At 41.7% G+C, this 115,277-nt stretch overlaps 1 protein-coding gene and 1 non-coding gene across 4 annotated transcripts; one reads left to right on the top strand and one right to left on the bottom strand.

Annotated features, from left to right (window-relative positions):
• The first annotated feature begins 11,713 nt into the window (after window positions 1–11,713).
• MAPRE2 (microtubule associated protein RP/EB family member 2) lies at window positions 11,714–113,352 on the top strand. Of its 3 annotated transcripts, XM_074898997.1 has the most exons (8): window positions 11,714–11,735; window positions 37,838–37,899; window positions 75,207–75,334; window positions 87,294–87,439; window positions 89,392–89,605; window positions 100,630–100,769; window positions 105,715–105,873; window positions 111,206–113,352. In XM_074898997.1, exons 3-8 carry the CDS (start codon window positions 75,214–75,216, stop codon window positions 111,275–111,277), a joined length of 852 nt encoding a protein of 283 aa, XP_074755098.1. In that variant the 5' UTR covers window positions 11,714–11,735; window positions 37,838–37,899; window positions 75,207–75,213; the 3' UTR covers window positions 111,278–113,352. The 3 variants fall into 3 exon arrangements, with proteins under 3 accessions (XP_074755098.1, XP_074755096.1, XP_074755097.1); XM_074898995.1 differs by lacking the exons at window positions 11,714–11,735; window positions 37,838–37,899 and adding an exon at window positions 53,672–53,892; XM_074898996.1 differs by lacking the exons at window positions 11,714–11,735; window positions 37,838–37,899; window positions 75,207–75,334 and adding an exon at window positions 53,687–53,892.
• TRNAN-GUU (transfer RNA asparagine (anticodon GUU)) lies at window positions 18,263–18,336 on the bottom strand. Its single transcript has one exon. It is a non-coding gene; the product is annotated as a tRNA-Asn (tRNA).
• Window positions 113,353–115,277: the final 1,925 nt, after the last annotated feature.

Below are 115,277 nucleotides of genomic sequence, written 5' to 3'. Positions count from 1 at the left end.
CACTCAAAAATCATTATACTGAGTTGATATCCATAAGGTTTAGGTTATTTTTGCTCAAGTCTGGAACCTGGAGATAGAGGCTTTAAAGATTAAAAGCTGTGAGTACTAAAATTTCCCCCCCTTTTTTTCTCTTACTGAAAGTTAATATAAGATCACAAGAACACATACATTGGATCAGATTCAAGGTCCAGCTAGCCCAGGATCCTGTCTCTGGCAGTAATAAATATTGCTTTCTTTGGGAAGAATATAAAAATAGACAGAAATGTAGTGACATTCTCTTAATATAGTTATCAGCCTTCTGTGACTGCAGCTCAGGGAGTGCCTGCACCAGAGATGACATCTTGGTGTTCAACAGCCCCTGAAAATTTTTCTTCTATTAACGTATTGAATTTTAACCCTTTTAGGCCTTTTAGATCCATAACATCCTGTGGCAAAGAGATCCACCACTTAGATATCTGTCACGCAAAAAACGCATTTGTTCTTGCATCTCTTCTCAATTCGCCACCCAGAACCTGTATGTCTTACCCCCAAATCCTTTGTTCTGGGAAAGAGCAAATGATTAATCCCAAATGAGTTTCTCAGGTTCACTGAGGACTTTATAGAGGTCTCAGTCATATCCCCTCACTTGCCCTTTCTCCTGGCTGTAGAGCATCAATTTTTCACTCCTTGAACAGAAGTGGTGCTACATCTTTGGTGTGGCTGGTTGCCTTTCTGTGTAGCTCTTCCTCTGCTATTTTAGTCTTTTAGCAGTGAGAGGGGGAGAGAAACCAGATCCAGATGCATCATGGATTAATGTATATTATGGCATAATGATAAAGAGGATAATAATGCGAAACACAATAAAATAGCAAGAGTTAGCAACACTGATAGTGAAACCAGCACTGCTGGCCCATTCACAATAGAGGAGAACGCACGAAGTCTAGTTTGGACAGTGCTGTATGAGTGTTTTAATCACATTTGCAATTTCACTTCAAGGTCTTTTCCAACCTAGACGATTCTGTGATTTTGTGTGAATTAAAAAAAGATCCCCTTGCTTGTTCCTATTTTAGAAATTTCAATTCTTATGGAAATGATGAAAATATTATAAATTCCAGCCTGATGTGTCAATTTTAGGTCAACCTTTACTCGTCCAGCTAGGGATTCAAGCTCAGTTTTTGCTTTCAACTCCTCAAACTTCAGTAATAGTTTCAAGTTTCTAAATGAAATATTTCTGGTTCTACTTTGGCGTGGATCATTTCAATTCAAATGTAAGAACTAGAAAAAATGGAAAAACACAGATTCTTTTTTTTTGTTTGTTTTTAATAACTTTTCAGCATATCTGTACAGCTGAAGTTCTTCCATGCCAAAAGCTGAAATTTATCATGGAATAGCTCCAGTTACTGAAAAGGGGTTTGAGTATTTTGGTAGAACTGGTTGTGTGACTAAATCAGCCTAGAGACCTATCACTCTATAGGAGTGTTCATTCTGTACAGGTGGCAGGAAAAATCAGGGAGAGGAGTGCATTGAAACTACGCAGAAGAAAGTCACGCAGAAATTTTTGGGTGTCCACAGGTCAAATGCATGCAGGTATTATTCACAGCTGCTAGCTGCTTTGTAACTCATGGCTGGTGTGAACACACTGTCCATGAGTTATGCTTCACATATCCAGGAGTAGCGATCAGTCCTCAGGTCACTATACCAGAGGTGCTCCCCAAGGAAAACAAGCCACAAACCCCTGAAATTGCACACAATGTTTCCTTCTTCTTCCTTATCACCTCCTGTTGGAATAGGTGCCAACCTCCCTTCGCTTGGTTTCCACTTCTTCTGAGCATTTGTGGGATGGGTGGAGTACTGAAAGAGAGAGACCCAGAGCTCTGTGTTGCAGTGTGATGTCCCGCAAGCTCATGTTGCTCCCTTATGTCCCCCCTGGACCACAGAAGCAGCAAGGCAGGGTGCTGGCAGGGCTGGCAAGTGACTGTCCTGGGGACATGGGGCCATCTGAGTCGCAGCAGGGAGGACCCCAGCCCCACAAGGCAATCCCAGCCCACTTTTGCCTTCAGGGTCTTGCTGCTGTGTCAGCAACACTTCTTAATCACAAGGTGCATTGTGTAGCCTGATGATGACGGACATAAACGTGACCTGCACTTCTCTCTTGGGCTGTTGTCTGTTCAAAACACGTAGAGAGCTGGAGGGCAAAGGGAGAATGATTGCGTGTGTGCAAAGGACAGATAGCCTGCTCCAGCCCAAATGCAGCAACTCAGGCCAGGACAAATCTTATCTTCCTTACAGTATTTATTCTGCAAGCATGAAGCTGAAAGAAGGTTACTTTTGTGGACAGCTAAACTTTAAAACATAATAGTGTTGGATGGGGAGGAGTATTTGAGGAGGTTTTGTTGGTTTTTGGGGTTTTTTAAATATATTTACTTCCTCCAAAACACATGGAGCAGGAAAAAGCAAGAACTATCCTTACTGTGTATCTTTCCATGGATCCTCATTAGTATCAGCGCATCTTTGGTGCAAAGAATTGTTAGTACTATTTGTTTAACTAAATCTTTACAAGCAGTCACTTTCTATACAATTTGTAACAAAAATATCTGTGTAGTTCTCTTTTTCTTCTTCCTACCACTGCTAGTCCTGGCTTTGCTCCCAGACAACTCTCCTCTTCAGTGTAGAAAATGTCCTTTATTACAAGTCAAAAGCAACACATCCCAGTAATTAAAAAAATGTTTGCTACGGTAATTTTTTTTTTTTTTTGGTTCCTGCCTAGTTCGAGTCTACGATGTGTATTCCGTATCTACTACAGCAGTGCTCGCTTTCAAATTTCCAGCCAAACAAGCAGTACCATTAAAGAGTTATATTTATTTGCCTGCAAATAAATAATTAAAACCGGAATTATGGTTCTAAGGGACAAGATTAATCTGACGTTCCTTATTATCATCATCAGAAATTGGAGACTCTGAGACTACAGGCCAATATATTTATGTGTGCCAAATATTAACAAAATTCTGGAGTTATTTAGGTGTCTCCTTTGATGTCAGGATGCTAGACAACTAATTACTTTTAAAATAAGATTAAGCAGGACTTTGGGAATTAAGTTTTTAGTTCTGGGCATTTAGTTCTTGTTGAAACTGCAGATGTGGGACATGGTGATTGTCCTCAGCAAATTTGAAAAGCTCTGCTCGTCTTTTGTTGTCAACAGAAGTTGGGAACTCCAGCCTGTCAGTAAAAGATGTGCTGACATGAAGGTTTTAGTTCACATCAAAAGTGGTTTTTCACAGGGACTTACCTGATTGTCCCCACTGGGCTTTGTTTCACACTGTGCAGCAGGTGCAGAAGCCAGAAAATGGATTCATTTCAGAAGAAACCAAACCAGATGATGCAATGCATTTACAAATACGTATGTATTTAATGAACATCAGGTGCTAAAGCCCTTCAGTCCACAGGACCAGCCCCAAACTCATCCAGCGTAACCCCTCCCTTGCACACACGTAGTGTGGCCTCTGGTGCACCAGCACTTCCCTCTGCAAAGCTGTGTCTGCTGCTGTAAGCAGAGCCAAGCCCGTGCCAAGGGTAATGCCCTTTGCTAAACTGCTGCCAAAATATTCAGCTCATTGCAAAATACAGCTCATGACAATCAAACTATGCTGTTGCCGGAGTTACTGAAGTGCTGTGCTACCCACAGTGCTTGCTCATAGTGCAGTCCATACAGTGTGCAGAAGAGAAAGGAGGCAATGGGGCAGGGCAAGAATACAGGATTTATTTTCTTATCATGACTGATAGGGGAAGCTGCTCTTTCAGCATCAGTGGAGCACTGCAAGGCTAGAACCAATGGAATCTGCCCTTTGTAACTCACCAGACTTGTGCTTTTCTGCATTTGTGACAGCATTTCAGAAGAACTCCTTTAGACCCCATACGAACCGAACTGCATTTACCGTCACATGTTAATCCATCTTTCTTCAGAGATCTCTACTATGTGGTTAAAAACAATCACATCCTCACTGAAATCACTTTAACTGCACAGCTATGTGTGTTGTTGGTATTTCTACACAAGTTTCCATCCTATATTAACAGCATACCTGGGTTTTCAATCAAACTCTGAGGCTGTAACTCTGATCAGTAGTCATGATACAGACCTCTTTTTCACTTCTTTCTTGTGCTATTAGGATGGTATGAATGTTTATATTTTTCTGTAAATGACAACCAGAGAGCTTTTTAAGTTCAACAATGACTGTATTTGCTCAGGAGTCTGGTATTTCTTCCTTATTTTCTTTTATGAGTGTTCCTCACATATGACATTTAACTTAAAAATTTACTGTCTTTGTGGGAGAGAAAGTGGCTTGTGGAGGTAGGCATTGCTTATGCAAATTGCTCAGTCCTCTGGGAAAAGGTTTAGTCACTTGTCATTAGTTTCCTTATTACCCATTGTAATGCATGAACAGTTACTGGTTTGAATATACATTTTCAAAAGTAATATTTAATAAAAACTCACCTTTTACACAGCAAAATCGTTTCTGAGCCACCCATAGAAAATCTACAGCCTGACAGGAAAAATGTGTTAATTTTTGTTCTCTTACTGCTAGTCACTACTATGAGACAAAGCGTACACGGATAGTGCGCAGAATTAATTTCATCGAGAACAAAGAAACACATGGTGGCAGGGTGAACAATGTTAGGGGCTTTCAACGCTCTGCTGACTGGGATATTCAGTCCTCTGGCCTTTTCCACCACTGCTATTTTTTCTACAGATTCAGTAAGACCTGATCCAACACTGTACACACAGTTCATTTACTTCTTACATGGCTTGTTTCTATGGTAATACTGAAACAGGAGATTTCTGATTACTCATGCTTCCTTATTTAGAAAAAAAAACAATGTCAGATGCCATAAACTGAATCATTTTAACCCATGATACTATAGATAAGTGCATTACTTTGCATCTGGGTATGTCAATGTTATCTTGCTGCTATGATTACCCGAAGTGACCTCGGCTTTACCGAAGAAAAAATTTTTTTTTTTTTCAGATTAGATGATTCCTCACTTTACCCTTCATTTCATTGCTTCCATTCCTGACAGTCAAGGAAGAATGGCATGGCTCTCCCCAGCATCTGTTACAGCAAAATATGCACAATGTTTTCAGAGAAGGATTACCCTCCAAGTTGCAAAGGAAAACCACTGTAAAGGGAAAATGTCTTCAACACAAGTTTCAGATCAGCTTCCTAATTATTCCCTCAGGGAACAGAATTTCTTCCAGTCATAATCAGGATAAGTCTGGCCCTTCAAAGCAGATTTCCTGAATTTTACATGGTTTGGGGGCCACCTGTAGAGGGTGAAAGAGACCTTGGATAATGGCACATTGCCATTAGCAACCATTTTGTCAGACCTTTGCTGCTTTGCCTGAGGTTATTCAGGAACTACACTTTCCACGGTGCTGCAGGGGTACGGGGACAAGCTTCACACTCAGTTAGGCAATATCTGTCTCCTCTGCTAGGTGCCACAGATGGTGTCTGCTCAGCCATCTGGTTCTGTCCCACAGACTTCACTATGATCCCACCTCCAGGTAGGTGAAGTTTCCAAGGAAAGATCTTCAGCCTCACTGCTTTTCGCTTTGTCAGTGTATTTCCCCTGATTATCATCTGGCAGGTCCCAGCAGCTGGGGACTGTCCCCATCCACTGGAGCTATGGTCTCCTTTCACTAAAAAAGGAGAACTACCTCTTTTTTACACTATAACCACCTTCTAAACAACAGTATTTTGCCAGCAGATTTAGACCGCTGGTTAATATTGCTCTGCTTCTAATGACAAAGATTAAATTAATCTTGAGGGGTTAGCTTCCTTCCCAACTTGTGTAATGACAATCCAATCCAGAAATCCCCCTGGCATCAGGAAAGCAGCTACCAGCCTTGCAAGGAGCTTTCACACTGCACAGACCCTGAAAAATTTAACATCACAATTTCAGCAGAAAAGCAACTTAATTATTCAGGCTCTCACTGATTAAATCTTCTTCCATCTAATGAAAGAGAATACTCCCAAATTCTGAAACTTTAAGGTCAAAGGTCAATCAGAAGAGACTGCCCAAGATGGACTTGGGCATCACTTTGGAAATTAGGGATTTGGCATACATTCAAGAAAGCATCCTACTCAGAAAAGCATTTAGATGTGGGCTTGATACAAGATACTTAAGAGCTTTCCTGAAAAGGAACTTGGTTAATAGGTACCATTGAATAACCCATGGTAAAGAACTTGGGTGTAGCATCTGTTTTTTTCAAACATTGCCAGTTCGCTTTAAATGAATACATTTCTCACCACTAGCTGACTGTTTCAGAGTTTGAAAAACTCCCCCCCGGAGAGAATCGTTTTAAAAGGCCATACTTGGGTCTAACCTTATGATAGTGCCGCTTAAATTAAAGGCACTCTTAAAACTCATTCATTCATTCCAGTGATAGGGTATATCAGGGCCACAGAGAGGTTAGAGAAGAGGGATTGCTCTCCAGGGATGCTGGTAGAGTGGGCAAATATGTAGATACAGTTAAGAACCTAATTTTTAATGCTGGGACTGGGCTGAGGCAATTACCACTTAGCGCTGCCCTTCCCTGAGGCAAGCAAGTTTGGTAAAATGAGAGATGGGAGGACTGTGCCAAAAAGTCTTGACTTGGCCCTACTAGAAATAATGTATTAGGACAGCAACAGAAGCAAATGATCATATCCTGTATAAGCCAGGAATTGCTCTATTCAAGCCTGCCTTTGAGCAACAGAACGCAGAAGGTGATGCCCTTGAGTAAGACTTTTCAGACTTACCCCCTGATGATTTATATACTTCACTATAAAATATTAAGAATGACAACTGATATATCACTTCAGTTCCACATACACCATGTAAAACAGGCTGCATGTATCCAGCTGAACAATTTAATAGCCCACTAATGTATTTGGGGGTTGTTTTCTCAAGGATTCGGCAGGGAAAAGACCTTCTGTAAAAATATCATGCCATGTTTCTATCAGATTACTATGTCGACACAAGACAAAGTACAGCCTTCCCAGCCTCCTTCCCTCCTCTTGCTCTGCTCACCACGGCTATTGCAAGAGAGAGGTAGCAGAGGCACTGTGCACAAGTGAGACTCCATACCTCCAACATGCTGTCTCCTGTGGGACACAGTGGTGTGTAAGGCTGCACGCTCATAGTGTGGTAATGGACTATGTTAAGATGGAGTTGGTAATTTACCTTATTACTGGGTTTCAGAAAAACTTTTGTTTTCAGGCAACAACCTCCTGTTGACTGCGTAGTGCCTCCTGGGTAGGAAGGAGTCCGAGGCCAGAGCTCCAGACACACAGGGGGCACTTGAGTTAAAAGATTAAAATAAATAAACATACTGACAAAGCAAGTAGAGAAATGAATAATAGTAAGAGATGATTGTTTTCTGAGGATTTCCTCAGATGTTTCTGGATATCAAATTGTAAGGTTTGACCAAATGCAGTATTTTGTGGGAAACTTGTGGTAAGACAGTGGGTCAGGAAAAAAAAAAAAAAAAAAAAAAAAAGACTGAAAAGCTTTATTTCAACTAACATGGAAATTTTGAAACTTTTCATAAAGGAAAACCATTTTCTTCCAACAGGTTCTACAGAACAACAATTTAACCTGTCCAATTGTGACAGTTAGGAAGTGCTATTCCTTATTCTGAGACAAATTTGGTGTTTATACGTTCTGGAAATAAAGGTTGCTGCCATATATTGTAATAGGGTCAATTCATTTGAACTCTTCCCATTTGTTTTAATGGGCAATGTATCCCGCAACTCTGGCTACTGTAAAAGAACAAGTCACTATTGAGGAATCCCTTCCTGTAGTTAAAGAAGTAGTAAAGGAAGAAACAAAGAAGCACCTGCAAGTAGGAATGCTAAGTTTTATGTTCAGCTAGATGTATTTACACTGTCGCTTTAGTGTACATCTTTGCTAGAACTCAGCCACACACTTTGCTTTCCCTATGGGTTTGTGTAAGGGTTAAGATCCAAATGCTGACAGAAGAGCATCTAAATCACTTCTGCATTAGAGAGATTGATGTCCCTTTTGTTCCTCCTTTAACTGCACTCACTGATGAGGATGATGCAGATAATTAATTACAGCTATGAAGAATGAAAGCAAAAGGGCCATATTCCCTCCTCAGCCCTGACCCTGCACTGGATTAAGGAGGTTGCAGGTTCAAAGAAGTTCAGGAAAAAGCCTTTGGTAATAAATTATACTGAGATTATGTCCCGTAACCTAGCTGCAACTCCCTGACCAGGTCACAGCTGTATCTGTAGGTGCTTCTCTTACTGTGTTTGAAGGAAAGATAGGACCCAAGGGTGTTGCTTTGCCCTTTCCTTTGTCAACTTGGAGTCACCTTCTGGTTTTTCACTTGCTAAACAGGAATCCATATGTGAGCTGCAGCGCAAGTTTTGTTAAGAAATAACCAGCAAGCATCCAGTTTTAGAGATGAGACAAATGTTCATCTTTAAAACAGTTTCGGTAAGTAAAGCCAGTTTGCCAGCCCACCCCAACACTGCTACCTCGAGCACTATTGGTGGAACATGGCAAAGGAGTTACACAAAACCAAACTGGCCACAGACATACTGTTAGCCTGATCCAGGCACCCCGTGATGCTGGGGAACATGTGCCATCCCAGCTCCTCTCTGCCAGGGGAAACAAAATTACTGCAGAGTCACTGTAGCAAAAAGTGGCTCTTTCTGCAGCAATAGTCCCTGCACTGTGCTGGTATTGGCCTAGAATGGAAACATGGGAGGCGTCTGAGGGAAGGAAACACATGTCAGGATGTCTACAGAGAGGACGGCCTTCATATTACTGTAGATGACTGATAAAGCCCCAGCCCAGACCTTTCCTGGACCTCAGCATGAGTCTCTCTAGTTTTAAAAGTCCTTGTTTCTGGGCATTCAGTACCTGAAGGCTCTGGGAGATGATATCCATCAGATTGGGCTGTTTCAGTTTAGGAAATCACAGGTGTACAGGGTGAGCCACGCTGCCCACCATGACCAGTGGTGACAGATGTGGAAACACTGGCCATAGCTGAGACCAAATACACACCCCACCTATGATGCTGGGGGCCTCAAACAGGAGAGAGGGACCAGCCAGCACTGACCTGCAGCTAAATCTCCAGACCACACGTCTCCTGAGACAGGAGGTCTCCTTGCGGGCATTTAGACTGGACACGATCGAATATAAGGGAGTGGTTTTCAGCTTGGCTCTGTCTCTCTGCTCTGCAGCCTCCCTTCTGCACAGTGAAGATAGATAACAATTCCTGCACCACTCAGGCACATGCTGATGACAAAATAATCCACCAGGAGCTCAAGCACTGCTGTGCGGAGTTCCAGACCGTACAAAAATAGCATATCTTTTGATCTTAAAACTCAGTTAAATGCAGCCTGCAGATGCAGTAAAATCCTCTAACAGTTTTGTGACTACAAAAATAGGTTTCCTGTCACTACGACACAAAGCAACAAGATTAGGATGAAATTCAGGAGTTTTCAGACACTACAGAAAAAGCCAGAAAGTTCCTTTGGCTTTGAGTGGCAGGTTTTTGAGGGGCTGGCCACTCTGTGTTACCTGAGAATGCTTATATTTGGGATTTTTTTCCTCCTTAACAGGTGTCTGTGACCTGTGGAATGCAGCAGGACTCATGAGCATACCTGACCTGCAGGCCTAGTTCCACTGTTCCACAGTTTTAGCACCATCTCATCAGTGGTGCCAGCACTGTCATCACTCTTCTGCCACGAAACATCCGACTGCCATGAGCCCTACTCTGTACCCTTCAGAGCAGATGCCCCCAGCCCACTCGGTGGTGGTGAACCCCTCTGTGCCTCACCTCCAGCCCTACCCCGCTTCCAAGGCAGGGGGTGGTCTCTCTTCCTAGCAATGGGAAGGGTTGGAGACCCTGTGGGTACCCTCCATCGCCATATTCAGGCTGCCCTCTCCATCAGTTAACTGGGACAGCAGAGCTTCTGTACCGGGCCTGTATGGGGTCTGTGCATCCCTAGGGACATGAGATCCCAGGAGATCTGCAGCAGGAGAGGTCCCATAAACACTGGAGAAGAAGCTAGTCTTGGCCCTGCTCCTTCACACAGAGCTGCTCAGAAGGGAACAGCAGTATTTGCTCTAACATGCATGATGCTTTCCCATGTCTAAAATAACCACGACACAAGGTTACAGCAAATTCAAGTTACTTATTTCATAGCTTTGGGGCTTCCCCACCCCCACTATTTTTAACTCTGCCTTCATTTAAACATGCCCTACCATAACGCCCAGGGGGAAACATCAGGTTGTGTTAAAAGGGAGGGAAGGCTCTGCACCGTTTCTCTTTTTCCCCAAGCCCTAGTTGACAGTTACCATTACAAAAATAGGAAAAAAACATCCTACACAGAGATCACCTCCCTCCAGCATTTATGGCTACATGACACAGAGCTTAAAAACATAAACCACTAGGCTCCACGTGGGCAGGACTTGACTAACAGTCCATCTGCAGAGCAAAGAACTAAAGATAGGGCCCTGACAGCTTCCTTGGCTAGCTCAGTTTTCGAAAGCAGGTGGGATGATTTTGATGCAGGGCACAATTTCCGAGAGCCTGTGGAAATCAGCATCTCCTTCTGCAGAGCAGGCTCTAGTGCCGGGCTCCTCGAGCAGGTCCAACAGGGCTGCGAGCCGAGGCGTGGGGTTTCAGGGAGGAATCCGGCCAAGGGAGCGATGCTGCAGCTGCTTCCCAGCCCCAGCGCCATCCCACCCCGCGCCGGGGCTGCGCACTCGGCGGGGGCCTCGCCGCGACCGGGGTACCCAGCACCCCCTTAGGAGCTGCTGGTGCCTCGGGGGGGGGTTGGGGGAAGGTGGTCGTAGAGCTTAACTTTATGACAAAGATGAAGAGAGAAGAGGAAGAGGAGAAAAGCAAAGCAAAGAAAATATAAAAAAGAGAAAAGAAAATATAAAAAAGAGAAGAAAAGAAAATATAAAAAAGAGAAGAAAAGAAAATATAAAAAAGAGAAGAAAAGAAAATATAAAAAAGAGAAGAAAAGAAAATATAAAAAAGAGGAGAGGAAAGAAAAGAAAAAGAAAAAGAAAAAGAAAAGAAAAGAAAAGAAAAGAAAAGAAAAGAAAAGAAAAGAAAAGAAAAGAAAAGAAAAGAAAAGAAAAGAAAAGAAAAGAAAAGAAAAGAAAAGAAAAGAAAAGAAAAGAGGAGAAAAGAGGAGAAAAGAGGAGAAAAGAGGAGAAAAGAGGAGAAAAGAGGAGAAAAGAGGAGAAAAGAGGAGAAAAGAGGAGAAAAGAGGAGAAAAGAAAAGAAAAGAAAAGAAAAGAAAAGAAAAGAAAAGAAAAGAAAAGAAAAGAAAAGAAAAGAAAAGAAAAGAAAAGAAAAGAAAAGATTTTAAATTAAAAGGAAAACATAGACATCAAAACCAAATAAAAATAAAAATAACGTCACAATAAACGATAATGATGCAGCCGGGCGTGGGTTGGTGCACTCGCTGCTCTGTGCGTGGCAAGGCCGGCGGGCTCTTTGCTCTCACCGGGCAGGGAAGGACACTCTCGGGGCGCCGGTGCGGTGCGGTGCGGTGCGGTGCGGTGCGGTGCGGTGCGGTGCCGTGCCGTGCCGTGCCGTGCCGTGCCGTGCCCGGGGCGGTTCACGTGGCGCCTCCCGCGTGGGGCGGAGCGGGGCGGGCGGACAAAGCCGGGCTGTCAGCGGGGCGGGCGGGAGAAAGGAAAAGCGGCGGCAGCGGGGAGCGGAGCAGGTGAGGCGAGCAGCGGGGGTTGTGCCACGCTGGCACCGGGAGCGGCCGTGCCACGCGTGAGCGGCCTTGCGGGGCGGGGGGCGCCTTTGTGCGCCGCGGGGGCTGCGTCCGTCCCGTTCCCCCATGGGGCGATCCGTCCACTCGTGGGCAGCCCGGGGGTGTTGCAGCCAGCCGGGGACGGGCGGCTCCCTCATTGCCCCTGCCCGTGAGTCCGAAAGCCCTTCGGGAAGGGAGCGAAGCGGTTACCCCTCACTCTTCGTAAAAAAAGTGAAATTTTAGTGCTGTGACGGTGCTATGAAACGTCTTGACTCGAACCGAGCCCCTTATCCCCTGGCAATTAAACCAGGAGAAATCTCAGAGGTATTACGACGAGTGGCATCGCTAGAGAGTAATTAGTATTTAGGGGGCTCTGAGGGCTGAGAAGCATGTTTACGTGTTTGTTTTGTCGGCATGAAGAGTTGGGAAACCAGGAGAGTTGTTGTCTGGCTCTGCAGTGCGTTGTGTCAAAAGCCGGCAGGCGCTTACTACGGCATGAATTTTAAGTCCTTCGATATATAACCCGTTTGCACGTCGCCGCTGAGTTGCGAGCGTCCAAAACAGCTTCTGGTGACAGCTTTCCTTTTGGCGGGCTGCGTGGTGGGGAAGCTCCGTGATGAATAAATCCCCTTCCGGAGAATACACCTAAAAGCCTGATGATTCAGCATGCTGCGTTCACTGACCGAGCGTGGCAGCTCCTGCGAGGAAGGAAGCGCTACGGCCAGACACTAACGCTACGTGAAGCTCCAAGCTTCCTATGCAGTAGTGGCACCTGTGAGGTTGTGAGGAAAAAAAAAAAAACCCAAACCAAAAATCGTTACCACTAGTTTGTCATTTCAAACGGCTTCTGATAACGCAAACCTCTGTTGCTTTCTATGGTGAGTGAGTTATAGTCCTTTTTGTACTTTACTTGCTTCCCAAAGGGATATTTGCTTTTTATCTGTGGCTCCAAACTGTGTAGCAAATGAATTGAGGCTAATAATATAAGCTCGTAACTTAACATAGCAAGAAATCTAAAGCAGTAAAGGATGTGAAAACTTTTTACAAGAAATACTGTAGTAAATTTGCTGTTTTAAGAGAAGATAAACACTGAGACGGAGATGACATTTCAGAGGTGGACTAGCAGAACAGTATTTCAAACAAAGCATGGTACAGCTTAAAGGTTATTTTGTAAGATGCACTTGCTCTTTGAAAAGATGCTGTCTTTTGAAGTCAAATGAACTGTGTAAAAACTTCTACAGGAACACTGTCGTTGGTAAATCTTTTAGTCAAGCTCCAGTTGCTTCAATGAAGAGATAAGTATTTAGAAGTACCATCTCAAGGGCATGCTGAGATATTTATTATTCAACAGCTGTATGAGCAACTGTACACACACACTGTCACCTCAGGGTGCCCTGGTGACGTGCCAAATGCTCTCCAAATCCTTGGTGTACACATGCTCACTCCGTCTCTTTTCCCTGAGATACAGGTACCTCACCCCATAAGTCAGAAGATACAAAGAGCACACAATGCCTTTGTCTCACACGGGTTGTCTGCAACCACTGCTGAGATTCAATGGCTGCTTGTTAGTAAAGCCCATGCAGTGAAAATCATCCCCAGAGCAGAGAACAGGAGGGTTATGGCCCCTGAACTCACCTGCTGCTGTATCCTGTGGGCGCAGTGTTTGAGTTACGGGAGACTATCATCCTAAAAAACTCAGGATTTATGGTACTGCTGCTGCAGTAGTGAAGTTTCATACTGTCCCTAGCAGACAAAGCTGACTGAGATACTATATAATCTACTTAAATACAACCAAAGGCTTCAGAAATTAGTACCAGTCTACCAGTTGATAAATTTGACTTTTCCTAAGGGCAAGTGTGGTTTCCTCCAATCTTCCTCAAATTCAGCCTACAGAATTCATGAGCTATGTCAGCTTCATAAGGACAGAACGGTCACCTTAGTCAGAGAGGGAAGGAGTCAGGGACAGCAGCATACGGGGCGTTTAACATCGCGTGGGCTTAGTGTCTATGCGATACCTACGCCTTTTGGAGAAGTTTCAAAGACTGGAAAATATGCATATTTTTCTATGACCTCACTTTGTGAGGTGTGCCATGGCAGGTTGGTATAACTTGGCTGACTGCCCTATCAGACTGTATCAGAACACCTGGTGCGGAATATGGTTTGGTCATTTGGGGTGTCTTCTGCTTATTTAAAACTTCTGACAATTGTCCACTTAGCAGGTACCTGTTCTTTAAGGTTAAGTCTTCCTGTAGCAGGCCTCTTTCTCTGAGAGGCAACAGGGACTCTTGTGCCATCACTTTTGCTCCTCGGGCACCAGAAGCTTCCTTGTCCACAAGAGCAGCGAGGGACAGCTTGCTCAGGAGGACACAGAGTCTGTCTAAAGTGCGTTGAAAACAACCTAGGCATTGATGATGCAGGCTGCAGCTGGAATAGTTATTTCAGACCTATGATTTCGTTTGTAATGGCCTGATTTAGTTTTAGTCTGATATTCTAAATCAAAGGCCCCTCTCTGACAACAAACTCTCAAATCAGGTTTCTTTCAGCTTGTACAAGTTCAAGTGTTCTCAACTGTTTATCATTGTCTCTTCTGGCTAATTGGCATTTTTCTGAGTTATTTTTGATGGTTCCTCCAAATGTCAGTGAAATATTTTGAGGAGTTAAAAAACAAGTGACACACCCCCTCACTCACCCACCCCACACACACAGTCCCAAATGGATAATCACAAGAATTCATCCTCAGTTAATCTTTGAAAAAAAACGTGGGGGCCTTCAAAGTTACTAAAACTTTTGCTAAAACCTATCATTCAGATTTACCTTAGAACAGCTTTTACCCTGACCCTTCTTCTCTTAAGCCTTGCAACACAGAAACCTTAATACAGTCCAGTTTTTTAAAAATAGCTTAATTCCAGAAGAGGGAGAAACATTAAACTAACACAATTAGGTGAGTGGAATGCATTTTTCCCTCGGGCACCTCTGGAGAGTGATACTATATCATGTTAAAAACTGTAAGCTGTTGTCACAGAGGAGAGTTGGGCTGGGCGGGTGTTTGCATGAGACAGGGGAGGGAGAACTGCCGCTGGTGCAGAAAGTCCCTGTGGGGAGCGTGTCGGCAGCATTGCTCTGAGTCACTGGGGGCCCGAAGACCAACCGGTGCATGATGGCACACGTGTTGTTGTTGGGTGAGGCTTAAATGAGATCCCGAGACTTTCAGCACATTTATATATATATCATTTATTTATTTTAATGTGTGTATACGTATGTGTGTATCTATAAAAGTCAGTGTTTTTTGGCTTAGCTCCTTTGTGGATAGCTACAGCTGCCAATGTGAAATCCTTACAGCTTCAGTGGGGCTTGATGAAAAGGTGAGGTGATTTGGGGAAATCCACGTACGGCTCTTGCGTCCTTTTTGTGATGGGGTGGCTGTGGATCCTCCCTGTTGACAGTCTCCATGATGCCCGTCTCTAGGAGCAGTGAACTTAAACACTGTGACAGAGCGGTGGGTTCTCTGAGGGCAGCAAGAGGAACTATGGGGTAAACCCCCAGGAAACTGCAGGAAAGGTGGGTGGGAAAAGAAACTCAAGGTATATTTTTCAAGGGATTTGAAAAGCCACTTCATGGACTGTAAGGAAGAAGCAGTGACTCATCTGCATTCAGGAAAGTCAGGTGAGGGAAAAGGGTACTGGCAGCAGGACTCAAGTGAGGGGAGAGGAGAATGCAAAACCTGAACTGCAAGGAAAGGATCCCAAGAACAAGAATGCTCTAGGAAAGCTGTCAGGGCAAGCATTTATCATATTATCTAACTGGATTTCAGAATAGTTTCACATTGCATTTGTCCCCGATGAACTGAAGCGTAGCCCTGGCTGGCACACAGTCGCAGGACAGGCAGGATTAAGGCACCGGCCTGTTCTGGGAGCACTGCCCAGCGTCAGCAGCCAGCAGCAGGGCTGCCCTGCACTGTTTTCATTACAGCTGTGTCCAAAAGTGTTTTTAAAAGGCCGAAGGAAAGCAACTCTGTAACAGAGTCCTGGTAGGAAGAGCAGGGCTTCAGGAGGGGTAAGCATGCTCAAATCTGATCAGCAACTGCTGTCCTAAAGAGGGGACAATTCTCCACAGTGGCCTGGTAAAGATGCCTGATGGTGGCGAAGAAGAGGAGGAGGAGGGGGGGCAGAGAAGATGATGAAAACATGACAAATTTTGTGGGTAAAGCTTTGATAATCCTGGTTGGAGACCTCCTCAGTCCCAGAAACTTCTGCATTTTGTGCTGAAGAGTTTTGCATTCATCCAGCTTCGTTCCACTGAACCTTGAATGACCCCAGATTTCAAATTTCTCCTGTTTAAAGTTTAGGAATGGTTCTAATGCTTTACAGGAGCCTAATCTTTAACCTGGTATCTTCCGAGAATGGCTCACCATATTAATTCTCCACCTTCTAGAAAGAAGCCAGTAGTATTTCTTCAGCAAGGCAACTTCAGGTACAACGTTTACTCAAGTTTCCTCTTTTTTTCCTTAAGGGATAAAATTAGTAGGGTCCTAATACTGGATAATCTACCACAGACATAAATGACAGGCTTTCAGGTTGATCTAATTACCAATGCCAAACCACAAAAAAATAACAAGTTGCCAGAAAATACAAATCCTGCATAGATTTGACAGGTGAGAAGGGAAGAAGGATGTAACGTGCAGGTCTATCTGCTATAAGTTTCAGACACCTAAATTGTTTTAATCTAGTAAATCTGGATAGATTTGTTAAAGTTGGCAGGGAAGAATCTGTCTCTCATTTCACTGCATTGTTTGGTTGTGCAACGTCTAATGTGAAATGGCCAAATATCTTCTCAGGCTACTCCTTCCAGAGAAATTTTATTAAAATAGGCTTTGATCTGGTAACCATTTTATGTTTCAATTAATACTGGGTTGAATATGTAGTCGTAACAATCTCTTCAGACAGTTTGAATCACACTGCAAGTAAAGCATGTCAGGTTTTATCAAAGGAAAACAGTATGTTTTGTTTGGCTTTACAATATTCAGACTAAGTAGAAACGCTGTGAGTAAACTCATTCTTGAAGCTTCATTGCAATATGGCACTTGAAACTAACCTTGCATCTCGTGACTCATCTCTGCGGGGAATGCGGCATCCCTCGACGAGCTTACGATTCTGAATCCAAGAATATTTGCAAGCCAGAGGCAAAGACCCAGACTAAGAGGCAAAACTGAAGTAACAGATTAATACATCTCTTGATTTTCATTGGAGTCTTGACTTCATGTCGGACATCAGTTCAGAAGACACTGTCTGGCAGGAGTACCTGCAAATGCAAATATTGTTTGGCAGTGTTTAGGTCTTGGGGATTTAATGGCCAAATAAATACATTTCCAAACACCTGCAAATATTGTCTGCTTTGCTTTGTAAAACTGGAAATAGCTCATTGGCAGATGGCATGAGCAAATTGTTAGTATTAATAGACCTATACACACAAAAGGAGAACAGGCGACTTCTGTTTGTAATTAAGCTAAGCACGGGGGCAGCAGAGAGTTCCTGTCTTACCAGGATTACTCCTTAAACCGTAGCTACTAAACTGCACCAACAGAGTAAATACTTGCCTTGGCATTTGATGGTCCATACAGTGTCGTGTGCTTTGGGGTTTCTCTGCTGTGGTTAGTGGCCAGGGTAGGACATCCCACTCACGCAGCTCTGTTCCCCTTCAACAGGTTGGTCTGCTGTAAAGCTAAATAATTTAGTTATTACCAAACAATCAGATATTTAAAAACCTTGACATAAATAAAGTGTGCAACATATACAGACTAAGCCTTAAAGCTGTTTGGGTTTTTTTCTGACTTTTACATGTTTTACTTTGCAGCTCCTGTTCTCAGCCATTATTAATTGCAGTGACTTTTGTATAGTAAATTTGAATCTACTTCTTTCAACCCCATTAACCCTTTAACTCCCTCATGAGCTTTGATGTCAATCATGATAATGAGAAATATTTACCAAAAAAGCAGGAAATTTAGAGATAGGAGAGACTAGACATTGACGATTGGTTGTACAAGGGCATCTTCACGCCTCATTAGCAAGGCACAGGAAACTTGCTGGGAATATACATCTCTCTAGGAGAAGCCAGGGTTGCAAGGTGCAGCTGCCAACAGCCTGGGCAATATCAGAGGAAAAGTGCATTTGCTGACGTTTTGAACAGCAGCTCTAGGTTGGCTGTGTCTTGTAAGACTTTTGAAGTGCAGATTAAATAATTCCAGATGATCACCAAAAAAATTTCTGTTAAGAAAACGAAAGTCCCGGCTTTCAGCCACTTGGGGGTTGTTTTTGTGCCTGAGAAAGAGGAGGGAACCCAGCACCCAAACCCATCTTCACCACAAAATTAGCACACCAACAGCTTCATTTTTCCTTCCTCTGCCCGGGGAAGGGGGGGTGAGTAACAACCTCCTTTTCGAGGATGATATTAGGATTGAAACCCCCGTACCACGGGGCAGGAAAGGAGAAAGAAATCGTCCCTGGGTGGGCTCGAACCACCAACCTTTCGGTTAACAGCCGAACGCGCTAACCGATTGCGCCACAGAGACGGCCCGCCAACAAAATGCCCGCCTCGGCGCCCCGGCCTGCGCCCGCCAGGCCCCGCCAGGCCCCGCCGCGGCCCCGCCAGGCCCCGCCGCGGCCCCGGGGGGGGCCCGCTCTGCCGGGGAGCGCCCCTCGGCCCCTCGGGGGCCGAGGGGCGCTCCCCGGCAGAGCGGGCCCCCCGCGGGCGGAGGGGCGCTTCGCGGTAGAGGAGTCCAGCCTTACCGCGGGCGGGAGGTGCTGCGCCTCTCCAGGAGGAGCGAGGGGCTGTCAGTGCCTCGAGGGGCCTGAACGCGCTGCTTTATGACACCGAGAGCTCCTGATCCAGGCGGCTGTGAAAGAGGGAGGGCACCGTGGAATAAAACGGGGTTAAAAGTCTTTTTAAGTTTTCCGCTGAACCCGAAGCGTCAGCAGACAGGTTAATCCTGTACTTTAAATACTGATGCCTTGCTAAGTACGAGCGGGTTTAGGGAAGCTCTTAGAACCGTCCTTGCTCAGGATAGAAAACGTTTTTTGAAGGCTTGCCCTCGGTGGCAAAAAGCGAGATGATATCAGTAGCGATGGGTATGAGCGAAGCGCCTCCTCAGCAAGGACTAACCTACTAGCCCCTTGCTTGCAGCTGCGTACTCACCTCTCCTAGTTTCACCTGCTAAAATGTGATCTGGTTAACTAAACTAGCAATTTCCTCTGGTTATAACGGCAAAGTGTGATGATGGCTCTTTACAGCTGCATAATGCTGAGTTTGCCATTAGGGCAGTGATAAAGTAGTTGTGGCAGACAGTGCAGGGTGTGCCCTCGTAGTTGTAAGAGGTGTTGGTGATATTCAGAAAATAAGGCTTTATTTTCTTTTTTATTTTTTTATTTATTCCCCCCCCTCCTCCCCCCCCTCATGTGTGGTTTTTATTAGGAACGAATCACAGGCACTGAGAATTTTCTCTCTTGATTTTCTTTGCTAGCTCCTACAGATGAGACCATACTCAGTTTCACCATTTCATGTTTATAGTATTGAGGCATAGTTACTACCAGCTAAAGCAGCAGATCTTTTAAAAGTTAAAGCATCATCTCCGGTGTCTTTCCAGTCCTGTATTTCTAGACAGCATGGTTTCAAGCCCCAGCCTAGGAAGTGCATCAGTACAGAGCTGGCTGCACTGAGCACAGCACACTAGTACTAGTATCCTGATTTCCAGTCTTGCCCATCCCCTGTGACATTCCTCCTCCTTTCACCCATACCTGTGGGTTCCCCTGCTCTGTCTGGGGAAGATCAGTTCAAAAGAAGTGAGAAATCAACCAAGGATATCAGAGCTGACCTGTTCTGTCAGTCATCACTGGAGTGGATAGAGAGGAAGCCTGCCCACCTGTGGTGCACACCTGTGGTAGAGGACCTCGCAGTGGTAGGAAAGAAAATGAGTTCCTCTCTATTTCTTCTAACTGTATTTAAATAGAACTGCCTTCTTTACTCTTACGTGCTATGTTTCATTTGTGAACTTGCCAAGATGTTATCTTTTTCCCTGAATCATTGGGCTTTCTTTAAAGGATGAAATGGTTTTATTGCCCTTGGAGAACGCTACAGAATTTCTTCATGTACTGTAGAGCATGAGATTACAGACTTTCAGCCACAGAAAAGGACATGGGTATCTGTCCTTTAAATATGGATTATAAAGTAGAAGATGCTTTATCTTGCCTGCAGAGGTACAGAAGCAATGAAAAGTGAATGCTGTGGTTTATTAAGCAAAATTTTTGTTGCAATGAAGGCAGAATTTTTTCTCCATCTGATGCTCTGGGAGCTGGGGGAAGAGGAGCACAGGCAGTATTAAGCTTATATTCTAATTTTATATTAAAAGTTCCATATGGATACATACATTTTAAAGACCAGTTAGCATTTTCAGACAGAAATGGCCTGGTACTGTGCAAAGGAATGAATGTTCTTCTTGTAATACTTTTAAAGTTAAGATTTGGCCCAAATCGCTAATTCTCAAGAAAATACCTTAGCACTTCATATCAAGATGGAACAATCACTTCAGCTTAAATACAGGAAATGTTGGGCATAATAGCCATTACTTGCACAGATCTTGTTAACAAGAACATAATTTCCTAATCTCTCCCTTGAAAGCAAACTCAGATGATAGAAGCATAGTTGAGCTCCTGCCAAACACCTCAAGAACTCCGATTTCACGCCCAGGCTTCTGCAGGAGTGCCAGGATAACCAACTATTGAGTGAAAAAAAAACCTTAAGCACTATGCTTGTAGTTCCTTATACTTGTATTATTAAATAAAAAAACTACTAGCTGGAGTAGTAAAAAAACTTGAATAAGAAACAAGAATGCAGACATCTAGATGGGTTTGTGTTACACACCACGGCAATATATAACTCTGCAGGCAATATTGCCTTAGTGGCAACATCTTAGTCCATCTGCCCATCCTCTTGAATTGGACTGTAAGAAAAAAGAAAGTTGACTTTTTTTTTTTTTTTTTTTAAGATGTAGAGTAGAGAACAAAAGAAACAAAAGAACAGATTCCAGTTTTTATTGGTGGTGGTCCCTCCACAGTGAAGGCATGTGTGATTTAATGAGGCACACAAAGGGCTTTGATCTTGCATCATCTTCATGATGTAAGTGATGAAAACAGGAGCCTTCGCTGGTGGTGGAAGAGCTGTTAGACTTTCCTCAGGTTGTTACAGCAGTGCTCTTAAAAGCAAATTACTGAGCAAACTCACTCACTAAGTGTTTGTAGGCCATGTTGCAGGACCTGCAAATATTAAAGACAACTACGTTTGTAGAAAAATCTACATTTTTCCCATTAGCTTGGGAAACTATTGACTAGTTATCTACTTTAAAACAAAACAAACAAACAAAAAAACCAGAGCATGTAACGAGTTGACAAGATTATTATCTTGCTCCAGAGTTTTTATAGGCTCTCTGGGTTTCTAGATGGGATGAAGGGTGGAGCTAGCCATTTAGCCACACCCATGGTGAGGTTTATAAAAGGAAGTTGTCTAGGAGAAGCTCTTTTCTACCAGTCTGTGGCAACTGGTAGTTTTATTTAACAGGTTTTTATCTTTAAAAAAAACCTAACAAACTCCTACTATGTCAAGGCCTTATAAAGGTTCCCATAGTGGGAATGGTCCTCTGAATGAATCTTTGAAACAGCAAAGTAAGGTAAGTCATGGAGTCTGCTTTACTACTCTAGTTCATCTTTACACGTAATACTTCTGTGGCAGAGAGCTGAGTATTACTGTAATTTCAAAGGTCTGTATTTTCTCTGCCATGTATAGTTATAGTTTTCTATTCCTGTAATACTAACTCAAACAGAGAAGAAACAACCTTAAAAAACATCCACAAACTTATTAGATTTTGGAGAGGTTTCAATTTGTCATAGGGTGGTCAGGCTTTCAAGATTGATGACTTTGAGGACTTATTTGCATGACCTGTCCACAACACTAAGGTTAATGTTGTTGTTGTAATTGTGCTGCTCTTTGTAAGTCACACCAATATTAATTTCTCAAGCATACAAATAAAAGATATGCTGTGCTTTATTGCACAATTGCTGTGACTTAGTCACGACTTTTTGATACACCCAGAAATCCTGACATAATTTTTGGTTTATACTGTATCACAGTTACCTTATGTATACATACAAATAATTGCTTATAAGTTATGTTCAGCAGAGGTCTTGTGAGTTACTGTAGATGTCCCTTAATGCGATTATGTGCTATAAAGGTTTGTTTGCTATTGAATGCATGTGTTCATGTTGGTATAATTCTGTAAACAGGTCTGTATCAGTTTACAAGATGACGGGATGAAACCTTTCACAATTGTCAACTGAAATCAAATGCTTTGTATCCAAAAGTGATCACAACAATGTAGGGTGTGTAGCATGGATGTGTCAAGAATGCTGGTCAACATCGAAAATTACCTATCTCATTACACTGGTTACATAGCTCTGGGCTTATTGCTTGTGGGATGATACAACAGAATTGTAAGCAGTTGGAGAGAGGAGAATGAACCTTGAAAATACTTTTTAGGTGGATCCTTTCAGGCCTCTGCGAAAATGGAAGGAAGTCTGGACTACTTTGAAAACTTAATAAACAACCAGAGATCAGTGTCTTAATAGTGAATTTTTTCCTCCGGTTACTTTATATAACTAGATCACGGTAGTAAGATTTTTCTTGTGAGCCTTCAATTTAGAAGGAGTATAAGTCACTAATATTTTTGTTATTCATTGCACCCAAAACGTGGGAAGTATTTGAGGGTCACTAGTCTACTAGTTGTTCACCAGAGTATATTAGTATAACTACCACATGCTATGAAAATAACCAAAGTAATGGTTTCCACAAAGCTGGCAGTGTTGATGGGTTCTCTTTTTCAAGCGGTAAGCAAAATTCTGAATTAATGTAGCTGGCAAAAAGCTGACTGATGGCCTCTTGGGCAGAATGGTATGACGTAAGTTGGGAAGGCTGTCAGAGCATTTTGTGTTTGTGTGATTAGTAGACATGAGAAAATAAATGCATCTTGTGTTTGAATAGACACATTTTCCACCTTGATAATGCTGTGGTTTTCCTTTGGAGCTTTTGCTGCCAATATTAAACTTGTAGGATGCTTAACTTGAGCAGCACGGTCATTTCTGCTTTTTGACATGTGTTTTTACTGATATGTAACAAACTATGGCTGTGCTGGACTGTGGTGAGAAGAGCCTTTTTTGACAGCATAGCCATCTCCTGCAAGGGAGTCCCCTTGGCTTTATCTGCTGCCATTCTTCCGGGAGGTTGACGTGCTGTAGTTAGATTGTTCATAGGTATTTTTAAGCACATTGCATTTATTCTGAGTACCTGATGTAGACCAAATAGTTAAAAAATATTTGCTGTTATATTTTGTTATATTAGTTCAGTAAATAGGAGAGATGAAGGAAGAGGAAAATACTGTCACTACTGTCAGAGAATCTTAGATATCTCTGCTCTTGGATACTTTTGGATGGGTTTTCTGAATCAGGGAGAAAGTTTGAGCTTTCTCAAGTGGGTAATGTAGAGTGAGTTACTTTTTGACATTGCTGCATAGCTTAACATGTGTTTGTAAATTTGATCACTCCTCTAAGCCAGGGATTAAAGTGTCTTAAGTAATTTTGTGACTTCAAAAGCAATATTTAGGGAGTAAAATACTTATCCAGCGTAATTCTCACACTAACCTGCTGTTCTACACAAGTGAGTCAAGGGACACCAACTATGGCTGGTTACTTAGTATACTGTCCTATGGCTGGTTACTTATTATATTTGAAAAGTTTAGATAAATCCTCAAAAGGCTACTTTTGAGTAGCCAAACTACAAGCCTTAGGGTCCCACCTTCCTCTCCTGGTTTGATTTTTGGAGCCATGTATGTAGTAAAGACAGAAAGCCCATAGAGGTGGCTTCTTGGCGGCAAGCTCAGTAAAAAAGAGGCAGATGGCCAGTGACAATTTCTTAGTAATTTATGTCTTTGAGGTGAAATATGAAGACTGACACTGACAGCTGGATTACTCTGATGTGGTATTCTGTTAGTCCCTTCACATTTCAATACTTCCACTCTCAGAAGATTCAAGCACAAAACTTGAGCATGTTTGGGTGGATGCTAAAATTAAATCTTCCTCTGGAGTCTCCCTCCGTAATTCAATCATGGCAACGCAAGTGTGTTCAGAGCTGAGCTGGGTGAAGGCTGTGGGGCGGCTTGCAGGTTCAGCTGGGGTGGGTGCAGGGATGGTCGTGGTGAAGGGGCTGATGTGGGTGGCCTGAAAGCGTCCAAGGGAAGGAGGTAGGTTCCCAGGAAGGTGGAGTAGAAGGAGAGAGGTCCCTTCACAATGGCAGCTTCTGAGTCTTGGCCTAGCCTTTAAACCTTGCTGGCCCTGCACAGTCTTCAGTGTCTCTGTTTCCCATCATCTCTTCCACTACCACCAAGAAAGTGAGTTTTATGACTCCTGGATGAGGACAGAAATGCATTTTTCTATGCATTCCTGGGTCAGCCAGAGTCAGTTTTACCTGCACCACTGAGAAGATCCAAGCTGATGCTGCTTAGCTGGGTGCCTTACTGCTTTACGAATCATCACACCACTATGGATTCTCCTGTTCAGCTGTTGTTCATTTAGGCTGTGGAATCCTGAAATCAGAAGGGTTTTATAGATCCTAAAGTCACTGCTGTTTCTTTAACGTGACTGGATTTCCTTAAATAATATTTTTTTTCTCAGGGCAGTGCTGTCAGAGGCAAGAGTCAGATGGCTTTTGCTGCCCTAGTTTAGTTCAAGTCAAACCAAGCTTCTGAGTTTCAACAATAAGTCTTGTAGACGATGTTTTTCAGTTTTTGCCCACCTGACAATCATGCATATATAGGCAACAATTTCCATCATAAGGAAGAAGCCTGAAGTTCATCATCTTTGTGCAAGCTGGAAGGGAAGTTACAAAGGATGCAGTATACAATGAAAACTCTCCATAGATAACTGAGATCTAAATAACAAACTGAGAAAGAAATATAACTGCCAGTCAGATGTCACTTGGCTTGAGACAACATCTGTGAGGTGTGTTTGCAAGACGCATGAAGGCCGTATCAGGTAAAGGATGTGATTAGCATCCTGCATATGACATTAGGATGATGGATCATCTCTGCTGCAGCAGTAATCCTTCACTGGGATGCGGGGACTACAGACAACATGTGATCATGTTAGAAAACCAGATAAAGAAATCCTACGATGGGCTTGTCAAATGACAGGGAACTTATTATGTAGCTGTGGAACGGACCAACAAGAAACGTTTGTGTGACCGATGGCAGTGATATCTCTTGTCTTCCTTTGAAAGGAACGCGTAGCTACTGGTACAGTTCTGTCCATTAAAACAATGTGTCACAGAGGAGTTGATGTTGCTCTGTTAAAGCATTTACTGTGTGCTACTGCAGGAAATTTGAAGTGCTGCCCTCCACTCTTTGACCATGAAGATCTTATTCCAGGTTTTATTGAATTCAGTGATACACAATAAGACATAAATAAAATGTGTATGTTATGCAGTAGCCTAAATGCATCCACTTAAATCCACTAAGAATGGTGGTACAGGGTATAAGGCCTCAGAGTTATTTCCTGTATATGTCCCGCTGTGCAGGTGTTTATCTATGGATTTTTTTCATGGTGATCTCTTTACACTTGGTAACTCACTTCTAAAACTCAAAACTGCAGGAAAAGTTTTGCTCAGAATGACATCTGAGGTAAAACTGAATGGTATTTCTGCCTTCCTCATACCCCTAAGCATACAGACTGGTCCTGGAAGGTGCTGGTGAGCCCACTCAGAAGCTACTGATGGGAGCTGGGTATCAGCCCATGTGCTTGCAGAGTGCCGCAGCAGGGCCTGGAGCTGGCCTGAGCTTTATAGGGGAACCACCCACTGTTTTCTATTACATGAGCATAAATGAAGTGTTAAAGGCTTCCAGCCCACAAAGCTGATTTTATTAGAACATAAAAATACATGTTAGAAGGAAAAGCACTTACCAACAGGAGGGATCTGGAAGGTGAGATTAAAGCTCTTTTATAATATATACCTTCCATGCCCGATGTATACTGTACAGTAGGGTCCTTCCCTCCTATCTTTTCTAGTTCACTGATTTTTTTGGCTTCTAAAGTAGAAGAAATTCTGCACTGTCCCCAGGAGACTTTATTTTAATGTCTTGTTGGGCTTGCCTTTTGGTTCGAGTCCTTGGCACAAGCCCAGTACTTTGCTTGGGCATCTCCTGTTCTTCACTTGTGCATCGTGTTGACCACAGAGGGGTTTCATTCCCAGCTCACCTCATGGTGTGCAACCACAGCTAAGCCCCACAACAATCAAATAAATAGCTCTCTGCATGTGTATACACATAAAAAACCTCTGAGTTGGATTCTCTCACCGCACTACTGGATGCCTTTCCATTGGTATCAAGCAGAGACAGGCTCACCTCTTCTGGGATGTGGACTGCCAAAACATGTGGCTTTATTCCAAATTAACAAATCAACTGTAAAAGAAGCAGCAACTTGTGTTCCTGAATTTCTTGAGTTCGTAGTGACAGAAAATCATTACGCTGGTTTGCACGTCCTGTTTTCCTGCATGGAATAGTAGGGGAAAGAACACAGCACTTCAAACAAGAAAAAGTTGTAAGCATCTCTACTGACTAAGGAAAGCAGGAGTATTTCTGGGATTAAAAACAGTACACTTTCCAGTGTAACATCATGTCACTTGGTTAAAGTTGAGACAGATATATTATCTCAATCATTTTCATATTCTGGAAATCAGCGTCAGTTTGTCCTCGAAAAGGAGTAGGAAAGCTGAACCCTGACAGTCTTCTCTGGGATACAATAGTTTCTCAAAACCAACAAGTTATACTAAGGGAGAACAGAATAACACTGAAGTAAAATTATGTGCTCATGCTTTCAACAGGCAAAAGGCATTTAGTTTGATAAGGTGCCAAACAGTGTCATTTGAGAGCATTGCAAAGACTTCCAGCTGTCTTGCGTATGCTAACTAAATATCTGGGTGAATTAGAATTTGTCCTTGTGAATATTTCACCAGGAGTGACCTTGCCTGATCTGTTAAATTCAAGCTCAAGTGCAGCTTGTTGCACTCTCCTGATAATATTTTTGACCAAGACTGTATTTCTCTGAGCATCCTACCCAATGCTGAAGTGAAGAACTGTGTTTGTAGAAGCATAGCAGGGCTCTCCTCCCAGCTGCTTCCCAGCTTGCTGTGGGAGATGCTGCCCTTCTCTGTTGACTCATGTGGAAGGTGTGGCATGTTTTGACCAGGATTCGAAGGGCGTAAGAGTCGCAGCAGAGTGCAGCAAAGTCTGAGACAGGCCCTGCAGGGAAATCAATCTTATGGGAAAGCGTAGGTTGAATCTTGCATTTTTGCTACGTGAGTTAACAAGCAAGCTGACTACCAAAAAGGGAGAAAAATTGGAGTTACACCACAAGCATACATAAACTGCTCATTGGCTTGTGAGAGAGACCTGCTTCCAGTTGATGCTGGATGCTTCAGCTGCGGACGCTATCCAGCTGCTCATTTGTTCCACAAGTTACTACCTTGATTCACCCTGGGCATGTTCAGTTCAGTAATATCTTGTTACAGGGACTTCCAATAGCTGACTAATCTTGCTGAAAAGAGAAAGGCTTTGTTAAATGAGTACATGGGAAATAAGGATTTCATTTGCAGAAGTTTTATTTAGAGCCCCAAAGTGCATGCACACCTTTTGCACAAGTATTTTATATCTAGCACTGTTCATTAAATCAGTTGTGCATGAAAATACTTGACAGTTGCTGTCTTGGGAGCCCTAGATGCAGAGTGAGTTTATGCAAGACAGGAGATGTGCCAAGCACTCTTTCAGGCTCAGCCGAAGGACACTCAGGTCACTCCTGAGAAGAACAGCTAGTAGGAACATGCTGCTACAGAAAGTGCCGCAGTTTGAAGAATGCTTCTCTATCAACGTTAACAGGGGCTAGGTTCTCTAGGACAGATTTCACGTGCCTGAGAAGAAACAGTAAGACATCTGCACAGTATTTGCTGTGCTGGCAGAGGGAAACAAAATAAATCCCAAACACCAAAACCGCCAGCGTTTTGCTTCCCAATCTAAGCTAAAAGGCTTTGTCTTCTAGATGTGAAAAATTGTCTGGTGTAGAAGTTCGGTCTGTAAGGGAAATAGTGTGCATGTAAATGGCAAATCAATCCAAAGTATTTGTTTCTCCAATTAAGTGGTGACTTTTTTTGCTTAGTTTGGACAGCAAACAGAAAACATGGTAAGTGTCTGGGAAAGGCAGTGAGAGAAGTATCTACACTTAAATTGTGCGTAGTACTAAAATTAGTTTAGTGCTCTTCCAAATCAGTACTTACAGGCAGTGTCCTGAAGGAAAATCTTTCCAGAGCAGAATGTTGTGGAAGTTTAAATTCAATCTGATACTATAGAGTAATTTAGAAACTTCCTAATTAGCTTTTTTCTAATGAGCAGAAATGATGCATGTGCCTTCAAGTTAGTGGACTGGTCCACTGTGTTCTGTGGCTCTTGTCTGCAGAACAGTGTAAAGAAACAGTAGTTCCTGTGGCCTTTGCACTGCAGCCTCTTGGAGGAAATACTGCAGCTCAGAAATGCAGCCCAGAAACTTCTGATTTGATAGACTTCAAATGCAAACTATCCTTTCAGAACAAAGCAACATTAACTTGAGGGGTTAAAGTTTGACAGCCAACCTTTTGAACCCCCTCCCATATGACTTGCTTTAATTGCATAGTATGGAGTACCTAAATGAGATAACAAGCTGTTGCTCTTATCTCACAGACTGGAATGTTTTCCTTCAACTTGAAGTTCACAAGCTGTGATCAGGTGGCAATGTTATTGTAACTGAAGGAGTAAAAGGTATTCTTGCAGCTTTCAAACACAGTCCTGCTCTGAAGAACCCCTGAATGACACTCTTCGTTTCCCTTAATATAGAGACCCATTTCTAGTTTCCAGCTCTATAAACACTCAAGATGCAAAAAGCTCAGTTGGCTTCGTGCTCCCTTTGTCAAATATATAGGTTTTGCAATTTTAGCTCTGATTACTTGTGTGGGGTCATTACCACAATGCAAGTGTCCTCAAGCTTCAGTGCATTTTCGCTTTTCCATATTGCAGGCAGGATGCAAGTTTGCCCCCAGTTTCTGATCAACCTTTTACAAGTGTCCAGGCTTCTGGTCCTTACTGAGAATATAGGTAGCTATTATATTTGTCAACAAAGTTCTGCTACTCTTAGAAACCAGAGCTACTGCCACCTAGGTAGGGTAAGCAAATCAGCACTCAGTTTTGTGAATAAATAAATGGTCATAAACATGAATAAATACCAAATAGCATTTCTCTGCCTGTTCCCCCAAGGGATCCAGTCCTATCAACATACTCAGATTGTGTTACCTGTGCCAAACACAGCAATTGCTGACTGCTTTCAGTCAAGACACGTGTAGAAGTGTGTGAAGTGATGGTGTACCATTCCTCCACCTTGTAGATGAGGGTGCTTGAAGGAGTGAGTCAAAACATGAGACACTAAAAAAGATCTGCCCCTCAGCAGCAGCTTGGAGAAGTCCTAAAACATGCTCCTTCAGAGTTTCATGACCACCTGGCTGTGGTTATATCACTGGGACCACCTGAGCACTTTTCTCCACTGATTAATGTAAAAGTTTAACACAGAGCTTTCAGCAGAGATTGGCACCCAGGGATGCTTACTGCACTGTGGATCTATGGAAAAGTGACTCTTACACACCACCTAGCAAAACTGGTAGTTGGCAGTGATTAGGAGAAAATGAGAGAGGAAAACACTCAAACTTTTTTTTGGCTTTTAGTTTATGACTCAGTACATGTGGTGATCTGTGCAGTACAAAATGAGGTGATGCTACACTCTTCGGTGTATCTTCAGTAGTCACATAAACACCTTATCTGATCAGAGGTTCACAGGACATGTCCACAAACTATAGCCTTGCAGACTTCATAAGTTTGTACATCTGTAATTGACTGCAAGTAATCCATTCCTCTCACACAAGAGAGGAGGCCAGGAACTCTTTATCTGCTTCACCAGTGCTGTAAAGAGCAAAACTTTATTTTTTAGTTTTATATATTGGATATTATGCATTATAAATGTCTTTATGTATTATATATTTAGATTCTTAAAGACTGAAATAAATATCAAGATACAAGATTTTAGCTGTTTTTACCATTGCCACAGATACTGGAATCTATCTTTACATCCTTGTGTTAATCCCATTTTCCTTTTCAGGAACTTGTGGCACAGAACACATGCCAGAACTGTTAAAGGGCTGAGATGGCAGTCCAATACCTTAACTAGGGCTCTCTTTCCTGGGTAAAGCAAGCAGGCAATTAGCATCCTGCCATTATACTTTCACACAAAATCATTGAATGATACAAGTTGAAAGAGATCTTGTCCAACCTCTGTTCAGAGCCATCCCAAACAGATCAGGTTGCTCAGGAACTTGTTGAGCCCATCCTCACTGGATCCAGCATTCAACCCCCTTGTGAGGAAAAAACTTTTCCTAACATGTAATCAGGATTTGTCCTGTTGAAACTTGCCTGTTGCAATGTCAGTGTGTGCCTTTGAGAAGATCCTGACTCCATCATCTCTACACCCTCCCCTTAGGTAGCTGTGGGATGCAGTGATACAACCCACACACCCTAAGCCTTCTGCAGGCTGGACAAATCCAACTCTCGCAGCTTCTCCTGCATCATGTACTCCAGCTCCTTTTCCATCTTGATATAGTAGACTGGGTTCCAGTATGTCTGTCGCCGGTTTGTGACTCCTCAGTACACAGGTACTCACTTTCGCAAGTTGTGAATTACGGGGGAATAATTACTGCCATGGATCTTCAAACCCAGTCCAGTGAAGGGTTGTCCTTCTCTACTGCAAAGGAATGCTGCTGAGTTTTTTCCAACTTGTCCACCAAGACCCCCGGGTCTTTCTTTCTCTGAAGCTGGTCTCCAGCCACCTGGCACCTAGCATGGTCATTCCCTCCCAGGGGCACGAATTTGCATACTTGCTTTCCAGACCTGTCCTTGCTCTTTCCTAGTCTGGTATAGGTAGTGAATGTTGCATTGTTCTAGAGATTATTTTTACTGAATTCTGTAATCTAGCAAAGGTCACAGGTCAGTAAGCTAGACAACTTGCAGGCATGGCTGTGTGCTCATAACAGAGCAATGTGTCAGAACAGAGGGTTGGTAGGAGCATTTATCCCCTCTATGTGGCCACCTACCTATCTTTGGCTGAATATTCTCTGACATGCTTAATTTTCTTCACTCACTGTAAAGAGAGATCTGAAAAACTAATCCCCCAATAAAGGGGGATTTAGCCCATCTGATCTCAGGGACACTAACTGAGCTACCCGCGTTTTTCTCAGGCATATCTCGAAGCATAAGGATTACAGTGAAGGATACCATTTAAGTGTAAGTTATTTCTTGAGTTTAAAGCTCTGTCTTTTAAAGCTCTTAAAACAACGCATTCTAAATATTTTGTTGGTCCTGAAGCTGTTAGATTTTAGATCACTGAAGCAGTTCTGAGAGTCCTGCAGTTTGCTGCAGCTGCCTGTATAACACTTCTGTGGAATCTATCTTTGGGCTCTTCCTACCATGCTCATTCAGCAGGCTTGTTTTCAAAGAAAGAATGTCACCTGGGTAATTCAACATATTATTATGCCATCAGGACTCCTCACGTTAAACTTCAGGTTTGGCTGTCTTAAAGAACTTCAGAAAATGTCTCAAGTCAAAACACAGACACAGGTTATTGGGTTTTAACATCTGAATGTATACCTTAATGCTTTTTCCTTGAATCTTCTTTTAATTATCAGTTGCTGATTAGCCTATAAAAATTCAGCCACAAAACGAAGCCTAAAGCTGGGCACAGGAAATTATAAATGTACTGGAAACTTGTGGTGGGTTGACCTGGACCAGAGCAGTTGCTGCTAGCTGGCCTCCATGTGTCTTTTACTCCTTTCATATTGAAGAGGAAAAAGCTGATAGACGTTGTCTCATAGCTGTGTGTACCCACCAGTCTTCAGGCAATACTTGAAGAGGAGTTCATGTCTACTTTTAAAGCTCAATATTCCAGCCCACCGAATGGAGTTGTTCCCTGTACCTGTTTCTGACCAGCAATACCAGTCACTGAGATCCTGCCCTTCCAGTTGTGCCAGCCCACCTGTTGATGGGGCCATGCTGTGTACTGAAACAGAGAACTGCACCAGATTTATTTTTTTAACTCGGGGTGGTGGTGGAGATAACTTTGAAATGGATCCCTTTCTCCGTCTACTTCAGAGTGGTTTGGATTAAGAGTTATTCCAGCAAAACTGAGGGGCAGCCCAGAGACATAAAGAAAGAGTGAACAGTTAAGGCTGGAATGGCTTAAGGCAATATTATTGCCAAATTCTTCATAATGTGAAACCTTAGCCAGTGCTGGCTTTTCTTGCCTCGCTATAAAACGTATGCATCACTGCAACATAACTTCTTGTTTATAAAGAGGAAGATATTAGAGAAATGTGTTAAGTGATTCTAGTGTATGAAACAAAGCAGAAACCTGATCAACCCTAGTTATTCTTAAACCAAGTGCATTCTGTAAGATGGCATAATGCCTACCAGAAAAACACATCAAAATGCATAATACATCGGTACATACAGAAGTGCATCAATAGCAAACTGCAGTCCAATGTGCAAACCACTGACAGGTGCCTAACAAAATTGGTGATTGTGTTGGATGTGGAAGCCAATAGACATGGGCACTGACACTGCAAGTAGAACAGATTTTTGGTTAGTGTGATAGAAATCGAAATGCAGACATCAATGACTCTGAGCTAAGCTTTAAAGAAAGGGATACCTCAAATAACTGAAGGAAGGTTGTTTTCTCAAAAAGGAGCAAAGAGGAAAAACTTCTTGGTTGAAAAGGGGCTAAATATAATGTAGCAGCCTGCTGCTAAATAGATGATAAATACACATTCTCATCTGTTTGTCCTGTTAGGTCTGCTACCTACTGCTTGATATACTGACTTGGCATTTATTATGCCAAAAAAAACAAAAAAAGTTTGCCAAATCTGTCACACTAACTAAAATCACACGAGCTGAGCTCTGTTACACTCTTTTGGAGTTCGAAGATAATTACTGCATCTCAAAGTTATTGGGCAGGAAGGCAGGCAAAGGTATTCCTTAATAGGAGGAGGGCAGGTAGGCTGCTGCAAAAAGTAGGTGTCACACTGCCTTTGGCTAAAGCTTTGAACCCAGCACTGTTTCCATGGCATTTGCATCTTGGAAACTCCAGTTTACAAAAGGTTGAGGAGGGATGGGAGAGAACAACAGAATTTACAGAAGTTGGCTTACTGCTCTATGTGGAGAAAAATCTAGTGGCTTCCCAAGCGGGGTTAGAAGTCTTCCTGAGAAGGGATGCATGTACTTTCCTACTAAGTTGTTAAGTAGGACATGCTTGGATTGACTCTATGTGTAAATGACCAAAAAAAGATTGGTTGCTTTGTAAATGAGAAGGAGGGAACAAAGTTTTATAAGAAGTCTCTAGCACCTTTTTCATGCTAATAGATGACTTGAAATGAGAGCACTGGCAGAAGAGCAGAACCACTGGGGCAAAACATTTGAAATTACAAGAGCAAAAGAGGTGGGAAGCTCTGTCATGCACTCAGTAGCAGCATCTCACATCTTCTGGGTCAAACTAGGGCATTTCTCATGAGTTTGGAGTTGGAAATTAATTCTAAACTCAGCTCTGTTACTTGATTTCTTTCCTTTGTCCTTGTCTTTGTGGCTTCCATATACTGCTGCAGAGCCCGGTCCTGAGCAGAGTAGGAACAGTGAGACAGCATGGGGTTGGGCTGTTAGTTAACAGTAAGTTGAGAAATCTTCCCAACTGTTAAATGTATGGGGGTTTTTGTTTTGGTTTTTGTGATTCATGCACAGCTCATAAAACCAGCAGTTCTTTCCTCTGACACTGGAAGCCTTAATCTTTTGGTTCATCTTTTCAACAGGAAAGCATATGTAAATAGTGATATACACTGTTTTCTGATTTACACTCCAAGTTTGTCCATTTCTGTAATTTGTCAAGCTATTCTCCACTCAGTGAATGCCTGGATAGCAGCCACAACGGGTTTGCTTGAATTCTTTCAGTTGCTAAAAATAAGTTGGTTTTGGAGTTGTTTTTTATAACCACTGAGGATATTTGAAGCAATAATAGGTGACTGTCAGCCTGTATTATAAATTGTTTTCATGCAACACCACATTCCCAGCCCTTGGCGGGGAGGGAAAAAGATCTGTGCAGTACGGTAGAAAATATCCAGTCCACTACTAGCTTGTCTTCTGCTACTAGCAGACGACAAGGCTCTGCACCCACATGGGGCATACAGCTCCCTGTGAGATAGTTTGGAAAATATGTTGTCAAATGTACTAGAAGGCATTTGATTTAAATCACCTTAATAACATTCTGTCCTAACTTTTCATCCTTGGTCCTTCAAACTAACAGCTATAGATACTACTTTTCATAGTATAACTGATGTGCTTCTAGAAGCTGGTATGTATATATATATATATGTTTCTTTTTTTTCCTGCAGATTTCCTTTGCTTTACTGTCTTTTTTTCACATAGTTACTTGGCTTTTGGCTTCCTTTCTCATACCCTTGCCCAATCCTTGGGGTTTGGGGTTTTTTTCTTTTTTTTTTTTTTTTTTTTGTCAATATTCATTCAGAATTAAATCAATGTTTTACAGCGTTTCAAGGGATATTATCATAGAAGCCCCTTCTGTGTCAGTTTGCATGAATGGGTTGAACGGGTACTTAAGTTTGTGGATGTAGCAATAGCTACCAGAAAACAAGTTCACAGGGAGGAAAAGTATGCACTGAGAGGGAGCAGGTGAAAGCTTCCCAAGACCAAATAAACCCTAAAAAGCAGTGATCCACTGAACATCTCAAGATTCCCATAAACTTCAAACAGCAAGTGTCTGCCAAATCCGTCAAAGGCCACCACCAGCACACACTAGCATCAGTGGCAGGTTGTGTAACTTACTGCATCTGAGAAAGTGGCAAGCATAGGCTCCAGGGCTGTAGCCTGGTAAAGCAAGGGATGACCTGAGGGACTTTTTGAACACTGGAAACCAGTCGCCCACCAATCTGACCCCGCTGTCTGCGCTTGGCCTCCTGACTGATGCTCCAGTTGTTGGAGGATCAACACTCCACAAGTTGTTGCAGGAGTGGAGTGTAGGAGGGGGATAACTGAATACACCATGTGAATACTCATTGGCTATTAGTAAAATCTGCCCAGTTCTGTTAATAACATTTTCCACTAAATATTGAGCTGGTTTCCCCCAACACAATCCCCCCATCAGGGGAACAAATAGTGTAATACAGGGAACTTGCAGCTATGTGTAACTTTAAAACATTGAACAAATCATAATTTCCTGTCTTGAAAAATGTATAATCCTTTTTTCTTACCTGTTTCACTATGTGGGATTTTGTGAGATTCCTCTTTAAATTGTTGTTAAAGAATTTTTATTTTTTTTTTTTTCCCTGTTTTAAGGTCTTTTCCATTTTCCAGATCCTCTAGATCTTTATCCTCTTGCTTTTCTACCCCTTGACCTTTTCCTATGTTAACCAGCGTGGAAGGACTAAGTTCTTTAGATGTCTTTGCACATGACTCTTTAGAAGATGGGAACATGTTCTAAAATCAGTGCAGCCTCTGTGTGTTGGGGAATTCTGAGGAATTGAATTGCACTTGCTAGTTTATGAAGAGTGGTGATATGATGCCAGTGTCTGCAGCTGAGACCTGTGCATGGCCTGGCATGTTGAAACATGGCATCCTTTCCTCCCTTGTGTTTTCCTTGCACACTTTTATCCCTTCACCCCTCCAAAGAAGACTCCAGCTCCCTATCGTTACCGTCCTCACACTCACTAACTAGGACCTCTACTGCATTCCTTTGTCCACCTAAATTAAATTCCACCTTAATGATCTGGTGTTTCCTACCACTCCCTTGCCTGGGTGCTGCTCCAGCATCTCAAGCCAGAAGTACAGGTCGAGGTGTTGGCATGGATTATGGAACAGGTGGAGACCTGGCAGTGCTGCTGCACACAGCAGCAAGCAAGTGCCAATTATCTCATCTGGCCATAGCCATCACACTGCTCCCTCTACCTCAGATAAGTACCTGTATGCAAGCAAAAAGTCAGGAGCTGTTGCTGATATACATACAGGTCAAACCAAAGAGGTACATCATCATCAGTTTTCAAGTTTTAGGAACCTCTGCTATGAAGGCTTTTGTTTTTTTCTTTAAGACTATACAAATGAAGTTCAGTGTGGTAGTGTTATTCAAATCACTCTCAAACCAAGCTCTACTTACTGAAGACAATTCAGTAGTTATCTCTCTTCAATATGCCATAAATATCACCCTCTTCAGAAAGTGCAGTGTGGAAGATGTTCAATGAGCAAATTGAGTCTTGCATTTCGAAGGAAATTGCCACATCTCTCCACTGCTGTTGCCTGTTAGAAGGTCTGGTCAACACCTTCTGATGCAAGATTACTTCTAACCATTGTCTTAAGAGTGCCCCATCCTTACAAATTATTGGAGCAGTGCCGTTAGATCCCAGCTTAAGTTCAGGGGGGCCTACTTGAGCAAAAGCCAACATACCATGATGGATATGCTGTTCCTTTGCCAATAGGATGCCTGAGGTTTGTCAGCTGTGCTGGAATCACTTTCCACATTAAACAAATGGAGGAAAAAAAAAAAAGTACATTGAAAAGCACAGCTTAAGAGGCTTGGAGAGATGCAAAGAAATGAAACAATAACATGTTTAATAGCTAATTCCCATTCTGGTTTGGCTTTAAGGTAGCTTCAGCCTTCCAGTCTGCTAGCAGTCTTGCTAAGCTCTCTGCCAGGATGAGTCACAGCTCCTGGAGCTGGGATCCAGTCCTTTAGACAAGCCATCTTTAAAGGTCTGTTTACCTTTCCCGATGATAATGAATTGGAGTGAGAATTGCTTTGTTTTCTTCCTCTTAAACCAGGGTTTATGATGAATATAAATTCACCTGTGGGAGCTTCTTGCATCCTTCAATCCTGATTCAATCTGAGTACCCCTGGTCTTCGGTGTAGTTTCATGCTGTTATGCAGAGATAGATGCCTTTGGAATACCCCTCCCTGCTGGGCTGTCTCAACTAGTTGACTAGGAATGCAAAACAAGCAATAACCAGAGCCCTGGTCTGACTGTAAACCATTATTTACCTGCTAGGAATGATATTTCCTGCTGACTGAGAAGGTGAATTAAGAAACTTAGCCACGTAACCCTAGTATGTAATTCATAGCAGAAATTGAAACCCATATATGGTTGCTACTGCTTATGTTTCTGTAGCCTGTAATGTAGCACTTGAGAGAATGTATGTGACAACAAATCTAGCAATTGTAGGCAATTGCACGTAGGAACACAGAAGGCACCGGGCCTTAATGTGGCTGCTACAAGTGGGCACCATCATGACTTCACTGTGAAGTAAGACACTTCAAAGGTTTACTAATGTTTTTGTGTTGTATTGGCAAAAACATAGTTGCTGGGCATCACTTCATGTCTTTGTCAATGGTAGATTTTTTTTTTCCCTCTGAAAAGCTGTTCAGGCAAGTGCAGCAAGGCCCCTGTTGCATGACACAACGGTCATAACTGATTGCCTGTGCTCAGAAGAAGCCTGGTCAGATGAAGAAACAGCAATGTGCCTGGCAATTATGAATAAACTCTGAATGTAGCACTGCATAAGGGAGCTCATAGATTTGCTACTATATCAGAGGGACATCTGATTGTTGTGCAGATGTGTAAGACACTGAACCATTGTGAACGCAGCTGAATTAGGGTTTTGTAATGAAGGACTTCTCCTCTTGTTTCATTTTTAGCATACAGCTATTGCATCACTGACCAACTGAAACTGACAAAGACCATTCAGTGAATCTTTTTTTTTTCTTTCCCTCTGTTTGCTTGTTGAACTAAAGGTTTTCATGTTTTCTTTTCAGTACCAAATTGCTGCAAGGAATAGTTCAAGCCGGCAACCAGGGCAAGTGTTTGGATGCTCAAAGTAAGTACTTTTGTGTGTTTGTATGTGTTTGTTACAGTACTAGCAACTGAGGAAGTACCCAAGAACTTGTGTTTGAGGTCTGTAAGGCAGTAGCTTGATTCTTTTGGTATCAATAATAAGTGATATTCCTTTGCAATGTTTTATTACACATCTTTGTGTAATTAATAGATTCAAGTCATCAGGAATTATTCATTCATGAAACAGAACTGATGAAAGCTAAACTAGATGCCACAGACCTTTTGGAAATAATTTGGCTTTTTAACTGGAGTAAGAAGGAAATGCTGGCAGAAAGGAATTTAAAAAAAAAAAGGGAAACCTAAAGGTGAACAATGATTCCCCCTTTCTGTTTGGGAGCTTTGAGAAATTGTATTCTTGCTTTTGTTTTGTTAAATGTTGACTCTTCACGTTATTAGTGCTGCCTTCCTAATGGTAAGTGGACAAAGCAAACTACACTAAATGCCACTGTACCAGGTTAATAATTAATGTCAGATAGAATTTGTAAGGCACTGTCCCTTTTTTATTCCCCAACTATAGAAGTTTAAATCGCATCCCACCGAGTTAGATGTTAACCTAAACTGTCCAGCCTCCAGTTTGGCGTTTTATGAAATCTGCACAGGGAGTCACCTGCAGAGAGGGGAGGGATCGATGACAGCAGGAGATAGGAGGCCCACAAGGTGGCAATGTTTGGAAAGCCTTGGAAAGGATGCTCCTGCAACAGATCTGGGCTTCCTGGGGTTGCCATCACTCCTTGCCCTTCTATCATTGTTGCTGCATCTGTGCTATTAAACAAGGAATCTTCACTATTGCCGAAATGGGGCATGGGATACCCGGTGATAAGCCTCCTATTTGAACAGATTCGCTATTGACAGTGCTCACCATATTGTGCTGGATACGGTACGTGCCTTTTCCCTTGGCAAGGGAAGTGCTGCAGCATTAGTGGTTTGCAATACAGCATGGGGTTGCTTTATTCATAGATGGCGCTGAAAATAACGTGCAGCACTGAAATGAGGCTAAGGCTGTGTAATGAAGAACTTTCGTTTTAAAACATACTACTGCATTTCTGCTGATGCTTGTAAAGCTGTACAGTGTATAAATGCTAACTTTGGATATAGGAGGTGTCTGTTTGTGGTGATACTTTGTACTCAGAAGTAAAAAGGTTTATGTGAGCTATTTTAAAGACTTTGTTTCATAGTGAAACTAGTGATTTGCTCCAAGCTGTTTAAAAAACTTGAATCAAGTTTGCAGAAAGATTTCTCCAGATACATGATAGACATGAGAAATTAAGAGTAAATTCTATGGGAAATACAATAGTTGCCTGTCTTCATGGGCACAGACATGAGTAAGGAGAAGAGACTGACACAGGGAGAGAGAGTTAAATGAGAAGCCACAAAGTTCAGATTCATGAGGTTATGAGAGAAGAGTTACTTTCACAGCAATTAGAAGATATGCAGGGCTCAAGAGTACCTGGAGATTCTCAGTAAAAGAACAGTCTATAATTTAGAGCTGTAAGAGACCTGTATTCTTCAAGGATGAAGTTCCAGACTACAGGAGGCATCTGAGAACAAGAACTAGGAAAATGTAACGTCCTCCCCCTGTGGATACGCTGCTTCCCATGGGAGTGTTGCAGATGGAAGTGCAGTGGGGCAGTGTCCTGTGCTGAGCCACAATGGGTTTCATCTATCACGTTCTCCCCTTGCACGGAGTAGGTGCCACTGCTTAAAGTCAAGCTTTGTCACTGTGGTTATACTGGCATTGTCACGAGTACTTGGAAACAACAGGAAATCTAAAGAAAACTGTGAGCATTGAGATAGTGTGCAGCCACCAAATGGACATTTATAAAAGCAAACTTCATCCTACCTGTCTAATAGAAACTTATCTGACACATGCAGATTTCCTGCAATGAGTAACTCTCTCTGTGGAGCAACAGGCAGTTTTCAAGCATATTCCCTGCGGATTGCTGCTTACTGTGTAACCTTTCGTTTCCAAATCACTTAGTCTTTATGGCCTATTATATGTCAAAATAAAGATCTAACAATCAGCCTTCTAATACCAGAAATTCATTATATTGCTAGAGAATTAGCTAAGCTATTACAATTGCAAAAGACAAATCCATGTAAGTATTATATACTAGTCTTCACTTGGGAAACCTTCCAGTCAGGTTTCAGTGCCTTTGAGCCTGACAAATGGGTGTATTTTTTCATGGAGTTAAGTTATATGGACAACAACATGAAGGATGGATGTTGGAACATCCAAGGAATTTTACAGTTCTCGCATCAAGTGCTCTCGTGTGCGAGATGCAGATAAGTGGGCTTTTGGCAGTTACAGTTCCTTGCTTGATGTATTACCACTAAAACAATTACAATATACCATAACATTAGAAAGCAGGTTTGGTTTCTACTGAACATTAGCTCAGGAATTACCAGTAATTTTGAGATAGGGGAAGAGAAAGCGTATAAATTAAAAATACGTATATACGTAGATATGAAATACATTTGTATGATGAGCTACTAATTCATGAAGTGTTCAGGAGAGATCTGAACAAAAAGGCCCATATGAGCTTTTTTCTGCACAGAAACAAATGTCCTCTGGCCATTCATGCTAAAGGTACATATAGTTACTTCAGCTAGGCAGACTAAAGAAGTATTTCCTCTCCCTACTTTCTCCCCATCTCCCAGCACCAGCACTGGTGCAGAATAAAATACTACTTCTAGATAAGTGCGGTTTGTTTCCTGCTTGTTTCCCCAAACTGTTCACCTTAATGTCCACCAGAGACCTGACTTCTCTAAGGGCTGCTTTGTACCTTCAGCCAAATGATTTAAATATGAAATAGGTGAACTTCTGGGCTGAGTGGACTGCTTCAGAAGAATTTTCATTCCATGGCAATAACACAAGGTCCCCCAAAATGTAGTGGAGGACATCTGTTTAGGAGTCAGTCCTGCATAGGATACAGCTGCTTTACAGTTGGTTTTAATCCAACATGAGCAAACTGGAGACCTAAATCCTGAACCTAAGAGAGCAAAGTTAACCGAAGTGGAATGTTTGTTTATGGCTGCGTGCTCACCAGTCCCATTCTCTTCTTAACTTAGGAATCGGGTAGCTTGGATAGCCTTTTATGGTGCTGTCTGAAAATATTCTGAACTTTGGGGTGATATTTATTTTTTCAGTGCCCAATACCAAAAATTATCCCACAGGAGCTCAGCAAAGCAGCTTACTCATCAGGAACGTAACTTTGCTTTTCAAAAAGATAACGTGTGGTTTTGTTCAGACTTAATAATGAGATCCTTTCCAACGCAGAAGCTGTCAACAGCACTGACATACATTCACAGTTACAAAAACACATAGCCTTGTGGTTGGGGTTTTTATTAAATAGAAACCTCATTTTCTACTGTAATGAGGAAAAGACACTGTTTTCATGCCACTAGTACCTTTTGTGCTCTGTTACAGAAGCATTTTTTTATTTTTAAACACAATATGACTGTTCAGAGGTTACAAAATGTTGCTACTTTATGCCATGACTGTTGAAGCCATGACAATATACAATAACATAAAGGAAGAATGATACCTTTGTTTCTAGTTGTCTTTTGTTGCCTTCTGCATTTTGCCTATCAATGGCACTTCATTTAAATGTTGAAGAATGTTTATTAATGAATGATTCAAGTAATGATTTCAGTTTTGTTCCAGCAGTTTTTAAACCAAAAAACCCACAACTTTTTTTTCTTGGGGGGTCCACCTTAAAAATATTAATCCCTGTTAGATATGTCAAGTATTTGTAGTGCATCCAAATGCTATAAAAGTAACTGTGTCATTTTTCAAGGCAGTTTCTTGACTTCATAAATACAATCTTGCAAATGTGCACAGGACCTACCTTGATTCTGTGCAGTCATCCTGACTCTGCCATCAAGCTGGATCTGTTAGGAAAATGGATGCTCTTTTTCTAGTAGTCTGTTCTGCTAGTCTGTCTGCAATACTGACTGCGAGTGTGACCGTTTGCTGATCACTTTAATGTCTGGAAGGTGCTAACCGCAAAGTGCTAAGTAGCCCTAGATTTCATCCAGTGAAGGAAAGGCAAAAGCAGGAGAGATAGAGGAAGGAAGGGAGATGGAAGAGTGTAAAAGGAAGATGGGAAGACAAAGTTGGGCTGACACAGTGGTGACCCCAAGTGCTGCTGAGGAATATGACAAAGAACTGAGCTGAAACCAAAACGCTGTTGCAGATGAGGTGGGAGGCATGTTGAGCTCAAAGTGCCATGGCTGTGTTCCCATCTGTACCTTCTCTTTTGTGAAGTACCCGTATCCCTGTCCTGTCCAGTGGTGTGGTAGGTGCTGCATATCTTACCTGGCCTCCTCTCCCATGATGCTGCTAAAGCCTGTACCTGCACATCGGGTGCTGGGATGCTGAGCTGCAATGCTCAGGGCCTCCATCATCAGAGTAAAATCCATGGGGCAGAGAGGGTCCCAGAAACCCATCATGCCTGCTACGAGTCCAAGAGTAAAGAAAGACTTGAAAGAGTTCGTTCAAATATTGTACTTTGGGGAGGGGAGTTTGTGGGTTTTTTGGCTGTTGCTGCCTTTTCTGGTTTTATTCTTTCAGATTTTTTCTTAATCAAAGTATCGGCATTTTCCAACATTTCTCTGCAATCACTGGGGCTGGTTACTTTGGTTTTCATTAGCTGACTGCTGGGATTCTTATATAATTATATTGCTCCATGATCTGCAGCTTCCAGAAAATCACGCTATATAGTGAGTCACAGTAAAGCATGAGTTGCTGGCAACACACAAGACACTAGTGAGGTCAGGTGGAAGTAGCATGCATTTAATTTTGTAAGTTGTCCTTATGGTAAAAATGTTGCTTATAATAATGGCTTCTTCAGCCTTCTTAGAGACTTCTTTAGCCTTAGGTAGAGTGTGGGAAGGCTGCTGTTTTGTGCACTGGTCTTGCCTTGCAATACAAGGTAGCAAAATTAGAGGTTTTCAGTGTATTGGGACCTAGTAATTTGTTGTCCTTGATACATTTCCTCTGTTGTTAATTCAGGGCTTGCATTTCAGCCCCAGTGTTTTAATCATCTGTGTTGTTTTGCATGTTTGTTCCTACCTGAGTCTGGAGCAGGCACAGAAACAGGCATGTGGTGAGAGGTGCTTACACATGGCAAAGTTGATGGCATCTGGCTTGAGCCTTAAAAGCCTCAGCTAGATATCTGCCACCAAAGTGTGCATAGCTGAAGCCCCAGTTAAAAGTCCTCTCTGATTGATTAGACAAGCCAGGTACATGTCATGGTTACCATTTAGTGTGGGGATGGCCAGTAGTGCTTCTTTATGAACATCCGCTCCTCACAGAAGGAAGCTGGCAGTGCCCCCACATTAAGGTTTATGCAGTGGTTTCTATTAGAGCTTCATCCTCTTACGCAGGGCCTGGATTTGGCTTGCTACTAATGACCTCAGTGTGCTGCATGGGATAAACGCCTTCTGAACGGCACTATAGGAAACGCTCTTCCATTTCATTAGATTGTAGGTTTTCAAAACAATAACTAGTTTTCATCTTGTGTCTGTAGAAAAGAACAATATTGACTGTACTGAAGTATCTTCAGACTTGGTCTGATTTCATAGCTAGGATCTTTTCCATCTAATATAAGAGGCTTCTTATAATCTTTTAAATCTGCAGCTTATGTTTGACAAGTGGGTCATTGGTTAATGGAAGCACATAAATCCAGCTGTTTATCTTTTCAGTAAGATCATGCACTTTCTGTATGCTCTTGTTTGCTCAAAATGGAGATGTGTACATTTTTAATGGCCTTCCCTCTATTTGAGAGTAGGGGTGTGAGCTTTATATTACACTTTATCTGTTCCCTACATTTAAATAAAATCACAGTAGTGCTTCAGCTGGTATCACATTTGATCCAGAAATTTATGGCAGCAGGTGTGGTACTATTAATTTAATTACTAGGTGTTATTTTTAAAAAGTCGCTAATATGACTTTATAATGAAAATTTACTGTTGTGCACTGCTTGCAAGTTTTCTTGCTTCCTCATTTTTCTTCCCCAAGCTCCAGTATTTGTGTGTTGCCATTAGCAGATGCACCTTCCACTAAAGCAGGCCAGCAGTAGCTTTCTCCCAGCTAGTTTTGCCCCTTAACAACCAGGCAAGGACATTTTTTGGCTAATTTGAAATATCAGGATTTCAGAAAGTGCTTGGTAAGCTTTCTGTAGGGTGCTAGTATCTAAATAAAGAACTTGCAGCACTAGGTTAATAAAGGTCTCAAAGTATTCATGGAAACTTGGTCTGATATGTCAAGTTCCAAAAGTCCTCTTAGGGAGTGCTTGTCAGTGAGAGAAGTTTCTTGACACAGTTTGCAAATCTTTTTTTTTTTTTTAAGTTCAGAGTCCTAATATAAATGTAACATGGTTAAAGCTGTCTGTAGAAAACATTTGTCCTCTTCTTTTGAAGGTTATTTTACTAATAAAGACTTAGGATAAACACTAAGAGGATAATGAACATTGACTTGCCATTGGAAAAAGTCTGTTTTCCATCAATAAATAAGGAAACTAAAACTTTAAGATTATTAAGAGTATTGTGTAATATAACAATTAGACTGTACTTAAACAAAAACAAACAAAAACAACAACAAAAAACGCCCAACCAAACAAAAAAACCCCCACCACCCAAAAAAACAGTTTCTTGCTCCCAAATGCTCGAGCGTTTGCAAGTAGTAAGTATTACAAGTGTGTTACAGGTCTGAATACTTAACAGCAAGTTAAAAAATGTGTGCATGAAATTATCAGAAATTAAACAGAGTGCCTCAGATGCTTGAGTTTGGCCTGTAAGGAGCCTGAAATAACTAAGAGCAAGTCTATCTGAATGTTAAGACACCTTTCTGTTAAAAAAATTGCATGTATGTAATACATATATTTGTTCTAGCCCAAAGGGGAAGCACTCCTTGGTTTCTCTGAGCTAGTGATCACAGGCAAATCCTTGCAACCTAGTCTTTCAGAGGTGCTGAGGTGCCTCAGGGATTTCAGCTCTTTAGTGTGTTCATGGTGTCAATGTGTCACACAAGGTGTGTGAATCCTGAGTGTTTTGCAGCCCTTAAATACCGGTGACACTTCTTGGGATGGCTGCCTGTGAATGTGCATGCACCTTAGCTGGCAAGTACTGGAGCATTCCTCTCAGCCTAGATGAAATGAGACATAATTAGCTAATGACAGTATGTTAGCCAAACAATAGGTATGCTGGGGACTTTGTCTGAAGGAAGGAAACAAATTTGACCCAGGTTCTCTGCAGGTGGCTGATGAAGAAAGTGGAAATTGCCCAAGCCTACAAGGGATTGTGCCTGACAAAGGAAGGGTGGAAAAGAATGGGAGAAAGAACAATGGGGAAACCTCAGGTGTGGAAGAAATCCTGAGATAAAAGGGAGAAGGTGCTCATCTAGCTGTAGCAATGGAGAAAAGGGATAGGATTTGCTTTGCTGTAGAGCTGGAAATACTGTGTGGATCAGAAAGCAAACTGGAAGAAAGATGGGGACCCACCATAGTGGTGCTGAGAGTGCAACTTGCACAGACTTGTGACAGTAAGTGTTTTGAGGAGACTGATCATAACCGCAGGGCCTGTTTCTGTGCTTGTAAAGTGAGGAAAGATGACAGTTTTTAAAAAAATGCTATGAATGACGCAGATAAAAAGCAGTTATCGAGAGAAGGGGCAGATGGCATACAAACAAAAGCACACCGCTTTCTGTGTAACTTCTTGTCATTCACTACTTTGATGGGCACAAAACGTATTCTCTTCGTTGAGAATGGTTTGTAGCGCACTATAAGGACAAGAGGAAACTGTGTGGAATATTTTACAACAAGGTACTGGATTCTTGGGCCAGGGTTTGCAATCACAGAAACACTTGCATGCTACTGAATGACTTGCCAGTACAATTTTGATCCTGGTCAGGCATGAATATGCTCTGTTCACATTAGCTAGAGTATATAACAATGTTTATGTTGGCTTTTTGCTGGGTGTGGGAGGATGGACACTTAATTAACAGTTTCCTGGGACAAAGTGTAATCCCTTCAAGTCTTGCTTTGAAATGATCCAGCCCTTTGTCTGCTGGTTGAAGCATTTTTGATTCAGTAGTAGGTATCCAAACACTTAATTGACCATCTGCTGGAACCATTACTTTTTTGTGCCAGCCTTCTCCTTTCCTCTTTAGCAGTGGTGATCATCTTGGACAGGTTGATAGATGTTGACAAATGCAGTGTTCCTTGGGTTATAAACCCTGTGCAAGCTTCACGTGTTCAGTATCTGTAATGCCGATCTTGGGCAAGGTGCAACACCTGTAATCGTAGTTAATAATCATTCAGAAGCATTTAAACTTCTCCTTCTTGTGTTATATGCGAGCATTGGATACTCATGTGGAGCATTAAAATTACTTGGATAACATGTGCAAATCAAATGGCTATCAGCTTCACAACACTTATTGTAAAAAAGGAACAGAGAATCATTGATCCCAAGAGCCTTTATTAACGATTCTTGAATTCTTAGTATGTAATATCAATACGAAGTCAAGTTTTCAGCAGAGTAACGTAACAAGTTATGTAACAGAAAGTCATCATCTACCGATAAAGGTATCACTTCAGTGTGGGATACGGCCATACCACATTTTCATGTTAGACATTTCTGCCCTTGACAATTGGTGTTGCAAAGATCCTCCTTTGTCCTCCCCCATGCCAGTGTTGCTTTTATGAAATATGCATTAGACTAAAATGCTTTCAAAGTATATTGCTGATGTGTTCAGTGTAGAACAGTAAGAAGGAACATCAGAGAGGTAGGTTGTCTACTCCTACTGGGTTTTTGTCATCTTTCTGCATTTTTTCAGACACCCCTTTGTAGCCCCAAGAAAGCCAAAGATTCCTCAAGAGCTGAAAATACATAAAGAAATTCTAGGTTTTTCTTCTTCTCTCTCATGTTTCCAAACCTTTCCAGGCTTTTACAGTTTATAACTTGTTTCATTGGTTTTGGTCAGGATATGAATAATCTGAAGCTCTGACTTTTTCCAGTAGTAACAGTCATAAGCTATACTGTATGGAAACTTGAAAATCCCAGATCCTTCTCTTCTAGAACACTAATCTCACTTTAATTAAAGTTTTTGTCATTCTCTGACAAAGTCTAGGAATCCAGATTACCTGAACATGTTTTTATTTTGGCTTTTCACAGTCTTGACATCCAAAATCTGAAAAAACAAGCCTAGAAAACTACTTAACACCTCAGTGCAAATGGAAGTGGCAATGATGAACCTAGAACAGCTCCAGCCAAATAATTCCATGTAAATGCATGTGAATGAGCCATGAGTCAGCCTCCTGCCTCAATTCCTTTTAATTGGTATTAAAGGCAGAGTGAAACAGGGAAGTCGTTACTCCAAGCATTTATTGATCACAGCCTCCATTTACAGGTTTGCAGATGAAAGCAGCTCCCCAAGGTGTGCATGAAACTCTGCTATAGCCTGGTGGATATCACTGAACACAAATGTAACAGACACTAAAGAGTTCAAACTTTTGGTTTGGTCTGGAGTTAGTGCAAATAAAAATTGTTTTTCCCTGGAACCGTCCTTCACTGAGTGCTTCCTGCTCTCGCTGGAGCTTTTTGTTGTGTAGGAAGTGTTGGATAAAAACGTTTTGGGTATTCAGTGTGAACTTTTTATGTTTTAAGTATGGAATCCTTTGATGTATACTGAAGAGTGTTTCTTTCTAAATAGGAATTTGGGTTTTTTCTTTAAAGCAGCTGGATTTAGCTAAACCCTTAAAAGGTTGGATTTAATAAATGTCCACAAAACCTATTTGTTCGTTTTAATCTAAAAATTAAGATTAGAAGTATGTAACAAGTCTTAAAATATCTCTTCTATGCAAGGGTTTCTGAAATCCCGTTTCTGTGAACAAGAACATCCTGGTTTTGTAGACAGTGTTTGAATCTTGAAATAATCCTCTGATTTCTATTTGATTTCTGCACTAACTATAAAAGGCAACTGCTGCCTTTTTAACAAAAAATACCCACAGGCTGTGGCTCTTCAAGACCTCTCTGTCTTAGCAAGGAATTCATGCACTAATGGTCAGATTGGATTTGCAGCTTAATAGGCTAAATTTTCAAGAATGCTTAACTGACAAAGACCCCAAGTTTGTTTTACTCTTCCTTGCAGGCACAGAACACTCCTTAAAATATTAAATGTGACCTCTGAAATATAAATATGTCCATATATTTAAAAATAGACATGAATTACCTCATAGGGATGTGGTCCATGCACATTGTGTAATTGGGACAGCCCTCTCTTTCTTTCTCTTTATCTGTCTCTCTCCAGGGAAGTCAAATAATCAAGACTTTGCTTAAAGTGGCAACACTATAATCCCCAAGGGTGGGAAACTCATTCTTTATCTACAGGATGTCTGGAGTGATAAGTAGCTGTTTTATTAAAACTCGTGCAGTGCTGCTTTGTCCTGACAAAATTATCATTTGCTGTTCGGTATGGTGAGTTTAAATGCAACATACCCTGAAATTTAAGGCATAGAATGAAGTAACGGATGGAGGTGGGAGAATTTATTCAGTGCTGTGTAAACAAAGAAAGTCTATGAAGTTTTGAATTTTCACTTGAAGGGACTTTATGCCACAGTGGGAGCTTTCCTTTGGGCAGATTGGTGCAGTTGACAGTATGTCAGTGAAGTGGGAAATGTGAGGAGTTCTGCATAACCCAGGTCAGCTTGAAATTTATCATACACCATATCATATCTGATATATGTTCCCTGTGTTAGTAACATTGATGTTGTTAATTCCTATATGGACGTTTCTGTGTAATACATTGTTATTACAGGTTAGAACTGTGCACTAATTTAGGCTGGCACAAGCCAATGCTCTCTCATCAGACATCCAGTTACAGATACCTCATTTGTACTTCCCATAGTTAACATGTAAATCTGGATCTCCTAGGTCTTCTGTTCTTCATTTACTAAGTGAAACTTGTATTCAAGGTGTATACTATCAGAAATTAGGCTGATTCTTATGCAGCCTAATTAAGTATGCTCATGGTTATATCCATCTTACTGAATCTACTCATGCTGGGAATAAAGTATGTCTGTGTACCTTAATGAATTGGGGTTTCCTTGAACAAGCAAGATGTGCTCAACACTTAAGACTAACTTCTTTTAGGTCTTCCCAAACTTTCTTCCCGATTTGGTTCATTCACTTATTTTCAAATTCAAACACTGTCAGCCAACTCCTTCAGGGAGAGCCTGTTTCTGCACAGGTTTCTGATAAACGCACACACTTGAGTGCTAGAAATAACTTTGATTTTGTTCTACGGTGTGTAAATCTGTTGCTTTTCATAATTCTGTTAATCTTCATCCTGATAAAGGAAGACTATGAGAATAGTTAAATTAGCAGACTATCTTGATCAGGACTGCTGCTTTACAAAAGCTGTTGCTGCCTTCTAACTGCCTGAAATCTGGTTTTCTCATTCTCTTTCCCAGTGGAAAAAATGCATTTGTGACAGAGTTCATCAAACTCCTCTGAAAAGTGAACCATGTGGGCCAAAATAGTTATACTTACGTGGTGTTTGCTACAGTTTGAAGTTATACTGAGGTGTATTCTGAGAGCAGTGCAAGGGATGTCACACTGATGCCTTTACAAACTTGAACAGAGATATCAGAGATGAGGGATCCTCCTTGGCCACCCTGGGGTTAAATGCATTTTTCTTTATCTCACCCCCTATCCCCTCCCTCACTGAAGTTATCCAAGCAATGGGGAATTTCTGCAGTTGTTAATTGTATTTGTACTTTGGCTATGTCATATACAGAGCTCCCTAAAACTGTGTTTGTTGTTTTAATCTTCTGACAAATATATCAGCAGAAGTCTCTAGCATGGCCATCACCTCTGTTTTCAGAGGCTGTGCACTGGTCACTTCTTATCAGTGTTAAAATACTCATAATTTATTTCCACATTAGCTGCCTAGTCTAAAATTCTGGCTCAAGCATGCCTGAAGTCTTACTGAATTTGGGGTTTTTAGGGGATTTCACTCTCCGGCGTTATAAATTACGCTGCATGGCCTTTTTACTGCAAGAAGCAAGACCTGCAGAGCAAGTAAGGAGAGAGGAACTGAAAACAAAATCTCTGAGGGGGAAAGAACAACCAGATTTTGGAGAATGATGTTTAGGCCTGTTGTAGTGCTTGCTAGTGTTTGCTCTAACTGGTTCACTACTGAAGAAATCAAAGTACTGGAATGCGTGTGCTGGAGTACCTTTTTCATCTTCTGTGCTGGTGGTGCCTTTTTCATCTTCAGCGCACATGGGACTTGCTGTATTCTCTGGGGAAAATGAGAACCACCTTGTAGCCAAAGTCAGGTGGGAAATGGGGAACAGCAGGCTACCATGGCATGGGAGTGGGTTCCCCTGAGAGGATGTGACATCTCCATCCTTGGAGATTTTTCAGGATTTGACTAGACTATGATTGTGTCACGGAACATGACCTGATCTCCTGTTGGTGATGATCCTGCTCTGAGTGGGAGATAGACAACCTCCATGGGTCCCTCTCAGCCATTGCTTCTGTGGTTCTCAGTGCTTGAAGATCTATTACATTGTGTTTTGCAGTTCCACCTTTCCTGGCGCTTTGCTTTGCTTAGTCTGTGTATCACTTGTGCATACTATTATAGATTGCAGTACTTTCAACATACCATGGGGGGGGGAGGTATCAACACCATGCTGACCTTTTATTCTTCAAGCTGCTTTTCTATTTGTGTGTCTAATGCATGTAAACTCTATAAGGGCAGCACAGATGCACAGTCACCTAACACAGCAACAGGTTCCTCTTTCATGTTCTGTGTCGCTGGATCTGAAACCTCTGTGCTCAGAAAGATGAAAATAGGAAGAAGGCGCTGGTGGCTTCCTGCACTTAAAAATAAGTTTGGTGTTTGCGGGACATGCAGTGAGCAGAAACAGAGTTGCAAGTGGAGGGAGTACCATGCATATGGAATCCATATTGTGCCCTGTGCCCCCCAGGCTGCGCTAGATCAAGCGAAGGAGCATGTGCTTCCTGAAAAGCAGCGCCAAGCTGCTTTTTGCCAAGGCCTGGCTCAGCCTCTGTGAAGGTAAGGTACTGCCTGGAGGCAGCATGTGTTTTCTGACCTTCAATTCTAATGCTGAGGGAGAAGGGGTCTGAAGCGGGGCTGCCGTGCTGTCCTCACCTGCACTTCTCTCTCCTGTAGCTTTGCCAGTACATGTTTTAAACATTTTTGGAGACTTCAATAAAGAAGCTTCTGTTCTTTGCCACTGGTGAAGAAATAAAAATATTTTTACAAGTTAGGGTAGCCGAGTGTTTTATTGCTCACTGCCTAGCAGAGCAGGTAGGGTTATGTCTGGCAGCTAAAGACCTGCTATAGATTATTTTTATATTCTGTCACCATGTAGCATTTCTGGCTTCTCCATGCTCTTGAGTGTTACTAAGACACTTACTGGCCTTTCTAGCAGAATGTATTTTGTTGCTTGTTTTGAAAAAGACTCAAAGGCAACTTTCTCCAGTGCGTTTACTGTTGCCAGATGAATGGAACATTTTTCAATAAAGTATGCCAACTGCAAATGCCCATAGGTTGGTTACTGAAAGTGAAATTTGAGTGTATTTGAAAACCTGGCAGAAAGAATATATAAAACCTCCTGTCTTGGTGTTCAGAGGACCATGGCTAATTGGCAGACTAATTTGAGTTTTGTTGGAGATTGATCTGTGTGTGTGTGTGTTAATGTATTCATCTGATTTAAATCCAAGTAGTTTCTCAGCAGTCCGAGTGCAGTTGGTGTTTAGTTATTGATTGTATTCACCTTACAAGCTCTCTGTGAATCCAGAGTCTATATCATCAGCATAATCATGTAAACCAAGCTTTCAGCAAACTGTGTCATTTCAGTCTGAAAGGTTAAAGATTAATTAAAACTTTGTAGAATCACTTTCTTCGTGCAGAAAAAAAATCTGAGGTATAAACCTGATCAAACTCAGTTTTATTAAAATATCAGTATGTGCCTCTGAGAACATATTAGAAATACTCATATTGCTTCCATTTGACTTGCCACCTTAAAACTCATTTTAAGAGAGTTGGATTTGGAGGTGCTTTTCTTTTATGTTTGTAGATCTGCCCAAATATTTCTTGCTTTTTTGCATCTAATAGTCTTGAGGTCATGCAGAGCTGTTTAAAGACTGTGCCGTGGTCATTCTTGCTGTTTTCTGTTTAGAAAAAACAATCTGTAAACAGTTGGATAGTTTGTTTTTCTTATGTGATAAATGTGTGAGTTCTGATCCACTGTTGGGACATGAGGATAGGTTTGACTGTGCTGAAGCTCAGATCTGCTTCTGAGGATAGTCAGCACTGCTCTGTGCTTAATGCCAGACTTTGAAGGATGTTGCTGTTTAGGCAAGGGGAGATATGCAGAAATCACAGAGATATGTGGAGGGAAATGGACTAGGGGGGCACATAAGAAACCCTTTTAAATGAAGAGGAGAAAGAGATGAGGGGTCCTGTGCATGGTGGTGCTAGCAGTGCCAGCAGCTCAGTGCTGCTGCCTCGTCGGGTTTTTTCCCCCTCTTGTTTTTGACCCATGGAGGATTTTAGAGGACGTGCCATCGAATGGTTTCTCTGTGTAAGCCTGAGAGAAGGAGAAAGCTGGAAACGTGCAATGCAGCTTGAGAGGCGTTTTACTCTGCTCTGAAGGGAAGCTGTAAGCAGGGATATAGAGCTTGGTAACTTGGACATCCTGGTGCTTGGGGGTGGGAGGGGAGGCTGGGTGGAAATCCAGGCAGAGTAGCAGACGCAGGAACAAGAGAAAAAAATAGCATCAATGAACTTAGACCTTCTTATGCTTTTTTTATGATTAAGAGTCCATGATTTCTGACACCCTTGTGTTCTTGTACCATTTGATATTTATGCGCATTTTTGTTAAGAAAGGGCATACCGTATCAACCACAAAACCTGTTCTTGCGAGCTGCGGCCAGGAGAGCTGACAGAATAGGGCTTTGTGCCGTGGAGATGGCCCTCACTCCGGACCCACCAAAACAGAGGGAAGATGATGTGAAGGAGAGCTGGGCGGCGTTTCCCTCTTTGAATTCCACTGCTGCCATCCGGGCATTGTCACAGTCTTGATGGCGGGGGGGGGACTCGTTTCGTGTTCGTGGCAAAAAGCTCAAGCCCCAAATAGCTCCCTCGTGTCAGGGACAGGCGGGTGATGCTGAGGTATCGGAGGGGGAGGCTGATGCTGAGGCGCCGCCGGGCTTTGAGGTCTCGGCTGTTCCTATAAAACCAGGGCGAAATCGTGGCTGCCGTTGCCATAGGGAGAGGTGGGCAGAGGGACGGCGCCGTTTCCCTCCCCCTTCTCCGAGGGAGAAGGACGTGGTTCTGTGCCGACACGCGTGGGGGCGGCGGGGTAACGGTGTGGCCGCCGGTGGCGGCGGGGTGGGGGGGGGTGTGGGTGTTGCGTGGGGCAGCCCCTCGCGCTTTGTCTGCCTGCACCGGGAAAGGCCGCCTCGCCGCTCTGGGCGGCGGATCCCCCCGCACCCCCACACACGTAGGGGGCGAGCGGCTCTTTGTGTGGGGGCGCGGGGCGGGGCGGAGCGGCCCCCCCCCCCCCGCTCTCCTCCCCGGGCGCAGCGGGGCGGCCGCGGCGCGGAGGGAGGCGCGGCAGCGGAGTCGGCCGGTTGCCATGGCGAGGGGCGGTCACGTGGGGTGGTGGCGGCGGGGCTGACGTGCGCGGCGGGGCGGGGCGCGGCGGCGCGGGGCGGGGCGTGGCGAGGCGAGGCGGCGCGGGCGGGCGGCGCGAGTCCGGCTGCCGCCACCTTCCGCACACCAGCAGCGCGCGGGGCTCTGCGGAGCGGCGGGAGCGCCAATGCCCGGACCGACCCAAGCCCTGTCCCCAAATGGCGAGAACAATAACGACATCATCCAGGACAACGGGACCATCATCCCCTTCAGGAAGCACACGGTGCGGGGGGAGCGCTCCTACAGGTACTGCGGCGGCGGCGGGCGGGGGTTGGGGGGGGCTGCAGCGCGGGGGGTGGTTGCATAAGGAGGGCGGGCTGCAGCCCTCCGCCCCGGCCGGCTCCGGCCCCGGCGGGCGGCCAACGGGGGCTGCGGCGTGCAGCGGCGGCCGCATTGTCCGGCGTTTGGTGAATAGGAGGGATGTCGGCGGGGGCTTGCCGGTCCCGGGCGGGAGAAAGGCGGTTAAAAATAATAATAATGAGGAAAAAAAAAAAAAAAAAGGAAAAAAAGGGGAGGAAAAAAAAAGGAAGGAAAGAACGAGCCCCGCGCAGGCAGCCAGCTCCCACTGGAAAGAGCCGCAGCACCTCGCTGCGGATCTCGGAGGCGGCGCCGTGCGGCAGGCGGCGGCCGGCGATGGCGGGGCGCGGGCACCGCACCGGGCATCGCGCACTGCCCTGCGGAGCGGCCGGGGACGGGGCCACAGGCACCTCCCACCCCCCAGCACACCCGTCCGGGGGTGACAGCGACTCCCCATCACCGGGGCGCGGGTGACAGCCCCCCCGGCGCTTGGGTGGGTGCTGTGTGTGGGGGGTACGGACGGCTTCATCCACCCCTGTGGCGGCAGGAGCCAGCCCCATTTTGTATTTATCGGTTTTCACTGGGGGGGGGGCAGGTCCTTTGTCGCAGTTATAGGCATTTTCGATGAATCGCTTGGCATGCGTTGCTGGCAGCGCTTCTGCATTAACATCTCCAACAATATGTTCCGGCAGATAAGCTCATTAAAATTGTTTGCATTGTTTGATAAGGGTCGCGGTGCAGCCCGGAACGCAACTAGTTTTATGTGCTCCTTGCTGCCGACTCGAATGGTAATAATACGGCCGGTAGCTCCCCTTATGTTAATATACAGTTATTTTAAATACTGTCTAGATGACAGCAAGCAATGCCTCTGCAGAGAACACGCCCCTTAAAGCTCGTTTTCAAACACAGGAAATGATGCTGCTTTCAAATATCTGACTAAAGCGACGAGTTGTATGCTCGATTAGATGAAAACAAATGTGGACGACTTGGCTTGTTTGTCGGAAGAAAATGACAGTATTTTTTTCTTCTGCTGAGGAGTAACAGAGCTGCTACCAGCATAGCTGACCATTAATAACCTTAACAGTGAATCTCGTTGTTGATCACACGCTGATGGGTGATCGTGAAATGCATCGGAGATCCAAGTGTGTGGTTTGTTTGAATACCCCAAAATTTAATCTGTCGCTGAATCTACTGGCATTTACTGTAATGAAGCCCCCATGCATGCGTTTAGCACAAAGTAGCAAAATTGCTTTTGTAAAAACCTATTTCCACTTGCAGAATGATCGGATCTCTCACTACCTATATCTAAATTCCAGCTGAGCAGTACAAGATTCTATTTTAGAGGAAAGCTCTATTTCCATCATGCACCTAAGCAGAAATATGAAATAGATTTGAAATGAATTATCATTCCGCTATCTTTAGTTATTCTGATGTGTCATGGGTGCTGCTGATTGCTATCTCGCTGCTTGCCTTCAGAAGGGTTCTTTGGAACTGTTGAATGGGGTTCTCCATTATCCTTTTGGTTTGTATGTGATTTTCCGCAGCCATCAACAAGTCAGTTTTCTCGTCCTTCTGCCTGTCGTGTCATACATTGAACTATGTCTTGAAAAGACATTTTGCGAGGCTGCTGTGTTAAGCACATGATGACAGAAATAATTCTATTGCCCAATTTTCCGGAAGCTGTGAAGTTATTCTGCATCTGAATAGCCTTTCATCCAGAGAAGTATTCCTTAGTCTTGTAATGATTTGTATGCATATCTAGAGCAATATAAATGGTTGCAGAACTACTAATGCTAGCATTGCACATTTTTTTGAGGCAGTAAATAAATAATCCAGCTCAGTATGTTTCAGAAATAAACCTTTAACGTAGAGATCAAAATTTCCACTGGGGAATCCTATTTAGGTTCTCACTGCCTTGTGGAAACCTCCCTTGATCTGCAGGGTCATCGCACCCATATCTGTTGATTTCCCCCTTTCGCTGGGGTTGGAGAATGCTACTTAATTTGTTTTCGTTTGTAGCTCAACTTTATGAAGCAAACATAAATCATAACAGAAAGGAAACTTTAAAGAAAATACATGAAGGCTGTGGTGAAACTTCTTGATACTGGAAAAGAACAGGCTTTTACCTTCCATGAAAACCTTCAGTAGCTAGACTAGTCTGGTCCTTGCTAAGTTTGAGTTGCAGCAGCAGATCACTAAATATAACAGATTACTACCATCCGTATTGTGCATGCTACCATGCTGGACTGTTGGTACCATGCTGACTTTGAAGTAGACTTACAGAGCAGCCTGTACAACTTCACTGTATGACACATCAAGTCACTATGATTCTAATTGTCAGGCTCATTTGTTCCATCTGTGTCTAGAAATATGGAATAAATATGTCATTAAATACAGCCTGGAGCATGACATTACATCAGCAGGTGTACAGGTCTAGAAGTACATACTTTGCTCACAATACACTCCTGCATACTGCAGCTTTGCTCTTAAGTTAAACTGCATCTACCATATGTGTAGAGGTTCAAGTATTTGCCTTTCACTTCTCTCTCCTGTAATATCTGAAATGCTTTCTTATTTTATTTCTTTTAACATGCTCTGCTTCATAAATATTTCAAAACAGAAGTGGTGTTTGATCAGAATAAGTTTGTGTTTACCAGTTTAGATACTCAGACCTAAAAAAAAAAAAGCTTTACTGTTTCAAATACCAGCTCCTAGCAAAGATTTGATATCCGACTCCTTAAGTAGATTTTAAAAGAGCTGAAGTTTATACTGTTTTACAGACTAAGAAGATGACATGGAAGGCGTTGCCCTCAGCTATCCACTGAGTTAAGGATGCAGCAGGGAATTGAACCTATACCACATGAGTCCCAACCATGTGCTCAGTATGCAAAGCCACAAATAGTTTTCCCAAGTCTTCCAAAGGACATGTTATATTTTGCAGACTGGGACATACAGGCCCAAGGTGTTAAGTTTCTCATCCAGTCTTACTTAGCTGGTAAATGGAAACCAAGGACTTTGGCATAAAATTTAGTCACAGGCAGATGTTACCTATCAGAGTAAATAACTGTAATCAATCTGTATTTCTCTAGTGAAATTCTGTTTCAGGTGCTCCAGATCAGGAGACTGACCTTAAAACTTGTTTGGAACTGAGGTGTTCTTTTGTTGGTCCAAAATAGATTTGGGCTTATTTCTGAGAACGGCATTACATTTAATTATAGTTTTACTTGTATGTTCAAAGAAGACTGAAAAAATTCAATGAGAAACCAAATCAACAGCTGTGTGGAGAATTTTTTTTAAACAGGGCATGTCTGCAGTGCTTTTTTGCCAGACTCCAGGCATCTTGTGTGCTTAATCAGCTAATTATATTTTTAAAAGCTAGCTGTACAAAGGGTTTGAATATTTCAGGTTTAAATGGCATACCTAGCCTAAACCACTCCACTCTAAAAGGGACAAACTGTTGTACCCTCCTTTGCAGAACACCATGCCTAACTCTTGGTTTATCTGAGTGCTGCTAGAAAAATGGTTTTCTGGTCCTTCATACACTGGCTATATGTAGTTTTGTACTCAGAACTTTCACAAAGTGGGGAAAGGGGGGCTAACTTCCTGATTATTTTTCTTCAAATCACTAAGCTAAAAGAAGATAAAACAAAAAAAACCTCTTTCCTGTCTATGAGTGTACCTTTCTAATGGTATCTTATTTAAATACTTGGTGTTCCTAAGCGTCGTCTTCCTTTTAGAAATCATTGTTTAAGCCGCTGATGCACGATGGTCCTGTGTATAACAATAAAAGCTGGACGGAAGAGGCGATTTCCTCACCCACAGCTGAAATAAACTGTGTTGGAGAGTGTATCTGGCCATCTTTTACTGCAGTATGAGCTGATACCTTCCACAATGAAAGTTGGGATTTATGTTATAGCAAAATCTGTTTTGGTCTTTGCCTTCTCAATTCCCGATGAATTGCCGGACACAGGCTGGCCCCGCACGACAGAGAGCATCCTTCCCTCTGCAGGATGTGCCACTGTCTCTGGGCAGCTCTGCGCCTTCTATGTGTGTGCAGCTTTCCTCAGGGTACAAAGGGAGACTTACTGCTTTGCCTTACTTCAGGCAGAAGGCATTTCTTGCTCTAAAATTGGGTTTCCCTTGAAATTGAAATTTTCCATTGAAAACCAAGCAGGTAATTCCACTGAAGTAAAAAGGACCATTTGTGTCAAGAAAATTAATATATTAAGGCCTGAACTTGCAGAGAACTGGGAAGACAATACAGAGTAAAAGTAGTGGGTTGTCTTCTCACTTTGTAATACGCATGGGGATGACTGTTTTCATTCTCTGGAACTGTAACTGCTAGCCAAGGCAAATGCTATTAAATATATTCGTAACCAAAACATTATTTTCAAGAGTGTTTGCTCTTGGCCTAACTGCTCCTATTGCAGGGTATAAGAATTTTGCCCTGGATTTCACTGGAAGCAGGAGAAAGGCAACAATAAATGTTTGTTTTTTAAAGACAAAAACTGTAAATCACGGCCCATAAATTTGGCTTGAGCTTTTCTAAAAGCGGTATTTGTGATAACCCTCTTATCTGTCAAGCATTTGGATTGCAACAGGATAGATATTAGCTATCCAAGAGAAGACTGTCCTGATGACTTACACTGGCTAGTAGCTGCTGGCTCTAAGAGGTACCATGCAGAAATCTTCCCTTGGTTCCTCTAAGCTTAGCCATCCTCTATTTTTTCTTCTTTCACTTTCATAAAGCTGGCTGCCTCTGCTGCTCTTTAATCTTGTTTTCCAGTTAGGGAGTACTCTGCCTAAGGAGAACTGTTTAGGTGAGTGTCTTCTCCTGGGCAGGTTTAGCTCTCAAAGTACAGGGTAAAACTGTCTTAAGATAACTGGGAATCACATGTGAGTGCATGTATGCATCTACGAGGGTTATGAGGATGAGTCTGCTCAACGCTGCATTGGTAGTTTGAAGCCTAGATAGTCCGTGCCTGCATTATTGGACTATCTCTCTTGACCTGGATTTAGGTCTTCCTTGACGGAAATATCTTTACAGTGTGTTGGGAGTTGAGGGTATTTGTTAAAATCAGGGGCTGAGAGAGAGGTAATTTGGGCGGGGGAGCAGAAAACAACACTTCACAGACAACCCAGTTTGTGTAAGGAAATGAAAGTAACTTTCAGACAGCACCATCCTCTCAGCTTTCACCCAGGCGCTCTCACCAAAAAGGTCTGAATGCACCTAATTTGCACCCAGCCTCCATAGCTTTCAGAAACATCCTGTAGGTGGGAGGCTGCATTCTGGTTTTTGTTGCATGGTGTGGTTTTTTTTAAACTACCTTGTTGAGCTGCATAGCAACAGCAGTATGTTTCTGGCTTACTAACAAAAAAAGGAGCAAGTTTAGGATATGCAAGAACTGAACCTGATGCTGTCACTTTTAGATATAGACATTTTGGCTTTTGCCTGGTTTCTTTCATCTAGCCTCCCTGGAACACAGGCACTGAAAAATATGCTGCATTGTGAAAGAAGGTGCTTTGGAGGTGGGGTGGTGGACCAAGAGAGTGGTTAAAGCTAATTCTTTGCATTTTTCCTTTGCTGCACAAATGGCTAGTTTGAGGGAGATGCAGCTTCCTCATGACAAGCAAACTGGACCACAGGAACGTTCTCCCAAGTGACATACCTGGACTGACCTTTTGGCATATAAAACTTCTTTTGGGAGACAGTAAGAAAAAATAAGTGTCATAGGTTTACACTGCCAGCCTTGTCATTTGAACGAGTGACTTATTTTTAAAAATAATATCTTCAGAGGTTCCAGGGTTTGGGGGGGAGGTTAGTTTAATTTGACAGTCTTCTCTCCTTCCTTATGCCCAAAGCTAATTATAGCAAAGGCTTGGTAAGGAAGAAGATAAATTGTGTGCCAGCTTTTCATTTTGGAGATGCAACTTTCAGCCTTTGTTTGATAATTGAAAACGAGTGGTCTCGCCACATCTGTTCTCAATCACACAAACCACTGAGCGGGATGGCATGAAGGCTGTAGCGCGGAGTAAGTGCGGTGGTGGCGGCAGCGAGGCTCGCGCTGCACCAGGGCAGCGTTTGGATACTTGCGTCCTCCTCGCTCCCTGAATCCTGACCTCCGGCTAGCGGCACCGATTGCTTGCTTCCAGTATCGGTCCTAGGGAACGTAAATGGAAAACATCCGTGTTTCTTCTGTGAATGGTGTTAGCTGAGCACTCTGTAGCTGTTTGGATCTTGCTCAGATCTCTGCTGCCTGACTCACCGATAAAGCATCTTCTTCATATTGTTTCATTATAATTAGGTGGGAGGGGAAAGGGAATATCAGCTATAAAAGTTTACTGAACATGCATTTAACTGTTGGGGTTTTAAAAAAACAGTGGTTTTTTAATCTTTAACACAATTGTGTTGTCTTCATGCTATCACATATTTAATTTAAAATGAAAATCTTGCTTGTAATATTTTGACAGAAGTTTTTCTATTTTTCTGATGGTATACTAAGTTATTAAATATTTGATAGAGAAGGCTCTCTATACTTAAAGCACAGCCTTAAATGGCTCAGCTTAACTACTCTGAAATGATTTCTTTTTTACCATAGAGCCCCATGTTTAGTGAAGGGTACTTTTGTGTTAAATCTGGGTTTTTTGCAATGCCATCCAAACAGGAAATGTAAACATTCATCAGTGAGTCAAGACGTAAGGATGTAGCTTCCATAGGAAATCCTACAACTGTGCCAAATCATTCTGCCTGGAGAGGAATATGCCATGCAGGTTGTGGTCTTGATCTTCTGGTCTTGTGTATGGCTGCCTCCATTGCTTGCTCATGTTGACTGGGGGAGGGAAGGGGTGTGAAAATATGGGTGAGGTGACGGAAGATGTAGCCTGTGAATCTGGGTCCTGTATGGGTGGAGGGAGCAAGGACAGAAATACTGGTGTGAGCTTGTGTGAATTAAACAGAAGGTTAGTGGCCTGGAACAATATTTAAACAAGCTATGCAAACTGAAAAATTCTCAGTTTAGATTTTGGGATTTCTTCTGTGTAAAATGGGCCCTTCTCCAGTGTAGCAGTTGACAGAGTAAAAGAATAGTTTTGCTCTAATGATAGAGTGTAAAGCAATGCTGTGTGTCCCGTTTTTCCATGTGGTTTTGTGTATTGTTTCAGAAGTTTAATTTTCAATATTATGTTTCTTGGCAATTTGGAATCCTGAGAGCTAGTTGGGGAGATCCATGGGCTTCAGTTCTACCTGTTGGGAGAAACTCAGTGGATATCCCCCCTACAGCAGGGTTGCTTAGTACCATACAGATTTCCTACTCAAGCAGCTGTAATTATTCAGAGATACACATGAATGCAAATTCTTGCCTGTCACTCTGGAATGCAGTGTTGATGCTCAGAAGGGCTTGCTGGCAATACGTATTAAACAATTTTGGGGGGGAATTAAAATTCATTTTAGGCAAATTTTACATGGTTGTTATGCTTCACTTCTTAAGGTTATTATCTGTAGAGCTAGTCCAGTAATATCATGAACAGGAAGCACTGAAATATTTGAAGTGGAATATGCATTTGCTTTGCTTATGGATTCAGTGTTATACAAATCATAGCTTATTAAAATAACTACAGAATCTGTGAGTAATTGTTTGTATGGAAGTGGAGTACATAACCCAGTGATATGAAAGTCCCATGGGAGCTTTCATATACAGACAGACTCTGGTGTGTAGGAGTGCTGAGAACATGGAAGCACTGAAATCATAATTGGTTGAATAGAATAGATATATTTTCCTAGAAGGACAGCATTCATATGTAAATAGCCATTCTGTTGGAAACCTTGTTGTGCAGAATGGTGTTAATTACATTTTACTGCATTATTGTTTGGGGTCCCTATCACTTCTTGCCCATAATAATGTTTCAAAGTTATGAAAGATGTAGATTCTGAATCAGGATCTGAAAACACCATTTTTAGTCAACATGTTCATGTGTCAATTGTCAGACTCAAGGAGGCATAAGGAGTATTTTTTTTTTTCCCCTTTAATAAATATTTCTGCCTGCAGAGGTTTGGCTTTCCAATGTACATTTTTAATCTGTGGTCCCCAAGTGTGAAATGAGTTTCACAGCAATGGGGATGCTGTAGATTAGCAATTGCCTTGTCTCTTAAGCAGCTCTATTTTTAATATGGTGAGGGTTGGTTTTTTTTCCACTACCACCTTGAGCTCCCCCCTCTAATTGTTCCTGAAGCTCTATACAATATGGACATGGTGGTGCTGGTGAACAAGATGAACATGAGTCAGCAGCGCACTCTTACAGGGAAGGAGGCCAATCCCATGCTGGGCTGCATTCGCAGGCATGTAGCCAGCAGCTCCAGGGAAGTGATTGTTCCCCTCTGGTGCTTCTGAGACCACATCTCACATACTGTATCTGAATTTGGCCTCTCCAATTTGAGATAGACAGTGACATACTGAAGTGAGTGGGGCAGAAGGCCACCAGGATGCTGGAAGCCATGTGAGCTGGGTTTGGTCAGCCTGGAGAAGAGAGAGGGCTCAGGAGAGGCAACAATCTTATTTTGGTTGTCTAATGGAGGGAGAAGTAGAGAAGGTGAATGCAGACTCTTCTCTGAGGTGTACAGGGAGAGGATGAGAGGCACTGGCAGTCAGCAGCTGCAACAGTAGAAATGGCTTTAGGTACTAGGAGAAAAATTTTCACAGTGGGGACAGTCAAACACTGAAAGAGGTTACCTGGAGAGGCTGTGGAATACATTCCTTGGAGAGACTTAAAACTCAGCTAGATAGGATGGTTGGCAGCCTTCTCTTGCTGGCTCTGCTGTGAATGGGAGGTTGGAGTGGGTATCTCTGGAGTTCCCTGCCTACCAGAGTCACTTCATGATCCTATTCTGTAACTCTAGTAGGCATAAACAGCTCTTGAGTTCAAAACACAACCCACAAAACACAGTCATGAAATCAGAAGGTTTAAAAGTGGAAGGAATATCATATGGCAACAAATTTAGTACTGCCACCAAGGTGAAATTATCCTATCATCAAAGATTTCAAATGGAAAAGAAAAATGTGTGTATGCAGCCTCAGTTCAACTGCATCAATTTCAACTGTTTTCTAGCTTAATTCTTGCAAAACCTGTACTTCTGCTGCTGCTGCAGGGTATTAATTACTTCATATTGCATTCTATAAGTCATTGGGAGCAACTTCTGCAATTTAGTGCCCAGGGATGACCAAAAATTCGTAAACACACAGTAGAGCAAAAGTATAGTTTTGCTTTGTCATGAAATTAATTATGTACATTGCAATTAAAGATTATGTCTTGAAGTTAAAAGCTGATAGATGACTCCCTCTGCTTTTAAGGAATTGTGTATTTTTTCATGCAGAAAATATTACATTATTGATAAATTCAATCTGCAGAAAATGTTTTAGCTATGAGCACAGCTCTTAAACTGTGTCAGATGTGTGCTTAGTTTGATGTGCTTTTACCGGGAGTGGTGCAGAACTGTTCTGTCGCATGTCCTACAGCAACACTGAGAAGATTGAAGAAACTAAATATTCACATTGCAACACAGGTTATTAGCTTCCTAACTGTACTTATATGTAGTCAAAGGTAACTCAAGAAATAAACTTTTTTTTTGGCCTTGTTTATTGTTGGAGTTGAACTTGGTAGTGTCACTGTTTGCCAGCTAGAAGCAATACACTTTAGGAATTGACCTCAAGATATTCCACGAAAGGAGGCCAAATCCTATTAAACAGTACATCTATGCTTCCCTTAGCTTAAGGTACAAGGCTTTACTGGGGCTCGTAGATAAAGACTGTTGTAACTGCCAGTAATTCTGTTCTTACAATCGCAGTTGCGTCAATGCAGTAAGTACCATCTAAAGAACATTATTTGGGAAAACAAAGCTTTGGGGATTTCCCCCTTTAGATAGGCAGGAGACATTAAAAGCTAAAATCTAAAAGAAAATGCCGACTTCACAGACCTTCAAAGACCAACATGGTTGAAAAAATGGGGTTTGGGGAATCTTTCAACAATGGTAAAATAGGTTTGTGGCTACTGGCACACAGCAAGAATAATACATTACATAAATCACAGATGGTTGAGCTAGTGTGTTCCTACAGGGCAATTTACTCTGTGAAGGATTAGTGAGTTCTAGTTTTAGTTGTTTCAAAATTAATTTAGCAGTTAAGCAATTGTACTTAGAAGTTCAGCCCTGTTCTATAGAGTCCTTCGTAGGATTAATTCTTAAGTGCAATCTTTTACTGGTAATATCTTGAGCACCAGAACAATTTCAGAGTGTTTCCTTGTCTGTTATAGTATTAACTCATGAGAATGAGGGAAGAGGCCAAGTTACTTTGGTATCCAAGCCCAAAATTAAGTGTCATGGCTGGTAGTGTTAACACTTGAAAGTGTATAATATTAACACAATTTGTATAAGCCAAAGACAGGGTTATTCATTTGGGCCTATTTCAACAACATCGGAGATGTCAGAACACTGAGATTTTCTAATTACTATTATTTTTAGTTTAGCTTTTACCAGTGGTGGAGAGAGAAGTTGAACGCAGAGCCTAGTAAAAACCTACATAATGTGTTGGCCCAGTGGTCTGCAGAGGCAGTGATGCAGGGGATTTATATATGTCTCAGGTCACAGATGTCTGCTGAAGTTTGGTCCTAGAAACCTGCCTGCTGAGTGCCCTGCATAGCTGGCAGAAAGCCTGGCACTTCTGCGTTGAACCTCAAATGACAGCAGAGCTGTGGTAGCAGTGGGAACCCTGGAAAACAGTACTAGAGCTTAGTATTTTGTTACAGAAATACACAGCCACGTTTTAGAGAGTGATGCACCAGTGAAGGCAGACAGCATGGTTGCCAGCACTGGTTCATCTGTTGTCACATGCTTGTTTACAACTGCAGGGTAAAGGTGCCTTAAAATAAATGTTGTCTTATACCCCTGCTTGGTGTCATCACCTTCCTGCCACAATGACTCGTTCAGGGATGGAGCGTGGCTGCCTGCCTGGCAGCTCTGTGGCTCTGTTTTGCAGGTTGTTCTCTGGCACCTTTGCCCGTGGTTCCTGGGACAGTTGCACAGGCGGTTGCCATGCTGTTTCTTATACTTTCCTGAGTGTTGCTCCAGGCACCTCCAAGAGTAGCAATTTAGAAGGCCCCTTTGAAAGAGTCTTGTTTCCTGTGGTAACAGGGAGTTGGACTGAATGATCCTTGGTTGGTGTCTTCCAAGGAAGTCAGAGTATTCTGTGATCCTAGCATACATGTATGTTAAGGTTTTAATACCTGTTGCAATGCTTAAATTGTTGTGTATTTACATTTGTTTTTAATGTAAAAGAGAGGAAAGTTGATGTATGAGAGAGTCCTTGTTCTCTGTGTCACATTTCATCATTTGCGAGTAGAAAAGGTGTATTGTCATCCCTCTTTAGCTAGTTCAAGACCTTTCCCATGAGACTGCTTTCCAGGTAAACTTTGTGTGCCTCGGACAACCAGGCTTTATTAAGTGTACTGCAGTCTCCTGTTAAGAAACAGCAGCTATGTGTTAGGAGAAAGGCATTGCATTTCCCCTTGTTTAATCCTGTTTTCCCTTCTCCCCAGACTTGTCCTTCTCTGAAGCCCGTGGATGCTCAGTGCCTGTCTCCTGCTGAGTCACTGCCTCTCTCGCCTGGCTCTGCGCAGGGATGGGAGGTGCTTGGAGGCTGCTCAGGCCCCCCAGTCAGAAGGGCTGTATAGTATTACAAAGTCTCATTTGCCAATACGTTATGCTTGGAGTAAATCAATGCGTTACTTTAGCCTTTCACCTCTGAATGTATACATGTCAGGGAGGAGGAGGAGGGGGCTGTCAAAACCCTGGATAGGTCAAAACTAAATTCATTTGGTGACTTCATCTGACTCTAGTTGGATGTTATCCCTGCTGAAACTCCCAAGCCTGCCTACAGTGTTTTCTGGACTTAAAAGGCGGAAATGGCAGGAGTCAGGAGCAGCGGGCTGCCTGCCCTGCCAGAGCTGCTGCCGGCCTGCAGCGTGGCTGCTGTGCTGGTGGGTTGTGCCTCCAGCATAGTGTCTTGGGTGCCCAGCAAACCTGGGTGCCTGGCAGCGTTGGTTTTTCTTAATCAGGGTTTCTGATTATATTTATCCCTTCCTAATTGGGGCAGATGTTTTCCTGGTGCAGATGCAGGTGACCACTCAAGTGCGTGGCTGTCTTGGCATCATTTTGCCTAGGAGCTCACATGTTGCACTTGTGAGGCAGTGAGTTTGGGGACGAGCTCTCCTCTGCTGCTGCCTTCACTTTCCAGTAAATCTGTATTTGCTAAAGCGCTTGGGAGTCTACTGTCTGAAAATACAACTACTCATTGATCATCTAGTGGGAGCAAAAAGATAGGAGGCTTCCCTGTTATTTGCAGAACCCAGGCAAGGAACCGAGTCTTGCTAACATGCTGCCTCTCAAGGCATCCTTTCTTCACTGCGATGAGTGTACTCAGCACTGCTGTTACCTTGCTTTATGGCATGTTTTTAACCTCTCAGAAATCCTTTAGCAAAGTCTGTGTGTATGCTTAGTAATCTGTTACTTTCCATTAAAGAAAGAAAAAAGAATAAAAGGAGAATTAAAGCTCCCAGGTGTGTCTTGGTGAATTGAGTCTTTGTTTCATAGAAGATTAAATGTTGGTTTATTCACCAGCTTTTTCAAGGTTTTCTAGTTACAAAATGGTCATAGATCCTCATCTGTTTTCTAAAATGTGGGAGTTTCTAAATGACTTGAGTTTGCTACATAAGTCTGAAAATTATTTTTCTCCAAATCAACTTTCCTCTTTCCCCCGCCCCCAATCCCCTTGTCTGTTGTGAAAATTTTACAGGTTGAATATCTTCCTTCAGGGCATCAGACCAGCAATTCAAGCTTAAGATCCTGGAGTTTGAAAGCCTTGAGGGGGGGGAGGAAGAGTAATAACTGCAAGTAAAAGCAGGGTGTTGTGGGTTTTTTTTAGCATTGCAGTCTTGCCACACTTATGTTTCTCTCATTCAGCCCGCTTCAAAGGTTTTTGTGGTTCTTCATTAATAAAATGCCTTCTTAATTTGTAGTAACAGACATTTTATGCTGAAATTTGTGCATCCTTTCCCTACGTTAATGAGTGCCTTGTCTGTTCAGTGCTGAGCACTGTTACAGCTTTATTCGGCTGTGGTGCAGTTTGGGGATGCTGTGCACTGCTGTGGTTCATTTCCAACCAGAGTGAGTATACCTATGTGCAAATGGTGGCAGCCAAAGACTCTGAATTGCTTCCATTTTGTGTAAGCTATTGATGTCTGCCTTTCCTGAACCTATGTTCTTTGTCAAGAATGTATTTTTTAGTTAAGATTTGTTTAATCAAAAAATTGATAAGGAATCTTTCAGAGTATGCAAATACTTTCAGTCACAATTTGGATATCATGTAGTTAAGTGTTAATACTGCATTTTGTACTTTTAGAGGCAAAGGTGAACTCTGAAAAAAAAGTGTTAGTATGTTAGGAGAGACATGACGTTATGTATTATATTGCCGTACAGTTTCAGTGGCAGCAGAAGTGGGAAGGTAGTTGGAGAAAAAAAAACCTTACTTATGCTATGCAAATATGACTGGCAGATAAAAAAAAAATCAACTTCAAGGGAGTCAGTGAATGTGGCTTGTCCTCCTCAGGTGCCATAATATCTTCCAAGCACTAAATCATTTTCTTAGAACTTGTAACTGTTCTTCTCATTTTGGTGAACTGCCCCAATTGGATAACTGGTTAGTGAATAAACTTAAAACTATTTTGTAAAAACTATGCAGTAGACAGTGTAGTGCATTGCTAGTTATTGGGCCATTGTGGAGGTTTTGGCTCAAATTGTGTATATTGTTTGAATACTTTTGTGTTTTTCAGATTTGGGGGAACTGAATGTCTGGAAAAGAACCAGTATTTTTCTGCCTCTCAGATAATGTTTTGGAGTTTTTTTACTTTTTCTAAAGCCGTATGTACCACAAAACAGAATTACCACCACTCTTTGAGAGTTACTCAGATTGGGTCTAGACCAGTCCTTGAGACCCATCATAAACATTTATGTAGGTCAGAACATCCCAGTGTTGGCAGGCAGCCTCTAATTTAAAAGAATAAAACCTAATCCAATCAAAGTAAATCTCTATTACTCTAACCTCACTCACATTTGAACAGGGAACTGCAATGAGAACAATAGAAAATATGCTGTTTGCTCTGTTAAATGGTAATCCTGCAGCATTCAAGCAATCAAAATGTACATGGATTGCCTCAGTCTCGTCCAGACTCTGTAGCATGCTTCACAAATCATTTTAGGTCTTCAAGTCACATCCATGTTGTAAAGGTAAAATAGTATTCAGAAGTGAATGAGATACACGGATAATAAAAGATTTTTAACGTTTCAAGGCTATTTAGTAACATGGGAACAGTGCACAAGAGATCTGACATTCACACATTAAAAGGTAAAAATTTCTCTCAATTTTACAACCTCAGGATTCTTTTCTTCTTTTTTGCATGGCAAAAAAGCGTTGTGATTAATCTTTATCTAGTCAGAAACTAGAAAGAGTTAGAGCCTTTATACTGTTTGCTACAAGTATCGCTTCAGTTGCAGTGCTCTGGTGTGAGGGCTGTGGCCATGGCCACGGAAATTGCTGCAGGAGTACAGCATAAGTCAAAAGGGAGAGTAAGAACAGTGTTGTCAGCACTGTGCAGGAGCTTTTTGTGTTGTTTTTCTGTCCTCGGGACTCATTTCAGTAGCATAACTGGCTAAGGCTTTATGCAGTGAATGTTAAAGAAGCAGGCAAGGTCCAGCTGCAAATCAGCTGCCATTTCAGGATGATATTGAAAGGATTAATTCTCCTTCTACGGGGGTGTAGCTACTGAGGCTGGCAGGTTTCTTCCTTCAGGGATTTTTGTTTTGGAGTAGCTTTAATCTAGAAAATCTTTCCAACAGGAACTACATCAGTCTTACTCAACTACATCTTAGCCTTTCTGCTCTATCTTCCGCTTGAGTAATTTTTGGTGTGAAATCTTTTGTTTTACTGGCAGTATCTATCCTGATGCTATCAGGTGCCAGCTTACAGAAGGGTCCTCTTTGTATTATCACAGAGACTTTCTACTGCATTTAAAAACATCATACGGTGCCTAACTGTACAAAGCACGAAGGCCTTGCAGGTTCAGAGGTGATGGCACGAGTGATGAGGTTATTTTGCTACAGATAGATTCATTGCTGTAATCCTTCCAGTCTTGCTGTTATTATTGGTTTGTGGTAATACAGCTGCTTCTGTCAACAACTGTTAGTTTCTCCCCGGAAAAATAAAGTAAATATGCCTCTTACAAAACTGTCCTTAAACACAGCTGGATAGCACTTTGTAACAGCTGCAGTTAGCTGTAGCAAGGGCAGTGGAAAATGTCTAATAGCTGAACATCCAGTGCTGCATGTAGTGCCTTAAATTAATACTCGTTTGGGTGTACTGTTTACCATCAGACATGCTGATCCAGTGCATTTCTGGTTGGGGAAGCTTCTTAAGCATATACATGATTTTCAGCACCTAACTAATCATCTGAACTCAGGTTTGTGGTACTCAGTTGTGTGTGTGTGTGAAGTGTTTTTCTGAAGTGGCCTGGACTAATATGTGCCTTGTTTGTATTTATTGGTGATTTTAATTTCAGTTTCTTATAAACAAAACAAGGGAGAGTCCTTTGTCGTTAGGTAGTACTGTAACAGCCAGAGGTTTTTAATCTCCTGGGTGCTCTGAAGTGGGGGATATAATGTGATATCTTCAATCTGCTTTTAATTACTGTAGAATTTACAGGCATCTCTATGAAAGGTGGAAGGTCTCAGGTAGATGCTGTTTTGAAGGCTTGTATAAGCCTCATTGCAATTTTATGCTTGAGAGCCTTCAGTCTAAGCAAGGGAAAGCCTAACAAGATGAAAATGTAAATAATGTTATTGGGAAGAAGTAGTATATTAGGACATACAATCAAGTTGTTAGCTACTTGGCCATTCACAGAGTATGGCTGGTGTATCTGCACCTGTCCAGCTGTTGTCTTGCATTGCTTTACAATGTTTATTAATGTGTTTTGAATCTGGATCACATTTTTCAAAGCAGTTTAGCACATGGGGAACTGAGTCCTGGAGAAAACCCAGGCCCGGCTGTGGATGTCAAGCACAGGGGTTCTTGTCTATTGCTGAGTATGGCGCCTCTGCTACCTATGCCTGCTTGTTCTTTTTTTCTTCTCTTCTTGCCTGGGTTTCAGTTTGTTTTGGTTTTTTTTAAGGTCTGTCTGTGTGGCAAACAGGATATGTGTGTATCTGAGCACCAAATTAGAACATGCTTACTGTAAAGGAAACCTTTCACAGCTGAGTTTATTTAAAACACAGCCATTAGGAGGGTGGGGGACAGAAGCAGCAAAGACATGGTGAACTCTTTCAAGAGAAGAGACTGTGGAAGATTCAGACAAATGTTAAGAAGTCACTGAAGATAAATGGCACTGGCATGTTCTTGAGCTTTTTAACAGAAATTCTGATTTGTTTTGCATAAGTTTGTTTAAAGTTGTGTTGATACAAACGGATATGCACTACGCTGTATGAATGTGAAGCTACTGTCTCTAACGAACAGCCTGAACTTTCATTTAACCCATGGACCATAATAATTCATTTAAGACACAGCATAAGTTATATTACAGAATGCCTTACAAGGTATCACTGTAAAACTCAAGGTTATTCATTTACTCTCTGTTTCCTGAAGTAGAGTTCTCCGTCCTATGCACTGCAGCAAAGGAGGTTGTTTGCTTTCTTGTTGCTTGCAGAAGGATAGGTATTCTCTTTGCAGTTGCTTTTGGAAAAGGATGGTGAGGAAATTTCTTCTTCCTTCCTGCATGCGGATATTTTTTGATCTTTTTAACAGAGCAGACTTGCTTCTTTCACTACTGGTAGCTGATGGTTGTTCTGAGTTCTGCCTGGCCTTGAGAGGACAATTGAAGTTTGGGTGAAGTAGTGGTAATTACAAATCAGAGTAGCTTTATTTCAAATGCTAGCACTTAAATATGTTTAGTTTCTCTAGAAGTGAGTGGACTGTTCCATACTGGTCCCTTGGTTTAATATAAAACTTATTGTTCTGAACCTTAAGTGAATACTAAAGTCACTATTAACCTGTTTACTTGAACTGATCTTACAAACAATACTGAACACTTCAGTTTAGTACTGATAGTAAGTTTCTAATCTAAGTAAAATGGCTAAGAATACTGAAGTAAAAATCACGTTAACAGTGACACATTTTAAACTTCAGATGCCAGTAGTAACAAAAGTGCTGTTTGCCTGCTCAGTTCCTTCCATCCTTATGTTGAAGTTAAGCTTTCATGGGTAGCCATTACGGTGTGGTTTTAAGAGTAAAAGGGCACTCCCTATTTCTAAAACTTTGTTGCTAATGCTGGGTTCAATCCAAGCACTTAATGTGTGCCAAGAAAATGACCTTTGCTAACTGTTAGAGTGAATACAGTGCTATGTTCATACAATTAGCTGTGCTGTCTGGGAGCCTGCAGGAAGAACTGAACAGACTTGAGGACAAGCTGATTTCTTCTGTACTTTAGAGGTGCCCATACAGAAGCGGGTAGAGGGGCAGCCTGGTTCTGAATGAATTGTTGGCAGTAGTAGCCTGACTATTGGAGCATGAATTTTTTGACCCTACTTTCCCTTACTGGCCTGTCCTTTCTTATTCTTTGTAATTTTTTTCTTTCTCGTCAGGCAACTTTTGAGATTTTATATTATGGACTTTGGTGTCAGTAGATGGGGACAATTTGCATTATCTTCTGCGTTTGTGAAACTTGTTTCATAGAAGGTGACCTAGAATTAAATCTGTCCAGGGTCATTGAGGGCAACAAAAAAAGCTCTTACAGGTATGTTGATGATAAAAGGAAGGCTGGGGAAAATGTGGGTCCTCTCTGGAAGGAAAAGGGAGATATGGTCACCCAGGGTATGGAGAAGGCAGAGGTACTCAATGACTTTTTTGCCTTGGTCTTTACCAGCAAGGGCTCCAACTATACTTGCAAAGGCAGGGACTGGGAGAATGAAGAACCACCCATTGTAGGAGAAGATCAGGGTCAAGACCATCTAAGGAACCTGAAGATGCACTAGTCCATGGAATGTGATGAGATGCATCCACAGGTCCTGAGGGAACTGGTGGATGAAGCGGCTAAGCCACTATCTATCATATTTGAGAAGTCATGGCAGTCCAGTGAAGATCCTGCTGACTGGGAAAAAAGGAAACATGACATCCATTTTTAAAAAGGGACATAAGACCTGAGGAACTAGAGGCCAGTCAGTCTCAATTCTGTGCCTGGCAAGATCATGGAACAGATCCTCCTGGAAACTGTGGTAGGGCACATGGAAAATAAGGAGGTGATTGGTGAGAGACAACATGGCTTCACTAAGGGCAAACTGTGTCTGATAAATCTGGGGCCTCCTGCAACGGGGTTTCAGAGCTGGTGGGCAAGGAAAGAGCAACTGAAGTCATCTATCTGGACTTGTACAATGCATTTGACGCTGTCCCGCACAACATCCTTGTCTCTAAATTGGAGAAACATTAATTTGACAGATGGACCACTCACTGTATAAGGAATTAGCTGGATGGTCGCACCCAAAGAGTTGTGGTCAATGGGTCCATGTCCAAGTGGAAGGCAGTGATAAGTGGCATCCCTCGGGGGCTGGTACTGGGACCGACGCTGTTTAACATCTCTTTGGCAACGTAGACAGTGGGATCGAGTGCACCCTCAGCAAGTTTGCCAGTGACACCAAGCTGTGTGGTGTGGTTGATATGCTGGAGGGAAGGGATGCCATCCAGAGGGACCTTGAGATGTGGGCCTGTGCAAACCTCATGAAGTTTAACAAGGCCAAGGGCAAGGTCCTGCACATGGGTCGGGGCAATTCCAAGCACAAACACAGACTGGACGATGAGTGGATTGAGAGCAGCCCTGCGGAGAAAGACTTGGGGGTATTGGTGGATGGAAAACTGACTATGGCCCAGAAAGCCAACTGCATCCTGGGCTGCATCAAGAGAAGTGTGGCCAGCAGGTTGAGAGAGGTGATTCTCCCTCTCTACTCTGCTCTCATGAGACCCCACATGCAGTATTGTGGCCAGCTCTGGGGTCCCCAGTGTAAGAAGGACACGGACATGCTCAAGCGTGGTCCAGAGGAGGGTCACAAATACGATCAGGGGGATGGAGCACCTCCCTTATGAGGACAGGCTGAGAGGGTTGGGGATGTTCAGCCTGGAGAAGAGAAGGCTTGGGGGAGACCTTGCAGTGTCTTTCCAGTACTTAAAGGGGGCCTACAGGAAAGATGGGGAGGGACTCTATCACGGATTGTAGTGATAGGACAAGGAGTAACAGTTTTAAACTGAAAGAGTGTAGATTTAAATTAGCTATAAGATATAAATTCTTCACTGTGTGGGTGGTGAGACATTGCAACAGGTTATCCAGAGATGCTGTGGCTGCCCCCTCCCTGGAAGTGTTCAAGGCAAGGCTGGACGGGGCTTTGAGCAACCTGGTCTAGTGGAAGGTGTCCCTACCCATGGCAGGGGGGTTGGGACTAGATGATCTTTAAAGTCCCTTCCAACTCAAACCATTCTGTGATTATGAACTTTGTCATCTTGTATTTTAAATACATTTCCTCCTGTATGTATTTTTACAGACCTATATATTACTGTGTCGAATTTTGTGCTCATGGGTGTTTTTTAAACTTATCTGAGTTACTTCAGCACACCTGAAAAATGGATGGAGGTAACCTGCAGTCTTTGTATTCTCTGCAGATTTGTCTATTCAGCTTCAAACAGTTACATCTTTGTAAGTTCAATGGAAACAGTCCATGTAGACCTTGGATCCCACAGAGGAGATCCTGTTCTCTTTCACTGAGGGGAAAGGTTGAGGTCCAAGTCTGAGGTGGTAAGGCTGGCACCAGTTAAGTGTTTAGTACAGGTCTCGCTAGATTCAAAGGTCTACAGTCTACACCAAACACTTTCTTTTCAAGAATAATACTGCAACTTTGACTCTTTGCTTGTTTCTGAGACCTTGTACTGGGATTGTTAATAGTGGACATCCTGAAGTCCACTAGTCTTGGGAATATTATTTACTCTTTCCATGAATGCTCTTGGCTCTGCTCTTTGGAACTATTGACGAGTTAAACTTGAATGTGCTCATCTTTTCTCTTAGCAATCTCTTGCAACTGAATGATGTGACTAGTATAGAATAACAGGGAATAAAATCTAATAGTATGCGTTTCCAATCTGTGCACTTGGGGACTGACGATAACAGCTACTAGGTATTACCTGCTTGCAGGGGAGGACCTTAGCTAACTTTAAGAATCCATTTAAGACAATGTGGCTATGAATTTTCAGTACACAGGGCCATTTTCCAAGATCTTGGTGAAACGTTATCTGAACACAGTCTGAAACTGCTGGCTTGACCAATAAGTGAAGGTCTAACTTGGTAAGAGAGGTGGAGGATTGATTTGTTTAATCTAGACTACCTGGGCATTGGGGCAGTCTCTGAATGCTGTCCCTAATGCATTATGAAATCGGCTCTGGGGAAGAAGAAACCATTAGAGCTGGAGGATAATGTTTGCAGAATAACAAATGTGTTTAAACTGAGAGGAAATGTTCCTAACTATTTAGAGGGATCAGGGTCCACAGCAGCTTTCCAACCAGATGGTTGGGGGTACAACTCTCAGTTACTTTCAGGATAGAGGTTGGTAAACTGTAAAAAATACTATCTGGTATTCACTCTGTAACTGTTAGGAACTGAATTAATGATGCAGCAGGCTCCTGTTCCAGTAAGAAAACAGTATTTGAGTAAGCAGAACAGCTACATCTTCTAGAGTTATTTGAAAATTAAATACTGGCTTAGTCAGTTTGATCATCCTGCAGTGGCTAACGACTGACGGACAGATGTCAGATCACTGTATTTGTGCAGCACTATGTGATGATATTCCAGGTCTCTTGTTCTGTCTGTGTATCTTTAGGCTATGTCCAGTTCTTCTTTCCTACCTTATTAGCATTAAGCAGAATACTGTAAGTTTCTATGTTCTTTAAGTTCACAGTGACAATCAGAGAAATATGGTCATAGATTCCAAGAGAACATTGAGGAGATTATGTATCATCAAAGAATAAAAATTAAGCCTCCTTTCTCAATAAATAAATGATGCATAAGAAATGTAAATTCATTGTATCTAGAAAACAATTATCAAAATGTCAAAAATATTTTTTTGTCCTTTTTTTTCCTAGTTGGGGAATGGCGGTCAACGTGTACTCTACCTCTATAACCCAAGAGACTATGAGCAGACATGACATCATTGCATGGGTTAATGATATATTAGCTTTAAACTACACAAAAGTCGAACAACTCTGTTCAGGTAAGAAGGCGCGGTGTACTCTACAAATGTTGATTTTAAACCCACTTAAAGTCTGATCTGTTGAAAATAGATGACTTAACTTTGACATAGAACAGTTACTCTGAGAAAATAGGCTAATGCATGTGCAAAGGAAGCATTTTTGTGTTGATGTTAATCATGGAAAGATAAGGTGCCTTGAGAAAGCATAACAGATGTAGAAGAGAATGGGACAGATGTAGAGAAGATACATAGAAGTAATAAAAAGGTTGACTAAGCAAGAAAAGAATACAGTGATAAGCTTTTGTGTTTTAAAGCCACTGGGGTGGTGGTATCTTTTCAATGGATAGTAAACATAGCTGAAAAAGACAAATACAGAACTGAAACCCTGGGTGAACAAAATTCCCCAGCACCTTCTCCTTCCTGGTAAGGGTCCTCAAATCCCTGCTGACATGTGAAGGAAAAGAGCACAAGTATGGTTGTGAAGAAAAACATGGATTTGAGGAAATGAACCTTGAGCTGCTGTGAGGGCTTTAGAAGTTTGTCAAGAAAATCTGCCTGTTTAAATGTAACTGAACTCTTGTTTTAAGTTAATCTGGTAATGAGCCCTGAAAGAAAGGATCATGGTTTGAATACTTCGGACATTTTTGTTAATCGGAGTGGCAACTACAAGATATGTGTTAAACAACAGGGTCTGTAACTAGATGATGACTAGAAATGACACAGACAAAGGCTGATGTTTCGCTGAGAATACAGATGCCCCTGGGGAGTGATTCTTTCCGATTTCCTACTGTGACTTTTAAATTTGAAGATGTTTGTGTTGGAGGAGATCTAACTTAGATTGCCACTTCCAGACAACTGACATGCTGGGAATATCTTACTTATGAAGACAGTGCTCTAAGTACATAGAACTGAAACCACATTACCACATTTCAGCTATTTACTGGTCCATCTGAAATGCATAAGTGGGGTCTTACATTCGTATATTTGAATTTACCTACCATTGTGGGTAAACTTCCTGTCTCAAAGATGTTCTCTGAAAGGTACAGGAAATCCTTTGAGGCCTATGATAGCCTCATAGCCTACTCTTCAAAATTAAAAAAATGAATCTCAGCTGCAGAAGCAGGCTTGCATGCTCTCAGGCTTGCACAATGACTATAAAATTGAGGTTGAAAAAGTTCAGGTTAAAGTGCATGTAAGTAACTGATATAAACTAAATAACTAAAGATATAGAACATGGGAAATAACCTTTTTAACAGTTATTAAACTTGAAATTCAAATGTTTTCTATTTAGCTGTTGTTATATTTACATGTTTGGAAGTTAGCCTAAGTGTTTTCTTTTGGTGAATTATACATAAAGTAAATGTTCACATGGGGATGTGTGTAAATACGGGTGTAGCTATATATAGATAGGTATATATATAGATAGACACATGCATGCACACTTATAAGGAGATAGAAAGATACAAGAAAACAGGCATTTTCATCCCAAAATACCCAGTGTTTGCCATTGTTTGACACAGGAAGCATACAAGACAAGTTACTGACTTGTTCCTGCGTAGCTATTTGTATGTTCATAAGTAGCGGAAAGGAAGCTTTTGAAGTGAATTCTCCATCATGTTAAATGTGTGTGGGCTTACAGGAAAAAAAAAGGACACCCCCACCCCCCCAAAACCCTTTCCTAAAATAGGGGAGAGGTGATCTAAGAAAACTTTGATTATGCAGAATACAGTGAGTTAAAGGTATTTGAGATCAGATTAAGAGACTTCAGCTGGGTGGGGCAGGCAGGAGAAAAACATGGAAATGATCATAAATCCACTGTCCCATTTCATTACACAGCTTCTTATACAACTTTTTCTGTGACCTCCAGTGAGGATTTTGGGACATACCACAAGGGAAAAACTGAAAAAGGGTTGTCTCATTAGAGCTCTTACTCCATCCTGTATAAAATTAAATCTTTTCTTCCTTTGGAACTTCTTGGATTATATTGATTGCTATTGTTACCTGATGCTTTTGCATTCATATCTTAACAGGTCAAAGCTGTAAACTTGCATTTCCCCATTCAGCTTGGTAGTCAAGCTTGATACCTACGCATTCTTATTTTTGTTTTAATGTTCATTCCAATCCCAGAAGGGACTTTACTATCTCCTTATCTGACAAAACATTCTAGTGCAGTCCTTCCTGTGGTCTGGAGGACTTCACTCTCTGCACTAATGAATCTAAACTTTGCTAGATTATTGCAGTCACTATAGCACAGTAGTCTTACAAACTAGATCCTTTCTGTTTGAGACTGCAGTCTGTTTCTCATGTGCAAGACATGCATGTGTAGGGATTGAAGATAGATGGACAAGAAGATTTGAGAATCTTTCTGTATTTAATGTCGTTTACCATGTAACCTCAAAGTAGTTTATGTAACGTATGTATAGTTTATTTAGTGTACTTATAGCATAGTTTACAGGATGGAAACTAGGGAAACAGTAGCACAAATGACCAGCCAACTAACAGGCAGAGCGCCAGCAAGCATGGTATGGACCGTAGTTTGAGGACAATCTGATTTATTCATTCTGGCATTCCTTTGGCTGACGTTCCCTGAAGCATTGGCAGCTTTCATGCAGCTTAATGTTAGTTTCCGTAAAATATGAGCATTTCTCTAGGACTTCAAAGAGAAGGAGTATGTGGGAAACTCTTTACTATGAAGCATTTCACAGCATTTCACAGGAAGCTGCATAGCCACTATAATGAAATTTTTATAACCCACTGTAAAATTGTATGGACATTTTATTCTTTTTTAGATAAAAGCATTAAGATTTGTCCTGCTGTTATATGATTATTCAGTTCTTGTTAATTTTTGTTAGTAAGGAGCAATCGAGAGACCAGAAAAAGCTAAATGCAAGACCAAAAAAAGTGGAGGACGGAAGAGAGGGGATGTTAAGCCTGAATGAAAAGCCTGTTGGCGTTACTAGGAGGCATGAGCTACCTAGATGTGGTGTACACTCATGTTCAGTAGCTGGCTGTGAGACCTCACGGTTGCCCACATTTTGCAGCCAACCTAGCAATAAGTTTGGACATTCTGAACTTAAGCAAGAAGGAATAATGTGATGTTCTGCCTTTCCTAAGGGCTTTATTCAGAGCATACCTAAAGCTTAATGTAACAGTTTGTAATAAAGACAGAAAAAGCAATCAGACCTTCTTTTTCTCGTTGTTGTGAAGTAGTTTTGATAATACAGGTGCTGTGGCAATACCAGCCTATTTGCAAAGTGCCACTTACAGGAGCAGAGCTGCTATGGTGAGGAGCAGAAAAGGAAGAGGCTGGCTTAGTAAAAAAGTATTTGTATTCTTTGGGAGTCTTAGATGTGTTTTTGTCTCTGCTAAGTAGGCCGAGCAAAGTGCAGTGTCCCCTGAGCGTTCTGAATGCCTGCTGTAGTAGTGATGTGCCAAAAAAGCCAGGTTATGGATGGATGCAGCCCTGGAGAGTCTAAATTTAGTCTGCAGCTCCTCTGGTAATTAAGTTTTGACAACTCAAGAGAGAAAATCTCTCTGAGCATCTCAAAGCAATGCAATTCTTTTCACTGTAGATGAGTATCATCTTGTCAGTTTTTGGTCTCTGTGCTTGACATTCCTGCAAGGTGGTTAACATGAATATGAAATTTATAATCCATGGTTTTAATTGAAGGCATAGCACATTGCCTTTAGATGGGCATTAGACTTAAGAGCATTTAATTTGATACATGAATGAAAAATAATAGGGAACAACTGCATGGATTTAATGTAGTAGGATCCCATGTGCCACACCCATAGACTTGGGGAACAGGAGTTTCAAATGAATTGACACTAGTTGTTTCTTAAGTCATGCTATTTTTGTAATGAATACACAGTGGTTTCTTAAAACGAATTCTTACTAAACAGCTTATAACTGAATTTTCTTTACTGTTTTTCATCTATGGGGAATACCGAGTGAACATGTTACAGGGCTTTTCATGAGTGTTTGGCTGCTACATGAGAGTATATTCAAAATAAGAGTCAGGCAGGAGACTATAGAGTCCTTGCATGTGAATTTAAAAAAAACACAAAGTGTACAAGCTATGTAAATTATGAGCAGGGAAGCTAGAAATGGTAAATGTGTATAGAAAGGAAAACGCAGCCTGAAGTGAGGTATAATTTCTGGCTTAGCTATACTTGTGTGATCCTTTGAGGTTAAGGAGGTACAGAATCTTTTTCTGACCTCTTCTGCATTTGAAAATTCTTGGTAGAATTATAAACTTGCAAATTGTCTGACCTCCAGTGCATACAGGCCTTCTGTCTTTCAGGATTTGTATGCAAAGATCAAGAATTAAATGCAGGGTGGGTTTTTTCCCTTTGCTTTTAATAAATGACTGTATTATAAAGAGAGCGTGTGGTTTGGCATTTTCAAATTTTAGACTGTGATGCTTTCTCTTGCAGATGCCCTGCTTGTTGCCACAGGGAATTTTTCATGTGGCAACTGCTGTACCGTATCTCAGTTGGCATTCCTCCCCTGAAAATATATAGACCCTTTATACATACATCTTGTTGGTACTCCATCGCCCCAGTCTCCCTAGAAAGGCAGGCAGTGTGACGATAGAGCAGATGGCATTCTTTGTTTGACTTTGTGTTGCCTCTCCAGCTCAGGATCTGGGGGAGAGCTCCATCACAACCTCTTGAGGCTGTTGTCCCTTGCTACCAGTGCTGTTTTGGGGAGGAGGGTTGTTCTTGGCTTTTGGAGGATGTCTGAGGCATTCTGCTTCCAGGGATTGTACGTTGGGGCACTGTGCCGTGGGGCTGGTCGCCGGCCCCTAGGCCTGGCAGTGTTTGATTGTGAGGCGGCTGTCCTGTCGTGACTCCGGCACCACCCAGCTTCAGGCCCCTCAGCAGCAGCAGGGCATGGCGTGCCAGACACGCTGCCTCCTCAGCAGCGCTCTGAGAGGGCCGGCTCTTCTCTCCTGTGCACAGCAAGGATCATAAGCTCATAGAACGGTTTGGGTTGGAAGGGACCTTAAAGATCACCTAGTTCCAAGCGCCTCCCATGCGCAGGGGCATCTTCCACTAGATCAGGTTCCTCAAAGCCCCGTCCAACCCGGCCTTGATCTTAGCAGGGCCAAGGTGCGTGGAGAAGAAAGGTACTGGACAGAGATGGTGAGAAGGGCTTTTTCTTCTGCATGCCATTTGTGTATATATACATGCAAATGGAGTGTATTTTGTGGCTTAGCTGCATAAGATTTGTTTTTTTCATGTCTCAGAAGGTGTATTTTGCTCAATGTCTATATTAACCCGTAACGTCCTACTAAAATCTGCGTTACGGGGCCCTGTTGGAGCGTTGGGTGTCAGCATGCTTTTCTGTACAACCAGTGTATTAGTGCCTCTGAAGCTGAAGCATGTTTCGGTATTGGTGGTTTTTGGTTTTGTTTTTTTTTTCCCCAGTTTGCAGCCTTGCAAAGGCTAGGTCTCTAGAGCAACTTGGAAATATGATTAAAATGTGGTTTGATCCCATTTACACTCTGTAACCAAGCCATGTTTCAAGGAATTGGCATGTTGTCCTGAGGTCATGCAGCACAGAGGATGCATACTGTCAATGACTCTCTAATGTCTTCCATATGATGTTTAGGATTAGAGGGATATAATGGATGTAAATGATTGGATTTAAGATAATTTCCAAAACTTTCTGAGGAGGCTTGTAAAGCTGTATCATGAGTTTTTCAGCCAGTTATATTTTTTAAAATGTCATTCATTAAAAATTCGGGAGGAATGGAACTTAAGGTTTTTACTTTTTTAAATTATTATTTAATTACTCATAGCACTCACTTGTAGTCAGTCACTTGATCTCCCCTCGACCTTTGAAAGAGCTTTTTAGATTTTGCATGCTACATTTTTTTCTAGGCATGATGAATTACACAGCTATTTTAAGTTAAATGGAAACTGTGTTTTCTGAAATGGTTCTGAACTTCCCATTTAAAAATTAATTCCAAAATAAGTTATTGCTAAAAATTAAGTATTCAAAACTCTGCTGTGTATAATTTATGAGCAGCTTAACAATTTATATATTTAAGAAAAAGAGAATATAAGCTAACACAGCCTAAACCTCCCTCCAGTATTCATTATTTGAAATGTGGATATTCTGGATTATATCACACAAATGCCCCACCTGTGTGGAACAGGACTTCCTGAAGCAGATGTCATTTAGACACATGTATCTCAGTGACCATTGATAAATTTGGTAGGAGTTACCTAGTTCTTGTAGGCTGGTTTCTGTGGCGGCAGCATTGCTTTCAGAAGCTCCCATCTATGCAGGCATTCGCTCTGCCCTCACTGAGGCAGCTGTGCTCATGCAACTGTGTGCAGGATTGCAGGGCTGCACTCTAACCTGCATCGATTGCATTTAAGTGCCCTCCCAAGACTGTTGCTGGGAAGGAAGGGTGAAGCTCAGACCAGGCTGGCTTCATTGATGCACAACCCCATGAATGCTTGCTTCTCTATGACTAAGCAGGCAGTAAGGCTTGAACATTGACCAGGAAGTGGGCTGAAACCTTTTAAATAGTTGTGGGGTTGTTTTAATTGGAGGAATAGAATTATATTGACCTATATCCTGGGTCATATAGGTGCTGCTGCAAATGCAAATAGGAATTTGAAGACTGTGGTCTCCAATGGAGTGCTTAGCATGAATTGAGCTATTCCTTAAACATGTGGCTATATGTTACACAACTTTATGCTCACAGACATACCCAGTTTTTTTAAAAAAAAAAAACCTTGAGTGGCATAACAGAACATCCATATTTGAGATCTAAATGAAAATCTGTATCTAAGTCAAAAACCTACTACAGTGTACCTGCCTTAACCAAGGGCATTCCCAAGGGCAATTCTAGGAAGCCTGACATAAAAGGGAAGCCCGAAGTGCTGGAGTACTGTAAAATGTGATCATTTGCGTTTGTGTTTTTTTTCCCCCTTTCTTATCAAAATTATTAGGTCATGCATGCTCCTTGCAAGTTACTGCCTTTTTTCGCTGGTGGTTGTCGTCCCAGCAACGGAAATACTGGTTGTGTGCTGTTTCCCATCAGTGTTAGCAACCCTTGCTCTAGTGAATTGAAATACTGATGACAAATACGCATATAAATCATCTGGTATTTTCCAAATGTGTGGTCAGGTTGTTGCAGCTTTGGAGGGAGTGAATAATATGAAGGAATTTGTATCTAATGTAATTGGATATATGGTTTTAGATTATCTGAAAAATGTATCCTTAAAGCAAACAAACAAAAAAAACTGACAGAAAAAGGTACGGTCAGCCTTTTTCCCAAATGGCATTTTTCAAAAATTGAGTATGTGAAAATCAAATTGAGGCCTGGTTAAAAGGTTTAAACTTGCATTGTATACCATTTTAGAACAAAATTCTTAGTAAGCATTTATAGTAAATTTTTAATGTAGCGCTTGTCTCCTTTTGTTGTAGTTTGGACATCACAATTAAAGTAAAGCAGCCCCCCCACACACAGACAGGTCCTGTCTTTTCTTGGTGCCTTTTGTGTTCCCCTGTTGGCTGGTGTGGTTTTATGTGACTTCCTGAGATGTTGCTCTTGCACACTGCAGGGATGAGTGGGGAGGGACAGAGTCTTCTGACATTTGATGTGAAGGATTGACCTGACTTCTATAGGGGACAAATATTTATTTGACAGTATCTGAGCTTATATGATAGTACTTCTGCTAAATACTTTTAGTATGCCAAGTGCTTACCATAGTATATTTAAAGAAGTTAGTTTGCAAATACTATTTTCCTTTTCCTGTATAAATATATGAACATAAATGCTAAAAAACCCCCTAATGATCTAATCTTGCTCTCCAGCTGAAATCTAGGTTTACTGAGCAGTAAAAACTTGCAGCAACCAGGATTCTCATCTTCATTGTTACCACCTTTAATTTCCTTGTGCTTTAAAAAGTCAGAAGCAGCAGTATTTTTGATTATCAAGAAAATATTTGTTTGTATTTGTGGATTTGTCAACCTCCAGATGGAAGAGGAGAAAGAAGAAAAACTGAAAATCTGTAATGATGCAGAGTGCACATGCTTTAGAGCTAAGTCAGTATGGACACTCTGGGAAGGAAACACAGAAGCAGGGAAAGAAAAGTCTAGGACAAAACCTAGAAATGAGTTCAGCATTGTTTACTGCAAGGGGGACTAGTAGAAGATTATTGACAGCTCTGAAAATGCTGTGAAAATATTCTGATTTTTATAGATTGGTAGAAATTATCAGCTTTACCACTGCAGGTGGCAAAACTTTAATTGTAATAGCTTCAAACAACCACCTTTCCAAAACTCAGTTTGCTCTTTTGTGCCTTAATTCTGCCCCAGCATCCCTTCTCCTCCTCTGGCAGCTGCCTGCCTGCCCAGCCCCGTGAGTGCAGTCCCCTGAGGGACGTTTGGTGCCTTCTCTGCCTGCAGCCTGGTGTGGGAAGCCCAGCAAACACCTCCGAACTCTATAATGCTGCTGGGCTCTTTCTGCCTGCTAATCGGGCCAAAAGTAGCAGCAGCTGGGGGTATAATCAGCACGGGGGAGTAATCAGCACAGCTGTATTTGCAGGTTGGTTTTGGAGTCTGGCCTGTGAATGTCTTCTGTAAGTAATGGCTGCATCTAATATTCTAGATCCAAACACAAGGACTTTTAGCCAATGATTCTAAATTGCTTGTTGGCTAATACAGGATCAGAGGTTTTTAACATTGATCCCTCCTCTGCAGTGCTACCAGCTGTAGTTTTCATCTTTCATTTGAGTAGATTTCAAATTATTTCTGGTTGTCTATGTGCATATAAAAGTTTTTTTGATTATAGACAAATTTATTGAGAGCCGTTCTGGACAGGTAGTATGTTTTCAACTCCTCTATATAGATTTGTTGAGGGTTTGGGGTGTTTTGTTCAGGGTGTTGGCTTTTTTTTCAGAAAATGTAGGAAAGTTTCAAAAATCTTGAATAACAAAAAATGGCATAAAAATCCTTTTGTTCATGTAAATTACACAAGAGGTATATCACATGCCGTAATGTCATTATCTTTATTGCCATTTTCTTTATAGTCTGTTAAAAATATTCCTCTCCCATGCATGGGCATTGAAACATCAGTTGTACAGTAAATTGAATAGGCCTGAAGTGTTGTCCAGTATGCAGAGGACCACATCTCTATATACTGTTGCTTCAAGGTAAAGGCGTCGCTATCTTACATCACTTAAGTAGGGCTGCTCTTTCTGCTGCCTCAAGGAATTCTCAGCTGTGGGCAGTGTAGAAAGTAGCATCCTCATTTTGCTGCACTGACGTTTAGCATTCAAATGCAACGTGACAGCTACAAGTTTTAGGGGGTAAAATTTTAAATTATAGGTAAATACCTATATAATAATAAATATGTACATAACCTCTACCCATATAATATTAAATATGTACATAACGTCCACATTTGAAATCAGCAAGTCCCAGTTGACTGTAATGATATTTTTACTTTCTTCTGTTGCTGTGGTAGGCAGGTCTCTGCCTTTTGGGAGTTGGGAAGAGTTTCCTCTCTTTGTAGTTTACAGTGTTTCATTCAGTCCGTGTTTGTATGTTGCCTCTGTACTTCAGGAAGGGAGCGTTTTAATGAATTGTGTTTGCCAATGTAATAAAACCCTCCTGTTGGGCAAACAGCCCAACAGCCGCCTTCGATGTTGTATCAGAGACCAGGTTTGTGCTGTCATGGGAATGTAGTCCAGTGTTTTCTGCCCTCGAGTGTTGTGCAGACCCAGGACCACCTCCTGGCTGGCAAATGCACAGAAACAGCTGCCAACATGATGGGAGGAAAACACAAGGAAATACCATAACTAGAGTCTTAAACCTAGTAAGACTCTATCTAAAGGCATGCAGAAGGAATTTGCATTATCAGCAGAAGGAGAAAATCTCATGTGAACACTTTAGGTTTCTAGTTTTCTAAAAGGATCTAGATGAAAGGTTGCGCAGTGCATTTTCAAGGCCTCCAGGCAATTAGATATCAGAATAAAGCTTATAATTGGGGTATGGGGAGGATGAAAGGACAGAGTTGGGAACAAATTCAATTTATAACATGAAATGACTGCATAATAATCCTCTTGCATGAAATTAAATAGTAATAAATGTAGTCAAGCCGTGGATTATCTGTATATCCATGTTTTTAATTGTAATGTCATTTTTCTCTTGCCACATATTTACCAGTTCTCTTGCTAAGGATGAGTTTTGAACAACTAACTGTATTTATATAGATTTCTGTATGAAGATGCAAATTTGTCATCTGATGTTTGTAACTTGACAGACTCCTTTTCCTTTAGGGAATATTTTACTTTGATTCCTAATCATATCAAAACCATTGCAAATAGCTAAGCACAAGGTGTCCTTGGAAAAACAGATTATTTTTTTATAACAGTTTTCCCTCATAAAGTAGGCAATGTGAAGAAAATTTTTTTTAAAAATGACAGTGATATTCAGCACTAAAACTTGATCTTGATAAGTCTTTTAGCAAAACTTGTATCAGTGTTTTGGGAAACTTTTTTGGACTCAACTCTTAAACTCTGCTTCTCTTTTTGGGAAGTTATGAGTTCTGTAACCCTTCATATGATGGTTGAGTGGATACAGAGAATGAGAACTCTCATGCATGAAGTTGGTCCTGTCAAAACACATGCATACCCATAGAGAAAAATGTCTTAAGTTTAAGTTATTGTTGCCTCTCCTGCAAAACTGGGCAAGCCAGGTGTCCGCTTTGTTAATCGGGTTTCTGTATGAGCACTCAGCAGAACTAATTTTTTGATAAAAATTGTTGTCATTGATACCGGGCTGAACTGTTATGTGAAATCTGGACACTTGTCAAAACTGATCTGCATTAAATGCACAAAAGGCCTTTTTGTGGAAGTGAAATTGAACTTGTCAGGGGTAATCGGGTGATCACTTCCCTGCCCTGTATTCTCAAGCACAGGGGCTGTACGCTCTACAGCCCTCTGCTCCAGAAATGGACTTTGCTGAATCTTTGAGTATAAAGCATTTCATAGAAAACTTTCTGAAGAACTGAAATTGGTTTTCCTCTGATTTCCTCAAACATTTTCATCCTTGATTTTTAAACACTTGAGTGTGTCAACAGTAGAGACTTCTTTTGCAAATGACAATGACATGATGATGATGTTGTAGGAGGAAGCTCCCTGCACACAAGAAAAGGCTTGCTCTGTTAGCTGTACTCAGTACACTGTTTAGAAATATTTCCGTATACTGTGCTGGATTAGTTATACACACTCCTACCTACTACTGTGTAAGTTCAGATAGCCCTCAAAGTTGAACTTGGAACTTTATTATTTTGAGTGAGAAGTAAAGCTGGCCAGCCCAGCTTCTGAAATCTATGGGTGGACTACGTTAAAGTCTTCTTATTTAAATGTTTTTATCAGGACATGAAAATCAATAAGGATATTTGTTTTAGAGGAGTGGGAACTGGCTAGTATGTTTTATCAAGCTGGAGATTTACAATTATTTTTTTTTTTTAAATGTGGTTTGATACGACTTAGAATGATTGCCCTGGACTTGACTGGCATTCAGCTACAAGTGCTAAAAGAAAGATGATCTTGGCTTGGTTGAATTCAGGAGGCTGTGAGGATTGAGGAAGCTTATTAAGAGATTTCCATTTTGACTGTGATCTTCTCACTGTACGGACAGTCATATGTATAGAGACTCCGCAAACATCCATTTTAAATAGAAGAAAGGTTTAGTTTGCATTGGTCATGGTGCTTCGTCAGATGCTGCACAACAGTGCGTCGTGCATCTGGATTGAATGAAGACCTCATATTAATATGTCACACAGCTCAATGTACCTTAGACAAGTAGATCTTGGGTGCATAGTGTGAGGTTGAATTACAGCAGGGATGTATTCAGCACATTGTTACTTTCTGCTAATGACCTTAAATGCCATTTGGTCTTAGCTGGGTGCATCTGGTTTAACATCAATGCATTCTCTTGTTATAGGAGCAGCTTACTGCCAGTTCATGGACATGTTGTTCCCAGGGTGCATTAGCCTGAAGAAAGTAAAGTTTCAAGCAAAGCTGGAGCATGAATACATTCACAACTTCAAACTTCTGCAGGCATCATTTAAAAGAATGAATGTGGATAAGGTAGGCATTCTGTATTTGTATTTCAATCACTACAAGTTTCAAAAGTTGTATAAACTGGTTAAATCAATAAACAGGGGAAACAAACTTCAAAATACTTAAAGTCCACTTTTTCAGCTTTTGGACTGAGAGCTGGAGCTACAAGTTGTATGTGAAGATGTTGTTCTTGACCTTTCATCATCTGAAAAGGGTATTTAGGCATGAAGGAAGAAATTTGGCATGCTCCATTTAGGTACAAACTGAAAATTGAGTCCATGTGTCTGCTGAGGAATTTGCAGCCTAACTCATTATATCTTAATATCAGAGACCCTTTTGATAAAATACCATGTGTTGGAAATTCCTTACCAGCAGTGAACCTTAATTTTAGATACAGTAAAATTACTGGTGACCTGAATGTTCAACAAAATAACTTGGAAATATGCTGTTTGTATAAGTATTCCATGTTTCTTGTCCAAAACAGAGTTTAAGGAGTTTAAATGATTCAAGAGCTGGAATAATTTACCCAGCAATTTGATAGGTTGGACAGCACATGTGATCTTGTACAGTTAAGAATGGAAGTCTCTTAAAAAATGGCTTGTTCAACCATGAGCTATTGGTTTATGCTTGAATGTGAGAGTTTGATTAATATAAATTACTGTCACGATAAAAAATGAAAGTTATGGTTGTCATACTTTAGTTTTACGCAGACGCACAACCTGTATGCCCTTTTAAGGTTCTGCTCTGGCTTTTAGTGTTGCCTTATTTTGAAATTTAAACAGTCTTAATAAGAATCCAGTAAGACTTCTATAAAGCACTGGAAAATGCTTGCAGTTTCCCGAAATGTTGTGGATGCTTCTATTTACAGTATGATTTGCTAGTGAAACATTGGAAAGCCTACTAAAGTTGACATTGTCATTTTTTGTGTAGTGAGCGAACTTACTGTACCTTCTCAGTGTAGAATTAGGATACAAATGGAACAGTCTGAAAGGATATGCAAAATGCTATGTTAATCCTTGTAGGAGTGTTATAGACTTAAAATGTGGTACCGTTGGCTTAACCTTGAAGAAGAATTGGAAATTGCAATGGTTTTAGGTACCCTTTTTCCAGCTGAAAATTTGAATGCATTCAAGAGGCAATAAGATCCAGTTTAACTTGGCTCTTCAATCAGGTGCGTGAATTCAGCAAGGCAGGGCAACCCTTCTTCTGCAGTTGTAGTCCCTATCTGCCCACGGTGTCTGGGAAGCTTGAGCACCGTAATACCGGCCCAAGATACTTTTTGGAGGTTTCATTTATGTGAAAAATTCGCAGGATGTGGATATCCTCATAGGCTTTCTTTTGTTTTCCTAAAACTTCATTGGCATTTTAGTCAACTTCTGCATGTCCACAAACTGTTCTATGTATAGCTATATATGGAATGGAAAAAAATTACAAGGTTAAAACCTCCAGGGTTAGTTCTTATGATGGACATGTACTACCAAAATGTAGGTTGGTTTGAACTTCAGAATGTCTTGGAAAAGCTGCTGGGTTTTTTGTAGTTCAGACAGTAGGATAGAGAACAAAAAACTCCTGTCTAGACCTTTTGAAGAATTGTTCTTTTAGTATGCCCAACTGTAGCATGTCCATTAAAAACAGAAGTCCTTAGTTAGCCGAATATAGTGTTACTCCCAGAACAGCTTCATTCATCATGGCTGTCACTGCAATATGAAAGGAGTAACTCTTTGGAAGGCAGTTATAAAGGCTTACATACGCCCACTGTATAGCCACTTCAAAGGCTGGGTCTTTGTTTTATTTTGGTTTTATTTCTTAAGAGCACTTGCAAATCCTTCATAATTCCCTTTCAGGAAGGAAACAATGGAAGAGGAATATATGCTGATATAGTTAGAAGATTATTTTTCAAATAAGTGTGTATATGTATTTTATTTTTGTATTTTAAAATGGCAGTGATACATTGTTGGAACCTTTATTCTACCTTTTAGGTAATTCCTGTGGAAAAACTGGTCAAAGGGCGCTTCCAAGACAACTTAGATTTCATTCAATGGTTTAAGAAGTTCTTTGATGCTAACTATGATGGGAAGGAGTATGATCCTGTGGAAGCTCGACAAGGCCAAGACGCTCTTCCTCCACCAGATCCCGGTGAACAGATCTTCAACCTGCCCAAAAAGTCTCACCATGCAAACTCTCCAACTGCAGGTATTTTGCATCTTAAAAAAACCCCACACCATTTCTGTCTCTGAAGACAATTTTAAACTGTGATCCATTTTACGTAAATACTAGTTAAAAATTATTTCTTCTTGTGCGTGGGCCATTCTTTTTGCCTTGTCATAGGCTTAGCATCTGAGACAGCAGAAGTCAACCGTGTGGTGTACCCTAGTTTGGCCCAGTCCTATCAATCTTAAGTCTTCTAACTTTTCAGTCTTCTAACTTTTTATTTTGTATCATATTGGGGTTTCTAGGTTAGAGTTAACTTTCTTCATAGGAGACTGTATGGTGCTGTAGGGATTTTGGATTTGTGACCAAAACAATGTTGATAAGAGCTGGATGTTTTAGTTATTGATGATTGGTGCTTACGCAGTGTCAAGGCCTTTTCTATTTGTCATATTGTCTTGCAAGTGAGCAGGCTGGGAGTGCACAAAAGCCTGGGAGGGGACACAGCTGGGACAGCTGACCCCAACTGACCAAAGGGATATTCCAGACCGTATGATGTCATGCTTGGCAATAAAAGCTGGGGGGAAGAAGGAGGAAGGGGGGATGTTCAGAGTTATGGTGTCTGTCTTCCCAAGTAAGCGTTATGCATGATGGAGCCCTGCTTTCCTGGAGATGGCTGAACACCTGCCTGCCAAAGGGAAGTGGTGAATTAATTCCTTACCTTGCTTTGCTTCTGTGCACAGATTTTGCTTTACCTATTAAACTGTCTTTATCTCAACCCGTGAATTTTCTCACTTTTGCCCTTCTGATTCTCTCCCCCATCCTGCCAGGGGACAGTGAGCAAGCAGCTGTGGGGAGCTCAGCTGCCTATTGGGGTTAAACCACAACAGTGTTTCTGGGACAGGCCAAAAAAGGACTAAGCCTGATCTTTGGTGTTTTTCTAACATGGGCATGACTGGTCACTAAGCAGATTCCATTTTTTGATAACTGAGAGTTAAGTGAACAAGCGAGTAGCTAACACTTTTTAAAAAAAAGTAATCAATAAACAAGTATTACTGGGTTTGATTGCCTGTATGTATATAGGTTTGTACATACAGAAACACACATGCACACACAATTCCTTTATCAGTTTGTCCTTATTCACATGAACCTATTCCTCAAATAAGGATTAATTTTCAGTTGGCTTAAATCTGTGACCTGTCTTCTCATGGGCTCAGATATGTGCTAGTGCTGGCAAAGGGAAGGAGCAGGTATGAGGCACCCTCAGTTTACACTCTGAAATCATACCCGGATTTCAGCATTCTGCTCTGATCACTTCTGACGTCAAAGCAGGGCCAGCTTGGCCAGCTGCCTTCAGCTCATCAGTGCTTCCAGGAAATTGAGCACCTAATAGCAGGCCAGTGCTGCTCTGGGCTTCTGCAGCTTGTTTACATCTTTGTTTTGCACCATCTTGTGTCTGAACTTTTGAATTTCAGGGCCTGGTATGCTATAATTTCCAATGTGATGTCTTGCATTCCCTTTGAACACAAAAAATCCCAACTGCTAATGTCATGATGTTGTCCCAACTGAGAAATTGGAAAAGACACTTTTATTAAATACAGACTTTACCATGCATGGTAATTCTTCTTGCAGATGGTTTTGTTTTTACCAAAATCACAAATGTGTCATCCAAACTAAAGCTATGGAGGTGTCGATCGTAGAGAAATAGAATAGCTACTGAAGTGGAACCAGCCAGCTGATATAGAGGATAATGCAGTGATCTTGTGTGATGTTGCTGGTTGTATGAAGAGCATGTCCTGTGTCTTCCCAGCCCTTGTACAGAATAGATAGTCTGGTGAGTTTTAGTAAGATCCTGTGGTTGTGAGAGTTAGCTTTTTCATGGAAAGCTTCCTTCATTATTAACTTAAGTATTGTCCTGAAGTATGACAGGCAGGATGCTACTTCTGTTGGGCTGAGGAGGCAGGGTATAGACATTACATGATGCTAGATGAAAGTTCTAGCTTTTATTGCTGCTTGCATTTTAGAACAGGACTGTTTCAGTTACGTGTCATTCATAGGTTTATTCAATTTCTGGGGGAGCACATATTCATTTCACTGATCTATTGTGCCTTTGTGCCACTCACCTCACCACGTCAAGTAGCCTAGTTGCTTGAAAGGATAGGAGTACTTAGCAACAACTCTGCCTGTTGCTAGAGGACACTGGGAGGAGTGCCGTATGCATCTGCAAGCTTGTGTGCTGTTTGGGAGTAAGTTGGGATGATGTGGAAAGCAGGTCCTGGGTAGTTGGGAAGTTGCCATCAAAGATGTGCTTCTGTACCTCTGTCTTGTGCACGTGCGCACTTAGCTGGAAATGAAGGAGTATTCATTACATTTGTTATAGGAACCGTAATGTGCCCATGTGAGCTAAACAAGTTTAGCTGTTTATATAGAAAGGGCAAAAAAGGTTTCATGAGTTCTCCTGCAGCAGGTTAAGAATTCCCCACCCCATCTGGAGCTTCGTCTTCCTTGATGAGACAAGCTCAAAGAGGGAATACGTGCCCATGAGTAAGTGCAATATCAGGTGACATAGTTTAAACTTCTATATGACTTCTATGTTGATTATTCTGTTGTTCGACTTTCCTGGGTCTTCAGTGAAATGGCTGAGGTTTTGGGCATGGCTGTACTTCCACTGACTTTGATGTGGGAGCAGTAAACATTGTGGGCTGCCTGATGCAATAACTTCACACACCAGTGCAGCAAGCATTTGCCAGCATCTGTAGCAGTTTGCCACAGTAGCTTGCCTCTTTTTTGTACATTTTCTTTTTTTATGTCATTTTAAATTTGTGTGATTTGCTCTACATTAACACTGAAGCTTTGAAATCTTAGTACTGCCCTGTTTCAGTTCATTAACAAAACAAAAAGAAGCAATAATAAGAGAAAATAAAGAACCCAGAAGATCTTTCAGCACAACCCAAAAATTTTTCAAATAGTGTGCAGTGGACATACCTAAATGTATGCATCTATTGTTTAGTATCAGAAGCAAGGAGACATAGGGGTACTCATTCATGATATATTTTTGGTTTTGACAGACTTTTAAATAAGCTATTCTAAATTGATGTAAATTTCTAAAGGAATAATTTAGTTAGTTACTGGTACTTTCATATGCATTTCAAATGATTCCTGATGTTCCACAGAATAACTCTTCCAGTGCCCTTTGCCAGAGTTTTGTTTTCAAGTGATTTAGGAGATGCTGATCTCTTTATTCATAACTGCTTTATAACTGTTCTAACACTAAGTTTTCAGAGGTAGACTAAGATGTCTTTGAATTAACAAGAAACTGGTCACATCCCTAAGGACTGCTCTGAAAGCTTACCCAAAAAAACACTGGCATGAGTTAGAATTGGTTTTGGCATTTTAATCTGACACTAAAACTTGACAAGACCCGTGGTATCAAATAGCTGTTTTCTGTACCTATACATTGGTATTTACCTGTATGTCTTCAAATGCAGAGTGTGGTCTTTATTTTATTTTTTAAAATGCATTTAAACCAACCCAGAAGTGGAGAAATCTGAAAGTGCACCAGTTTTTGTGTTAATCGGGGAGCAGGCCAGCAGCCATGTCCCTACCCCTCCCAAAGGCAGTCTAACTGAGGAGTCACCACAGGTCAAGGATAATGCTGCTCGGAAATGGAAGCGTAAATAGGTCCCTACAACTAATCTGATGTGCCACCCTCGCGTTGTCTCATCCCTTCCTTGAGAGACAGAGAGGATTTGTTGCTGAGCTGATGGTGGTGTGGTGGGTGGATGGCTTTGGTAGCACACGTAAAAGGCTGCTTCTAGAAGTAGTAGGAGCAGCAAGGATTTGCCAGGTAAATGCAGCTCCCTGCTGGGGGAACGAGTATGTTTTCATCCTTCAAGGAGTGGAGCCAGCAGCACAGACCACCGCTGCAGGCTCTCTGCCAACAGCACCACAGCTGCTTTTAGATAGAACACCATCTGCCAGCCCTGAGCTGCCTTTTGATCTCCTACAGCCTCCGCTCTTCTCTAATGCAGTGGTAAACAGACTACAGATGTAGAGTCAAAATCATGGTAAGGGATTAAAATATTAGGACATAGTTGTTTGTGCCAGTTCTAATGCTCCCTGTGGAAAATAGCAGAAGAAGCTTCATCTGATCAAATTGAAAATGGTGATCAGGTTGTCAGGGTTTCAGCTTAGTGTCTTATGTAACTATTGCTGTATGTCAGAGCAAATCCATGAAGCACTGCTTTGTGTATGGGTGTGGGTTGTCAGAAATACATGGGTAAAAGACAGCTTAATAAAATTAATTATTTACATGTAATCTAAAACGTGAGAGGTTCTTAGATCTGAAGGCTGTTAGACATTTGAGTTTGAAATATTCAGTGACAGCAGGATGACTAAAGCAGAGCTGGAAAATACTGGAGGATCACATGAGGGCTAAAAATACTCATGCTATGACAGGGAAAATAACCAGGGCAGAATGAACTGTTTGTGCATGAATGCTTTATATATAATGTGCATGCCATTGAAGAGCCAATTATGCAGGAAAAACACTGATTTTCTTTAGGGAAATGGTATATCCTACTGTGGCAGATGTGCTGTAAATTAATTTTGGGGGAATAAAAATAGCCAACAAAACCAGTCTTTATTTTAGTGGCTAGTGATACAATCAGGACTCCTAGGAGACTAGAGAACTCCTTCTTTTTTATTCCTCTTTGCTTCCCGCTGAAACATGCTACCTTTTTCCTCACGTGGCAGGCAGTTGGTATGGATGATGACAACCTCTGCTCGCGTGGTGCGGTGCTCCAGGACAGCGTGGCAGAGCTGGAGATGAGAAGAGCCACTGGGTGACAAGCTGGAAATGCTTTTGTGCCTAGTTCATACGAGGCTAAGGAGTTGTACTAGCGGATGGGAACAGCGTGTGCAGTGACAGTGCTGGCCTGGGAGGTGGAGAGGAAAGTAGCTCAGCCTTAATACAGACACACCTTCCTCTGCCAGCATGAGGAGAGTTTAATTTTCAAACCCACTGAGCACAAGAATTTAGACCGCGAAGCAACGCCACTTGCAGTGCAGGAGCCAGGGCCTTTTTCCTGGAAAGAAGATTGTGTTTGAACAACAGTGGTGAAAAGTGCTGTCGTAAAAAAATTGCTGTCTTAATTTTCAGTGTACTACGGGTGTGGTTTGAATGTCTGTGTTGCTCAAATTTTTGCATGATCTTTTGTATTTCAGTATGCTTTTCTTCACATATTTTCTTTCAGGTTTTCATTTTGAGACTTTCTCCTTAGAGCTAAGCAGATGGTTGAATTTTAGAAAATGCAGGTTTTTGAGACTATTTCAAATTTTGATTGTGTTCTTCTGTTAAGCTTATGTGGAATGGCTTCATCCATTGAAGATGCATGCTTGGAGATGTTTCTAGGGAAAATAGGGGTCTCGGTTGAGAACAATTAATAGTTGCCGTGAAAGTGTTGGTTGTATTAAATCTAAAGAAATGTCTTCGTTTCTGATGGAGAAAAGGCTGTGGTTAGTTCCCATCTATCAAAGCTCCTTCTATTAAAGAGGAACTGAGGGAGTCATGCCATCAACAAAACTTTTTCAACTGACAAGTAAACTCGATTGTATGTTCTTGCTTGGGTTGCTCTGAAATTTGTAAAAGGTGCTCAGTTTCAATTATTCGTACACACTTCTCTTTGCCAGCTGTCTGGCAGTGATGATCAAGGTAGATCTCATCAGGCCGAACTGGAGCCAGCAGCAGTGGAGGTATGGAGAGCTGAGGGGACAGAGGGGTGCTGCCACCCAGGGGAAGTTAGTACCACAAAATAGTCAGGCAACTGCACTACAGCACGTTGGGATGCTGAAAGTTGAGTCAGATTTTTTTCTGAGGTCATTTCATTCCCATTAAGCATCATTTGTCATCACTTATGCCATTAAGCATCCCTAAATTGAGCACTTTCTTGCACCCCAGTGTAGCCACAACAATAAGCATGTGTGAATATTAATTCATTTACTGTTCTCACTCATTTGTTTTAAGTGGGTGGAGAGTTTTTCTTTAGCTCGTGAAGAAATTGCTAGCTCTGTGGCCTCTTAGTGGGTTTGTTTTTTCTTCTGTGGCATGAGTCTGGAATACTCACTTTATGAAGTCCTTTAATTTGAAGATATACTGTGAGTTATTCCCAAATTCCATTGAAGCAGTGGTTGTGCGGGCTCAGCCAAGCCTCATGCTTGCTCAGGGCTTCCATTGCTCTCCACACCTTCCTCATGCATGTCCACACTATATTCATGCACATGGTTTCTTGAAATTTTACATAAATATTTAATGGCATACTAATTACTCATATAGCTTCAAGGAGGGTTTCTCTCTAAACATTGAATAGGTCTCTTGTCTGCAGACTGTGCTTGTGATGTGAAGTGACCTGGAATTCGCAGCCGAGCTTTGTTGTACCCAAAACCTGCACAGTGCCAACATCCACTAGTTTAAATTACAGAAATGTACATCTGTTTGTAAAACTTAACGTGTTTAGCAAAAAGAATAGTGAAGCTGAAACTGCAGGGGATATATTATGATGGAGTGACTAGTAATTGTTTCTGGAGCACCATAGATAGAACCCTGTAGTACATTTCAAAGCTGGTTCCTCTAACTTATTTCAGTACAAGAGCAAAATAATTTCTTTCAACTGTGAATTTATTTTTCCCATCTCTGCTAGTGTTATATGGGCAGGTACAAAAAGTTATCAAGGTGCTAACTGAAGCAGCTGTGATACTGATTACAAAAAATTCTAATTGGACCCTGCATTGAGCTAAAATCAGAGTATGCTGTAACAGAAGTTCTCACAGAACAGTGGAGATGGGAAGGCACCTCTGAGATCATCCAGTCCAAGCCCTCTGCTTGAAGCAGGGTCACCTAGAGCTGGTTACCCAGGACCATATCTAGTTGAGTTTTACATATCTCCAGGGATGGAGACACAAACCCCCCACCCCAACCTCTCTGGAGGTTGTTTCAGTATTTGATCACCCTCAGAGTGAAGAAGTTTTTTTCTTCTGTTTAAATGGAATTTCTTGTATTTCAACTTTGCCTATTGACTGGGGACCACTGAAAAGAACCTGTTTCCATCTTCCTTGTACCCTGTGTTCAGGTATGGGTAAGATCCCCCTGAAGCTTCTCTTCTCTAGGCTAAACAGTCCTAGCTCTTTCAGCCTTTCCTCCTATGTGAGGTGCTCCAGTCTCTCAGTCGTCTTTGTGGCCCTTTGCTGGACTCTTTCCAGTATACCCACATCTCTCTTGTACTGGGGTGCCCTGAACTGAACGTAGCACTCCAGATGTGCCTCATCAGTGCTGAATAGAGGGGGAGAATCACCTCCCTCAACCTACTGGCAGTGCTATTCCCAGAGCAGCCCAGGAGGCTGTTGGCCATAGGTGCTGCAAGGGTGTGTTGCTGGCTCATGCTCCACTTGGTGTCCACCAGGACCCCCAAGTAATTTTCAGCTACTCTGCTTTCCAGACTGTTGGCTGCCAGTATGTTCTGGGGCATGGGACTGATCCTCTCCAGGGGCAGGGCTCTGCACTTCTTTTTGAACATTAACTTGAGCATCAACTTGAAAAGGAATTGATAATGGGTAACATTTACGGTGCTGATTACAAGGCAGTTCTCTCAGTGGTCAGTGAAAAGAGCTGCTTATCAGATATTTTTTAATAGAAAATATTTGTATAAAATTTTATGCTTTCTCAGAGTATGTAAATGGGTTATATATAAATATTTTCATAGAAGGTATGATGTTGGACAGAATTTGAGATGCTTGGATTATATAGCCCCTCTCAGCAATGGGTTAGGAGTTATTCCCCAATTGCACTAATTGGCTTCAAAGCCACAGTGGTGCTTAATAGCAAAGTCATTAAGTCTATCAAGATCTTTCATCGCTGTCTCAAGTACTTTGCAATATTCTACCAACCAGCATCCTTTAATTCTTTTATGAAATTAAGCTCCTATTAGAATGAGAGGCTTACCTCTGAGCTGATTCTAAAACTGATGTTTCAGAATAAATGTGGAGTAAAGCTTTTTTTCTCCAGGAGATTTTAAATTAGAAATCTCTAGGCATTCTCTGTTGCAATTAAGTTCTATCCAGCTGTCACTGGTACTTTTTGAAATGCTCAGGTTATTTAGCTGTTTTTTATCTGTGTTTCTGACACTGGAATATCGTGCTCATTTAAGAGTTGATCCTGAGCTGCAGAGCAAAAGTCAATTTCTTCTGATTTGTTTGAACTTTTTAAAGCTTAGTAAGACTTTGCTGTAGAAATTCAAAAGACACTGTTGTTTTCAAAGGAGGGCAGAATATAATGTGGTGTGTTGGTGCTATCTAGCCCTGTCTGTCCTCAAACAGTGGTGATGTGGGCTTGCTCAGCATGCTCTGGGAGGGCGCCTCAGCTGCAAATTAGAGGAAATACCTGGGGATTAAATGTTTGTGCCTGCTCCATCCTTAACTCTCTGCAGGTTAAAGAGAGGCATGTACTTAATGATTTGGCTTTCTGTGATCAGTACCCCGGTCTACAAACAACTAACTCGCTTTGCAGGGCTATTGAGTGTGAAAGGGAGCAATGTGCCATGGCTGCACAGCATGCCTTGCTTCGGTCTTGCACCACGACCCCCAGGAGAAATGGTGAAGAAGAGCTGACAGGCTGGGGGATGCTGCCCTAGAAAAGCTGAAGAGCTGCTCCTATGCTTGTGTGCACATGTTTGTTGCCTAGGGAAAGTCCAGTGCTGCTTTCGAGTAGGAGGAAGGGTAGTTGGTAGAGGAGGGAGCTGCATTGACCAGCCAAGGGCTTCACATCTGAAGGTCCATAGCTTGTTTTATAGCATTTAATTTTCAGTTGATATCCTGAACTGTGTCTTGCAGGTGTAGAATACAAAAAAGAAAGAAATGTTGATACCTTGGTTTAGTGTGTATATATATATTATTTTAAATGTTGTATAGGTAGGTAACTGTTGCAGTTGCATGTAATACAAGTAAATAACTTGAGATCCAACTAGAATGCTATAGGCAAAATCACTATTTCATGTGTGTGTTATCTTGCATGTTTTGACACCAGTTTTCTTCTGTTTACCTACTAATCCATTTGAAAACGGTTTTCCTGGTTTTGAGAGCATCTTAACAATCCTCCTCTGAAGTAGCTGATTTTTAGTTAGTCAAGATATGGACTGAACCTGTAAAGTCTTGAAGGCAGGGTGCTGAAGTTTATAAAATTGCCTGAAGAAAGTAATAGCAGCAAAAGATCTTGGCATTTTTAATGTTTTTCCACAAATTATTTATTCTTTGCTGATTGAACTATGATGTGAAAAGAAGTTTAATTTCAGGCATGTACACGACATTGAATTTTCCCAACTTTAGTGAGTTTGTGTACTGTGTCTGAAATCTGCTGGAGGTGAGTTTTTGTGTATGCAATTAGACATGGAAGCTATTGGAGACACCAATTTCTGAAGAAAAAGGAAAGATTAAACAGGCTTGATTAAGTAACCCATTGCTGCTCTTCTTTCCCACCACTTTTCAGCTCCTCCAAGGGACCACTATACACAGTTTCTGGGTCCATGAGACCATGTGAGCTCCAGGGTCTGGTCATATGGGCAGCCTCACAAGTTGTCTTTCTCCCTCTCCTGACATGCTTTTTCTCCTTATGATTTCTTCCGAGTAATGCCTTTGTAAAACATTGATTTTACAATTAAATGCTTTATTAAAGTGTTGTCTGACATTGGGGATACATTGTGGAAATGACAACTTAAAACAATTTGTAGTGTGCCATAAATCAAATATTCTAATGGAGGAGCAGCTGGTGAGGTGTAGGGTGGGAGGTGCTTGCTGAGAAACCAGGGACAAATCCCTCCAGAAGTGGTGGCCACAAGCTCAGAGCTCAAGCTGGGAGCTGGATGCTTTCTGGATTCAGGCTCTCTCCCTCACCCTGTGTGGCCTAGACTTCAGAGCCAACAGCATTTGATGGAGGAGGATGGCTGTGGAGCCCATCAGTGTGTCTGGACAGCTGTTTTGCTCTTTGTAAGAAACAGTGGTAAACGTGGGTGCTGCAGAGTGGGACTTCTGATTCACGTGCCTGCTTAATAAATCAAATAAAATAGGTCAGAGAGCTGAGTTTCTGTTCTATCTTCTTAACCCAAGTGATTCTTGTACCAGATGTAGGTCCACTGCATCTGAAATTTATTTCTTGTTGGCAGGAATAAGGAAGAAGCTATATGAGTAGAGTGCCTGTGGGAGCCCAGGCAAGGTGGATGGCTGTGAGCGAGGCACGTGTGTACCGGGTCTGAGTGACTAAATCAGACAACCAGCAACAAGGAGAGTAAAAATGGAGAGGCAGGGCAAGGTGTGATGAGCTGGCTGTGAGGTTCATATGAAAGTACTGTGAACCCTTTCACGGAAGTTCCCCTCTGCTTGGGCATTTGCGTGCCACAGGTGTTGTGCCTGTGCACACTTGTTACATGCCATTTTTGCTGGTATTACTCTGTATTCTGGAAGATTTGCAGTGCAAGTAATTAAAAACAGATAGCAAAACATAAGCAGATCAAAATTTATCTCTTGGTCACTATGGTAACTGAGTTCACCAGCGGATTTTAATTCTGCATGCTCTGTCTGAATTTCAATGCCCTTGTCCTGAGGATGGTTTATATTTGAAAATGAGGAAAGCACAGAGGCAGCTTAGCTGTTTATTTCAAGTCAGTCTTTCACCAGGCAAATTGAAGATAGATTTGTACACTAAATACTGGACTGGGGGAATGGTCTGTTAATGGCATATTTTTAAAGCTGAAAGCTGCTGACAGCTAAGGGAACTTTATATTTTTAGTTTGATGTTTGTTTATTTTAGTTTCAGAGTTACTTCACTCTCAGTAGCAAACTCGAGCTGCTAGGAAATGGTGATTTTTTCCTTTCCCAAGGTATAGCAGCACTGGAACTTCCTCCACTGTCATCTTGAAGTGACAAGAAAATGACTCTCTGTAAAACAAATACGTTTGTTTCAATACCAAGTTAATAGGAATGTATTTATCACTGGGATAAATCTTGATTATTATTGTACTTTTCAGGTGCTGCTAAATCCAGTCCAGCTTCTAAACCAGGATCAACACCTTCTCGCCCATCTTCAGCAAAAAAAGCCGCACCAAGCAGCTCAGCATCCAAATCAGATAAAGATTTGGAAACTCAAGTCATACAGCTCAGCGAACAGGTAAATTTGATTTAGGCATAAAATTAGATGCATTCATTGTCACAGGAAGGCATGAAATCTCATATTGCCCACTGTTGAATGATGCTGTCCAGAATTATGAAGGGACAAAAGATTGAAATAGCTCAACTGGGGAGTAAAAAGTGATTTATTGTTAAAAATAACATCTTACAGAGATGACTGGTGTTTGCCAGTATTTTTAAAAGGTGATCTTAAGAATGACAGCTAAGTCTTGCTAAGTATGATAATTTTATCAGATTTTTAAATATACCTTTTATTTCACTTGGATAGGAAAAATCCCAGTAGTGTTTGCTCTTGTGTATTACAAATTTTAAATAAATTTTAATGTGGTGTTGTGAAGAAAGCAATCCTGTCTGTAATACCAAGGTGTTAGAGATTTGCAGCTGAACTGAGACTAGCTCATTGCACTCTGCCTTCTGGAAGAAAGGCATTAAGAAAGTAATATGCATTTTTCGTTTAAAAATGTGATCTACCTTTTTCAGAATACTTAATTATATTACATATAATTTTCTGCAATATAGTTAATAAAGTTTTAGAATTTCTTTAATGTTAGGGAAGGTAGGGGCTTAATTTTCATTGATGCTATGGAGCTTTACACCACTTTGTCATTCCTGGACATGCAAGAATGTCTGCACTGAACATAAATAAATAGCTGCATCTGGCTCAAGACTGTCCTGTCAGAATGGTGTAAATGCCACTAGCATAAGTGAGGCCTAATCCTTGTATTTGTCCTGGATGAGCGAAAATGGAAAGGAAAAACCTCATATTTTTAGAGCCTGAGTTTCCCTTGCAGCTGCATTCAGGAAGAAGTCATTATTCTGGATCAAGTTAAATTTTCCACAGTTAAGGGCTTTTCAGTTTCAGACTTTCATTGACTTGAACAACAAAGATTTCAGTTTGGGGCACTGTTTGCAAATTCTTGGTTACTGTTATGCACTTAAAGGTGGTGGATGGATAGCCACATCCTAAACACAGTGTACTGCAGATTCAAGGTACAATTCTGAGCAGCAGAGTGCACAGCAGGGTCCACCAGCCTTCCAAATGGGCTTCTGATTGTTGCTGTAACAGAAAAGTTTTTAAATGTTGCACAAGAAATGCATGTATATATTTGTCATGTCATCTTTTTTTTAAAAATCAGTGTAAGAGTGGAGCTCAAACATTGGCTTAATGCAACCATGATGGTTGTACTCGTAAGTCAGAATGTGTTTGCTTCAGGAGGAAGAGTTGGTTGGGATCTGAGCAACATAAAAATATTTGATCTTTACTAAAATAGGCAGACACTATCACATCCACTGCTAATGTATTCCTAGCACTTTCCATGTGTGAAAACCTGAAGCTTTATATACAAATAAGCCTGAGGGAAAACTGATGATTTCCCCCATCACCAAAGAGAAGAAATATTGAGGATTTGGAAAGTTGGTGTTTCAATAGCTAGTTTAAGAGACCTCTTCTAGCTAGAATGGTCTGGAAAGGTTTTTTTTAAGGCTGGCAGTGTTTAGTATCTCATTTCCCACTAATGGTTACTTGTGCACACTGGGCATATAATACGAGCCAAAAAAGTTATGCTGCAAGCAGCTCTGAGCCAGGTTTTTCTGACCTTCAGCCTGAAGATGCTGGAAGAGCCAAACTGACTGGTTTTTACCACTCTCCAGCAACCAGGGACATGAGGGCAGCAGCCACTTTTATGCAGTTGCTGTCTTGATTATGAGTAAGAAATGTTGAATGGTGTCTGGATAGCAAATTCCTATATGGCCATAACAGACACTTTTTTCAGCCTTTTCATGGATGGCAACTAAGGGAGATTGAAACATCTGAACTTCCATGCAATTTGTAGAGGAATATTTTAAGTAGCAGGGCTGTCCATACACTATATTTTACTATAGGGTAGTTTAATGAGGTATTTGCAATAATCGTAAGCCATCCATAACGTTTGCTAGTTTAAGGGCTCCCAACAATCTTAAAGTTTCTCTTAAAATGGTTTTAGCTATTGCCTTGGTCTGTGCTAATAAAGTGAACACTTCCACAGAATGTCACTGTGCACTGGAATTTGATTACCCATAGCAATAAAATACTAAAGTGGTCCCTGCTGTGTTCCCTGTGGACAGGGAAGGGATCTTACCCCTGTACTCGGCACTGGTGAGGCCGCACCTCGATTCCTGTGTTCAGTTTTGGGCCCCTCACTACAAAAAGGACATTGAATGACTCGAGCGTGTCCAGAGAAGGGCAACGAAGGGTCTGGAGCACAGGTTGTAGGAGGAGCGGCTGAGGGAACTGGGGGTGTTTAGTCTGGAGAAGAGGAGGCTGAGGGGAGACCTCATCGCCTCTACAACTACCTGAAAAGAGGTTGCAGAGAGATGAGGGTGAGTCTCTTTAACCAAGTAACAAGCAAGAAGACAAGAGGGAATGGCCTCAAGTTGCACCAGGGAAGGTTTAGACTGGATATTAGGAAGCATTTCTTTACAGAACGGGTTGTTAGGCGTTGGAATGGGCTGCCCAGGGAGGTGGTGGAGTCTCCATCCCTGGAGGTGTTTAAGAGTCGGGGCTCTTGAGGTATATGGTGTAGTTGGGAATGATCAGTGTTAGGTTAATGGTTGGACTGGATTATCTTCAAGGTCTTTTCCAACCTAGATGATTCTGTGAAATTCTGGTTTTGTTCTGTGCCAGCTAGCACTCTCTCAAAGTTTCTGAGAGCAGCAGAGGAGACAACACAGACCAGGGACCATTACATATGGAGAAGGGACCTTTATATATGGAGAATGGTCCCTGGAACTGTTAACTGTATGCTAGTATATGCATAGTTTCTGAAAACAGCACCATCTTGGCTACATGTCTACAGTATGTGCTTAATCTCCAACCTGGTTCTGCAGTCCTGTGAGTATTCATACTGCAGATAAGTGCCATCAGAGAAAAGACCAGTTAGTAAGAACTGCTGCCTTTGCACCCATTAACTGGATTGCAGAAACTGATGCAGAAACAAGCATGGGAGTTAACAAGCACTGTTCCTCATACAGGATCAGCCTTTGGCATGTTCACAGAAGGAAAAAGTAGGATGTGAATGTGCTAAGTATCTGAAGAAAAACAAATTAATGTGTCGCAGACACAACAGGTAGTTGATACGTAACTGAAGAAAAGCATATCTGGTTTGGTTATATCAACATTTACTGTATACTGTAGTTAATTAACTATGTGCATATATGCATAGTTCAATGATTCTGTTTCTTATACAGAGTGAATGTGATAGAATGTAAACAGGAGAATGCCTTCATAGTAAACAGGTCAAAAGGGGAGATGATCTGAGCCATTAGCTCCCAATGTTTCAGCTGAAGTTCATTGTTTTCCCAAGCTCTAGCAAGCACGGAGCAAGAGATCTGGAAGCAGTTATGTTCTTGTTCTGTCTGGATGCAGGCATTGCTCTCAAGGAATATGCTGCTGCAGATCTAAAAGACACATCTTAAATGTGAGGTCTTCATCTGTAGACCAAAATATTGTAAACTATTGTTCCATTTTGCTATTCCTACTTTCATGAATAAATAGTTAATTTTAAGGTGACTGGTCATAGTGTCGATCACAGATTAAAACTGTCAAGGGAAGACTTGGGTGTCATATACAGGCAGTTGGTCAAAGATGGGTTAGTACGTGAATGAGACGCTCTGAGATCCTGCACTGGTAACGGGTTAGTTCTGTTGTCTGACACCGTTGAGAGTGCGGTCAGAAGAAAGCATCACTAGCTCAGCAGTTATGAACCAAGAGGATTTAGGCTGTCTAAGCATTATTTGAACTCTGCTGATATTTTACTAGTGAAGGAAACAAATTAGCTTGCAGTAGAACTGGCAACATTCTATTAAATTGTATCAGTTCACTGAAATGTAGTCTGATATGATTTAATTTATTTAGCATGCTTTATTTAGAAAATTTGTATAATTGCAGGCCTTAAAATGTGGATGCTAGTTTGGCTGTGATTGGGGTCAGTGTGTTTACTGTAGACAGCTTCATCTGTGATTATTTGTCAGTTGATACACTGCTGTCCTCTGAATTTGAGAGCCACTTACACATTACCCTAATTGTGTGTACCCCATTGGACAGTAGTTTATCTGCTATGCTCCCACTAAATTGTTCTTTTTTGAATATATATATATATATGTATATATATGATTTATATAAAGCCTAATCACTAACAGCTAAGTTGCCTATAAATGATTTACAGTAGTGGTGAAATACTGACAGTATAGCTTGAACACTCTTGTGAACAAAGTTGCAAAGAGATACTTGGCATTTGAGAGAATTTGTTGATAGGAACAGTACATCAGTCAGAGTAGAAAGTCCATGATGCAGCTGGTCATGGCATCGGAGTGCTGAAACACAGGTCTATAACAGTATGGTAAGTGGGAAGGCAGAAAAGGAGAGGTGAAAAAACAACACAGCAATACTCACATTTGCAACTAGAGGACCTTTTAATTTCCTAACTAGACCATTTCCCTAGCATTTCTGCTAGATCTGTATATTTTTAGGCAAGAAGATATTGAAGGTTTCCCAACAACTGCACATGAATCCAGGCAAAATAGTGCAAGTAGTGAGCTGAAAGTTTTGTTAACATTACATGACACCTCTGGCAGCTTTGTTAGAAGACAAGTCTTAAGTAGCCCTGATTTCTGAACAACTGCTTTGGGTTTCAGTATAACAGCACTGAGAAAATTGACCTTTAAGGATCAAGTTTAAGATGTGTCGAAGAGGTGTAGTGGAAGAGCCTGATTTACTCTTCTCTATTGTGAAAGGTTCAATCTAGCACTTCAGAAAAAAAAAGTTGAATTCATTTTCAGCAATGAAATTGAATGTGTATTTAAGATCGTTTAGCATGCATAATTTTAGACTGAGTTGTTTTGTCTGTAGTGCACCTCAACTCATGCATCATGTCTTGGTTTATATGCAGGTACATTCATTAAAACTTGCACTTGAAGGCGTGGAGAAGGAAAGGGATTTCTACTTTGGCAAATTAAGGGAGATTGAACTTCTCTGCCAAGAACACGGGGGAGAGAATAATGACCTTGTCAATCGGCTAATGGAAGTCCTTTACGCATCAGAAGAACACGTAAGTTTGAGCTCAATGTCTTTTATTTAGACACAACAGCTTAATTTCATAAAAATGTATTGTCACAGTATTGGGTCATTTCCTATACTTAGGTCAGCAGAAGTGTAGCAGCTAGGATTTTGATGCCTCCTCCCCCATAAAGGAAGTTTGCATTTGCGAACAACAGACTTTTCACCTTGGGGAAAATATTCAGGAGGCTGGTTGCTTTTCACTACTTCAGTGTACATTTTGTATTGTAGGTTTGCTGAAGCTGATCTGAAAGGAGAGGGTGTGTGTCACAATTCTAAACTGATTTCATATGGTTCTGAGCCTTAGTTTTGTTTTTTCATCTTCCGCCTTTCTGCGTAAAGTCTTTTACTCATGTTCTTCAGTCATTGTGTCGAAAATCACAAATTCTGACAGAGGTTCCGTGTCTACAGCTGTGAACCTTCTCTAGCCCATGTGGCAGTGTTGCAATATGTACGGTGCAGGTTGCCAAATACATAATTATATCTGCAGAGATAATGCTCTCCAGCATTTTTTTATCCTGTTGATATAGGCAAAATTCTTCCTTGTGCAAACCCAATAATCCTCTACTACCAAAATTTCAGCAATGTATTGTTTGCAAGATTAAGCAAGAATCTCACTGCATCTTAGACTTAGCACTGTCGACACTGAACAAAGCAAGAAACTGCAAAGGGTGCTGGTTAAATTCCTCAGATACATTCAGGGATAATGATTCAGTGAAGATTTAGCTGAACTACTCCCATTCATGTTAACTAAATCCCTGTATGCACTGTACTGACAATTGACCCTTCAGCCTCTAGCGGATGATGGCTTTGGCTCCAGAGAGTTTAAGTATCAACTTAATCTCTCGGCAGCGCTGTGGTACTGTAGGCTGTCTTGTATCTGTTCCCAGAAAGCTGTTGCAGTAGTAGGAGGCTGACTTAAAATTTTATATCAAAAGTAGTGCTGAAGGAGCTACAAACTCACATGCTTTTCTGAAAAAGACTAGTAGAGCATAAATGAAACTTATGTGCAAGAGGGACAGGAGCTTGCAGCTAACAGGGGCCGCTGCTCAGATGAGAAGTGACAGGGGAAAGAAGATTTGTTCAATGGTGTGGGGCAAGTGCTAGAGAGGAAAAAGAGGAGGAAACCATTATTTTCACAGGAATAAACAATAAGACAAATTTGCCAGGCACGTGATAACAAGCTAAAAGTTACATATATAGGGCGGTCAGAGAAAATGTCTTCTGAATTCAAGAACAGTGATTTATTTATAAAGCAAAGCCAGAAAAATCCCTCTTCTCCCCATACCCCTACCACATCTGTCTGTTTGTTGGCTTAAATAACAAGTGATTCTGTGCCAAGGAATGCATTTGTTGATTTTCTTCCTTCGGTTTTCCTTACTGACAGAACACATTACAAAACATTCTGCTTCAGTCCACATCCCAGTGATTTATATGCTTCCTTCCTTCAAGCCTTTCTCCGTTGAAAGCATCATCTGTGCCTGAGCAAGAACTACGTACAATGACCGCACCTTTATCTAAAACGTCTTTGCAGTTGTAGGCCTGGGATGTCACTTCAGCAGGAGACTGCTGCTCCCCTAGAGAAGAATACAGAGGCCATTCCCCATGCAATTTTTTTGTACCTTTTAGTGTGAGACTTGATCTCCTTATCTTTTGGAGTGCATTTCCTCCTCAGCTTAATAGATGGACTGTAATTTGCTGAGGAAAGACCTCAATGCATTAGCACTAAACCAAAGACTGTGGTTCCCTTGCTTGTACAGATCCTGCTTACTTTTTGTTTTCAGACTTTGCTGTCTCACTGCACTGCTTTGCCTGTCAGTTCTGGTTTTTTTCTCTCTTTGTAATAGATTTTTCGCAAGTTCTATATCTCAGTTTTTTGCCAGTTAATCCCTCAGTAACAGCAGTTTGGCTTTCCCAGTCCCCAGATGGGAAGTAGCCCCAATTCCCAAACCACAGTCAAACTCCAGCATTCTTAGTTTCTTCCTAATGAGTTCATCATAAATCCAGCTTAGATTTTTTTAAAAAAAAAATCTCTGTTTCAGAGTGTCTCAAGTATACAGAGGCAAAGTGGAAAAAAAGGATTACATTAATTTTCAGGATTTGTGGCATTTATAAATGATACTGTTGCCAAGAGGTTTTTCTTCAGGAAGGGAATGCACAGGAATACACACAGTGCACAAGTGATCCTTGACCAAAGCCTTGTGCTTGAATATTGTGACTAACTTAAACTTGTTTTCAGTTCATACTTCCAATAACTGCTTGATAGCAATCTCAAACTCTTCCTTCCTAGCTGTAATTTGAAAGGCATCTACTGCATTCAACACGGCACAGAGATCTTGTCCTCTTTTTCGTATCAACTGTTCTTATTCAGAAGGGACAAGTCTCTCTTTATACTTAATTTTCTGATAAGCTTAATTTAATCCTCCTACAAGAACAAAGATCAATCAATTTGGTTTCCTTGTCTTCAGAGGCTTCCTTTTTTTCCCCCCGTTACGGTTCTGTTTTAAACTTCATCATTATGCCTGTTTATGGAAGAGGGATATTGTATCTGCTAGTGTCATTTAACGTTTGGCTGATCAGTCTCTAATCCTTTGTAATTTAATTACAAATTGATCATTTGTAATCCTGCTTCTTCATCAAAAACATCAAAGTTGACAGAGAATGGTGTTTAAAAAAGGATATATTTGGGTGGTGGGGAGATGTGGCCCCTACCAGTCATGTTATGACAGCATTAAGACCTCAGGTAGTATGTAAAGCATTTGGTCATATGGTCTTACAGTAGGAGAGCTTCAGACAGATGAACTGGAAGAGGCTATATGTCTCCTCATGAAACCAGGAGCCATGTCTAGGCGTAAAGCAAAAATGCAGGGAAGCTTTTGCTTTCTTATATAGGCTGTTCTGGTTCAGCTCATGTAGAAGTTGGGTGAGTTGCTGACATTTGATCCATCAGTGTTCCGAAGCAACTGCTTGAAATGTAGTTGGTTTTGTATCTTTCTGCTCTGGCAGCTACTACATATGCTGCTGCTTTTGTGAAAGGAACCCACCCTACCAGTAGCTGGTTTTTGTAAAGTCTAGCTCTTCAGTCAACAGGCACACCTGAATAGTTTGAGGCAGGTGGATCAAAGGGTCAAAAGGGAGCACCTCCTCGTTGTGGGAGACAGAGATAACTATGGTCGTGTGATCCAAGCCAGAAATAAATGCTCTAAATAGATCTTCCGTTGCTTTCCTTATTAGGGGATGCTATTCAAGGAGATTCCACAGTTCCAAGGTAATTGGGCATAGTGACTCTTTGTCTTTCCCATTTCATGTATTTATACAAGCTGTATGTACTGAAAAGCACATGTCCAAGTCTCGGAACTTCTGAGGTAGTCATGTAAGATTTACCATTTCCATCAAAGGTAAGCCTGGCAAGAGAGAAAGCACCACTCTTCTTCAGAGCTGCAGAGTAGGTTCCCAAGCCACTCCCTGTGGTTAGAGGCTTTTCCTATTATATGCATTAAAAGATAGTATGTATGTGACCTATAAAGTCCGTGTGAGCGGGCTTTCTAATACATGTATCTCAAACTCCTGCATACACACAGAGCTTCTGGAACAGGTGCATTCCAGAGCAGGTCACCTCAAACATGTAAGGCCAGGATAGGTGGGGTTAAGGGAAGGTAGCTTGCTGCAGCCAAACAAGCTTCAGTTTTCTCACCCCGTCAGGCAGTTCTCACAGCTGCCAGCTTTCCCTCTGTGAAACTCGTGTTCTCTGCAAGTCTTGTATCCTTGCAGCCCATCATGGAAGTTGTGATTTTTAGGTACTATGCAAAAAGCTGTTTTGACATGAGGTACCTACCGTGTAGTAAGGGCATTGTTCCCTCCAAGGGGCCATAAGGTGACAAACTGCAGTTGTCCTGGCTGACATGTGTGGCTTCTACCTGAAAATACCACCTGAGTGATAGAAGGCTTGTTTTCAATTGAAATTTGGCTGGTTTTATATGTGGTAAACAGCTGAATATTTCCATTGTATCAGCAAACATTAGGAAACTTATTCTCCTATTCTTGACCTTTAGAAATATTAATATTTTATTGCCAGAAGGGAATTTTCTCATTGCATAAGCTGCTCTCAACTATTCTGGGAAAACTCAAATCATGGGCCTCCCTTTTCATTTTTGCCTCAAATTTTAAAACTTAGCAGTATCAAATGGCTAAAGTTTGTTGTTCAAACTGTTCATTTCTAATGAAAATTGCTAGGAGCCAGGCTAGTTCTGCAGAGGTTCTACATCAGCAGTGCTGTGTTTTGAATGGCAGCTCAGTGTCTTGGAAAAGTGTTTTCCTTTGGAGCTGCCTACAGCAGAGCTCTACTAATGCAGGGCAGAGAGTAGATGTGGGGAATCTTTTCAGTGAACCGTGCTCTGGAAAGATGGAAGACACTTGAGAGGAAAGCTGTAAATGCAGCTGTACTTAATGGGAATACAGAAGTAATGCTTTAAGAGTCAGCCAGACTTTTTGAGCTCTGACACATTTAGGCCAACTCAAGATGCCAGGTCTGTTGTCTCTAAATTGGAAATTGTTTGAAGTTGGTATCACTTGCAGTGAGGATCCAGCCTTCCCTTCGGTCAGAGATTCTTTTCCCAACGAGAACAGCTCTGGAAAATACTGTGCGTAATAACTGCTAGCAAAAGGGAGGTGCTTATTGGTCATTAGTGCTTTGAACAGTAGCTCTATAAATCAGTGAATACTGGACTCAGTTTTTTTCAAATAAAATGTGTTTGCAAGTCTTTGGTTATATTTTCTGGATACTGCTAAAAAAAACCACTGTTTTGATAACCTTTGACCTCTGGTCTGTGCTAGCATGCATGTATTATTTGGGGAATGTAGTATATCTGACCTCAAAAAGGAGGCTGAGTTTAATTTTTAAAGCAGGTGATATCAAAAGTGTCTTGTCCATTTAGTGATATAAATCTAGAGTGGGGATTGTGTGAAAACTACTGCAGACAGGTTCAGAAATCCTTGGGCAAACTGAAAATGGGAGGACATCAGGATGCTGTGATACAGCATCTAACTGTTGAGCATCTCACTGTCTAGCTGTTCAAAATGTTCACTTACTGGAGCAGTTAACATCCAGTGATGTTGAAAACTGACACCTTTTCTGGGGAAGTATCAGTACTGCACATGCATTGATTAAAAGCAAAGTAAATACATTTTATTGTAGTATTACAGGATGCTGCTTTTCTCAGGTAACAGCTCATTTTGTACTTATGTGCATGAAAATTAGAAGTTAAGCTTTAGGCTGTGGTGAGCAGCGTGGGGCAGGAGTACATGAGGTATTTTTCTCCCTGCAGGAGAGCCACACAGAAGAGCATGAAGGTGAAGAGCAAGTCCATGAACAGCCCCAGCAGCAGGAGGAGTACTGACTCACCCAGCGTCTCTGACAATTTTCGTTTTGTGTGAGAACTTTATTCTGGAGAATGGAACATGTGCGGCCTCAAACTTGAAATCAGTTCACTCCAAGTCTGCCATTAACATTTATGTACCATAGTGAGTGCCAGCCAACCACTGCATTCTGTACCCATACTTTGCCAAGATGCATTTGCAGACGTCTTCTTTCAGTGTATCTTCCCAAGAGGTTGTAGGGCTACATCACCTACTGTACATCACTGCAACTTCACCACTTGGCTGCTTGAGATTTGTTCTGCTCTTTAAAAAAAAATATATTTATTTTTTTTTCTTTTTTGTCTTAAGTATGATACACTTGTAACTTGTTCTAACATATTTATATTGGCATTTTGTGTGGCAAGAAGTACCGTACCACTAGCTGTGTCTCTCACTTTGTGGTGCTTTCGCGTTTTCTAGTACATCTGCCTTGGGGCATAAATTTGGTTGAACAATTGGAATAAAGGGATACAGCGGAAGTCATACTCAAGCCATAATGATGAGGTGTGTTGTGGAGGAAAATGCTCGTGTTGCTCATGTTTATTCCTTTCCTGCCTTCGCAAAATGGAGGGCAGAGCATCTGTTTCACTAGGAGAGATTTAAACCCCTGTGTTAGAAAACTTGTTAGAAAGCTGCATGGTATGTTTTTTGGCTCATTTCTGGAGGAACAGACATCCACTTAAGTTCTTTTTGAAAACCCTCCCAGATTCCTGACTAGTCAATAGACATTTCCCAGCTTTTCTTCCTTCCTGAGGAATCCAGTCCCAGCCTCCAGCTGCAGCTCTGCCTCCGCAGAGCTCAGTGCTGATGGAGGAGAGAAATTTTGACACAGGTGTAGCTGCAGGACATGATCTCTGCCATCGTACTTGTCTTTCTACCCCTTAGAAGAGGACAATGTAGGCCAGCCATTTTTTTTCACTATCCTTCCCCCTTCTGCTGCCCCAGCTGTACAAGTATGGAAGACAGACATTTCCTCACTAGTGCAAGGCATGAGGAAAAAACTCGCAACAGCACTAGCCTTGAACCCACACCAAACTCCCTTTGAGTGGGTGGTGACACCTCATGGCTGTTGAGGCTGCTTCCAGAGCACGGAGAGGCAGTGAGGAGTCCTTTTGGACAGAGAGCACACATCAGAGGGAGACCAGCTGACTGAGGGGCAGAGAGCCAGTTCTGTGCTTGGTTGACCTTCCTCTGGTGAGGCTGGTGTGGTGCAGAACCATGTCTGCCCTGGAGATGTCTGCAGCGAGAGCGTTCCCTTCCAGTGCGGTCCCATCACCCTGTTCTAAATGATGGTGTTTTATAAACAGAGGTATCTTGAAGTATATAAAGCATTCCTTATTTTCCTCATAAAACTGCGCATTGTAGCCTCTCTGAATAGTTAATGCTTGGTATTCTTGGTCTCTCACCTGATTTTCTTAATTCTAAATTGTTACGCTGATTTAACAGGTACATGGAAGTCCAACCCCAAACAGCAGTTACTGAAAAACTCCAAAGCCTACTGAACAGCTAAATCATCTTAAACCTTTGTGGGGTCCTAAAGCATAAGTTCCCAGCTTATGCTTCCATAGAAACATTTTCAATTAACCATCCCCAGCATGCGCAGTTTTCTGTTCCTAATCAATCTTTTGCAGCTAAGTGGCTCTTAGTTAAATGTGAGATCCCTGCTGTTGTGTGGCACCACAGACAATGTATAATATACTGTTAAGCACTAGAACAGGTATTTCCACTTCCTTGATCGCTCCCCTTGCTCAGCAGAAGAGTTTCTGGACCCTGCGGGCTGAAGGTTTCCCAGCCCTGCCTCCAGCATTGACCTCATGACCTACCTGGTGATGAAGTGAAAGTACCGCAACCCGCGGGCCAACGCTTTCCCATTTCAATTGGTTACGAATAAGGTCTGGTTTATAAAAATATGTATATTCCGAAATGAGTATTTCCAAGAATCACCACAAATGGGGGAATTGTCATTTTTGTTGTATTTGTGTTTATTAGAACATATGTACCTATTACAATTGTCATTGTAATAAACGGTAGTTCTTCATAATACTGTTGAACTGAAGAGCAGTTACTAATTTTTTCCAGTCTCCAGAATGTCCTTTAACCTGTATGGGATTTCTGATGGGGCAAGAAGTTTTGGGATCCAGGCTATAAACATAATGTCATCAACATCAGTCTCTGCCTACTGCAGTTCATCCTTCTGCTAATGCTTGAGCAGATGCATGGAGAGCATGTCAAAAGAAAATGTTTTTCTAAAGGTGCAAGTGGTTGGGTTGCTGAGCACCCCAGAGGGTTCATAGCCCGGCTGTTTGTGCCTCTCTCCTTTTCTCTCTTGGAAGCACATTTTTTTAAAAAAGAATTTAAAAGCTGAACTTCATTTCCTGAAAATTCCTTATATTCTGTTTCTGGTCTGAGGACTGCAGCCCTCTCACTGCTTGTAACAAGGGGGAAGTGACCGACGGAGGGAGCTGGGGCAGTAAAGTACCTCGTGGGCACTAGAAATTGGCTGCGCTGAGGGGAGAGCCATGCTCTGAAAGGGGAAAGAGTTGTCCTTCAGCCCCCACCCCTGTGAGTAACCTATTCTTCCGTTACGGTTTTAATATGCATTTGTAATTACCTTTACTAAATAGCACACCATAAAGCTTTGGTTATATATTAAATGTAAACTGAAAGGAATGTAAACATATGTATTGTTAATTATAAATAGATAAGTAATGACATAATAGATACAAAAAGTCTTATTCAGATGTATCAGTCATTTTACATTATCCACAAATTGTCGCATGGTAGAGTAGATTTTTGTCTGAATATGTGAATAACTTGACTTGCGTTTATCTTTTTACATATTTAATAAAAAAATATATGTTAAAATCTGTCTAGCTCTAGAGACTATTCAAAACATTCTAAAATAATACTTTTCTGGTTTAAATATATATTTTTGTTTCATCAGTGACCTCATTTAGGAGCAGAAAGAAAAAGGCAGCTGCTTTAAAAAAAAAAAAAAAGTTCACTTATCTGTTTGTGTAGGTAGTTATGTTTCCCTAAGAGCTCAGCAACATTATCCCTTTCCACAAATCAAAAAAGAAAATGCGCATGTAAACAGAACTTTCTTCATTAAGGTAAACGCTTTCTGATTTCAGAGTACTAAATCTCTTGTTGCATCTCGGTTTTGATACAGAAAAAGCAAAATTAGCAGCAGCCAGGAGGTGGAGAGAGTATTATAGCAAGGGCACTGAAACTCCCAGTGGACTTCTCTTGCAATTGCCAAGTATTCAGGAATGAGCATTCAGTGCAGTACCTAAAAGCCACCCACATTTTATATTAAAATATTAGGGTTTTGGAGTAAAAGGGGGAAACTCCATTGTAATTCTCACAGCTCTGATACTTTGCAGCATGAGCAGTGTTGCTGCAGTAGTTGCTGCTAAATCTCCAGGGCTTTGAGCCATGGGTGAGGATTTCTCTCTGCCATGGGTTGAAGCCACATGGTTATGTTCTGCCAGGGAGCAGTCAGCCTGGGCCCCCCCACTGCCTCCAGATGTCCCCAGGGCTGAGGCTCAGCCACTGTCCAGCACCGCTTAGGGGAGGATTCTGGTAGAGGGGGGAAGATGAAGCCAGGACTAGAGCAGCCCATTTCCAACCCAGGCACTCAAGCCTAGGAGAGCAGCACTAGTTTATTTGCTTTTCATAAGACTAGGGGGCTTGTCTTTGGGCTAGTGTGAATGCTCAACAGCATAAAAAATAAGTTATATATTTTCCAGTTCAAATAGTGGAAAATTTTCTGTCATAATGTTGTGGCCAAAAAATTTATTAGATTCTTAGGTCATCTACATCTGATGGCAAAATAAATCTGTGACCGTACCACCCTATGAAATACGCATTTTTATTCCTGTTCGTTGAACCAGTTACCATCTATGGGTAACAATTCAATATATACACTGTGAAATACATACTCTGTTTCTGTACTTGTCTTTATAGAGATTATAGTGA

Source organism: Athene noctua, chromosome 2, assembly GCF_965140245.1.
Source record: "Athene noctua chromosome 2, bAthNoc1.hap1.1, whole genome shotgun sequence".
Classification (NCBI taxonomy): Eukaryota; Metazoa; Chordata; class Aves; order Strigiformes; family Strigidae; genus Athene; species Athene noctua.
The sequence above is the reverse complement of the archived record's forward strand: the minus strand, read 5'-3'. Positions and strand labels throughout refer to the sequence as shown.

Coding starts and splice junctions, on each gene's coding strand:
- MAPRE2 (XM_074898995.1), top strand. CDS start 53,774: ATGCCCGGACCGACCCAAGCCCTGTCCCCAAATGGCGAGAACAATAAC. Junction 87,440..89,391: donor AAAGAATGAATGTGGATAAG/GTAGGCATTCTG, acceptor TCTACCTTTTAG/GTAATTCCTGTGGAAAAACT. Junction 105,874..111,205: donor TTTACGCATCAGAAGAACAC/GTAAGTTTGAGC, acceptor TTCTCCCTGCAG/GAGAGCCACACAGAAGAGCA.